This window comes from Phocoena sinus, chromosome 7 (genome assembly GCF_008692025.1).
Source record: "Phocoena sinus isolate mPhoSin1 chromosome 7, mPhoSin1.pri, whole genome shotgun sequence".
Lineage (NCBI taxonomy): Eukaryota > Metazoa > Chordata > Mammalia > Artiodactyla > Phocoenidae > Phocoena > Phocoena sinus.
Window position 1 is genome coordinate 20,932,022 of NC_045769.1, and position 143,335 is coordinate 21,075,356.

Genomic DNA, 143,335 nt, shown 5'->3' on the forward strand with positions numbered 1-143,335 from the left:
AAGATGATGAAATAGCTTTAGAGGTATTGTCCAAGGCCACACAGCTAGTAACTGGCAAAGGCGTGATTCCAACCCAGTTCTGCCTGACTCCAAAGTCCAAGGTCTCAACCATCCTAGAAAGCTGACTGCATCGTCAGCCCAGTAGAAGGAAGGTTGGCAACAGAGCAGCCCATCTTTAGATTCTACCATCTACTCCACCAACCCAAGTCTACCTCTAAGACCGCAGAGGACAGTTAAGCTCTGAGAAAGGAGACAGACGAGTCTGGGAAAACACTAGGTTGGGTTGAAGATGAGGAGGGAGGGAGATGGCCCCACTCTCCCCTGAGTTTGCCTCCTCTTCCTCTTCTTGAGAAACAGAGCCACTGGGATCAGGATCCTGGAACGTAGGACAAAGAGAGAAGTGAAAAGGGGGAGGGTGGCCCCTGCTGTGTGCTCAGCTACTACTGCTGAAACCCCAGTGTGGGGTTGCAGCCAAGCCCAGGGATGGGGTGACCTCTTTGCAAACAGAACTTCCCCAGGCAGAGCTTCTGCAAATATAAACACGGACTCACCACGTGATGGGTTCAACCAGTTCATGTAAACACCAAAAGGAGAAAAAAAATTCAAGGGGAAACGTATGCTCCAACCAGACGAAACAGGATATGTAGTTCTGTGACTCACCGAGGGGAAGGTCAAGAGCTGAAGGGCTCAGGACCCGCTGGGCCTGCAGTAGGGCCACAGGTACTCTTGCAACCTGGGCACAGGGAGACTTGGTTCCCCACAGTGTGGGAAATTCTTTGTCAGGGGCAGCGAAAGTGGGTGGCTTTTCCTGACTATCTGAAGCACATTGGGTTAGACTTCCATGGAAAACAGAGAAGGTAGTCCTGAAGCAGAAGGACCTATAGGTAGATATCAGAAGGACTTCCCCATTGCCAGGTGCCTTTGTAGAAAGAAGGTGCCTCAAGAGGTCTACCTAAGCTTGGGAACAGCTGTCTGCTTGGAAGCAGGGGATGGATGGATGGAATAAACTCTGAACAGCACACCCTTCCTCCCTACCCCCACTCCCACAACACTGTTGTTTATGCTGGCAAAGAGGATGCTCTCCCGCACGGCCCCATGTTATCTATAAGAATGCCAGCAGAGTATCTGGTTTTTCTGCAGATAATCCACACTGCCCCCGTAAAACAGCCAGCTCTCCACAGCATTTGCAAATACCATACTCTCCCGGGCCAGAAGAGTTTTGACAACACTCCATCTCAGTCTTTCCAAGGCACCCATTATCCTAAAATAAACCAGCCAAGGAGGAGGTTGGCAGATGGACGCCATGGACAATGGGGGGCAGGATGCTCTATGCTAGTGTTGTGGTCTCCCCAGCATTTCCAGAAGAAAGCACAGAGCTCCAGAATGCCACCGTAGTCAGGGCAGTCGGAAGTCTCTAACTCTGGACCCATCCAAGAGGACAGTGGGTTCCACGCCAGGCCCTACCACTGTGTTGGGATTCATTCAAGCAGGCATAGCCTCCTATCGCTCAGCAGGGGACCCAAGGGCCCACTGACCCTCCTGGGAACTGAAATCACACTGAAACCCATCTCGGCAAGGAATGAGGCAAGGACAAGGGGAAGGAGACCTGAGCAGGCATGGCCTGGAGGAGACTGGAAGGGGCTGGGAGGCAGTATAAAGAGAAAATAAGGACAGGTGGATTTCAGTGTTTTAACAGCAACACACCCTATGTATGCACCTTATCGTAACCATTTACTTTCATATTATCACATGTAGGCATGTAGGACTGTATATAGAGGCCAAATCAATAACAGATTAGTCTTACAACAACAGAAGATATTTGGGGCAACCCAGTCCCTAGCCCCACCGCTTCTTATCTGTACAACCTTGGGTAAGAAACAGGACTTTTCTGTATCTAAGTTTTAAAATGGGATTAATAATAGTACATATCTCATAGAGTAGTTATGAGAATTAAATGAGTTAATATTTGTGAAGCACTTAGAACAGAGCCTGGCACATAGCAAGCATTATTAGCATTTGTTAAACACACATAGACTCAAATGAATTTGCTTAGTATTTTATGCCTAACCATTCCTCACCCTATTTTTTTTCTTTCATTTATTTACTCAGTAAATATTTATTGGGTGCCTACTACATGTCAACTTCTATGCTGATACTACAGCTGTAAAAATGAGCAAAAGTAACCGTGGCCTACCCACCCTTGGGGCTCAGAGTCTAAATGTTACTCTTTGGATGAGCCTTTCCCCACAGGCACCTCCAAATCCATGTCACATTAAACCATCCCAGCCCAGATCACATCTTGCCTAGGGCCATACAGCTCTGAATGCAGGACCTGAAAAGGAAAATTGCTTGTGGTTTTATAGCTGTCCCAGCCTTGTGTACGGAAGAGAAAAGTGCTGGAGTAACCGGAATGAGCCCCAAAATTTGGAATGCAGTTGGCAAAACCCAAGCTGAGCTGAGGTGCCAGGCTCAGTAGATTATCTTCCTCAGTTCCCATTCCAGCTTCTAGCTGACCTTCCTGCCCAAGCAGTTAAGGTTTGGGATGTGACTTGGGACTTATTAATCATATACACCATTCAAGACTTGGATTTGGAATCAAATTATGAAGGAAGAGAGGACAAGTATGGGATGTATATTTAACTGGAGCAGACTGGAGCAAAGGCAGGGGAGCAGCCATCTGTGGCTATGCTGGCTTTCTGACCGCAGAAGAGGCAGCAGGTTCCATGGGGGTGCAATTCTGCAGTGTGGTCTGGGGAGTCATTCCTGGAAGCTCAGCCTAGAATCTTTTTCTTCAGCCCCCGACTTGGTCCATGATATATCTATACTTCTTAATAAATCCTTTCCAGCCTGTACTAGCTGGAGTGGATTCCACTTTCGGCAACTAGAAGTGGGAGAACCTATTTAGAACTGACCATCCCTAACAATGTAATTATGGTTGAACGAAGGCCTAAACCTAGTGAGAAAACTATATTACCTAAGCTGCTAGGAAGGAAGACACCAGTTTCCCTAGCCTTTGGCTAGCACCAGCAGTAGGACCTGGCATGAAATTCAACAAATCCCTCCCAGGCATTTGTCTTTATAGTAAGCTTTCCCACTTACCAGGTAGAGAACAGTTTGGAAGGTTTTAGCTGCATAGGCCATGATGAAGTAGTAAAGGAAGAGACGGTATAACACGGCTTTCTCCCCCAGCCCTCAGTCATGCAGGACTCCTTTCTCTCAAACACACCAAGTGTAACCCTGCCCCAGGGCCTTTGCACTTGCTGTCCTATCTGCTGGGAGGTGACTTTCTATCACATTTCCCTCTTCTGTCTTCTTTGTAACACTTATCAATTATTTTATTGCTTTACTTGTTTGTGTGTTTATATCTGTTTCCCCCCATTAGAGCATAAGCTTTTGGAGGTCAGGAGTTCTGACTTGTTCACACTGAATTGCCAGACTATAGAACATGCTTGGCACCCAGTAGGGGCTACAAACAAATTTGTTGACTGACTAACTTGTTCCCTGACTCTCATTCCTCAAACCTACTTCCTAAAGGTCAGAGGCATTTGAGTCAACTAAAAAGGCCCAGCCTTTGGGGTATGAATTAAATCCCAAGTACATCTTGAGAACAAAAGTGGTTCATGGGTTAAAACCTGGAGGTCAACAGCAGGGAATCCTTCTCCCCTGAGAAATTAATAAGTTAAATCAGATGGAAATAAATTTAATCTTCTCCTTCTCCCCTTGTTATCTTAATTGGTTTAATTCTGTGGCAACTTTTCAGGATTCTCACAACAGAAAGCAACTCATGTTGCTTTGGTAGCCCAGAAAGCAATTATCCTGTGGTTTTACTCTGATTCACTAACAGACACTCTCTTTGGCTTTAAGGACCCCTGAGAGTAAAAAAGAGAAAACTGAAGATTAGGAAACGCTTTTTTTTAAAGTTAAGAGCTATGATAAAATGATTAGGCATGACGATTATCTTTTTTTTTAGTTAAAAAAGGAAGGTGAGTGATTTAGAGTACAACGTAAGACATGAATAAATAGACGCAAACATTTAAACACAACTGGGCATCTCATTCGCTGACCTTTATCCGGTTTCAAATATTGCCGAATGTAACCTTGGTTTTATTCCAGAATTGAGTAAATTAAACTCTTTTTGATTATCCTAACTTGGACATAAAGTCTCCCCAGGGCTTATCCCAAGTCTAGTGTGCTTTGTGTCTTCGTAGCAGTTTTTTATAACAAAAAAAGTGCAAGGAGCTTCTATCCAGCTTTGATCTCTTTCTAACTAGAAAGACCTTGAGAATCCTACTTGCAGTTTATTAGAGAAAAGTCCAATTTGTCCTTTTAAGCCAGCAAGCTCTTTTCCTGCTTTCTTTCCCACTTTGCTGCCCACCGAAAAGAAAATAAAAATCAGACAAATGTTTTCCAGCTTTTGTACGAACTCACTTTGAAGTACCTGTAAATTTGCATATAGTCATTCCCACACTCCCAGGAAATGTCTGCTGTGGCTAGAGAGAGTCCTGTTAAGAAAGGCATCAATGATTGCCCCTTGACACCGAGCTAATTTTAAACAGGCAAGAATGCTCTTTTCAAAGGTATGGGAACTAATTTCTCTACCATGTTTTCATCCCACCCATTTCACCCAACCTTATCTGCAAGATCCTTTGAAAGTCCTGAATAAAGTGACAAAATAGAGGCTAGTACAACTGCCAACAGAAGGAGAAAGTACTGGGGACAGTCACCCAGGTGCCACAGATGCTTCAGGTGCCTCTTGCCCCATCCATCCTTCTTTGTTCTCAGTTTGGTGGTATGGATATCCAGGGTAGAAAACGCTCTTCTGTCCCAGGGCTGTGAAGTTTAATCTACCCCTCAACAGGCAGTGGAGCAAACTTTCCCAGCTGTCACCATGAGTCAGTTCACCCAAGCAGATGTTGACAGTTCGGTTTACAAAGAAGAGAGCTAGAGGGAGGAGTGGGGGCTAGGGAATATGGAAGGGAAAGGGATGTAGCTTCAAGGAGTCTGGCCCTCAAAGGACACAGCAGGTCTATGATTTCCATGGCAACCCTATTTCTAATGTCTCTCACTCTGAGCTAGAACATCTATATGTGGTGAACCTTCAATGTTGCACAGCTTCAGTTCTCTGCTACCCCATCTTTCTCAGCCCCATTCTTCCTTCTAGGTGGTTCCTCAGGCTCAGAGAAAGATCTGAGGATCATCTAATATGGTGGTTTATAGATTATACAGAACAGTAAAGTGTCCTCCAAAGTTTAGGGCCAACAGGGGGGATGCCAACTCCTCATTTTCGAACTGTGACATTGTGATTTATAATAAGAAATATATATTTGGTCTTTGTCCATGTTTCTGGCACAGAGCTCCTAAAACCCTTGAAATGTCCTAAGGGATAAGAGCCATAAAGATGTCTTTTGTTATGTTAATGATGTGACTTTTGGAAAGCACCTACGATGGGGACCGGTTGCCTGGAGAACCAACCACATGATTAGAGGGTTGGAACTTTTAGCCCCACCCCCTCGGCCTCAGGGGAATTGAGAAAGGCTGGAAGCTGAATCAATCACCAAAGGACAATGATGTAATCAATCACGCCTACATAAAGAAGCCTCCATATAAACCCAAAAGGACAGAGTTCAAAGAGCTTTGAGGTTGGTGAAAATGTATTGCTGCAGGGAGAGGATCGCATAGAAAGGGCATGGAAGCTCCAAGACATTTCCCCATACCTTGCCTTATGCACCTTTTCCATCTGTCTGCTCCTGATATCTTTTTATAATCAACCAGTGATTTAGTAAGTAAGATGTTTGTCTGAGTTCTGTGAGCTGCTCTAGCAAATTAGTTGAACCTAAGGAGGAGCCACTGGAACCTCCAATCCATAGCCCATCAGTCAGAAGCACAGGCTCACTGACATCTGAAGTGGGAGCAGGGAGTGGGCGAAGGCGGACGGTTTTGTGGGATTGAGCCCTTAACCTGTGGGATGTGATGCTATCTCCAGGTAGTATCAGAATTTGGTTAATTGGTGGCATTGGAAAACACACACACACACACCAGAACTGGGTGTAGAATTATATTGGTATTATTGGTAAGTGCTATATCAGTTACGGGGCTTTCAGAGGCGAATAATGAAGAATCCAACTCAAACTGGAGCCAGCAGTATAGAGATTTATCTTCTTATGTCACTGGAAGAGCAGAGAGTGGCTTCATACAAGGTCACATCAGCAGCATTGTGACATCCTACCAGTGGCAATGGAGACAAAAAGCTTTCACGTCCAACAAGAGAGAGCAATCTCTGCCCCAGACATGAAATATAAATCTCTCCATGATCTAATCTGATTGGGCTAATCTGGGTCACTTACATAAGCAATAGCTATCACCAGATTAGACCACTGGTTTTCAAATTTTTCTACTTGAGACCCCTTTAATATTCTAAAAATGGACACCAGAGAGCTTTCATTTAGGTGGATTATAGCTATTGATGTGTATTGTGTTATAAATTAATACAGGGAATTTTTTTAAGTATCTATTTGTCAATGTATTTTAAAGTAACAATAATAAACACATTACATGTTAACAAAACTTGTTATAAAAAATAACCATTCTTGTTAAAGTTTAGTGAGAAGTGTGGCAGTGTTCCACATTTTTGCACATCTTTTTAATTTCTAGTTTAATAGAAGACAGCTGGGTTCTCATATCTGCTTCTGCCTTCAATCTGTTGCAATATCACATGACAGCCTCTGGAAAAATCCAGTGTATACTCATAAAGGAATGAGAGTGAAAAAGGCAAATAATGGCTTAGAATAAAAATAGTTCTGACCTCCCAGACCCCCTGGAAGGGTCTCATGGACACGCTGAGAATTGCTGCCTTAGGCTCATCTGAATTGCCCTCTGAAGCAGGGGATAGAGTGGAAATCTGAACAAAACTGGGTGCTGTCGGGAAAAAGGAAGGAGTCTGGGTTTCAGTAGCAATCAACAGTATCTCCATCACTGATACTGAAAACATACAAACAGCCAAAAACCACTGCCACCTACCATCTCCTACATCTCATTTTTTTCTAAGTATTTTGATATCAAAGACATGGGATGAACACAATTTCGAAATAAAGGATAGTAGTTTCGATTGAATACATAAAATTTTATGAAATACTGACTAAAATGATTGGACGTGGAAGGAAAGGGGAAAGACAACATAGAGATGGGCTCCAGCTTGAGGAGTAGGTGAAGAGGATGCCATTGACTGAAACAGAGGACCAGATGGGGAGCAAGCCTGGGACAGAAATTATGAATTCCACTTTGAACATGTTGACTGGGGGCCTGGGAGAAAGCCAAGCACAGAGGTCAGGACTCAACGCAGAGATCTGGGGCTGAGGGAAAAGATATTAGGTAAGTGAATGATGACTGAAGGCTCTGTAATGAGGGAGGTGCCTGTGGGACCATACAGACAGGAGATGAGAGATGACCCAGGGAAAACCCTGTGGAGCCCCCATCTTTAAGGGTAGGTAGAAGAGGTAAGACAGACAGAGGAGAAGGAAGAGGAGTTGCTAGAAAGCTACAAAAACATGTTCCAATCCATAGTCTTGAGAGCATTCAGGAAGGGAATGATGATGGCAAAGCAGGTGTGTATAAGCCAGGTTCTAGAGGGCTGTGAGCGTGGGCACGGAAGCTGCCTTGCTGGCAGCCTTCACGGTTAGCCTCTTATTACCTCCAGTGCCTGCAGCCTCCAGCCTCCTCCGTATTAAAAAACAAAAACAGAAAAACAAGAAACCTGCATAAAAGAACCTCTAAAAATATTTTTAATGATCATATAATATTTTGCCCCATGGATGTGCCATCACGTAATAGGAAGTGCTCACAATATATTAGCAAGTGAAAAAAAAAAGCAAGACACCAAACAGTGTAAGAAGAAAGATTCCTGGGCTTCCCTGGTGGCACAGTGGTTGAGATTCCGCCTGCCGATGCAGGGGACGCGGGTTCGTGCCCCGGTCCGGGAAGATCCCACATGCCGCAGAGTGGCTGGGCCTGTGAGCCATGGCCGCTGAGCCTGCGCGTCCGGAACCTGTGCTCCGCAAAGGGAGAGGCCACAACAGTGAGAGGCCCACGTATCGAAAAAAAAAAAAAAAGAAGAAGAAAGATTCCTGTTTAGGGGGTCTACCTAGGCACATTGCTCTGAGTGTGTCCATGTGTGTAAAGTGAACCCACCCATGGCTAGATAAAGTGAAGCCCCGGGGGTGTGCTTGGTCAGGATTTGGCTCTTTGGTTCTACTGAGTGCAGCTGCTAGTTTTGTAAGCTGATGAGATTTTGAGGCGGTGGTGGGAGGATTTAAGTGCCAGGTGGCTGGAGAAGCTGAGGATGAGTTTCTTGGGAAAGACAGAGAAGAGAGGATGGGACAATTTCCACCAGGATTAAAACTTTGGAGAAAGCTCACAGATGTTTAAAGTGCATGGGGAGAGGGAGAATTTGCTGCATGGTACAATATAAACCTCTCCAACATCTCCCAAGAAATTCTAGAAGAATCTACATCACTCAGTAATGATTTAGGAGTTGGAATTGGATGAGTCCAGGGACTACAGGGATTGGCCTCCAGATAGCACAGAACAAGAACCACGGAGGCAGCCCAGGGAGGCTTAGTTATGTGTGTGTTACAAAACAATAACAAGAATCATGATATTAATACTAACAATGATCATTTCTTGAGCACCTACTATATACCAGGCAGTGCTCTATGCACTTACAAGTATCAACTTACTAAATCTTCACAACAGCCTTATAGAGTAGCCACCACAATTATCCCCATTTTACAGATGAGGCAACTGAGACGGAAAAAGCTTAGTCATTTGCTAAGCATTTGTGCTAAGAACACAAAGCTAATAACTGGCTTAGCCCCTTGCTCAGAGATTTTGCTTTTAGCCTCTCAGTAAACTAAGCAATATGCCTGCTAGAAACTAGAACAAAATCTCAACCACAGTTGTCTCTGGGTTATAAGAACATGGGTGATTTTTGTTTCCTTATTTAAGCATTTTCTATATATTTCCATTTCTCTTCAGTGATCGGGAATGACTTTTATAATTATATGAAAATAAGAAAAAGATCTTATTTCATCACCAACTACATCATCATCAGTTGCAACTGATCAAGTGAGACCTCTCTTTAGAAGGATTTACATTTTAATGAGTAGCAAATTCCTAAAAGGAAGAAGAGAGATCTCTCATCAGCAAGCCGGCTGGGAATTGCGAGGAGGGAGGGGAAAATCTCTCAGACTCTGAAGTCACCTCACTGCCCACCAACACCTGGATGTAACTATGCTTCAAAGAACAATCCCCAGAGAAAAGGGAATTGGGGGGATGGTAATCCCCAGATGTAAGCAAACCCTGTCGGGGGCCATGGCTGTAACTGAATCCTGTATTTGGGTGTGAGAGGAGGGGGATGCCAAGGGCCCTGAATCAGAAACTTGGCATCCGGGCCTGGCAGCCTGTGGACAGTTGCAGCTGAAAGAACATGTGAGCTCTGACTTGTCCATCTCCATAACCCCTTAGTTTAGCACGGTGTTACACGGTAAGGCTCAGTAAATGTTTAACAAATTAATTAATATGATTTTCATTTTCACCAATGACCTACAAAGAAGGGAAGAATGAAAGCCGCCCCCAGGGAGAACATTTGGGAGAACTTCCTAACTCTTGAGCATGTGAAACCAAAACATGGGGTCCAGAGAAAACGAATTTACCTCCCTGGAAATATTTCTCATCATGATAGACTTCCGTCAGCTTCGCAGGGCCATCGAAGGATGGCCACTGTGACCTTTGATGGCCCTAATGGCCTAGGCAGAGACAGCATGCCCTAACTGAAAAACAAATAAGCAAATAACAAAACACCTCCAGGCCTGGGTTTGAGTCCCAGCTTACAGAGTTTGTAGAATCTGAAAAACAAATAACAAAACACCTCCAGGCCTGGGTTTGAGTCCCAGCTTACAGAGTTTGTAGAATCTGAAAAACAAATAACAAAACACCTCCAGGCCTGGGTTTGAGTCCCAGCTTACAGAGTTCGTAGAATCTGGGTGTTCCTTGGGACTTCAGGGATTTTCTCATCCCCCTGCCCTGTCCAAGGGCAAATCCTTCCCACCCTCTCGGCATCTGGCAACTGTCCAACCTCCATCTGACCACATCTCCCTGGTTCCCCAAAGAGCCTCTTCTATTAACGGACCCTTGGAAAGATACTAAGCAAACGCCTCTGGAAATGTCCATCCCATGAGGGACAGATGTCCTGAATTATCCTAGGACACAAAGCCTGGTTGATAACCAAGCCGTAACATTCACGAGACTCCACTCTGCCGTTGCTCACGTCCATTGGGGCTGCAGCCTCTCAATGGAATAACCCAAACCCACCGGCCGATGCTCTCCAGGATACTCGGTTCATGTCTTCAGTTTTCAAAAAAGACAAATCACTGCTAACTCTGAACTTGACTAACTGTCTAATCTTTCTTAGGCCTCCAATTCCTCATCTGGAAAATGAGAAAATCAGATCAGACGATCTCTCACTGAAATCTGATCTAAGGCTAACACTACGATCCTGTGATTACTCTTGCGGGTAAAGTGGCAGGTGGGAGGAGAGAGGGGACTCAGGATTTATGTGAGAGTCACACCTGAGCTCCGGGTAGAAATGGCCTTGGCAATGAGCAAAGGCTGAAAACATGAAAAGTGAGTGTATTCACACTGGAGAGCTGGATGGCTGCCCAAGGCTCCAAGTACACAGAATGAGGTCAGGAGCTCAAGCCTCCTGGATGGAATGACCCCGGCTGCCCAACAGCTGACGGGCTAAGGGAAAGGGTACCCAGAGCTCCCACTCAAGCTGCACCTTCAGAAGGCACACCTACCTAGCACAGCTCTGGGCCCACAAGGGGCTTGGGGAGGCAGGGTCTATTCCAGGTGAGGCTTCCAAGATTTCTTAGCAGGGCTTGGGAAAGCACTGGGCAGGTCATTACTGAGGGAGGAAGAATCGGGTATATAAAGAGCGAGATAGCAGAGAAAGCAGGCAAAAATAAGAATTTATATATATCCAGAGTCACAGTCCAGAGAACGCTAACCCACTGTATGGGTAAGATGGGGGTGGCACAAAGATACCCCACCGTATTCCTTACGATGATGGGAACAGGGAGAAACAGGAAAATCAGTGGCCAAAACCCAGTTCGGAAAGTCTGGCTGTCAGATAAAGTACAGGACGCCCAGTGAAAGCTGAATTTCAGAAAAACAAGGAATAATTTTATAGTACAAGTATGTCCAAATACTACGTGGGGCATACTTATACTTAAAAAAAAAAAAAGAACTGTTGCTTATCTAAAATTCAAACTTAACTAGACAGCCTGTGTTTGTTTTTTGTTGTTTTGTTTGTTTTTGTGGTACGCGGGCCTCTCACTGTTGTGGCCTCTCCCGTTGCGGAGCACAGGCTCCAGATGCGCAGGCTCAGCGGCCATGGCTCACAGGCCCAGCCACTCCGCGGCATGTGGGATCTTCCCGGACCGGGGCACGAACCCGTGTCCCCTGCATCGGCAGGCAGACTGCGCCACCAGGGAAGCCCCTGTGTTTGTATTTGTTAAATCTAGCAGCCTTGGCAGGAAGCACCGCGACAGCAGGCTGGAGAGGGTCCTGTGGGGTCCGGGGAGGGGAGGTGGAAGAGTGGGGTCAGGACAAGGGTACAGGGGGAGGTGATAGAGAACCCCATGCTTGGCTGTGAAAGGACAGAGACCGGTCAGGAAGAGGAAGGACAGCACTGCAGGCCTCATGTGCAAAGGCCCAGAGCCTGGAACAGCACAGCATGTTCTAACAGCTGATGGCATCCAGTGTCCCCAAGTGTCCCCCGGTGTCACCCAGCGCAGCACGAGGTGAGGAAAGCAGGGCCCCGGCACCCACCTCAGGGGATGCCTCATATTCAGAACATGTTTATGTAGAACTATTTTAGCATCTACAATGTGCCAGGCTCTCTTCTTGGGATACAGGAAGTGAACCAACAGACGAGCTCACCACTCTCATGGTGCTACTTACATTCCAGCAGGAAGTGAGGGCATTTCGGAGGATAAACAAGTAAACAAGGCCATGAGAACCAGTGGCAGATCTAACTCCCATTCCCATAGTTACCTGGCTAACTCCAATTCACCTTTAGATTCTACCCGGATATTATCCCCTTGAGCAATCCTTTCCTGAAACCTTTAGCCGGCGTTAGGACCCTCCTTTGTTTTCTCTGCACAGCATTGAGCACACCATATGGAATGAAGTGTTTACTTCTCTAAGCCACACACTAAACCATGGGTCCTTAAGGAAAGGGCCCGCTATTAAGTCCATAGTATTTAGCGTGGTGATTGGTATCTGGTACATGCAAAAAAAAAAAAAAGAAAGAAAGAAAGGCTCTGTTGAAGAAACTTGTAGGTTTTGTATATGAGGCATGGCTATGTACACCCTGGTAGAGAAGCCTAGTCAAAGTGAATTTATCGATGTGGAAATGGGGAAAGGATCAGGGACTTAAACTCAGATTTTTAAATTCTAGTATATTGATTGTATATTGGAGCCATGAGTGTGAATATTCTTGTCCAGGGAAAGTATATGCATTATGAAGTTAGATAAGTTTCCTTGGTTAGGAGAAAACAGAATTCACACTGGCAGACTCAAAGAAAAAAACAAACAAAAAACAAGCTGAACCACACAAACAAAAACAACTCACCTGGGGATCGGGGATTACTTTGGGGGCCAACATAGGTGGCTCACAAGATCAGAGGAAAAGCTGGTGGCCAGGTTTAGAAAGGCTGGGTCCAGAGTAAGTCAGGGCACATGTGGGGAAGGAAAGAAGCCCAGCCTGCCAGGAGCTCCTCTGGAATGGGCTCCACCAGTGTGGCTCATCCTACTTGCTCATCTCAACTAAGTCCCGGGAGAGAAAATCCCCTGCATAGCTTGCGGCATGGACCCACCTCTTGGTTAGACCAGGACAGGACTTTACTGAGATGAAGACTGCACCCATGGGTAATTCCACCATTTGAAATTAGGGTGGCGTTTTCAGAAAAAAAATAAATAAAAAGAAAGAGAAAACGGATGCCGAGCAGCCAATACATACGTCCTCATCATCACTAAGCTTTACCAAACTGTCAGAATGCAAAGCACTGGAATGAGACGACACATGACGTCTCCTTCTATGGTAATTTCAAAAGAAAATCATATACAAACCTGTTCCTGAGATTATTTGAATGGAACATTGACTAGAAATAGGAGAATGAGCAAAGTAACATCTTTAGTTGTTCCCACATCTACAAGAATCAAAGTTTCAGGACAACCAAGGGAACGTGGAAGGGTTGATATTGTCCATTAGTGTATTTTTTTAATGTGAGAAAGTATGAAATCATGCTTTCATACTTTCAATGGGGTGAGCTGTTGGAATAACCAACTTTAGGTTGGATGGGTAACGTCTAATTTATGTGCAGATGTGCCTTCAGTGTTGCAGGTGTTTACGTCAAGATAGACATCTAGATGTGTTGATAGGCTGCAGGCAAGTTGCCCTCCCTGTTGGAGCACCTGGGATTTACAGATTTGGAAGAGGCCTCCCCGTGCAAGCAACTGTCAAGAATGATGGATGCTGAAATCTCAGGTTGGAGGAAGGCATGAACCAGAGGCCTGGGCCCTGGGAACCTGTTGGAACTTAATTCCATTCTCTTTACCCTCAACTATCAAGGACTGATGACCCATGATTGGTGATCCCTTCCAAGTTGCCTAGAAGATATCGGAGCCAAGGCACCAGAAGAGTGATTGGAGAGGTAGTAGGAACAGCTTAAGAATTATTTGTGGGGAGCGGGGGCTAGAGGGTAAGGAAAGCAGAATGGTAATGGGAGGGGGAGATGATGGGGTAGAGACCCAGGGGAGGAGACCAAGAGGTGATTTTCCATATCAGTAAGAAATTAGTATGATTTGCCTCTGAAATTATTGTTTTGGACAAGAAATTCTATTCTCTAGCTGTAATACGAATCACCTTTCTCCTAATTTTTAAAGCTCAAGAGTCTTTTCATGACCTTCCCAAATTGCCCTGCCCAATCTATCTTTCTTTTCTACTAGCCATTCTTCTGTTTCCTATTTAAAATCTGGAAGAGACTTGCATGTTAAGCCTTCAAGATGTTAAAGCCCGCAGACTTTAGAATAAATAGCAGCAATCCTTTTCATACATATCATCCTGACCAGATTGAAAAGCATTTTCACTTATGCACTCTCATTCAATTGTCACAACAGCCCTCTGAAGCAGGTAAGGCTGGCATTATTTTTCTTCAAAGCCAAGAAAATAGTGATAGTGGGACTTCCCTGGCAGTCCAGCGGTTAAGACTCCACGCTTCCACTGAAGGGCTGTGGGTTCGATCCCTGGTCGGGGAACTAAGATCCCATATGCTGTCCGGTGTGGGAAAAAAAAAAAAAAAAAACAGTGATAGTGAAATAAGGTTATGGGTTCAAGATGCCGTACCTAGTAAGGAATCAAGTGGAGAGGTTAATCCCAATCTTTTTTTTCTTAGTATTAGAAACAGCTTTCATACATGTATGTTTAAATACTATTTACAATTTTCACAGTGTGGTGGTCACATTCATTCACTGAAATAACACTGATCTTAAATCTGCGTGCAAGTAGCTCACATAGAATCATCATTTTTTTCCCCAATTTTACTGAGGTATGATTAACAAAAAAGTTTAAGGTATACAATGTGGTGTTTTGATATAAGTAGACCTGTGTAATGATTACCACAATCAAGCTATTTAACATATCCATCCCTTCACATGTTAGCATTTGTGCGTGTGTGTGTGTGTGTGTGTGTGTGTGTGTGTGTGTGGTGAGAACACTTAAGATCTATTCTGTTAGCAAATTTCGAATATACAATGCAATATTATTAACTATAGTCACCATGCTATACATTAGATCCCCAGAACTTATTCATAACTGAAAGTTCATGCCCCTTGACCAATATCTCCCCATTTCCCCTACCCCCAGCCCCTGGAAACCATCATTCTACTCTCTATTTCTCTAGGTCTACATTTTTAGATTCCACATATAAGTGATACTATGCACTCTTTGTCTTTCTGTGTCTGGCTTATTTCATTTAGCATGATGTTCTCTAAGTTCATCCACATTATTGCAAATGGCAGAAGTCCCTTCTTTTTTAAAGCTGAATAATATTCCATTGTAACTATACTCACTTTCTTTATCCATTCATCTCTTGACAGACACTTGTTGTTGTTTCCGTACCTTGGCTATTGTGAACAACACCGCAGTGAACGTGGGAGTGCACATATCCCTTCAAGATACTGATTTCATTCCTTTAGATAGAAACCTAGAAGTGCGAATTCAGAGTTCTTTCCCTAATTCCACACTGCCTGAAATCTATGTTCTTCTCCACTCACCAGAGAGATGGATAATTTGCTCTGGACAAGAGGGAGGGAGGAGAAAACAGCAAGGCTACTTCTTGAGATGGGAGCTCATTTCAGATGCTTGTCTGGTGGGAAGATACTATGTGATCCACCCATTCTGAAACCATGCACAGAACCACTGATACATAACTGTGTTGATTTGTGACTGCCTCTCCTTTGTTTTGGCAGCACTTGTAGTTTGGGTGGAGCGTGACCCAACCTGAACTCCAAAAATGAGCCCTGATTGGTCTGAGCCAATCAGATAATTCCATCCAACTTATCATAAGAATTGGTCCACATTGCACAGCAAAGGAAATGATAAACAAAAGGAAAAGACAACCTACAGAATGGGAGAAAACACCTGTAAACAAAGGGACCAACAAGGGATTAATTTCCAAAATATACAAGCAGTTCATGCAGCTGAATATCAAAAAACAAACAACCCGATCAAAAAATGGGCAAAGGGCTTCACTGGTGGTGCAGTGGTTGAGAGTCCGCCTGCCGATGCAGGGGACACGGGTTCGTGCCCCGGTCCGGGAAGATCCCACATGCCACGGAGCGGCTGGGCCCGTGGGCCATGGCCACTGGGCCTGCGCGTCCGGAGCCTGTGCTCCGCAACGGGAGAGGCCACAACGGTGAGAGGCCCGCGTACAGCAAAAAAAAAAAAAAAAAAACCCAAAAAAAAAACAAAACAAAACAAAACAAAAAAAATGGGCAAAAGATCTAAATAGACATTTCTCCAAATAAGACAAACAGATGGCCATAAAGCACATGAAAATATACACAACATTGCTAATCATTAGAGAAATGCAAATCAAAACTACAATGAGGTTAAAAACTAACCATGCCATATTTTGGGCCTGCCTTCTGAGATGACCCACACTCTGTCTGTGGAGTGTGTTTCTCTCTAAAAAATCTACTTCTTACCTAAAAAATTAAATTAAATTTAGTTTAATTTAAAAAACAACACTGCAATGGGGTATGACCTCACACCAGTCAGAATGGCCATCATCAAAAAGTCTACAAACAATAATTGCTGGAGAGGGTGTGGAGAAAAGGGAACCCTCTTGCACTGTTGGTGGGAGTGTAAATTGGTACAACCAGTGTGGAGAACAGTATGGAGTTCCCTTAAAAGGCTAAAAATAGAGTTACCATATGATCCAGCAATCCCACTCCTGGGCATATATCTGGAGAAAAACCCATAATTTGAAAAGATACATGCACCCCAATGTTCATTGCAGCACTGTTTACAATAGTCAAGACACGGAAGCAACCTAAATGTTCATCGACAGATGAATGGATAAAGAAGATGTGGTACATATATACAAAGGACTATTACTCAGTCATGAAAAAGAGTGAAATAATGCCATTTGCAGCAACATGGATGGATAATCTAGAGATTATCATACTAAGTGAAGTAAGTCAGATAGAGAAAGAAAATACCATATGATATCACTTTCATGTGGAATCTAAAATATGACATAAATGAACTTATTTACAAAAGAGAAATAGACCCACAGACATAGCAAACAAAGTTATGGTTACCAAAGGGGAAAGAGGGGAGGGATAAATTCAGAGTTCGGGATTAACAGATACACACTACAACATGTAAAATAGATAATCAACAAGGACCTACTGTATAGCACAGGAAACTCCACTCGATATTCTGTAATAACCTATATGGAAAAAGAATCTGAAAAAGAATGGATATATGTAGATGTATAGCTGAACCACTTTGCTGTACACCTGAAACTAACACAACATTGTAAATCAACTATACTCCAATATAAAACAAAAATTAAATTAAAAGAGAAAGAATTGGTCCATGAATGAGCAATAACCCAAATAAGCCAATCGGCTCATGGGATCCTTCTGGGAATCATAGTGATTAGTTCAAGTCGGCCCAATAAGACTAAGCACAGGACCAAGACCAACCTCGTGTGCGCGTGACCTATACAGTCACACAGTGCTCTGCACTTACTAGGGTTCCATAATTGGTTTAATATTCTGGTTTTGCCTTCTTGAAATTCTCAATAATTGTTGAGCAAGATGCCCACGTTTTCCTTCACACTGGGCCCCACAAATGATGTCACCAGTCCTGCACAGGACTCTACTTTATTGGTTGAGGGTGGACAAGAACAAGGAGTATGTAGCCATGGCTACTGTACACTGCCATCTTGCAACCATGAGAAAAGAAACCTGAAGGCAAAGCCAACACTTAGAGGGCAGAACTGAGAGAACCACAGAGAGCTGGCACCCTGATTGAGTCATGCCTGAAGTCCACCACTCAGTTAGGCTTCTTGATTATGCAAGCTAAAACATCCCCTTCATGGTGAAGCAGATTTCAGGGAAATTCTGTTATTTGCAACTGAGCACATCGTATCTGATGCAATGATTAAAGACATTTGTCATTGCAATAACTTAGACACATAGAGCCACATCTCTAGGGCAGGAAAGGGTGACCTCAGCTACCTCCCCCACGTATTCTGCACCCCAGTTCCATCTTCTCTGTGACATCTGTCTTGCCCATTTGCTCCAGCCCCAAGGGGTGCCCCCCCCAACACTCCCAAAGAAACTCAATCAAATTGACACCCGTTTCTTGAACACTTGGCATAAGATGTACCCAGCGCTGGGTTGGGCTGAACCATTTATGTTCCGTATAGTATCTGCTTCTATAAGCATAACAACTAGCATTTAGAGCTGGACAGGGCCTAAGAGACTGAGTCCAACACCCTTTCATTTTCCAGATGGGAACAAAGCCCACAGGGAAAGTGACTTGTCCAAGGACACATAACAAGTCAGGCTGATCCAGGCCTCTGCCTCTGTCCCCTGACTCCCAGCTCTCTCCACCTACTCTGCCTCGGGAACCATCCAGGTATCACTACGATACATTGACAATTGAATCTTTGGTCCTACTAGAGTTGGAGAAAGCACAGTAGCTCTGCCAGTCACAGAGAGTCTGATGTGCAAAACCCCTTCCGCCTTCTCCATAGACTCCCTCAGACATGTAACAGAATCTGCCCAGTGTCTCGTCGTGATACAAATTGTATTTTCTCCCTGTTGGAACTTAATCACTCGTACTCGGCTATTAAATAATCTGGGTTCACAATGTGGATTCTTCCATTTACTAATTCTGTGATCTTAGGCAAGTCTTTCAATATTTCTATGATTCAGTTTTGTCCTTTCTAAAACAAGGTAATTGTTCTTACCTCAGAAGGGAGTAGTAAGGATGAAATCAGTTAATGAATACAAGACGCTCAGGACAGGCCTTGCACATAACAAGCGGTCAATAAATATTAGCTATTATTATTTGAATTAATATAATAATACTCTCCCTCACGATACTGTCCATGGTTATCTTGTATTGACATTATCTTGTATTGTATTAACTCTTAAGTTGATGTTTAGTTTTTTGTGGATACATGCTTTATCCTCTCCCAGAAGCTCCTTCATGACAGAGAGCTGTCATAATTGATTGCTATCTTCTGTGATACCCAGGACAGGCTCTGCATTCAGCGAGTACTCACCAAAGAATTGTTGACTCAGTGGATCCACCTCCACCAGCAGATGGGATGCAAGAATTTCTCTTCTGTCAGCTTTAAAAAAGTCTAGCTTTCTCTTTTGCAAGATGGAGGAGCTAACAAATTAACTTTAAAAATTGGCCAGTTAAGGGAAGGTTCCGGGGTTCTTTGACGTGATGGAGACAAAATAGCTGTTCTTTGTGCCGGCTGGAAACAAGACCCAAAAGAATGGGGCTCACTACAGCGGAAGAGATTTGAGTTGGGTATCAAGCACTTCCTCACTCTACTGGGGCTTAGATACACTTTCAAAGAAGGTCGTGATATTTTCTTTTCTGAAGATTTTTAGAGAAGGTGGATACTGTTTGATTTCTAGGATGGCTGGCTGAGGTCCCACTGGGGTTAAGTAGACAGATATCTAAGTGTTCTTTTGAAGGCTTTGGGTGGACAGAGCAAAGACAGCAGAGCCTTGGGACCCATGTCCTAGAAGTCAAGGCCTGCACATCCTGGCAGATCCCACTGGAGTATTATGCCAGTCACAGAAGCTGTGCCAGGGCTACCTCTTTCTCTCCAGGTTGTGCCGGGGGAATAGTTCGGGGGCAAAAGAGGTGGGAATGAGCTGAGGAATTAATGATGTAATTTCCCTCCGGCAACCTGAGCTCCTTGGGAGAAAGGTGTGGTATTATTATTATGAATCAAAATTTCTTCTTTTTAAATCCCTTCTTCACTTAATACTCTAAACAAAATGAACCATTTCTAGGAGAAGGGAGTAGGAGACTTGAGAAATGGTTTTCCAGTAGAGTGGAGTGTTTCAGACCCTTTCAACCAGTTTTCCCAGACTTCTTTTTTTTTCCTCTCAGGATCAAATGTCGCCAACTGACCAGACACTATTCTGTCTAAACAGGAAATTCCCTATCCCTGAGCTCAATCTTCTCCTCCCTTCTCCCCTCATTATATTTACCCTTTGACCTGAACATAATATAAATATTTAATCTCATTTATTACCTGAAAATTATCTGTATTTATTCTGTTTATATAGTGACAGTTACTTGAAAACAAAACAAAAACTATCAGATTTATTCAAACAAACAGTGTGTCTGATTTTTCCACTAAGGTAATCTCTTTTGGTGTTTAATTTAGATAATTGACTAGTCACTCCCCAAACACACCAGGGATTTTCCCAGCCTCCTTGCTTTTGGCCTTTCCTCACATTCTCCCACATACATCTTTTCTCTGTCTGGCAAAATCCGATTCATCTTTCAAACCCTATTTCAAACACCCGCTTCTCTGTGAAGACTTCCCTAATTGCCCCGCCCCCATCTGCTGCTGGACCAGCGCTCCCTTCCCTGTCTTCCAAGAGTGCCTTGGGTGTACCTGCATCCTTGGTCTTACCACAACATGGGATTCCCTGGGACCTACTAGGAGGTTTTAGAGGATTCCAGAATCATACTCCCTGACTTCAAGTACAGACTCTACAACTTTCTAGTTTTGAGACCTAAGGCAAGTGTCTTAGCTTTTTGATGGGCCAGGGAGCCTATCTTATTAGGTTTTACTTGATAAGCCCTCGGCTTCTAGGAGATGCTATTCAGTCCTTGGGGGGTGGTTACAGATAAAGAAGAAAAGGGAACTGACTGGAAGAATAAACATGGAGATGGGGGAAACTAGAGGGAAGAAGGGGGAAAAGAGGAAGGATTCTTCTAGAGGGAAGAACGTCATTTGGGAGTGGTTGAGACCCCAAACATCTAATCCTTAAGTTGGTATCCCACACCCCAACCCAGCAGCCGCCATGGCCTATGGTTTGGGGTGCAGGTTCCTCTGTGTTCCTGTACACCAGCGAGGCCTGGGCTGCAGCTGGAGAGCAAGAAAAGGATGAGGCATGGGCAGGCAGGTTCCCTCGGTCTGTCCTGGCACAGCTCATGAAGTCTGCCTCTCAGGCAGTACCTCACTTTGGGTCTATCCTTCCTCCTCCCATACCAAGCCACATCCACTTAGCCTGGGACTGGGAGTAGCCCGAGGTCGGATAACTTGGGATCAACTTATTATTTTAACACCCACGTCAGAGCATGCCAGTCCCTTGCTCCCACGGCCCCATGGCTGCCCCAATCACTCAGGAGACAATCCAAGGTCCTTAACATGTGGCTTGGCCCCTGCCTACTTCTTTGTACTCTGCCCCCATCTGTCCTTGCTGCTTCTTAAATACACCAAACAGATTCCCTCCAAAGGTCTCTGCACTTGCTGTTCCTTTTCTGAGGATCCACTCCTTGAGAGACATGCCTGGCCTTTCCCCTCCTTTCTTCATGTCTCTGCTCAAATGTCACCTCTTAGGAAACGCCTCCCATGACCACCTTACCTAAGGCAGGCCCCCATCAGTCACCTCCCACTCGCCCCGCTGCACTTACCTTCCCCACCCCCATCTATCTGACATTACATCTGCTCCCCAGTCACTCACTGCTTCCTTTGGCTTTTGTCTGACTCCCCCTGTGTATATGCTCCATGACTGCAGAAACTGTACTGTGTTTACCACCATGTCATCAAAGTCTGGCATGTAATAGGTGCTCAGGAAACAGCTGTTGAGTGGATGACAGAATGAAGTATTCCAACCACCTTATTCGCAGTGAGGAACCCAGGGCCCAGAGCTGGAAGAACTTGTTCAAGGTCATATGTGCTGGCTCGTGTGTGGCAGATCCTGAGTCAGCCGTGTCTCCTGGCCCCCAGATGGAGGCCACTGTGATCTGGGGAATGGCCCCCTCACTCACACACACCCCCAGAGTGGACTCTGAAAGGGAGACTTAGCCCCAGATAGCCCGGTGCTCAAGGTTGCTTTCTGGCTGCACTTGAGTCTCTTCACATCTCTTACACCAAGTAGGTTCTGACTCCAAACAAAAAGGTGCTTAAAAAACACAGGTCGGGCTTCCCTGGTGGCGCAGTGGTTGAGAGTCCGCCTGCCGATGCAGGGGACACGGGTTCATGCCCCGGTCCGGGAGGATCCCACATGCTATGGAGCGGCTGGGCCCGTGAGCCATGGCCGCTGAGCCTGCGCGTCCGGAGCCTGTGCTCCTCAACGGGAGAGGCCACAGCAGTGAGAGGCCCGCGTACCACAAAAAAAAAAAAAAAAAAAAGACATGTCAAGGGACTTCCCTGGTGGTCCACCAGGTAAGACTAAGTGCTCCCAATGCCCAGGTTCGATCCCTGGTCAGGGAACTAGATCCCACATGCATGCCACAACTAAGAAGTCCACATGCTGCAACTAAAAGATCCCACATGCCGCAACGAAGATCCCATGTGCCACAACTAAGACCCGGTGCAGCCAAACTAAATAAATAAATATTATAAGAAAAGAAAAGAAAAGAAAGAAAAATGACCCTACTATTAAAAAAATACAAAACCAAACCAGGTCCTGGTGATTACAGGCTGGGGGTGACCTGTCCTGGATTATGTCCACAGAAGCCAAGACAAGAACCCACTGGGTTTGATTAGAGTGTGGTTAGAGGGCAGAATGAAGCCAGAAGAAGAACAGTTGGAACCGAAATGGGTGCCCAGGACAGGGTGAAACATTGTGAGAACCCTGGAGAGACAGGAGAAAGCCACAGCTATCCATTTATCCATTTATGTGACATTCAGGCAATCATTCAGCAGACACTCGCTGAGTGCCCACTGGAGTATCTCAGGATATCTAAGGACTCTGCATGGGTGGGACAACCTGTGAGTCCTCACAAGCCCACGGAACCTAACCCTGTATGAGTTGTCCTCAAAGAACCTCTTTGTAGAACAGCTCAGGGGATGAGAAGTCCCCAACAAAGAACTTGACACCATCTTCCACCTCTTTGCTCTGGTTCAGTGACTCAGATGACGATGACATCCACACCAGATTCATGGATGCTGGACTATCTGGACCCTCCGTGGCTCATTTTGTCCACCCCCCTGCCCCTAAAAATAAACAGTACTTTCTTAGACCCAGGCAAGGATGGGTCACTCTTAGAGATTCCCCAGCAGAATTAATCCCACACCTCCTTTGTTCAACATCTTGTAAGTACTCTCAGCCTTTCCATCATAAAGCTTCTTCTGGAATCTGCCCTCATACCTTTCTGCCAGAGCTTTTTAAGTTCTTGTTTTAAAGTCAGTCTCAGTCATCACAGATGATTCTCCAGACACCAGACCCCTTTTTGCACCACTTACTAAAGAATACATTACAAAATTAATCAATCAGCCAACAAATATGTGTTGAGTATCAATGATACGCAAAAATCTCTGGTAGGTTTAGGGAAAGGCAGAGGAAAGAGCAGTGGGTCTGGAGACAGAGATTAAATTGGAATCACAGCTCTGATACTTGTCCCCGTGAGGACAAATCCTCTTCCCCCTGTGAAGTTTATCATCTGTGAAATGGGGTGAGCAGTTTCTGCTCTCTCTATCACCCTGGGTTGTTGTGGGACTCAATAAAGATTATCATAGGCAGGGGCTTTATAAACTGTAAAATTCCATAGACACATGAGTCAGATGCATTACTGTGTAGTGGAAAAACACTGAACTTACAGCCACAGGGCTGAGTGGGCCCGACTCTGTCAGTACCAATTCCATCACTTACTTCCCCTGGGACTTTGGGCAGTTCATTTCACCTCAGTTTCCTTCTCTGTAAAAATGGCTTGTGCAAATAGAGACACTGCACGTAAAGAGCATCCCTCATTGGCTCCAAGTATCTCGCAGATCCTCAGTCTGGATTTGTTCATTCCTTTGCAACTGATGCGGGGAAAACAGTACAAGCCACTAACCAAGAAGAGATTGTAGCAGTGAACACCTTGGTCCAAGCAGGCCTGAAGGGGCAGCCTGAGGATCAATGAAAAATGAGACCAGAAGGGCTGTGATATAAGGGAGATGGGGAGGCGAAATGCCAGACTAAGGAGTTTAGGCTTGAGAGAACCATTTACGGGCACGAGGGAGCCATGGGTGGTTTTAGAGCAGTAGGATAATAGATGAACACTCTTTCTGCTCTTTTGGGGAAGTGGCTCAGGAACGGGGAATACCCTGGAATTTTTGGGTTCTTCACTCCAGGGCTAGGCGCTAACCAGCTGGAAAGGAACACAGGCTTCAGAGGATCAAGGTCTGACCAGCACCTCCTTTGCATATCTAGAGCTCAGAGCAAAACCTGCCCACCTTTCTAGAACTTGGGCCTTGTATTAGTCATAAATAGCTGTGTAACAAATTTCTTCAAGAAGTAGTGGCTAAAAAAAAAAGTTTATTTTCTCATAGTTTCTGAGAATGTCCTAGCTGGGAGGTTTGAACTCTGGGTCTCTCATGAAGTTGCAGTCAAGATGTCAGCTGGGGCTGTGGTCATCTGAGGGCCTGATAGGGGCTGGGGTTTCCACTTCCAAGGCGGCTCAGGAACGTGGCAGCCAACTTGGGGCAGGCTGGTGTCGGGGGGCCTCAGTTACTCACCACGTGGACCTCTTCACGGGGCTGCTTGAGAGCACTCGTGGCATGATGTCTAGTTCCCCAGCACGAGTGTCCAAGAGAGAGCACGGCTACAATGACTTCGATGCCCTAACCTCAGAAGACACACACTCTCACTTTCATGGGGGTCTCTTTCATCCTGGTACAATGTGGGAGGGGCCTACATAAGGGAACGAGCAAGGATCAGTGGGGGCTTTCTTAGGGAGCTGGCTCCCATACCCAGGAGAGTGGGATGCGGAAGGGAATGATCTTGGAACCAAACGGACCTGAGTTCAAATCTCAGATCCTTGACTTACTCCCTGTGTGACCTCGAGCAAGTCACAGAAATCTCAGGCTTTAGTTTCAACACTGTAAAATGAGAATAAAAATAATAGCACCAGCATCAGAAAGGGTTATGAGGAGTTAGCAAGGTGCTCCTCACAGAGCTTCTGGTCCAGCTCCGTGTTGTGTAAGTGGGAGTTTTGTTTACTGGTATAATGCACAGGCAGGTAGGAGGACTGTTCTAGAAGCACAAACCATCCGTGCGGTAGACTGAATAATGCCCCACCCCCCCAGGGATGTCCATGTCCTTATCCCTGCATCTTGTGAATACATTCCCTTATATGGCAAAGGGGATTTTATAGATGGAAGCCAATAATCTTGAGATGCGGAGATTGTCCTGACTTATCTGAGAGGACTCAAAATACAATCACAAGGGTCCTGAAAAGAGGCAGACTTCACTTGCCCCTCTTGGACCCTGGCCATCCTCCCTCCTCCTCCACTGCTCCCCCTCAAGACCTTTGCAAAGTCAGCCCCCAAATCACTGTGGAGAGAAACCTGCTTCAACCAAGTTCTTGCCAGCATCTCCAGGCCAGCCCTGAGGAAAAGGCTTCTTGGCCAGGACACTAGAAAGTTTCCAACCCTTCACAAATCCCCTCCAGGCAGGGAATTAAAAGAAGAAGAGAAGAAGGAGGACAGAGAAGAAGGAGGAACCGTCTGAGAATTAAGCTTTCCCCAAACACTTGAGCAAGTCTTAAACAAAGAGAGTGGCGTGGACATATATACACTCCCAAACGTAAAATAGATAGCTAGTGGGAAGCAGCCGCATAGCACAAGGAGATCAGCTCAGTGCTTTGTGACCACCTAGAGGGGTGGGATAGGGAGGGTGGGAGGGAGATGCAAGAGGGAAGATATATGGGGATATATGTATATGTATAAATGATTCACTTTGTTATAAATCAGAAACTAACACACCATTGTAAGGCAATTATACTCCAATAAAGGTGTAAAAAAATAAAATAAAAAACGTCCTGAGGACTGGGGCCCAACAAGTTCTAACTCACCGAGAGCTCTTCCCCTCCAGCTGTACCAACTAATTACAAGGGAAAGGGTTAAAGGGACGTTTTGAGCTTTTCGTGACAGCACAGTTTTCTCTTTCTACTCTCCTGTCTTTCTCCTCCACACCTCCCTTCTCCATTCTCTCTCCCTTGCTTCCTCCACATCTCCCTTCTCCATTCTCTCTCCCTTGCTTCCTCTGTCTCATTCCTGGCAACAGTCTCCTGCAGGTGGGTAGGAGCTGGCTGGGCCCACTGAGCACAGACTCAGGTGTTGGAAGGAACTACCAGAGGTCACAGAATCAGATCCCAGCGTCTACACAAAATCACTGCTCCCCCGTCAGCATCTTCCAGAAAAAGGTTAGCAAACAGCCTGGACTTCTCCTTCTCAAGACAGCATTTAAAGGTAATAATTTCTCCTTGTACAAGTAATGCATACTCACACAAAAGGTACAAAGGAGACACTTGAGACCATCCATTATCCCAACAACCAGAGATAACACACTATCAATATTCTGATGTACAGTAAATCCTTGACATTCCCAAGGATTGTATCTCGAGATGTTCATGAATCTCCAGAGTTAAGAAAGTGAAAATGTTAGGGGCAACCAACCTCTAGGGGCTTTACAAAGAGATTATAACTCCATGGAAGCAACCTAAGTGTCCATCAACAGATAACTGAATAAAGAAGATGTGGTATATATACAGGAATACTACTCAGCCATAAAAAAGAATGAAATTTTGCCATTCGCAACAATATGGATGGACGTGGAGGGTATTATGCTTATTGAAATACGTCAGAAAAAGACAAATACCATATAATATCATTTATATGTGGAATCTAAAAAACACAACAAACTAGTGAATATAACAAAAGAGAAGCAAACTCACAGATAGAGAGAATAAACTAGTGGTTACCAGTGGGGAGAGGGAAGAGGGGAGGGGCAGAACAGGGGTAGTGAATTAAGAGGTACAAATTATTATGTATAAAATTAGCTACAAGGATATATTGTACAACACAGGGAATATAGCCAATATTTTCTAAAACTATAAATGGAGTATAAGCTTTAAAAATTGTGAATCACTAGGTTGTACACCTGTAACTTACATAGTATTCTACATTAACTATACTTCAATTTTTAAAAAAAAAAGAAAAGAGAAAAAATGTATTTAAAATAAAGATCTAACAATATTTCTAAAAAAGAGAGGGACTTCCCTGGTGGTGCAGTGGTTAAGAATCCACCTGCCAAGGCAGGGAACACGAGTCCGAGCCCTGGTCCAGGAAGATCCCACATGCTGCGGAGCAACTAAGCCCGTGCACCACAACTACTGAAGCCCGCATGCCTAGAGCCTGTGCTCCACAACAAGAGAAGCCACTGCAATAAGAAGCCCACACACCGCAACAAAGAGTAGCCCCCACTCGCCGCAACTAGAGAGAGCCCGCACGCAACAACGAAGACCCAACACAGCCAAAAAATAAATAAACAAATAAATAACATCCAAAAAAGAGAGAGAGATTCTAACTCCATATCTAAGCTATTGCATCGTGAGCTTAAGGAAGGGACGTCCTAGTTTGAAGCTGAGGGATGGATGAAGTGCCACCTACTTTACAGATGAGGAAATTGAGGCCAAAGGGATAGATCAGTTTTTCTGTGACCCTCAGCTAAATGGGAGTCAAAGATGCAGCACAGAAGGGAAACGCTTTGGCAGTGTCTTCAGAGAACGGGCTGGTGCACACGTTGGCCAGGAACGTGAAGGCGCAGGGAAGCCAGTAGGAATCCTGATTTCCCACTTGCACAAACAGGTTGAGTCTCCAGCTTGATCAAACCCAAGTTTTCCAGGATTTGCAGCCAGGCATATTGTCTGGATCTGGAGAATGAGATACCAGCGAAGCTGAACATCCTCCTAATTGGCCGATGGCCGCTCACTGAGACAAGGTGGGTGTGTGCTCCCAGGTATCAGACCTGGGACTAGTGTATCCCCACAGAAGGTCGCCAAGAAGGAGAGGAGCTCACCTGGATGTCACAGGAACACTTGGTTCGAAAGTGTGTGTCCTACCCAGGCAAGCAGGGAGAGCTTGCCAGAGCTGGAAAGTTAGGACCAGCCTGCGTCCCACCCCTGCCCTGCACTTAACACTGCTTAACCCTGGTCAAGTCCTCTGACAACTAGCATCAAGTAGTGTCAAATCTGCCTTGAACAGAAAGATCCAGACACCCCAGACTGGCAGTTGAGCTTACACCTCCATTCCAGGGCAACCAGAGAACTCTGGGCAAGGCTTTGGAGTTTGTTGCAACCTGTAAATCTGCCTGTCCCTCCCGTCCTCCTCCAGGATTTAGCCTGGGGCTAAAAGCCCTCACTTGCCACTCCCTTTGCACCATCAGGAGCCAGCTGTGTAGAGTCTTCCATTCCTAGACCTGCCGGGACTGATTCATCTGCTGCCAGATTTCCCTGAGCCCCGGCCCAGAACCTGTTCTCCCCGCACCCACAAAGCCCTCCCTGGATGCCCCTCTCTCTTGAGCAGGAACCTCTAAGAGTCGATTTATTTTTCCCCAACCACGCCTAAACTCCTACAGCTTCTGTCTTCATATTTTATCTCCTCAGTGGTCATCAAAGAGAAGAAAGAGGAGTGTAATGAGAAAAATCCTAAATAATAATTTTAAAAACTAATAATAAAAAGAAGGGGGAAAGTTCTACATTATACTCTTAGAATTTTAGCTAGCTCATTCTTCCAAATGACTTAATGGGACTATTTAATTTAGGAAGGTCAATCGCTCAGATTTTAGGAGGGCCTTTGGAATTCTCCAAGGATCTCTAAGGTCTTGGGAAATGTTTGCAAATAAAAAATAATTTTGGAATCAATATCTCTGACCTAGATATTGTTTCCTCCTAAGATACAGACACACTTTTACACATACACCGTTCCTATTTGCTTTGGTACCCATGCCTCCTACATGCAAACATATGCACATATTACCTTCTCACAAACTTGGAGTCACCAGGGACTGTGCTCACCCCAGGCAGAGTTGTCAGATAAATATAAAAATATAGGGCACCCAGTTAAATTTGAATTTTAGATAAACAACAGATAAATTTTAACTATGTCTCAAATATTACATGGAATATACTTATACTGAATGTATTCACTGTTATTTAAATTCCAATTTAACTGGCCATTCTATACTCTGTCTGGCATCCCTAACCCTAAGGCATCTACCACTAGATGCCCCACAGAAGTACTCTCACCTAGCCCCACATAGACACTCTACCATGAACATGAACCTTGATCCATTGTGAATTTTCAGACAGTCATTGAAAATAACCAGGGCTGAGGCTCTAGAGAGAAGCAGGCTATTTTCAAGCCCTTCACCCATTTGCCTTACTCCTGATCTCACTCAGGAATCTGGTCAGTAATTAAAGGTGGGGGGGTAGGGGTGCACAAACTCACCAAACGTCAAAGACCTTTGGTATCCCAAAAGGTTATTAGCTCACTCATTCTAATTTTTCCCTCCACGACAGTGCTGGTTTGGACTAAGAAAAGGCAGAAAGTATTAGCTCATATGAAGAGTTTAATTCCCAGGTACTAGAGAAAATCAAAGAAGCAGCTTAGCTGGTTTCTAAGGTAACATCCCAGAGACATCCATGACAGCGATGGTGCTGTCTTAGCAGATCTGGTGTTAAAGGACTAGAGGTGTGCTTTGTGCCTGTTATGCATGTCCCCCAACCCTGTGCTCCATGAGACTACCACGGCCATGGAGACGGAGTCTCGGGACATCTCTAAGTCCCTTCCCTGCTCATCCCCTGGAGAGCTGTGTATCCTCCAAGTTGGTGAGCTCTCTCCAAGTGGATAAAAGCAAAGATCTCCCAAGTCCCTGGTAGGGTTCCTTGAAACATCTCTGTTGGAGATAAGTCTCCCTTATTGGGCACATGTAGACAGAATCCCTCATGTTTTAGATTCCCCCTAAAATGAGCCCTGCCCAAGGCTCAGGATTGTAGCTGAAAGTTTGGCAGTGAGCCTGAGATAGTGGGAAAGGAGGCATTCTACCCAGGTTTCCAAAGCTGATGTGCTTCAAAGACCCCTACTGTCAACCAGACTTCCTCTGAGCTTCTATGTCCAGGTTGGTAGAGTGGGTTCACTTAACCAGCCAGGTATTGTCAGGAGGATCAAAGAAATGCTGTCTGTGAATATATGATGAATTTTCAGAGGCACAGCATCAAGATCTGAAACAGCAAGCATCTTTCAAGGGTAATATATGGTCTAAGACTTTCAAAACAGATTTGGTATCTCCAGGATCTCTCTGCTGAGAAACTCCAACACTTTTGGATGCAGAAAAGAAGATCTCCAGTGTCCCGGAACCCAAACAATTTGGAGAAAAATAGCGCTACAAGGATCCCAGAGGGAATAAAAAGAATTATGAAAGAAGAGTCCAAACTTCAGCAAAAGGACCAATGTTTAGCACAACAAGAGTTTCCTAAGAGTGAAATTTTTCTATGTATGAAAATTGACAGGATGATGAACTCTTATCACACAAACTCTTGTAGAGTCAACATTCCATAAAGACACACAATCCCAACAGTCTTCAAGGTTGGAGAAGAAGAGGACTTCTGTGACAGCCCAGCACCACCCCAAATCAGAAAATCCACGAAGATGTTTTAATAAAAGCTCTTTGGGGATATATATACACTCTCAGATGTAAAACCGATAGCTAGTGGGAAGCAGCCGCATAGCACAGGGAGATCAGCTTGGTGCTTTGTGACCACCTAGAGGGGTGGGATAGGGAGGCTGGGAGGGAGACGCAAGAGGGAGGGGGTATGGGGATATATGTATAAGTATGGCTGATTCACTTTGTTATAAAGCAGAAACTAACACACCGTTGTAAAGCAATTATACTCCAATAAAGATGTTTAAAAAAATAAAATTAAAAATAAATTAAAATTTTTTAAAAAAGCTCTTTTGGTTGCAAAAAGCCAAAACCCTCTCCAACTAGTCAAGGGAAGAAAGTGGTTGTTGAAAGGGTAGAAGGAATGTCATGGGATTGTGAGGACAATCGTAAGACCGTGGAACAAGAAAACCGAAAGCCTTTGTGAATCAAGGCCATTTGCTGCTGAGTATGTGTTCATTCATCTTGTTCCTATTACCTCAGTCTCCTAAGACTTCTCAGCTCCCATGACCACGACCAACTGGTCCTTCCTTCTGTGCTTTTCATTCACATTTATGAAAGGGAGAATCTAATTGGCCCAGCCTCACCCATGGGTGAGCCATGACAGGATCAGGTGTCTTCCCTGGAGCCAATCACTCTGATCGGCAGACAGGGTTCAAGGCACTGAGCTTGGCTATGAGCAGGGGCAGGGCAATCGTCATTCAGCCTAATAAAAAGGGAAAGAGGAATACATTGAGAAGGGAAGCATCTTTAAAAGATGTGTGCACTACTGTGTGTCCACCACCCACAATGAGTATGAAGGTCAAAGCCCATCCATTTAGTGGACAGAGTGCTAAGAATTTTACATATGTTTTCCTGTTTAGTATTCCCATCCTGCACAGTGGGCTTATTTCCATTTTATAGGTTAGGAAAACTAAAGCAGAGCTACAGAAAGGTAACTCACCAGGGTCACTCAGCTAAATGCTTCAACTCAGGTCTGTATGACTCCTAACCAGTATGTTTTCAGACGCAGAGGCCACCAAATAAGGTTCTCCCTCTCTAAATGGAGTCAAATTAAATGCACACAGTAAAAGGCAATCTACTCCCCAAAGCACCCTAAATGAAGAAGAATGAGAAGGGAGGAAGGCCAGAGGAAGGAGAAATGGATTTGCTTTTCCTGAGTAAATGGGAAGGATGAAATGGTAGAAATGTGGAAGAAGTCTGGCCCATCTGAGGACTCTGGGCAGGGTTTGGGGGCAGAGAAAATGAAATCCAAGGTCATAGAAAAGTGTTCACTTTAAAGGAGTGATTTTTTTTGTTTTTGTTTTTCTTTGTCCCTCTACCAGAAGTGCCTATTAAAAAAAAAAAAAATCCCTGCCGTTGCTCCAGCAACAGACAGAACCAGGGCTCTGCAAGGCCTTTGCCAGGTCAAGAGCTTTTTCTACTACCCCGATCCTCAACATTTCCATTGTCAAGATGAGGGGTAGAGGCTTGCCGAGACATGCCACTCAGAAGATGCAGCAGAAACGCAGACCTCACTTGAGCCAGAAAGTAAGCTAAAGAGAGGCGTAGGGGGGTGAGGGGCACTGTGGCTCAGCCCAGTCATACTTGAAGACAGTGACAGAAGTGGAGCCCAAAATCCCATCCTGAAGCTGGTCCACAGAGAAAGTAAGAGGACAGGGAACAGAGAGAAATGATCACAGCTAAAACACACACACACACACACACACACACACACACACCTAAAGACCCAGAAATAGACACAATCACACACTCACACAGCAACAGAGACCAGAGAGGGAGAAACACTGCCTTGTTTATTCTTGTGAAAGGCCTCTGGATTTCTCAGTGAAATCCCAACTTGGGTCTTTTCCTCAGTTTCCAGCTGGACTGAATGGTGAAATGCCTGGCATGAGACGTGGTGTGAGCCAGCCGCAGATCCAAGCTCCATCCTTCTGCCCCTTGCTCTGCTCTTTGCCAGACCACACAGCCTCCCTCCCCCTCCTGCCAAGCATGGCTTAGCTCACTGTCCAGGTAACACACTTCAAAGACTTGGGGGTGAGATGGGCCAGACTCAGGAAGGGAGCAGATTCCACTCCCAGCCCAAACACTCCTCGTCAGTTTTCTTGAATGTCTTCCCTTCCTCTCATATCCCTGACACTTTGAATAACCCCTGGAAGTTAGAACTGGAAAACCCAATTTTTCACCAGGGCTGTCATCCTCTTTTGCCCTGAGGGGCTGTGCAGCTTTATTATTGTGGGGTTGACCAGATGTCAGCCAATGCTGAAGCACAGCCTGGCAATAACAGTCTGTATGTTCTTTCCTGGAGTTGGTCATGCTCCCTATGGCAATCATAAATAAAAGGAGGTACTTAAGTGACCAGAAGCCATAGGACATCTATCAAGGTGTGTGTACTATAGGGATACCCCTGAGTAAGGGTCGTATGGCTCCCAGGCTGGCTGCCTACATCTCATAAGATATTTCCTTTAGGCTACTTTGTATTCAGTATATGTGTCTGATCTCACAGAAAACTGTAAAGATTTCTGCAATCAAGAAACACACTCATCTTTGTGTCCCTGGTAACACAAAATGAAAGACAGTGCCTGGTGCTAAAGTGCTCTCATTAAACGTCTGTTGACTTGAGTTCATATGCTGGTATCCTCCTCGGACTTTTTTGAAACACTACAGAACTTGAGAAGCTTGAAGACAACTGAATATTTCTTCCTCTCTTAAGTCCATTCTCTCTTGACAATTAGATCTATACATGAGATTTAGCACTGCTCCAAGGACTCAGAGTCCTATTATTGTACTGGTGGGGAACCTGAGGACAAAAATGGCATTGACCTGTCAAGCACTGGGGTAGGCAGTATTCTAAAATGACCCCCAGTGACCCACACTCTTCTATAATCCCTTTCCCTTGGATGTTGGTGGGACATGTAACTTGCTTTTAACCACTAGAACATCATGATAGAATATCAAATCCTGTGATTATGTTACCTTATATGGCAAAGGTGAAGAGACTTTGCAGATTCAATTAATTTGCAGTTGACTTCGAGTCAATCAAAAGGTAGATTTTCCTGGGTAGGCCAGACCTAATGATGTGGCTTTTAAAAGAGGCTCTAGATGTTCCCTGAAATTTGAAACTCAAACCAGCAGAGGTTCTCTCTCTCTCTCTCTCTCTCTCTCTCTTTCTCTCTCTCTCGCTCTCTCGCTCTCTCTCTCCTGGAACAGATAACTTTTGGTGTGAGTAGAGAGGTTTCCCTTCTGGGTAAGCAGGCAGTCACTTCCCCCTATGAGTTTCCCAGGAGTCCTCTCTCCCACCCAGTCCATCCCAGCTGTTTCAAACACTCATGTCTCTCCACATGTCCCAATCTCCTCCCACCTTCACATGATGGCCAGTTCTTGATTTCCTTCACCAAGTTCAAGTCAAACAGGTGCCCTCCATCACTTCCTCCCAGCACCACCTCTCTGCCTTCCTGGGAAACAGTAATAACTAGGTTCCTGGCAATAACTTGAGTGCTCCTCCTAAGCTCAGAACGAGGTGCTCTTCTCTGCCCAGTGCTTTCCCTTCTGGGCATTCATGTTCATACTGCCACATTTTTGTGGATGACCCCCAGGTCTCTCTCACCAGCTCTGCTCTTTCCAGACCTGCTGTGTGCTCAGGGCAGCTTCACTGGAGGTACCCTCTCCACCTCATTCTCCACCTTTATTCAGTGCTTCCTCTGCCCAGATCATCTGTTTCCCCCACCATCCTCTCAGATGTCCAAACTCTGGAACCTCAAAGTCATTTATCCTCCACTGATCCACTTTCCTCAAACATTATTTTATTGGGCATCAATTTCCTCCTCTATAATTTAGAAGGAAATCATCTATCTCCCTACTTATTATTTGGAAATGTTTGGGTGAATTTTCAGGGTTCAAGAAGAAAGAAGCTCCAGGACTTTCCTGGTGGTGTAGTGGTTAAGAATCCTCCTGCCAGTGCAGGGAACACGGGTCCAGGAAGATCCCACGTGCCGTGAAGCAACTAAGCCTGAGCGCCACAACTACTGAGTCTGAGCTCTAGAGCTCACGAGCCACAACTACTGAGCCCACGCGCCACAACTACTGAATCCTGCACGCCTAGAGCCCGTGCTCCACAACAAAGAGAAGCCACCACAGTGGGAAGCCCACGCACCACAACAAAGAGTAGCCCCTGCTCACCACAACTAGAGAAAGCCTGCACAGAGCAACGAAGACCCAATGCAGCCAAAAATAAATAAATAAATAAATTTATTTTAAAAAAGAAAAGAAAGAGGATCCATAAACATAATTGTGAACCTGAAGCTGAAGAGTTATGTTTTCATATGTTTTAAAATTCAGTCAATGGAAATGGACGAAGTGAAGAGAGCTGTGTATAGGGGGCACGATGGCCACAGAATAATGGTTGTTTCCGGCTGAAGGATGGACTCGTGAGGATTTGTTATACTATTCTGTCTAGTTTTATGTATGCTTGTCTCCACAATAAAAATAAAAAGGGTTTTGTAATAAAGTTAAATATCCAATTAAATCTTTGAGGAAAAAAAAAAAAGGTCAGAGTAGGGTGGGGCAATGCTGTTTTCATAGTCCCAAATGGTAACAATAGTCTGAAAGTGAATTGTAACATCCCCACTTGAACCCATGTTTCTCCCCAGTCCCCACCCAGCCTGCATCCTGTGACTTACCAGGGCTATGTACATTTGTGACATCTGTTTTACAGCTATGAGAAAATAGCTAAGTAGATGGATAGATACGTATATGCATAGATGGTGCCAGTCGATCAGTAAATTATTAGTGTGTTTTTAGTTTTCAGACACTTCTTTTTAGCCCATGACAACTCATCTCTGGGTCTCTAGAATACAGAGCATTGTCTCCCCATACTTGACACACCAGCTCCTGCCTGAGTTCAAGATTTATAGAACTCCTTGTTTTCAGACCAGGGAACCATCTGACACAGGTGGTCACATCTTTGGGGCCTGCGCTGGTGGTTTGTAGACCAGGGAGTCATTGCACCAGACAAAGGAAGCATGCATCTTTCTGAAGACCAAGTAAAGCCCCTGTACCTTTCTGGCCTGTGGCTCCTGGTGTAGACATTGACTTTCAACCTCTAGAGCCAATATTGACCTCACTGGTTCCTTCCCAGACTCTCAGGGTAGAGTTGGGTCTCCTTCATTCCCAAGTCTTAGACCTGGCCAACATCAAGTCCCAGAAAGTGCTCCGAGTGGACTCTAGCTGGCTCCAACACAGGCACCTGCACCCCCCCTCCCCCACCAGCACCCCAACTGCCCTTTGCCATCTGGCTGGGTTTCTAACTGGCTGCAGAGAGCAAGTGATTAGGGAGGATTTAATAACTATCAACAAAAAGGAAATTAAATTTTGTTTGGTTTCATTTCTTTTGCTTTTAATACTTTGGCAATCGAGAAAAGATAACTAGAGAGAGAGTCTGGGCTAACTGAGAAATCAAAAAAAGAAAAAAAATGGGAAAGAAACAGACATTATTTATTTATCCACAAACCTTCACTGAGTGTCTGCTATGCACCCATCACTGTTCTAGGCACCCGGCAACACGATGGTGAACACAACAGCCCAGTCGCCTGTTCTTGGGGTACTTCCTAGACATAAACAGGCCAGGAAAGACAATGAGAATAAAAACGAAGATCTGAAAATTCTGACTATAAAACTACACCATGAAAAGGTGATTGAAGAAGGCATTGTGAATAGTAATAACTACCACTGGAGTGTTTACTCTGTGTTGTAGATGGAATTGTGTCCCCACAAAATTCACATGTTGAAGTCCTCACCCCCAGAATGTGCCCTTATTTGGAAGTAGGGTCTCTGCAGACATAATTAGTTAAGATGAGGTCATACTGCAGTAGAATGGGCCCCTGCTCGACTATGACTGGTGTCCTTATAAAAAGGGAAGTTTTGAACACAGACACACACTCAGGGAAACAGCACGTGAAGATCAGTTATGCCGCCATAAACTGAGGAACTCCCAGAAGCTAAGAGAGAGGCTTGGAACAGATCCTTCCCTAGAGTTTTCCAGATAGCATGGTCCTGCCAACACCTTGATCTCAGACTTCTCTCCAAACGTGAGACATGAAATTTCTGTTGTTTAAGCCTCTCGGTTTGTGGTACTTTGTTACAGCAGCCCTAGCAAATTAACACACAGTGTAATAGGTGCTGCGCCAAGCGATTTACATAGATTGTCTCATGTAACCCTCACAACAACCACTGATAGGTACTATAGCCCATTTTACAGAATAAATGGAACCAGAGGAAGGTTAAGTAACTTGCCCAAGGTTGAGCTGCTTTAATGTAAAAGGACAAAAGTATTCAAGCTTGGGGCTCAGGGAAACCTGCCCTCCACACCCGTAATCTACCCTAATTCGGTAAATCCTACCTCTCCACTCGGCCTTTCAATCCTTGCTCCAAACAGGTGTTGTCTCTTCGGTTGGCTTATGGTTAAGATGCCCCCACTTCATGTTTGGTGGTCGAATTGGTGCCCTTACCTGTTCTAAGGCTATACAAGCAGAATGACCTAGTGAGTCGTGATGTTTATGCTGTATGTAGTGACTCATTTACCAACAAAATGGTAGTCAACCCCCCTCACTTCAGGCCCTCTCTGTGTGTGACCTCCAATATATACCACACACACACACACACTCAGACCAGCCATAATAGTACAGGTTGTTCATGTTGTTTTTTTAAATTTGTTTTTCTCCAAAGCTCATCACCCAGTTGTGTAAGTTCCTTACCTCAGCCTTGCATCCAGCACTAGAAGACATTTTCCATTTTCAAAGGTATAGGATTCATGTAATTTCATTGTGATTGTCATTTGCTAATGAGCTAAAAAGCAGATGTGGATTTGATCCTGAGACAATGCATAGGAGCTGAGTGAAGGCTGGGTGTCCTGATGCTATGTTATAAAAGTGAAGGTTTTGCAGTACTGTTTGGTTTTTCAAGTGACTTAAGGGGTTTTCATGGGTAATTTTGATTATCCTTAGTTTTTGTACGTCAAGCTGACTTTAACCACTATATAGTCCACTGTAGCTTAAAAACAAAAATAGTGAGAGAGTTAAATCATCAAATAGGACATTGAGCCTGTGTATGCCAAGCTCAAAAACCCTGCACCGTAACAGTTAAACCATAATCACAACGTGAGTAGTGATTTATTTCCAGCAAAACATCAACCAAACATCAAACAACATACTAAATTAATGTTGTCATTTTGGATTTTGTTGGGTTTGTAGTTTTGACTGAGTTTACTTACATATTTGTTGGATTTTACAGTGAGATAAGCGTATGGAGCTTATACCTTTATGTGTTTGTACATGTTTAGGTTACACTACAATTAACATATTTTAAGTCTAACAATAGAAGTATATTGGAATTTACTGGAATTTTTAAAGAGTTCATAAATTACTCAATTTGAGACACAAAGCGTTAACCAGACTAGAATATAAAGGTACAAAGTAGAAACACATCAACATGGATAGTAAAACAATCAGAATGATGAAGAGATAAAACTCATTGTTTAAGAAGATGTTGGAATAATTAGGGGGTGGTAAATGTTTTTCATTCAAAAATAATTTATTTAGTGTCCTCTGTGCTAGGAACTGTACTAGGAGCTTATGGCTAAGAGGTAGGGAAGGAAGAAGGAAAAGCAGAAATAAGATATCAAGATGAGGGACTTCCCTGGTGGTGCAGTGGTTAAGAATCCACCTGCCATTGCAGAGAACATGGTTTCGATCCCTGGTCCAAGAAGATCCCACATGCCGCAGAGCCACTAAGCCCATGCGCCACAACTGCTGAGACCGTGTACCACAACTATTGAAGCCCGCGTGCGTAGAGCCCGTGCACTGCAACAAAGAGTATCCCCCGCTCGCCACAACTAGAGAAAGCCCACATGCAGCAATGAAGACCCTGCGCAGCCAAAAATAAACTAAATACGTTTATTTATAAATTATTCAAAAGATGTCAAGATGAGTAAGACCTCAGGTCCTTCAAGACATTCAGTCTAATGGGACGATAGGGCTACAACAGGTAATATTAATTAAGCACTAGTGAGGTTCACATAGACTGTCTCATTGAAGGCTCACAACAACCCTAGGGGATGAGCAATATTATTCCTCCATTTTACTGATGAGGACACAGAGGACCTCATGGGATAAATGGTGCTACTCAGCTAGATGCCCTTAGGAAATTACACATGGGAGTCAGGGAAACCTTCCAAATGAGGTGTGATTTCATCCGGGTCTTTAATGATGACTGGGATTTCACCAGTCAGCACAGAGGGGGAAAGGCATTCTTGTCAGAATAGACAGTTTGGGGACTTCCCTAGTGGCGCAGTGGTTAAGAATCTGCCTGCCAATGCAGGGTACATGGGTTCAATCCCTGGTCTGGGAAGATCCCACATGCCGTGGAGCAGCTAAGCCCATGCACCACAACTACTGAGCCCACATACCACAGCTACTGAGCCCATGTGCCACAACTACTGAAGCCCACGCACATAGAGCCCGTGCTCTGCAACAAGAGAAGCCACTGCAATGAGAAGTCTGCGCACCATGACGAAGAGTAGCCCCTGCTCACCATAACTAGAGAAAACCTGCGTGCAGCAACGAAGACCCAACGCAGCCAAAATTTAATTAATCATTACTATTTTTTTAAAAAAAAGAACAGACAATTTGTGCAAAGCCATGGGGATATGGGAAAGCATGGTTTCTCTAAGTAACGGAACAAAGGTGTAGATTGGCCCAGCTGAGAACACGGCCAGAGTTAGCTGCCCTGAAGGGGTTCACGCCCATCCTTCAACCCTGGTAATGGATCAAGCCATGTCACTGGACCGATCCTTCCCACGCTAGTAGAAATGCAGTGCTTCCTGGTGGTTTGGTAACCAGGCTCAACTCTTCCAAACAGGGCCACCGCATACAGCTGTGCACATCGTGCACTGCATGATAAGAGCCCCATCTCAGTGGCACAAGCCACACAGCAGACATCACAGATATATACACTCATTATGACGGTTTCCTGGAAGGGGTAGTAAAGTTTCTTTTTTCTAATAAAATCTGTATGTTATAACAATTTTCTGACAAATAGAAGTAAGGTATCTTAGGGAGGGGCATCTCTTCCTAATTCATATAAATGTGTCCTATGAGCTAATGGTGGTAAGCTAGCTCTTACTGCTTTTCCCTCTTGCACTGTGTTGAAACCTATTCCAACTGCACACCATGATCTTATTTGGCCTTTTCATGACTCAAATGCATTACAACAAACCTGCTTCAAGCAGGTAACGCCTTCTGTTTCCTCCTATCCCATGTGATTCCAGCCTCCCTACCTGGTCCATCGCTATCCCTCCTAGATTTGGATCTATCCACACTGTCTTCTGACTCACAATAGATCACTTTTCCTGGTTAATCTCATTTTTTCCAGAACTCAAACACAGCCCTGGGCCTGCCTGTTGTCGGAACATAAGAGGTCCCATGACCCAAAAAGACAGGAGGCCTCCAACCAGAAACTGTATTCATGGAGCCCTCCCTCTTCTGCCATATATTTCTGGAATGGCTCCAGAAGCCTCCTAAACATAAATTCTTAAAACTATCAATTTATATATTGCTCACATAGAAATATAAATCATTCTGAGCTGTAGTTGGCTCCAGCTCCTTCAAAAGTCAGCCTTGGGTCTATTTAGACGCTCGTTAAATGGCCACCATAGCAAACGCTGCTACAAAATGAGCTCTAAAGGGGCACATGGGTTCACCCTCAAAATCGTTCTCTGTTCTTAAGAAACTTCCTAAAAAGCCTAGAAAAGCATTATGCAGAAAGGATACAAAGCTATTTCAGGAGGATGGCTACCTCTGCAGAGTGAAGACAGGCATGGGCTGCAGCAGGAGGTGAGCTGTTCTCTGTAACATTGTTATTTCTTTTTAACAAAACCTCAAACAAGATGGTGAAATCTTAGTGTGGTAAATGTGTGTGGTGGGTAGAGGATATCTGTTGCATTATCTCCTGCTTTTAATGTTTGAAATATACCATAATTAACATTTTAAAATGTAAAAAAAAAAAAAAAAAAAAGGACATTTTTATGCACTCTGGCTGAAGACCGTATTATAATTATTCACCAGAGAAGCTTTAGGGCATCCTTTGATGAACCCCAAGTAATCAAGTTCTGACCTGGCCCTTCCTAGGCTCCGAGGGAAAGGATCATGCATATAGCCGCAGGGGGGGACTTGGAGGGTCTCCCACCTCCAACTGGACTGGTGCTGCCACAGCAAAGGGCAGTGCCAAGGCCGGGACGGTGCACAGTGCACCCAGTGGGCGTCGAAGTGGCCGTCCGTCCGTGCTTTTGCTTCCCACGTCCCCCCACCCCCATTGTCAGACTTTCACCAGTGTCAGCTTCTTTTCCCTTCTCTAAGGGAGGCGTGTTTTAAATGATGTATCTATTCTGCCACCTAGCCTTCAGCCGCGTCACTACAACAAAGCTGCCTTAAAAGGCTCTTCACAGACCTCAATCTTGCTGGATTTCCCTAATCTTGGCTGGGGGACCTGAGCGATTGGGTACTTTATTTCTTAAGGGTCACCGTTCCTTAGATTTGGGCCAGGGTGAGATGGTAGCATTAGAATGCTCAATGTGAAAGGGTATTTTCCTTTGGGAAAGGGATTGGTCAATCTCAAAAGGGCTTTATAATGGAATAATAACTCACTGTGGGGAACAGTTTAGGCAAATCTGTCTAGAACAGTGGGGATAGCCATTCATAGGAGTGAATGAAGGCAAGACCCTTAGCTGACATTCTGCCTCTCTAACCAGAGGAATCCATGATATCTTATGTCTCAATAAAAGCCTCGCTTTCTCACATCAGGCATCATCCTGGCCTCAAAAACCACTTAGAAACTCATGGAAAATGACCAGAGGAAAGGACTCACGCTTTATAAAACACAAATGCTATGTACCCTTGGAAAAGCTGTCCATATAAAAGCACAAATCTTTTACTGGGTTGCATTTCTTGAAATATGCAGTTAATCTGTTAAAGGAATGGAAAAGGGTGATCTCTGGGGAATTGGACACAAGTGGGTGATATTTAACTTCTTACTCCTCCAAGAAAGATGTGGTTGAAAGGCATCAAAGCCGGAATATGCCAGAGTTAGGAAGCAGAGTTGGGAAACTTGTGGCAGAGAAAGAGGGAAGGGACCCTGGCCTCTGACGTTTGAATGTGGCAGGCATAATTGAGCCACCCCCCAGCCCCCAAACTAAATTCACTGATGCAAACTACTCTTTTTCCGGAAGCAATCTTCTAAAGGTGACTGTGAACAGATCTGGGGCTTCAGAACAGAGGGGAGGGGGAAATGGAATAAAGAAAGGCTCCTAGGCATCCTCCATAATCCAACACCCTGGAACAGACCTTCCCACTCTGCTGTCAGACGTTAATTATGGGCTCTTAGGGGCAAACCCATCCAGCCAGGAGCCCATCTTTGGACCGAATTACCATAGACAATCCCAGGCTACTGAGCGTTCTTTCTCTCTTAAAGCCCTCGCAGGGAGCCTACCTGAGCTCCCATCAGCCAACTCTCAACCCTCATGACATAAGCCCGTCTCTAAGTGGAAATACAGACGGTCACTTAATGTCTACAGACTTACAGAGTACCCCCTCTCCCCGGCTCCCTGCCGCCAGACCCCACGGACCAGCTCTGGCTTCCTTTCTCTCTACCCTTTTCGCCTTCTCTATGAATCATCCCCCTCTCCCTTTTACCCGTCTTCACACATTTTATTTTCCAGCCACTGGAAGTCGGCTAGACAAAAAGACGTGTCACTGAGGCCGTCTCCCTCAGAATAGAGGGTGGCTGGAACTAGGCAACTCATGTTTCTCTGGAAGGAGCGCCACAATCTCCCCATTCATCTGAAATGCTACTACTGTGTCTTAGCCGGCTCTGCTGTGGAGCGGCTGCAGAAATAGGATCGGGGCCGGAACACACACGCCACGCTGTCCGCACTTGACACAAAGGGGAAAGTAATACGTGATCTCCCTCACTCTTCAAATATTCCAAGCACAGTTTTGAATATTAATTTTGTGCCTACCTTACCGAGCCCCAGACACAGAGGAGAAGCAATGTTAACGAGCCTTGCTTTTTTTTTTTATCATTACACACAGCTCCTCATCTCTCAGCCAACACCTAAAGCCCCTCTGGCAATACGAACAAAAGCACAACTTTAAACTTTTGCCTTGACTTTTAAACGTGCCTTTCGGCAAGTAGATAAGTGGGAAGAGAGATCAGGATCTGGGGGTGTTAACAGCATAGAGCGAGATGCTTCTGAACCGAACTGGCAAGAGAAATATTTTCTTCAAAGCAGCCCTACAGAAGGAATTCTTATCATAGATGAGGGTGCAGTCTAGTGGCAAACTTCATGAAATGCAGCCCCTTCTCCAAAGGGAAGTTAGAGCACTTCCAGAGGGACAAAGAGAAATGTAAAGGGGTGACAGTCCCACCGCAAGTTCCCCCAAGTGGGGCAGCAGGAGCTGCCCAGCTCTCTCTGATCTGGCTCTGAAGTCTACGACCCACCCATGCCAAGTGCAGGAGGAAACGACAAGCCCCACCTTCATTCTTTGAAGACTTCAGCTCTCTTTCGTTTTACTTAGGAAAGAAGGGTCCTTAGGGTCCCCATAGATCACATGAGGTTCCAAAAGGGATAACAGTGTTCCTGGTCGGGATCGGCAAGTCCTGTGGTGACGTCAGCTCCGATTCCTGGGCTGTGCCTGCTGGCACCAGTGTCCCTCATAACAGGGGGTCCCTCTGGTTTGTCACCCAGTCCCTCCAGGGATGCGGCCCTGACCAATGGAAATACCCCTTTCAAAGAACCTGGAGGGGAAGGATGACTCCACTCTGCCTACCTTCCCTCTGACAACCCCACACCAGGACACTTCAGGCCTCCAGGCAAGATTTTCAGACCTAGCTTTCCTCCACAGTGCCAGTCTCTGTAACTCACTGCTGCCTACAATGCTGCCGCTATGAACGTCCCTTCGAGCAAGTACACACACACACACACACACACACACACACACACACACACACACAGCTTCCCTGGGCTAACAGTGTAACTGAAGGAAAGTGGCCACTTCTTCACCCTATGACCAAAGACAGCCACTCCACCAGCAACAGAAACACTACATTAAATCCCCTTCCCCAGATTTTTAGGGGGGAAATTCAGTTTTTCTTTTCTTTTTCTTTTCAGTCACCACCCATCACTGGCCACCCTACACTAACACCCACCCCAACACATACATGCGAGAGAGAGACAGAGACAGACAGACAGAGAGAGACAGAGAGACAGAGCGCGCGCGCGCACACACACACACACCTCTTACTTGGTCACTCAAAATCCAGCAGACAGCCATTTCCCAAAGCTAAGGAAGGATTTCTTGGGCACTGTATATATCCAGTTGGCTAATAAGAAAATACTTCTCCCTCCAGCCTGGGTCTTGGCTAGTTAAGGGGTGGGAGGGACCGGGAGACGGGTTACTCCGTATTGTATCCACCGTGCTGCGAAGAACTCTCCTTCACTCGCCCCCCCCCCGCCCCCCCCCGCGCCCCCCCCCCCCCCCCCCCCCCCCGCCTCCTGCCCGCTCTGGGTAGCCCTAGCCCCGTCCCCCGCGGCCCTTTCTCCACTCCGGGAGAGGAGGGCGCTGTTCGGGCGGAGAAGGGGAGCCCCCGTGTGTCTAGAAGGCCTCTCCCCACCCCCACCCCGTGTGAGTTTGTACTCCTTGGCATCCTTGCCTGGGTTGGGTGTTGGGGAGCTCAAATTGCAGCTACAAACTGGCTGGCAGCCAGGGGCCGTCTATTTAAAAGCGCCTGCTCGACCGGAGTCCGTAGTCTCTTTGGAAACTTCTGCCGGGGAAAAAGAGCTAGGAAAGAGCTGCAAAGCGGTGTGGGTTTTTTCCTTTTTTTTTTTTTTTTTTCTTTTCTTTTTTTCCCTCCTTTTCATCACCCCCTCCTCCGTTTGCACCCTGCTTCGGGCTTCACGCAGAACCTGCGAATTTCGAAGAGGTGCTGGCAGAGTGGGAGAAAAGAGGTGTTAGGGGCTTGGATTTGGTCTTTTTTTTTTTTTTTTTTTTTTTTCTCTATTTCCACATTTTCCCCCCACCCTCGCGGCTGCAGCCTCCGCCTTTTACCTGTTCCGAGGCAGCCGCGCGCCGCTGGCAGCTGAGGGTTAGAAAGGAGCCGGGTGCACTTTGAGATTTTAAACAAAAATTTTGAAGACGAATCTATTTTTCTCCCCCCGCACGCCCTCCTCCACAGCCTCCGATCTCATTATTCCGGTGGTGGTTTTGGGGTGAATAATTTTTGGCCCCCGCCCCGCAATTCTGACCAGGTCAGGCTTGGGGAGGGGTTGTTTCTCCCGCCTCCGATCCCTCTGCGTGCACCTGGCGCTGCTCTTTTCTCCCCTACCTGTTGCAAGTCCGTAATCTTTGCAACTGAGACTTGCTTGCAGGCACCCCAGCCCTCCATCGCTCCCTACATTTTGCAGTTGTCTGGCGGAGGCCACCTGCTCTACCTGCCAGAAATTTTCAAAAGAAAAAACAATTCTCCGCGCGCCCTCTTGGCCCCCTTCTCCCTTCATTCTCGCGCTCCTGCCCCGCCCCAGGTAAAGGGGGAGACTCGGAGAAGATGGTGCTCACCGCGGTCCTCCTGCTTCTGGCCGCCTGTGCGGGACCGGCCCAGGGCCTGGGCTCCTTCGTGCACTGTGAGCCCTGCGACGAGAAAGCCCTCTCCATGTGCCCCCCCAGCCCCCTGGGCTGTGAGCTGGTCAAGGAGCCGGGCTGCGGCTGCTGCATGACCTGCGCCCTGGCCGAGGGGCAGTCGTGCGGCGTCTATACTGAGCGCTGCGCCCAGGGGCTGCGCTGCCTCCCCCGGCAGGACGAGGAGAAGCCGCTGCATGCCCTGCTGCACGGCCGCGGGGTTTGCCTCAACGAAAAGAGCTACCGCGAGCAAGCCAAGATCGGTGAGCACGCTCAGTGTGCCAGGCAGCTATGCGGCGCACGGGCGGGGGACACGGCACAGGCTGGCCCGGCGCGCTCTGCCCAGCAAGTGGCTTAGAGCCTGGGTGCAGCCCGGGAGGAGGGCGGGGAGGGTCCTTGCCCCTCGGGATTGGAACCCTGGCCGATCCTGCTACCCGGGTTACTGTCTAGCCGAGGCTCTCCCTGTTTTCGCTTCTTTTCCTCGCTCCTGCCCACACCTCCTCCACCCCACCCCTCCCCCCTCGACTAAACACTGACTCTAAGATCCTATTCAGTCTCCAGGTCCAAATCCCCAGGTACTCAATCTCCACCTTACATTATTAACTCCCTCTCCACCACCCCCATCTACCCAATATGTTGTGGGGTGGGTTTGTTGGGGTTTTTTTTTTTCCTGAACTTGAAAAAAAATAATGTCTTTTGTTAAAGTATTGCTTTAACTGGGGACCTGGAGAGAGAGAGGCGTCACCGGTCTTCTGTGGTAATTCCACCTTTGTCCTTCCCAGCCCCCTACCCACCCCCCCTCCCAGTCCCTCCTTGACGTTTCTATTCTCCTACCCCACCAGACACACACGCACACTCACATGCCCACATAACACACGCACGCACGCACCCTTGGTAGCTAATGCCTTTTGGGTGGGGACTTCGATGCCCCTCCCACGTGCACACCCATTGCTCTTGAATCGATCGGATTGACCGTGGTCAATTATACAACATACTGAAATGCAAAATACCGTTTTTCCTCCCTGGAAGGGAAAGATTACTTTAGCCGAGCTCAGAGGCGGCGGGAAGGTGGTGAGGCGGTAAGTGGGGGAGGGCGGGAGTGATGGAAAGGGATAAAAAGGAAGGGTTTGGTGTTCCAGGGCTGGTGTTTGTCCCCGAACCTAACTCCTTTTCCCGTGCCCCAATTCAGATTTTACCTAGGAAGAAAGGTGGATACAGGGTTGGGAAGCCAGAAGAGGCATGAAATTCAGATATCACAGCTTCCCCGCCAGTGCTAATCGCCCACTCTCCCGCGTTGCCCCTCAAGCTCTCAAACCAGATCACAAGTGGGCGTGGTGTAAATGGAAGAGGGGCCCTGGAAACGCAGAATGCAAAATCAAGGGGGCGGAGACGGAAAAGCCAAGCTCCCGGAGCCTCCCCTCCGCCTCCAAGTAGCCCCGCCTCCGGGTTGCCCCGCCCCCAAAGTCTCAGTGCCAGGAGTCTCGGCTTTAAAAGGTTGACAGAGCTCTACTTTTCAATCAGAACAGTTCTGCGCCCCTTAGACTGGGTTTCCTTTTGGAAAGTTACTTGATCTTAAATTTTTAGCAAAAGTTTAATGAACTCTACACAAGAGTCTGGGTACTGAGACGTCGTTATCGGTCCTCTCCCAAAGGGGTTCAGATTTAGCTAAATAATGTTTATTCTGTGTAGTATTTTATTACTGGGACAACGTTCTTCTTACCTCCTATCCCCTTCCATTACGAGCACCCCAACGTGAGTTTTCTTAGCTGCACATACAGACACTGTCATGTAAGAAAGGAGTGCGTTGGCGCTTGAGAAGAGGCAGGAGACCTTTCCTGGGTTCGACCTGGATGCCCACAAACCCTGCAGGTTTTGCCTGTCGCAGGAGGCCGTCCCTCCAGCTTTGCAAGAGGTAGTCTTTCTCCAGGCTGCAGCCTGCAAAAAGGGAGAGAGAGAGCAACGTGCAGGCCCCGGAGGCCCCAGAGGCCGGTTTGTGAAGTTATTTTTATTAAGAGCCACTTTTCAAAGGCGGCCCCCCTCGCCTTCATCTTGTGGGATGTGGATTTGGAAAAGCTTAGCACGGGGTGGGGGGTGGGGTATGAATCGATTTCCTGGCTTGGAAGCGAGCGCTCTGGGTAACAATCCGGTCACATCGAAAGCATGAAAGCTATCGCTCAGCCGCATTCTGGCCCCATTTTTATTTGCCCAACCGTATGGTTGGTATGATGTGGTTGGTGTGGAGGGTGCCCGCGCGCGCAGCTGCTGGGAGAGCAAATGGGCGCATCCAACTTTCCAGTTCAACCCAACACACGCTCACACACACACACACACACACGCTTTTGTCCCAAGCAAGATGCCTTTTAGACTTCTCTGCAGCCCCTTCCTCAGCCCCCACCTTCAAGGTGCCTCTGGACCAACACGGAGCAGCCTTCCTCCCCGTCCCGCATCCTCATCCCCATCCCTCTGGAAGACTCCACCCGCCTAAAGCAGGTGCCTAACCCACTGTAGTCGCTGGATGGCTGCCCTTGACCGGTGGCCGGAGTTGACGCCTTCCTCCCGGATGGATGGGATGGGAGTGGGCTCTCCTGGCTAGAGCTTTTCAGTCCGAAAACCACTGGGTGGGTCCCCCAGAAGTTGGAGATGGTGCAGCGACGGTACTTAAAGAGAGCTCAACGAACAGAGAGAGGGAGGAGAGTGTCAGCTCCTTTAGGCAAAATTACTGCCCCCCGACACTCCACCACCACTCCTCCCTACCGATACCAGCAGTGCGAACTTGGATTTGCCCCAGATTTAGATACAGACATAGATGATAATATACATATGCACATATATCAAATATATATGGAGAGAGAGAGATTTAGGGGGTTTTTCCAACCAAAAAAAAAAAAAGTGCATTTCTAGAATCAGAAATGGGGAGCTGAGGAGAGCGAGATGGCAGGCAGCCAAAGCTTCTGGGAGGAAGGGCGGAGGGCGGGAGGGGACTGGTGTTTTGCTAGGCGCGTTGCTGAGCAACGGGAGAGGGCGTCCGCCCGCGAGCCTGGTGCCGGGAGCGCTCCGGGCCCTGCATTTTATTCTGGCCAGTTCAGGGGCAAAGATAGATATAGAAACAGAGGGCAATGTGAGGGAGGGCTAGAGGGAGGCGGGAGACAGGAGTTATTTACTGGGCCGAGCTCAATAAATATGGGTGAGCTGGGTCGAGTCAAGGAAGGACCGAGCTTTGCTCTGAGCATTGTTTGGAGAAGGAGGCTTGCGGCTTTACTGGCGCACATACTTGCCCGGGTCTGGAAGATCTCTCTTGTGCCTGTGAGATATTACGTTTGGGATACAGGGAGAAGTGGGTTCTGGGTTTCAGTTCTGTCATTTAGAAATAAGAGAGGAAGAACAGAAAATATGCTTCTGGGAAAGAAAGAAAAATTACCTAAATAAAAATGAATTCTGCCTTTGCTTCTTTGAGGAGTTTGGCCCTCCATCACCCTGGCTTCCATTCCCAGCCTGGTCCAAATGCCATGTTGAAATCAAGTTCCAGAGTTAGGTTTATTGGCCAAATTTTTGTCTGGGTTGAACAAGATCACGGAAAACTGAAGGAGACAGATTCCTTTCCCACCCATATCCCCTCCCTTTGAAACAAGTCTTTAAGAGGCTGGCTGTGCCCTGAGCCAACCAAAATGGGAGCTGGGAAGACGAGAGAGGGTGCTTTTAACTTGATTTTTCTTGCCTTCCCCCTCCCCTCCCTTCCCCCTCTTTCTGCTTTGTCAGTTCAGACTGGAAGAGCAAGCACAGTTGGCCACAGTGAGAGCTCATTTTCTTTCTACTTCTCCCCCTACCCTCCCCACCTCCACCCTGACCCCTTTCTTATCCCTCCCTCCCATCCCACCCCCTTCTCCATCCCCCAACTCCAAGGCCTTCCCCTGAGGGCTTCAGTTTTAACTTGGAGCAGCTGTGCGTTAGTCCTGGGGCTTGGATTGGATTTGAGCAGGCAGGTGGGCTTGCAGCTGCAGAGGGGGGACCAGCCTGACCTAGGAGCCAGAGGTCACCATGAGGGTTACAGCAAAGGGCATGGGAGCAGGAATCCCAGCAGAAACCCTGGTCCCCTTAATGGGGAAGGGGGGGGTGGTGGGGGAAGGGGGAAGGTGCTAACAGGAAAAGAAGGTGATTTTTGTTATCTAAAGTTTTTACTTTGTACCTGAGCAGTGTCTTTGAAACTCAGTTATTTAATGTATGGAAAATAAAATTTTGGAGAAGGGCCACCACACTCCAGGTCTTTTGCCTCCAGAAATTGGAAGAACACCATAAACAGACCAGGTACCAATGAGGTCCCACTGGAAGCAGAAGTGAAGAGGGAGGAGGCTGTTTGGTGAGGTTTTGTTTGAGATTTTGTTTTGCATTTTTACTATGGTAGGTCCAAAAGTTGCAACCCCCAGAGACCATCCTTCAAGTATAATCTGGACATACGTTTTCCAAAACAATGAGATTTATTACATGTCTGCAGGAAGAAATAAGCAAATTAAAAAAGCCAGTTCTAAGCTTCTGGTCCCCTCTCCCCATATCCACAGAGTCCCCCATTCTTGTTTCAAGCTCCAATTCTTGCCATGATATCTGTTATGATGTCTTTTTTTTTTTTTTCCTTCTTAAATATAAATCCAGAGAAGTGACTGGAAATCTCTATGAGAGGCAAAGTAGCCTTTCCTCCCTGGCCACTCAGCTTAGCTAGGTCCGAGAGTCTCTCCAGGAATTGTCTGGGTGTTGGCCAAAGAATGCTACAGCTGGAAGGAACCCGCAGTCATCATGGCATCATGGCAGTCAAGGCCCTCATTTTACAGATGAGGACTCTGAGGCCCTAAGTGCAAGTCACTAGCCCGGAATTAGGCACAGGGTTAGAGGCAGAGCCAGGGCTAGAACTCAGCCCTAGAATCGTGGTGAGCCTAGGCCTCCGTTCCGCTCTCCCTGGCTTTCTTCCTTAAGTCACTAGGTCTCTGGCCTCAGTCTGGTCTAACCTGCAATGAGGTCTTTGGCAAATATCACCCGAGGCTGTCATCCCATAGCTTTGGGGGGGGTGGGGAGCTGGGGGGGGGGGGCGGGTTGTGAGGATGAAATAAGAACTCAGAACTGGGAGTGCTCCATTTGAGGGGAAGAAGTGAAGTGGCCCCAAAGTGGAGAAGGCAGTACCCCTTTATTTTCAATCCCTCCCCGTTCTGTCCCTTTTTCTGCACGGTCTTGCAAGCAAGGCTGGCTTAAGCCAGTGGTTTGGGATGGGGGCAAGGAGGGTAGTGTGTTCAGTCAAGACTTCAGGTCCACGTGCCAAACCTCATTTCCTGAATGACAGGGAGCTGTCCTGATGCGGGCAGGCAGGCAGGCAGGCCCTCGCTGCTCCTTGGCTAGGCAGCGGTCCACAGTCTCTAAGGAGCCCACGGCACAGAAGTGGCCGGCTTCCCATGGCAACCAGCCTCCACCAGCACGGGCTTCCATGGAGCCGGGCAGCAAGATGATGAGATCTGAGCTCAGGTGGGGTGGGATGAGGGTGAGGGAGTGATTGGGGGATTTGCGCATCAGAAGAAAAAGAGAGAAAACCATATGCCACAAAAGTTGATAAGGAAGAGAGAGAGAAGGTCACCAGGTTTTTGAACGTAGTCAGGTATGTGGGAGCTCTTTCAGAAAGAGAGGAGAGGAAATCCTCCAGATTACAGCTGGGGGCCTCACGTTGATCTGAGGAATTGCTGAGAGCCATCCTCATATATCCTGGATGCTGGTGCAGCTCCTCCTTTGGGGGTTTCTTAAGAAGGAGGCAGATAAAGCTGTCTTCCCAATAGGTTAGACCAGCTGTCCCCAACCTTTTTGGCACCAGGGACCGGTTTCATGGAAGACAATTTTTCTACGGACCGGAAGCAGGGGTGAGGGGGAATGGTCCAGGCGGTAATGCCAGTGACGGGGAGCGGCAGGTGAAGCTTTGCTTGCTCCCTGCTCACCTCCTGCTGTGTGACCCGGTTCCCAACAGGCCACGGACCAATATCGGTCTGTGGCCTGGGGGCTGGGGACCCCTGGCTTAGACAACCAGGTGAGCCCTGGGGGGTGTTTTAAAGTAAATAGGTTAAAAATAATAATAATAAAGTAAATAGGTTATCTTATTTTTGATCCCTCACCTAAACCATCAGAGATCAGCCCTTCTCTTACCAAATCCTGAAGCAAAACCCAGATTGAATTTTCACTCAGAACCTAGCCTCATATGACCTCTGCTGGTTTGCAGAGATGTTTTACATGGGCCCCTATTATTCTGAACTGGGTAGATTGTACCATTACAGCTGTACTGGGGAGCTGCTCCCCAGTCTCCCTGTCACCTCAGTGAAGATGGCTCTCCTTCCAGACCCTTTAGAACAGCACTGTCCGATTGAAATATAATACAAGCCACATACATAGGTAATTTCAAACTTTCTAAGAGTCACATTTTTTTTAAAAAAAAGGTAAAAAGAAACAGGTGGAATTAATTTAAACTGTATGTTTTAACTCAACATACCCAAAATATTATAATTTCCATATATACTCAAAATAAGCAATTGTAATGAGATATTTTACATTCTTTCATGTTAAGTCTTTGAAATCTGAAGTGTATTTTACATTTACAGCACATCTCAATTCAAACACCAAATTTTCATTGGAAATACTTGATCTGTATTTTTAGTTTTCATAAGATTTACAGTTGAAAAAGTAGATTCGTATACCTGAGTTGCCCTAAATATACTCAAAAGTTTTCCAATAACCAAGGATTTTTTTTAATTTAAATGGAATAAATCTTAAAATTCAGTCCCACTAGCCACATTTCAAGTGCCAAAAGCCACATATAGCTAGTGGCCACCGAACTGGACAGGGCAGAGGCCACCAGCAAGCCCCTCCCATACCTGAGAAGGGAACTACTGTCTCTACTCTCCTCCTGCCCCAAAGAAGTCAAAAAGGAAAAGAGTCTGAGCTTTAATTGCCAAACAGGACAGACTCCCTTGTTTGACCCCTAGCAAGTCTCTCTTCTTAGGGGAACCAGGGTTGGGAGGGAAAAAAAAAAAAAAAAAGTGTTCAAACCATCCGCTCCCTGCCGCCCCCTTCTGGTCATACAGGACTTTTCAGGGAATTTGGCTACTTAATTGTGCTGTTCTGAATGGGCCGTGATGAGTCACCAGTGGGAGTGTGGCCAGGTCAGAGAAATGGTCCCTCACTTCCTGCCTCTCCTCATCTCCTCTTCCCCCATTCAAAGGCTGCCCCCCACCCCACCCCCCATTACCTTCTGGTTTGGGGTGTATATAGGAAAGAGATAGAGACGTTTCTACTGAGCATGTACCTTCCCCAAGTCCAGAGAGATGCTGGATGGCTGGATATACTCATCTTAGGAGTTGCGCATAACTGTGTATCTCTTATGGGTAAATTTATCACCAGCTGCCGCCCAGGGATCAAGAAATGTGTGCCAGAGTCATGGCCCTGAATCCTAGTTTGTCCCCAGGGAGAAAAAATAAGGAGGATCCTTCCTTTACAGTGGAGGATGTGTGAGTGGGACCCCAGCCTTTCATTCTGGGGAAGTGCCGCCAACTTGACACCTGCCATATCTACACTGTGGAAAGGTGATGGGTCACCTTTTCTCTCTCCATCTTTAGGTAAAAAGACCTAGTGCCTTAATGCAGCATGAAGGAATGGGATTAGACAAAGGACAGACTCCCAGGCTGAGTTCTCTAAGTGGGAACCAGTTCTCAGAAGCTCTTGGGCAAAGCCCCTCTCACCTGAGGTTGGCAATCAGACTCCCCAGAGATGAAGGTAGAGCCATCACTTCCCAGCAGACCTTTCTTCAGTCCAAGGCGCCTGAGATCTTGTGATCTACAAGTAGACACCTGTCAGCCACATATCACAGCAACCAGATTTTTAGTTGATGATGGGAACAAGGGAGGTGGGAGGCAACAGAGACCTACCAAGGCAAAGACCTACGCTGAGAGTTCATTAGCACGTAGCAGCTCATAGAATCCTCACAACCCTATGGAGAAGGGGCTGTTGTCCTCCTCCCCATAACTCAGATGAGAAAACTAAGGCAAGGAGAGGAGAGGAAGCAACTAAGAGAGGTCAAAGTACACCTGCACCAGGATTTATTGAACCACGGTTAGCAGCCCCATCTTCCTCCCAAGAAGGATGACTGAAGGTCAAGGGCTGGTAGTCTGGCTCCTGACTCTGTTTCTTTGCTTTGCTCTATGGTGTCTTTATTTCTGTGCTCAGGATAGAGATGTCACATACCCACGTTTGTTTTCCTGGCCTGAAATGGCTGGGGGCTGTAAAGGAGCTCAGGGGGCTAAGCCTGTTGCTCTCTCTGTCCAGTCACTAACTCTCTGAATCTGCTCCCTGCCTCTGCCATGTACCCCAGGTCAGCAAGACTCCCCTCCAGTGTCTTTTTGCAACTCCTCCCTTCTTGCAAACTGGTTCCTTAGGGTAACAGTCGTTTGGGTTTCTTTTCCTCTTGGGAAGTCAGTGTTCCTTCCCTTCTCAGCCCATAATTCAGGTGAAGAAGAGCCCAGAATACATGTCTGTTACTAACCACAGAGGAAAAGAAAACAGAGTCTTCCAAGAGAGACTGGGGCAAGGTAGGCACTGGTCAGTGATGTTACGGGTAGGAGCGGGGACGGTGCAGCTCCCCTGGAAGGCTCTGCGGCCCTCCCTACTGCCCCATCCCCTTTTTCTTTATGCAAAGGCACACACAGTGTAATTGAGTCTCTTGGCATCTGCAGCTGGGAAATGGTCAAACTTCAGGAGACTGAGACATGTCTCACATCTTCTTAAACAGTGAGCAGCTGATCCAGCATTTTCGCAGAAGCCTTACGTGTAGCAAAGAGCAGGAGACTGCAGGTTGGCTAGGAAACAAGGCCAAGTGGAGAGGAGGCACGGAGAATCCAGCCATACCCAGGCATGGATCAGTGCCCTCGGACGAGCTGCCCAGGGGGATTTTCGGCAGTGATGGAAGTGTCGTCGATCTGCGCTGTCCAACACAGTAGCCACTGGCCACATGTGGCTATTGAGCCTCAGAAATGTGGTTGGAGCATCTGAGAAGCTGAGTTTGTAATCTGACTTAATATTTATTCATTCCAACTGTATTGGACAGCACAGTCTTAGATCAAAGAAGCCCAGTAAATCCAGGGGACCCTACTTCTTCCCACTTCTGTGAGGCTCACCCCCCTGCCGCCTTGTTCCCTCTGCAGCAGCTCCTGTGTTTAAAGGCAGGTGCATGGGTGACATGACCCCTCAGGGTATCCACTGAGCTCTAACATGCCGCAGCTGGCATTACAGAACTGCTTGCTCCTAGACCTCCTGCGCTCTGTCTCGTGAGCAGATTCACGCATCTCTCCATTTAAAGATTATTTATTGAAGACCATAGGCTGGAGAGACCAAGATAAATGACAAAGCTCTCCCCTTAAGAAGCTTACTGTTTGAATTCCACAGAGGGAGCTAGAATGAGAGGCAGTGGAAACCCAGCTCCCCTTTTCATTCCTTGTAGAGAGATTCTGGGTGAACCCCTCTTGTCTTCTGGCTAGGAAAAGAGACTACTCCCAGGTCCAAGTGGCCTGGCAAAGCCCCACATCCTTCCTGAGCTGCGAGTTCCAAGTACACCTCAGCTTCTTCAATTTCCGTAGGCGAAGTCACAATATTTGGTCCACCCATTTTCTCTAAGTTTGATTATGAGGTCAAGATAGTGTGGGAAACAAACACCAGGCTGGGCCCAGGCTGTTAATGGTGCCAAGGTAGGACTAACAGCCCTAGGGTGGAAGGTTCGATTGCAGGAAGCAGAAGGTCCCCAACTGGACCCGCCCCATCGCTGGGCTCGGGGAGCAGGTGGGATGAGAAGGCTTCGTAAAAGCAAGTGCCTGGTCCTGCTGCTAAAGCACCCCGCGCTGCCCGCAGGAGAACTACAGTGAGAGGGCGGGTTGGAGACCGTGGTGGGGCTTGGGGAGGGAGCATGCATTGGCACTTGTGCTGTGAGGAGCAGTGCCCACCCTGGGATGCCTCTGGGTCCACACTGGCTGGGCCTGCACCCAGACACACTCAAGGTTCACTGGGGGAATTCCCTGGCGGTCCAGTGGTTAAGACTCGGCACGTTCACTGCCGGGGCCCTGGTTCAATCCCTGGTTGGGGAACTAAGATCCCACAAGCTTCATGGCATGGCCAAAAAAAAAAAAGGTTCACTGGGACATGAGGATGGCACAGTCCTCAGGCAGGTTTCCGTGTTGCCCTGGGGAGTGCCTCAGTGGATGTTGGTGCATCAGGGTGAACGCACAGCGCCTTGTGAAGGAAGGAGAAACTGAGTTGCCCACCCTAACACGGCAGGGGCTGGGAGCATCAGAGAGCCCGGGTGGCAGGACTGGGGGCAGAACAGAGCAGAGAATCAGATAGTTATCCAAAGGTAAATATCGGGACAATGTGAGAACCCTTGCTTCCTCAGTTGTTGGATAGATCATGAAGCTAAAGGGCCCTGCCTCAACAGCTTCCCAGAGGAGGGAACAATAGTGAACATTCCCTCGCCCACTCTCTGCAGAATCCTTTCAAAATAACATCTAGAGATAGGAAGGGAGGTCCTAGATCTGTTTCCCTTCTTTCCCTGACCGTGTTTCAGGTGCAGATTCAAGAAACAGCAGGGGGTTACACACTGATAGCATTGCCCCTGCCCCACACCTGCCTTCTCCACCCTGACCCCCCGTGGGTCCTTCCCAGTCCGTGCATGTCCATCTCCCTGACTCTTTCCACGCATGCCGCAGACACACAAAGAGGGGAGGATTGGGGTGGTTGTCAGAGAAGTAGGAGAGGGAGGCACACAAATTCCAGATTTTAAAATTGTTTACAGTCCCTACAAGGAAGCGCCACGGACGTGTTCTGCGGCCATCGGTCTCCTCCGCCACCTACTGGCCGTATGGAGGTATTGACATGCTGGTCGACTGGGTTCCAGAACCTACTGCATTGCTAAGCTCCCTGGATTGCTATTCACGTGCAGGGCAACTTCACCAGGAAGTCCTCCCTTATACCCCACCTAAATCCCTTCTGCAACACTGCTCCATTTTCTTTGGATGAAACAGCTCAGGAGCTGCCAGTCTACTTGTGCCTTCTTGTTTTATCTAAAACTTAAACCCTTCCAAAATTGCAAGCCTATTTATGACTCAGCTACAAAGCAGCTGAGTAGGGCTAGTTGGCTCTGACATCCCAGCTCCAGTCTTACTTTCCAGCCCTTTAATCTTCATGGCTCTGCCCTGGCTCCGCTCCAAGTTTCCGCTGTCTCTCTGGAGCCTACAGGTGACCACAAGACCCTGATTAGTATCTTTGATACTCGACTCTCCGGCTGCCTAAGTAATAGGTCCCATGGGGTTAAGTGGCACCGAAACCCGGGAGGCACATCAAAACTTTAAGTCTGCCCTTCAGAAACAGCCAAAGAGACTGCAAACTGGGGAGGGTATGCCCTCAGGAACCCGGCCTTGGTGAGGCCAGGGGAAGGACAGAGGGTTTGCAAAAGTACTTTGAGTTCCTTAAAGAAGGCACTTCGTTCTCCAGTATCATCCTTGCTTAGTCTCAAAGCTAACACTGTTGGACAAAAGACCAAGAGAGGTCAAAGTAAATTGCCCCAAAGTTTCTTGAACCATTGTTAACAGCCCTGTCCTCCTCCCAGGAAGGGTGAGTCAAGGTTAAGGGCAGCCACAGCACTTCACAAAGATCCTAAAATATGAAGAGTCTTGAGAAGGGCTGCTGACATTGGGGGAAGGTGGGCATTAGCCAATGTACTTCCACGACCACCAAAGCCAGAGAGAGAAGCTCCGTGAGAGAAGGTGAAACGGCATCTGGTGGATCACACCCTCTGACCAAAGGGACAGAGGGCCCCCAAAACAGGCGACCAGAAGAAGGTGGGTGGCACTCCCACCCCAGATATCCTTAAGAGCCAGAAATAGTACCGCTGGGATGGGTGCATGTACTTGTGGACACAGGGATGGACTATTGGAGGGATTCGGGGAGCTGGAACAGCCAGCCACTGGGAGTAAGCAGCGCCGGGGACCTCTCCCGGTGAAGATCCCAGATCCACAGGTGCCCCTGAGGACAGTCTGCTTTCCCTCTGGGCCAGGCCAGAGCAGCCCCCAAAGGAGATGCTCATCCTTCCTCCATGCGTCCCACACCCAGCCCTCTCGCCCTCCTCCCCTCCCTTCACCTGGTTACAATCTTGATTGGGGAAGGGGTGTGGCCATGCACACCCAGAATGCTCCCAGCCTTTCAATGGCAACCATCTCTTGCCCTCTCCCCCGCCCCCCCACTGCTCAAGCGAGGGTCAGAGTGCTTGGGGATGCCCAGAGAGTCTGAGTGAAGTGTCAAGTCACTCAGTAAGATGTGACTAGGCAATGGTTCGCTTTTCCTCTCCTCACCCCCTCCCTCAAGACCTGGGCCTCAGGTTTGGGCCTGAATTACTAGATAACAGAGCCCTAATCTTTCACTTTGCACAGAGTCCCCCAAATCAGCTTGCTCCACCCTGCATCCCACCCCCATCCTAGCTAATCCCACAACCAGGAAAAGTTGGTTTACGCCAAAAACATCACTCTGTTAGCTAATCTCCAGAAGGCTCCATTCCACCTGCCAGGTGCATCACCTTGTTGATTTATCATCCCGGTGGGTTTTTTTTTTTTTTTTTTTTTTTTTTCCGGTGGGTTTTGATAGAGTCAGAGCACAGGGCAGGACATGGTGGGAAGACGGAGTGAAAGGCCAGAAGGGGACAGGGATCCTGGTACTGAATTTTGTTCAGGGAGAGCCTGCCCACTGCTTTGTCATTTGCTTTCTCACACCTTCTTCTCCAGAAACTACTTCCCTTCCTCTCCCGTGGATAAATACCCAAATCAGCCGCCACCCAGGACACTGCAAACCTCTGGAGGCTTCTTTAGGGTGGGGAACTTCCCTGCCAGGGCCTTAAGGACTGGATTACCTATTTGATTAAATCTGACAAATCCCGAGCCAAGGGACAAACAGGTGCTTGGGTGCTTCCTGCCACCTGCCATCCTGACCAGGTTAGGCCAGGCCTCCAAATACCTCTCTTAACACACACCTGGAACTTCCCCTGGGCTGAAATCTCCTGCCCCGGGGACACCAAACAGTGTCCTCTCACAGAACTGCTCCCTCCCTGTACCTCTCCTCGACACCACCTCCTCAGATTCCTCTCCTTCTATTTCCCAACCCATGCCTTGCCATCTCAGCTCCTGGGCAGCCCGGTGAGAGCAGCGAGGGTGGACAACAGGCTTCTTCTTCAGTCTATTTGAGTTATTCAGGGTCACCCCACAAAGCCCTATTTTCTTTTTCTAGAATTTGAAAAGAAAAGAGGGCAGTGAAGACAGGGTTCCCTGCCCGCACCCCCCCCCCGCCCTACACCTGCTCTCACTCTGGGCATCCTGCCCACGCTCTACCCACCTGGGAAGAGCAATCGAAGACCTCCTGCCCTGGGTCTGCCTAGGCTGGTGGGATCAGGGCGCTGAGAGGAGGGACCCAGAGAAGGGCGCCTGTGAGATGAGAATTTCATGGAAATCTGTGAACCAAGAAAAGGCCGGAGGCTGGAATGAACAGATCGACAAATAAATGAACAAAGTCCTAGTTCTTTAAAGGTCATAAGTCAGCTAAATATAGACTGTCACCAAGTCACTGCTATATATAACCGCTCCACCCGCAGCCAGCAGTCTGCCTCTCTTGGCCTGGAGCTGAGTTATGTCCCAGCCTCCCAGGGCACAGAGCACAGAGCCAGCTCTGAGAAGGAAGCAAGGCCCCGGGCTTCCACGTCCCCCCGCCCAGCCGCCGGCACTGATCCCCTCCAGACCCCACATTTCTGGCTTTCCTGGCTCCCCTCTTCCTGTTCTGCCTGATGGTCCCCACACCCCTGCCCGTCCAGACACCCCAGGACCCTGCTGCCCTTGGTTTCCCGGCTCCAGATATACCGCAACTCCAGCAGTTCCGAAAACACCAAAAGGATGGACTTGGCCTCTTGTCCACGTTCTGGCCATTGCCTATTTCCCCCCGACAGCCTAGGTCTCCAGATTGTGTTCTTACATCGCAGCCCCGCCTCCGGCCACCACCCCATCGACTTAGCCAGCCGCCCAACAAGCAAGCCCCTTCCCACAGCCCTCGCCCTCCCCGTCCCCAGAATAAACTCTCCCTCCTGTCCGACGTCCCCTCCTGTATCAGCCTGACTTTTCCAACACTCTCCTACCCCATGAAGTCGCCCTGGATTTCCCACCACTTACACGAGTGTCGACTCGTGCCCTGGTTCTCAGTTCCCTGCTTTCCCCAGTTTGGACGAGTCCAGGAATGCAGAGAGCCCGTGCCCTCACCCCAATCCTTCGAGCCTCGGGCTCTGCAAGGCTGGGCCTCAGCCCCCTTCTCCCTGCAGAAAGAGACTCCCGCGAGCACGAGGAACCGACCACCTCCGAGATGGCGGAGGAGACCTACTCGCCCAAGATTTTCCGACCCAAGCACACCCGCATCTCCGAGCTGAAGGCCGAGGCCGTGAAGAAGGACCGCAGAAAGAAGCTGACCCAGTCCAAGTTCGTGGGGGGAGCTGAGAACACCGCCCACCCCCGGGTCATCTCTGCACCTGAGATGAGACAGGAGTCTGAGCAGGTGAGTCTCAAGGATTCTCTCCCCATCCCCCTCTGCATCCACACCCCGCAGCCTCTGCCACCGCCCCAGCTTTCCACCTTAGCCCGCGTCTAAATGAGCGTGCGTGGTAGCACTTTATACGCCCAGGGGGCGCGGCAGGCGAGGCGGAGGGAGACCTTGGGTGGCAGGTATTGGAGACAGAAGGCGGTGACTCTCCGTACAGACCCTTTACCACGCCCCCCATACCCCAGCCACGCTTTCTGCACGTCCTGGTGGTTCCCGCGGGTCCTGGCACACCTCTCACCCCTCCTGTCCGCACACAGGGTCCCTGCCGCAGGCACATGGAGGCTTCCCTTCAGGAGCTCAAAGCCAGCCCGCGCATGGTGCCCCGCGCCGTGTACCTGCCCAACTGTGACCGCAAAGGATTCTACAAGAGAAAGCAGGTACGCCCCGTGCCGAGCCCCAAGTTCAGGGCACTTGCCAGAAACCTCCACCTCTAAATGCCTGGATTTCTGTCATTAACAACACTTTGTCCCAAACCTCCAAAATCCTTGCACCCGTCACAATCGTGATTGTCCCCATTCCCTCCTACACTATAATCTACTGACGTTTTAATGATTCACCTTGCATACATGAATTCATCTAAAAAGGAAACTTTCTATCACTGCGTCAGGTCACACGTTGGGTGTGTTATTTTCTGATAGGCACACATAAATATATACATATACATGCCTCTAAAACATGTTTTAACCACATACCGCTTGAAATCATTTAGTGTCCCATTCACAGCCAGGCTACCCTTTGGGCAACTGCTGGTCAAGCAGTTATCTGAGCCCGTTAAGGAGTACGCGTTACCTTAGGGTAGTGATCTCAGACTACCTAGGGCATCAGTGTCACCCCGAGGTCTTGTTAAAACACTGATTGCTGGTCCCACCCCAGAGTCTCTGAGGGTAGGTCTCGGGCAGACTCTGAGAATTCGCATTTCTAACAAATGCCCTCCCAGATGACTCTGATGAGGGCACCCCTCCTCTAGGTTAGGAGTCAAGAACCAGACAGCGTTGCGTGAGTGCTTGGCTCTCCTGTTTACTAGCTGTGTCCTCTTACCCCAGTTAGTCAATGTCTCTGCCTCCAGTTTCTCATGTAAGATGGAGAATAATTGTACCTATTATTCTCACACGATTATGAGGAATAATGGACTAATCTTTATAAAGTACTTAGAACAGTACCTACAATATAGTAAGTGTTAGACGGTGCCTTGTATGTGATACAGCTATACAAGTGATGCCTCCTATTATTACTATTATTTAACAATTTAATTTATCATCATTTTCATCATCATGATCAGGTTATATCATTCTCTGGAAAATACCAAGTTGGAGGACCCTGAATGGGTGACATAAAACAAAGTCGTAGGAGCTAGCCTAGGGAAGACTGCCTAAATCAGCACTTCCCCCCCACTCCGTCCGCCCATGCAGTGTGGACACCAGAACCCCCAGGGTTGGGTACAGCTCCCTCAACTCTCCAGGGGTGAGGATCTGTCTTGAGGCAGGGAGGATGAAGGGCCAGGCAGGAGCAGAGCCTCGGGGTACAGCCATCCTCACTGCCTGTCACTCTCCCACCCCAGTGCAAGCCTTCCCGTGGCCGCAAACGTGGCATCTGCTGGTGCGTGGACAAGTACGGGATGAAGCTGCCAGGCATGGAATATGTGGACGGGGACTTTCAGTGCCACACCTTCGACAGCAGCAATGTTGAGTGACGCGTCCCCTCCCCATCTTTCCCTCACCCCATCCCACCCCCCCAGCCCCGACTCCAGCCAGTGCCTCCCTCCACCCCAGGACGCCACTCATTTCATCTCATTTAAGGGAAGAAAATACATATATCTATCTATTTGAAGAAACTGAGGACCTCGGAATCTCTGGCAAGGTCTCAACTTTGAAAACGGCAACAACGGAGATGCACAAAGCTAAGGAGACACCCCCCCCCCTTTAAAAAAGTTTTTCTTTTTGAGGCAAGTTGAATGAACAGGGAGGGCAAGAGAGGAAGAACAAGAGAAAGAAAAGGGAGGGAAGCAGATGTGTGTGAGAGAGGGGAGGACGAGTAGTCACAAGAAGGAAAAGCGGAGCGTGGGCTGGAAGCAGCCGCCTTTACGTCCAGCCCCGGCCCGAGGTGGGAGCCGCTTGGGCAGGAGCGGGTGCAGCCCCAGGTGTGGCCTTCGATGACACCCTTGGAATTTGCCCAGTTTGGATGGGTCACAGGGGGAGAAAGGAAAAGACAGCAGGCGTCAGTGCCTCTCCTGGATCACTCTCCCCCTGCATCCAGCAGCTTGCACGGCTCGACAGGTCCTTCCTCTCCTCCCACCCCGACACTGTGTTCTCTCTCCCTCAAATTTACAAAACCTAAAATGCATTCCATTTCTCTCAACACAAAGCAAATTCATAACTGAGTGATATTAGATAGGTAGGTGTCCCTAAGTGGATCCATGAATATGAAGTATGTGTGCATATTTCACTCCCCCTGCAGACTCTGAGAAATCAATCCACACCCCCAATAGTGGGAAGATGGGTTCTTCCAGGGCGGCTAAAACTCTGCGCTGAATGAAGCCTGTAGTTTCAGCCCTTCGTTGCATCCAATTCGCAGCTAGCACAGCCTTTGTGGGGGAGGATAGGCTGGAAAAACAAAAAGTGGGCTTGTATTTATCTACAAGGCTCCATATAGTATTATATAGGCATATAAATCTATTTTCTTGATTTTTTTCTTTCTTCCTTCCTTTCTGTCAAAGGTTTGCATTAACTTTTCCAAGTAGTTCCTCTGGGGGCATTGAAGAGCGTCCTTATTCTGGGAAAACCAAGAAAACCCATCTTCTTGTAGTACAACCCATAATGCCTGCTTCCCATGAGCAGCGGCAAACTCAACCCTTCGTGGGACACAGTGTTGGATTTTTTTCGTGATTTCCCGTGTGTGTGTGTTCATGTACCACCAAGCCAGGTGGATAAGCACACCCAGTGGTGCACCCACCAAGCTCCCCAGGACATCCCATTCACCTTTAGACCCTTGGGAAGTCACTGTCTCTGGACTCCCACACCCAGTGAACCCAATAGGTCCAAGTTTGACCCCCTGGTCCTGCCCAGCCTTTTTGTTTCATCTGGACAGAGCCTGCCTTTGGAAAGCCTCTTTCAGCCTTCATGCTGGCAGAGCAGGAGAGAGACTGAAATGAGAGACGGCAAAGAGGGAGATGGAGGTGAAAGGTTTAAATATGGGGAAACAGTAAAAGTGATTGTTCAGGCCAGAGTAGATGAAGCGAGGGGCAGAGAGCTGGAGAGACAGGGGGCTGACTGTCCCACTCTAGCTTTGGAGCGAAGAGACAGAAAAGAGAACAAAGCCAAGAGACACTTCCCTGGGTCCCCACCTGATAATGCCTCTGGAATTTAAGGGGAAGGAGAGAGGAAGAAGGGGGAACAGGTTGTAAGAGAGAAATGTGCTTAATCCAGACCTTGGATCCAGGGAAGGTGGGTTAACTTTCGATGGGTTCTAGACTGTAGCGGCTGGACAGAAACAGGATCAGTAGAGAGCAGCCGTAGTTTGGAAGGGACAAGCCTATGTGCTCACCTGCCCACCTTCACCCTGCAATAAGGGACTGAGGCCAGAGCGGGTTTCAAGCTCTTCATCCACTCTGGCCAGTTCTGGCTTCCGTCCTGGGGTGGAGGATGGCGGAAAGGCCCAGGACAAGCGGGGAATGTGTGTTTTGGGGGTGCTGTCATTTGGCAGCCAGACTTTGAACCAAGAAACATCCCATCCTCCATGGACTCCCCCCAACAAATGGGCGGCCCTGGGGCTGCCCTCTGAGGATGGAGATCGCCGGCCAGGAGAAGGGTCTTGGACATGGCAAAGGAGACCCTTTCTCGCTGTGAACGCAGCTTTCTCCACTCTTTCCTGATGACGTGACGCCGTGGAGACCACACCAGCATCTAACTTGGGGACGGTGAAGAGGGATAGCTAAGGAGCAAACACACTTCAGCTAGTGGAAAGTCTGCAGCTCTGGAACTTGGGGGGATTTCTCCTGCTTCCCCGGCCAGGACGGTTGGCTGGGATGGAAGAGGCAGTCGATCTTCGCAGGACAAAGGGCCTGATGGGGTTGGCAGCCGTAAGGACTTCCCTGACCTGCTGTGTCACCGTGCCCCATCTCTCTGCGCAACTGTCCCCAAGCCCCCGATTCACATTTCAACGTCTTAGGCCAGTATCGTCAGCCTTCCCCACTTCACTGTTCTTTCCGCCCATTCTTTCTTTGCATCTTGATCAGTCGTCTACCTGGGATCTACCGAGTGGATACTGGGGGGTCATTCCCCCTAAGAAAAGACTGAACCAGGGATTTGCAGAGCTCTCCCCACCCCCCCCAAGGCCTGGACCTGGTTCCTGGTTACTGAGAGGGGCTGTCTTTTCCTCCCGCTGTTTACTGGACTTTGAAGGGGCCTGTGCTCCTTCCATGGGCTCTTTGCCGTCAGCCGTAAGGTGGGGGATTGGGACCTGCTTTAACGCCACCCGTCTCTTCAGGCCTCCAAAGCTCACACTGACTAACCCAAACCTGTGAGTCTCTCTCTAGTGCTTGCAGGGAGGACGGAGCGGGGGGAGGATTCTGGTCAGCTGGCCACTCCCTAGAGGATGCTGGACCTTCAGACAGAGGGAGGTCTGGCCTGAGCCCAGGGTGGGAGCCCATGGGGAGGGAGACATTGAGGAAGGTGAGCCCTCCCCTGGGCGAGGTGGTGGGAAGGCAGGTGTGGTGAGCTGCCAGCCGTGAAGTCCCGGAGCAGGGACCTTCTTGACCCCAGGCTGCCTGTTGGCCACTGTCTGCTCACCCAGAGGCCTTAGGCTCTGGGTTTTCTATGGCCTCAAGTCTAAACGTTGGCCCACTGCGCCAACAGGAGGTCTCTCCCCATCCCCCTTTGACTCATGCCTCGCTCTGGCAGTGAAGACCTGTGTCCGCCTCTACTGCCAGGTCACTTAGGGAGGCCTAGCCAGGACTGATTCCCCCTGCCCCTAGAGCTGCCCCACGCACAGGGGCAAAGCAGGGCATCTGGGATGGAAGAGACTCGAAAGTTTCTCAGACAGCCAGGCCTGCACATACAGGCCTGGAGACATTTAGCCCCCACACGGGGGGCGAGGATGGGAGGCCCTGTGTGGTCCCATCCCTTGTCCCCTCGCCCATTTCCCTATCACCACCTCTGTGGTCTCCATGGTAACCCAGCAGGGCCAACCCCCTCCGGGGAGGCGGGCCTGGACCACCACTCTCCCACTGCCCAGCTCGTCAGCAGCCACAGGGCTACCAAGCAACTGGCAAGCCCCCCTCCAACTGGGGCAGTGCCCCCCCCATCCACTTAGCCCCCAAGAGGGATCCAGCTCAGATGACATTGCAGAGAGGAGTGGGCCAAGGAGAAGCAACCCTCTGGTCTAGGAGAGGACAGATTTGGCTTCCAAGAGAAAGGAGGCTCTATTTTGAGAGGTAGTGGGCCAAGGGAACAGAGGTTACCGGCCAGCAACCTGGGCGTTGTACTGTCTTTATTTTTAAAACCACTAAAGTGCAAGACTTATTTTGCACTATTCTCCACTTTTTTTTTTTTCTCATAGGCTTTTGGTGTCTTTTTATAAACATACTTTCTTGGTTTTCTAATGGAGTATATAGTTTAGCCATTTCCACAGACTCTGGCCTCCTCTCTTTAACTTTTTTTGGATGGGGGAAAGGGGAGGTGAGGGGGGTCAGCCGCCCTGCACCCGTTCACCCCGCCTCTCTGGTCCTCGGCCACCAGCCTGAGTCCCGGACCGTCCACCACCAGCATCACACGGTAGCCCACACGGATAGACAGTTGTCAGACAAGATTCCTTCAGATTCCGAGTTGCCTACCGGTTTGTTTGTTTTTTAGACAGCAATAACCACAGCACATATTACTGTAGTTCTTTATAATTTGACATACATACATACCATAGCGCTATTCTCTCCTCTTTATTTGCTTTCAACTTTTTTTTTGTTAATAAATGCTCATAATCTTTACTGGTGAAAAGGATGACAAAAAACAAAAAACCAACAAACAAAACCTGTTTGTGGGAAAAAAAAAAAGAAAAAGAAAAAGCGGGGGGAAAAAAATCACCTGAATGTGGAAGAGCTCGCCTCCTGTTTAGTGTTTTGTACGTAAGGAAATAAAAAACGAGAAAAACAAAAAAAAACAAAACAAAAAACCTGAGGATCTCACGTTTTATTAAAAAAGTGAAGATTGCTGTATACTATTTATTCAACTTATAATTTATGTTACTCCTTGGTCTTTGTCCTTTGTCGCGACAAAGCATTTATTTAATAAAGTCATGCATTCAGTTAGCCTGCGTCACCTTCCTCCGAGGGTCCAGGGAAGGTAGGCGAAGGGAGAGAGAGGACAGAGGGAAGGAGAGAGGACCAGGTGGAGGCAAAACCAGGGCCTGCTCCCTCCAGAGGGGCCCCCAGACCCAAACCCAGGCGCCCCCTTCTCCATCTCTCCGAAACCCTTTCAGTGAGTTCACTACACAAGGCGCTTAGGCGGGAGGGTGGTCCTGCAGCTTCAGCAGCGTTATCACTAGGACTGTTATCATTTTTACCATCTAATCTCAGCTCCCGCTGCTAAAGAAAGCGATCTTAATCAACTCCTAAGCAAATGATGGGTCTCTTCTCCGCAGAGAGGACTTTAAGGAAGGCAATGCTAGAATGTTCCTCTCAAGCTCTCAACTCCTGGGAACCTCTGGCAGAGGTGAATCCTACCTCCTGCTCTTGCCCAGCACCCCGTTGCCATTTCCACCCGCTGAAGAGGAAAGTTATGAAATGGCTAGTAACCCTGATTTCAACCCTCCAGCGGCGTAAGGACCACAATTCCTACACTGTTCTACCATCCGCCCTTCCTTCCTCCGGCCGCTTCTCCTCATCTCCATGTCCCCTCTTTATCTGCGAGCCCACAGCAGGGCACTGCCCTTCATGCATCCCCCTGACCACCCCCAACAAGGGCCTCCATCCATGGGCACAGCAGGGGGACAGAGTTGGGGGCATCTCCCCTCTGCCCGACCCGGACACCCCGCCCCGCCAGTGCCCTGCCCCGTCCGAGTCACATGGCAAAGCAGAGACATTGGGAGTGTCCCTGCCTGGCAGGGGGCTGGCCTGTCACTGGGCATGTGTCCTTCGGACGCATCACTGAAGCTCTCTTCCCTGAGACCACTGGGCCCGTACACAGCTTTGCAGTGCAGCTGTTCAGCCAGCGCCCGGCAGTGACGGCAGAGATTGGAGGGTGTGACAGCTGCGCCGGGAGGCCAGAGACGGACCGGCCTTCCTCACTTTCCTGGGCAGGAGAGCTGATGAGTTGTGCTGGGCGGGGACAGGAAGAGTGGCACGCAGGAAGGCCGTGTGGTCCAGGTCAGGCCACATGGCATCACCTGCCCCGGGACTGTCTCCTGGCCTCTCCGTTGGCAGCTGTTCATCCACGTACTGCCTGGGGTGGGTGGGGGGCAGGAGCGGGCCAGGATTCTTCTCAGACTTGCTCCCCCTTCAGGGCCCATGCCACCCCCAGGCCCACCCCACCATGCCCCCTACTCCTACAACCCTCACCTCCGGACATCCCGCTCAGGTACCCACGTCATTTGGGACCTGGCTCCGGGCTGCTGTGCACCTGGTCCCATCCCCTCCCTATACAGTTCATCATCGGGACCCATAGCACGTTGCTGACCACATGTTCACCCGGGGGGGCCTTGTGAGCCAGTAGGACTGGGCTGGGGCCTGGGGTCTGCTGGGTCCCAACCTCACCCCCAGGTTTGGCAGCTGGTCCAAGGCCACACTCTTAGAAACACTCTCAACTCCACGGTCTCACCTCCATCCACTGAAGCCCCTCTCCGAGCCTGGGTGCCCTCAAGGGTTCCGCATGGAAAATCTGAAGATCCCCCTCTCCCATTCCAAGCACGGTCAGCTATTCCAGTGAGAGAAATGGAGTGAGCGCGCTGCAATGTCAGCGTTTTACTCAGTGGAGAACGAGAGCCTTTGGTCTCCCCTATTCTGCTGTTCGATTCATCAACCCTCCCCGGCTCTTCCCCGGGGATCCTGGAGCCCATGGCTCCACTGTCAGCACCTACTTGTCTGGGTACCACCTACCCTACAGCCCCTCCGCCCTGGATAAACCTCCCCTTGTCACTCCTGCACAGCCCTGCTGTGCCCTGCTGGAGAAAGTCCCAGCATCGTGTGGGCTGACACCACCACAGAATCCCCAACCTCCAGATCCTGCCTGGGGAACCTCCCAGGTTCCCCAACACACTCTCACGTTCCTCCTCATACTGCCTTCTCGCTATCAGAGAAAACCAAGACCCGCCTCTGAGAACGTCCTATCTTCTCATCCCAACCCCTATGGAGTCAACCTCTGTCATGTTCTCTCCCACCTCCCCCATCAGTCCTCCTCTGTTTCCAAGGGACAGTCCCCTTCCTTCTCTCTCCCGGCCCGCTGCTTCCCCATCTCTTCCATCAACCATCCCCTCTCCTGCAGTTTAGGCAACAGAGGAGAGGGAGAGAAGGGGATGGGTAGGAAAAGTATCTTTTTTTGTTTCTTTTTCACACACACACACTGTTGTTTTTTTTGGTTTTTTTTTTTTTTTTTTTTTTTTTTGCGGTACACGGGCCTCTCACTGTTGTGGCCTCTCCCGTTGCGGAGCACAGGCTCCGGACGCGCAGGCTCAGCGGCCATGGCTCACGGGCCCAGCCACTCCGCGGCATGAACCCGTGTCCCCTGCATCGGCAGGCGGACTCTCAACCACTGCGCCACCAGGGAAGCCCTGTATTTTATTTTCATAAGAGATAAGTGAACTGACACCAAGCATTGTAAATGGATGACCACAACAGAAGCAACAATGATAGCAATTACCAAACAGGAAACACACTCATACTAGGTCATGATATTGACATTCAGTCCAGCAGTCCTCCACTGTAACAGCTCCTTTACTTTGCAGTGAAAATTGATTTGTATATTTTTTGCCTCTGAGTCCTTGTGGGCTTTCTTTATTTATTCAAACAGAAAGTCACAAAAATTACAATCATCCCCATCAGGTCACTCAGTCCCATGTAATTAATTTTTTTTCATGGTGATCTTTTGTTAGCACTTTTATGAAGTCATCAGTTTTCCATTCGAGTTCTGAGAATACTTATTCATTCAGTTCAGCAGTGTAGTCAGTTACCAGAAACCTGTACTTGTCAGAGTCTGGAAGAGTATTTTGCGTTTAGAGCCGATGGGACTTGTTCATGAACTGGATGTCGGGATGAGGGGAAAGCCGAGGATATCTTCTCCACTCAAAGTCCCCCAGACAACTCAAGTTCAACGTGTCCCAAACTGAACTCGTACTGAAGCTCAGATACTTCACCTGTCTTATCTCACTTTATACCTTAAAAGCACCAGTTCAAAACCACGAACAAAATTTGAACTCATCTTCCCTCTTAAACTCTCCCCTCTTCATCTCCCCTCTCCATCTCTCTCCTCCCTTTGCTCTCTCAGAGAATGGCATCTACCCAATTGCCAAACCCAGCCCTCCTTTACCCTCAACGTCTAATAAGTCCCCAAATCTCATGAATAAGTTATCTCGTTGACAGCTCTCCGATCTGACTGTTCTCAGCACCTGCCCGGTTCAGACCACGCTCACTTCTCACCTGGATCACTAGTTTCTTCCTGCCGGGACCTTCCATCCCCACCCGTGTCCTCCATGCCAGACATCGCAGTCAGAGTTCACTTTCTAAAACACAGATCAGTCGTGTCATCCTCTGCCTAAATTCCTTCTTTGACTCTTGAGAGCATTCGGTCTTAATATCCTTCATCGAGACACCCAAGGTCCTTCCTGGTGGGCCCTCCTCGCCCCGCACCTCCCATACCATAGGCAACCTCAGCCATCGGCAGGTCTCCACATTTATTGTGTAGCTCATGCTGGCCCCTCTGTCTGAACCCCACCACACATGCGCGCGCGCACACACACACACACACACACACACACACACAAAACACGCCTTTCCCCAAATTCCTATTTCCTCTTACAGTTCTGTCCTTACTTGCCTCCTGAGACAATTGTTCTCCTAATTGCACCAGGCATACCTCCGTTATATGGCTGCTTCCCTTTACTAGAACGTCAGCCCCTTCAGGACAGGGACCATAATCTTTTTCACCTTCATATCCTAAAACCCTAACACTGCGCCCAGGATACAGTGCCAACCGCCCGTAGGCAGCACTCATCATACGACAGAAATGAGTTTATATTCTCAAAGCAATTCTTTGAGAGAGAAATTATCTCAACATTTAAGAATGAAAACAAATGAGGTTCAGAGGTGAGAAATGTGTCCAGAGTCACATGTCATAAGCAGCAGCCTCCAGATTCTGTTCCAAGGCTGCCTTACCTCCAAGCCCATGCTCTCAACTATCCCATCACATGTAGCCAGTATTCCAGACACATCTGACAAACGCGGTCGCTACAGCGGTGATTCTCCACATTCGGAGGGCATAAGAACAGGCAACCTAGGCTAGGTCCCGTGGTTCGCAAGTTCAGCAAGCATCCCCAGTTGACGCATTCTGGACTCCTGGGACCACCTCTTAAGCAAATGATGCTTTGAGACAGTGTAAACTCAGTTTCCCATGCTGCCACACAGTGGCAGTAGAGCCGCAGTGTTTGTCAATGGCCCGTCCTAAACTAAAATTTAAACAGTTCCAGAAGGCGAGCAATCAGCTTGACATCTTCAAGATCCCTGCCCAGCCAACCATTATCCCACATGGATGCAACTAAGCTTTGCCTCCGAAAAGGTTTCTAGGTCACAGTATACATCAGTCAGTGCGGTTCCTGTAGCTAGAGCCACAGCAGAAGTACTGATCACATACCCGTAAGATCCACTTCTTCGGAGGGCTTAGAGTACAAGAAGGCTGCAGGCAAGTGACATGGAAATGGGCACGGAGACTGTGGCATCCTCAGGAGTACGCTGCAAAAATATTACAGAAAGGACTCAAGTGAGTTAGCAACCTTGAGGCATGGGGGTTGACATGAGGGCTGACCCCAGCAGTGGCCCCATGATAATAACCCCTTTCATTTGGTACACTCCTGTAGTTCTCAAAGCACATTCACATCTATTGTCTCACATTAATAACCACCCTGTTATCAATTGGGTGATATTAGATATCAACCCTGTTGAGGCTGAAATCATCCCCATTAAACAGATGAGGAAAACTGAGGCTCAGCGGCGAGTAACGTACCTCCAGGGCAATGGAATAGTAAGGGACAGAATTCAAACCCAGGTGTTCCGACTCCAGTATTCATTGCCTTACTCCTTGGCTTTGCACTGGAACCTTAATCAGTCAATTAATGTTAGAAAAAGAAAAAAAGAAAAAAAAACGCCTGCAGTCCACTCCAGACCAATCAGATCAGAATTCCTGATGGTGGGGCATCAGCGTCAGCATGAACATTTTTTTTAGTGCCCCAGTCAATTCAAATGTTAGCCAAGTTGAAAATCACTGCCCTTGCTGGGAAAGCCAGCACAGCTGCCCCACCCAGGACAGCAGCCACCGGCTGCCGACTACAGCTGAGGGCATGGGAGAGGGATGGTGGGAATACCCATCAGTAGACAAAAGGAAATTCGTGTAGGGACTGGTGACCCACAGGCTGCAGATCCAACCAGCGCCCAAAGCCCTCCAGGCTCTCCCGGAGCATCCGCCCTGCTTCCGCCCACAGGGGGCAGTGTAACTCAGGGCTGAGCGGCATCCCCTCCCTGGAGTTAGGGGCCCCAGCCCTGGGCAGTGGAGGTGAGGCACTTCCAGGGACCATTTCCTCATCTGTGAAGTGGAGCTAATAATAGCACCTCATTTGTGGATTCATAATTATTAACTGAATTAATGCACTTCCGGAGCGGCCCGCCACTAGCTACTGGCCCAGCCTAGATACTCTGAACGGGGATGTCTGCTTTGGGGGACCTGCTTTTCTTCTTCAAGGAGTGAAACTCATCTCACCCCTGGTCCGGGCCCCAGGTATCCCTCTGCCTCTCCTGAGATGCTAAATGGACGGTCAGGAGGGAGGTGGACCAGGCAAAGCTGCCTCCGGTCCCCTCCTCCACGGCAGGAAGGGGTCAGATGCCACAGAAGAGGGGTGGCACCGTGAAACATGGGGCCAACGGGGCCGTGTGTGGACAGTGGGTCTGAAAGCACTGCGCACTCCTTCCCCCATGCCCCCCCCCCCGCAAAGTGAGGAGCCCCCTGGAATTGGCCGGGGCTGAAGAGGCCAACAGAACCAAGCGGGCAGAGCTCTCACACAGAACTGTGCTTCAGACCCACATCTGTGCCTCATTCCCTAGTCCCTCCGCATTGGTCAACACGTGCTATTCTGGGGCCAGACAGCTCCCCGGGCCCATCAGCGAGCAGGCCTGGATTCTCAGAGGTCACAACAGCCCCACTCCTTTTCCTTGGGGGCTGAGTAGATGTCTCCCCCTGGGCAAGGGAGCTCTCCTTGACTTCAGGGGCCAGAGGACCCCAATTCCACTGTTTCCCTGCTCCCTTTCTTCCTCTGCAGTGTCATCTGAATGTGAGAGAAAGAGACACGGGCTCCACCCTTCCTCCCCCAGGGCCCACCCAAGGGCGGGAAAGTTGCTAGAGCCTCAGCTGGGAGTCCAGACTCCTAGGGCTGCAGTGGAGGCTTCCACCTGGATTCAGGACTTTTGAGTTTCCACAGCCCCTCTTCCTGCCCCATCCATCTCGTTGCTGTGTTATGAATGGAAAACCGAGACCGTGCCTGTCCCACTTTCCCGCGAGTCCAGCCAAGGCTGAAGGGCAGGAGGCTGGTGAGCCTCGAGATCTCTTTCCCACGGGGGCCCCAAAGACTCAGGCAAAAGACACGTGCTTTATTTTTCCTTCCTTTAATCTTAAGCAAAAGAGACACAGGGGTTCAAAAATAAAAATTTCTTTTTTCCCTCTCCCAAACCTTTACTCCAGCTCCGCACTGCAACCACCCGCTTCCTGCCCAGCAGGGACTCGAGGAGGGAGGGTGCAGGCATCTCCAGCTGGGGCGGGGGAAGGCGGGGAGTGGGGGGGTTGGGGGGGGCAGGGGGGGGTGTGCTGAGCTCGGTGCTGGTCTCTTTCCAAATATAAATACACGTGTCAGAACTCCTGGAAAATCCTCCCTCCACCCACCACGCAAGCGCTCTCCTTGCTCTGCCAGCTTTGGAGAGGGGTGGGGGGCGGTGCCAGGCACCGGCGGCTGGCTGTAGGTTTACTGCATCCGCTGGGTGTGTAGCCCACGAGCCCCCTGCTGCTCGTTGTAGAAGAGATGACACTCGGGGTCCCCCCGGATGGTTGGGGCCCCCTGGATCAGCTTCCCGGTGTTGGGGTTCACACACCAGCACTCCCCACGCTGCCCGTTCAGAGACATCTTGCACTGAGGAGAGAGAAGAGGAGGACATAGAGGACACCCCGATAAAACGGAGGTTCCACCAAAATGCAGGCTCCATTCATGAGGTCTGGGTGTGCCTGCAATTCTGCACGGCTAATAAGTTCCAACGTGACTCACGCTGGTGCTGCTGGCCCAGGGACGTGCTCTGGCTATCAGCAAGGCTGCTGGGGATGCCTCTCGATGGAAAGACTCAGCCCCCATCCACGGGGAGGTCCCATCCAGCCAGGGACCCAGTGTACTGGAGTTCACTCGTAGGGTGAGGCGGAAAACGCACATAAAAGTCAGCGTTAGCTCGGGTCCTATTATGTGCTGGGCGTGGCGTAAGCAGTCATACACACTGCTCATTTACAGTTCATATCTAACATACGCTCTTTTTTTTTTTTTTGAGGTACGCGGGCCTCTCACTGTCGTGGCCTCTCCCGTTGCGGAGCACAGGCTCCGGACGCGCAGGCTCAGCGGCCATGGCTCACGGGCCCAGCCGCTCCACGGCATGCGGGATCTTCCCGGCCCGGGGCACAAACTCGTGTCCCCTGCATCGGCAGGCGAACTCTCAACCACTGCGCCACCAGGGAAGCCCCTAACATACACTCATTTAATCCTCTCAACCACCTTGTGGAGTAGGTACCATTACTTTACCATTTTAAGGACGATCGGAAGGAAGCCTACATGGGTTCAGTAACTTGCCCAATGTCACAGAGCTAGTAAGAGCCACAGCTGAGATGCCAACCCAGGCATTCCCCTCCCAAGATCCCTGATCTTACCCATGAGCCAATTCCTCTTGCAAATCCCCGTTTACCCATAAGCTTCAGTAGAAAAGAAGATCACTATTTCTTCTTTTGAACTCCAAACGAAGTAGCTGGCTTACATTTAGAGGGCAGCTGTACGAACCAATAGCTTTTAACGCTAGACTGCTATTTCAAAGGGCAAGATGCCTGGGCTGTGAAGGAGATGGGGAAGTGAGACCCCCACCCCGACCCCGGGGGATCAGCAGAGCCCCGTACCCCATCTCCTGGCTCTGCACACCCACCCTTTAAAAGTCAGTTCTGACTTCCCACTAGGACCACCAGGGGAGCCTTTGAAAAATCTGGTGCCCAGAAAGCACCCCAGGCTCACAAAATCTGGATCTCTGGGGGTGAGGCCCAGGCATCCGTATTCTTTAAAGCTCCCTAGAGAAGCCCAGTGTGCAGCTGGGCTCAGACCGTCTGCTGGAGAACAGAATGGCCGGTGGAGTCCACACCACCTCAATCCTTCTCTCTGCCTTACATGAAATGCACACAGACTCTTTCTCCCTATACCAGGGAGGAGCTGGAGGAAGTGAGCAGTGCACTAGGTGAAAGGACAACTGACCACGTTAAACAGCCACTAACAATCATCACTACAAACTCTATGTGGTTAGGTAAACAATATTCATAATGATAAGGGGAAACATGCATACATACATAGTTCATTAGAAGGCATATGAACAGAATGGAAAGGGGAGGATAAAGGGCTCCTGGGTGTTTTACTTCCACTTTCTACATTTTCTCTAATGTACTGATAACACTGTTCTGTTAACCGTTTCTAGAAATATTTCAAGTGGCGTTTCTCCACCCCTGATTCTCCACTCCCTGAGATACTTGAAAACCAGGGTCTACTTGGTCAACAATGGTTTTAATCAGTGATTCTGGAAATGCCGTCCACGGATCATCTGCGTCCTCTGAGAGCTGGTTAGAAACGCAAACTCTCAGATCCCGCTCGACCGTCTGAATGACAGTCTCTGGGGACGAGGCCCCAGAATCACCTGCAGGCGATTCTAACACTCAATAAAATCAAGAAGCGCTGGTGTGAGGCGCTATTTGTCCTCCAAGAGGCTCCCTCCTATCCTGGACACCAAGCGATGCTGGCAGGTAAGCTGGGTACGTGGAGTCAGGCTCTGACAAGCCTGAAGCCAAGAAGAGAAGCCCCGCCCCCACCTTCCCTGGCCTGGCAGCTGGCATCCCCTCCCCTCTTGGCTGGCATCCCCACCCGCCTCCTCACAGAAGACTAGGTCTCCCGCTCAGAGGCTTACAGGTGATGGGGCAAGAACAAGACACACCCAGGGTCCGGGGCCAAGGAGATCCTCGCTCACCTGTTTGAGGTTGTACAGGCCATGCTTGTCACAGTTGGGGATGTGCAAGGAGTAGAGGTGCTCCAGGGGCCCCCGCTCGTCGGGTAGGCGCATGGTGGAGATCCGCTCCAGCACCTGGTCCAGTTCCTGCTGGCAGGGGGTCTGTGGGCACAGGCACGCAGAGAGGATGCTTAGAGTGGGAACAGGCCCGTGATTCTTCTGAAGGGACTTTCCCAAGGCCACACAGCTAGCTGGCGGCACCAGTAGCTTCTGACACCCAGCCCAGCAATCTACCTACCATAAGATTATGCTCCACCGCACCCCTAAAGAAAGTCACCCGCATATAAGTATTCCCTCCTCTCCTCCATCTGTGTCAACGGCCTTCAGGGGTCAAAATGGGAGCTACTTGCAAATACTGAATTCAAGTGGCTACCTCTAGAGTATCTCTACACCCACCCAGTGGCCCAACCTCCATTCCCTTCCATCAACCCAACCAGGGCCTAGACAGCAAAGCTGAGCTGGAACGAAGAAGTGGGGTAGCTGAGTGAGGGCAGCTGCAACAAGAGTGGGCAAGCTCGAGTGGATCCATCTATATCTCTAGCATCCATTGCTTTGCCTGTGTCCCAAAGCCAAGCAGAAACGTGGAGATTTTAGAAAGGACTTCAAGAACCCGTACGCAGAGCCCATTTCACCGCCAAAGATACTGAGCTCCACCCCCCCCCCCAAACAAAGAGAAACTGATCAACCTGAAGGTCACTGAATAAGTCAGTGGCAGAATCAGAAAGGAAAGTGCTTTGCCCGCAGGCACACAGGACATGGATCTCATCGGGGGGCCCACATCCCCGCTTGCTGGGACACTCCCTTTACATGTCCTCCCACCCCTCCAACCAGACCCGACCCGTTCTGACCCTGGCAGGTGGCGGCCGCAGCTTCTTGGGCTCCTCCAGGCCGAGGTGATGTTTGCCACCCTTGCCCATCTGCCGGTGCTGTTCCGTGACCTTCTCCCGGAACACGGCCAGCTCCTTCATGCCCGACTTGAGGGGCTTCCGGCCAGCACCACCTCCACCTCCCAACAAGTTCATGTTCCCGTCCACGTGGTTCTCGACCAGGCCTCCCTCAGAGTGGTCCTCGCCATTGTCTGCAGAGAGAGGGAGGGAGGAAGAGCTGCAGGTCCAGTTTCCAGAGAGGTGGGCCCTCCAGGGACTATCTGGACCCCTGATAATGACAAGGAAGGCGATGACTAACATCTAAGCAGTGGTGCTAAGTGACTTATGTGGATGATCAATTTCGGTTTCACAGCAATGACGAGCACAACTAGTAACGTCCCCCAACTTCTAGACAGAGAAGCCGAGGCTCACGGAGGTCAATTTCTTGAGCAAGATCGCAATCCAGGATCTGAACGCAGGCTCTCTGACTCCAGAAAAATGCCTGGGTCGCCTACTCTGCTCTGCCTCCACCCCAGGAGGTCAAGGGGGAGGATGTGCGTGGGGGAGCAGAGGGGCACAAGCCAAGGATGACCATGTAGGCAAGGCTCTCACCGGGGAACGGGTAATGTCCACCACTCTTCCTTGAAAGACCTCTGAGATTCACCCACCACTAACTCCCCCTGTTTAAAGTCTTCATGATGTCTGGTCGGAAAACGCATGGATCGGATGAGCTTTTAAAACTCATGCCGCAGAGATCACTGGGCCGTGCTGTGTCTGGCGGGGAAGTGAGGTGGAGAGCCACGTTGCCGCCAGGAGAACACAGCGTCCAGCCCCCTCCGCCATCACTCTTCATCTGCCCGTCTGCTTCCTCCTCTTGTTGCCCTGACGCTCCACTCCTATGGCTGCTACAGCACTATCCCGGGACCCTGATTCGTCTCCTGTCTGTGCATGCTGCCCCACCCCCCATTACATCGAGAGCCCCCAGAACAGGAACGATGACCACGCGGTAGTTTCATCTTATCGCAGGGCGCGTGGCCTCATCCAGACGTCTGTCCAAGGGCCATCCACTGAGTCTTTGGACTTTCTTAACCCTCCAGCCAGCCGGCAATAGGGAACGGCCCCTACGGTGTACACAGCTCAGGTGGAGGGCCCTGCGAGCACTCCTCCCCTCCCACGGTCTCATGCAGGCTTAGGCACGTCCAGCCAGGGGACAGAGTCAATGGTATGGAAGGCTCCTAACCAGGGAGACAATTTCTGGCAAGCTCTAGGTGGGCCGGGCTGCAAACAGCCCCCCGCAGACACGGCAGGGCCAACAGGGTCTCAGACCACACTGCCTGGAGCGGCCCCCTGCAGGGCTCAGGGAGCTGGCAGTGGGAGTTTCCAAACAAACCTTGCACATTTTCTCTTCCCCTCTAATGCACCTCCGAAAACTTACAGCCTAGATAACATACCCGAATGGCTTTTACAGTATTTCTACACAAGGGTTTCAGGCGAGGCGCCTAGTACTTGGCAGTCCTTTCAGAATTCAGGCACACTGTGGTGGGCTCAGGGGGTCGCCGTCCTGGGCATGCTATACGGTGGAAAGAGCTGGCCCTTACCTGTAAAAGGGGGGCCATGACACCCCCTCTGGATTGTGAGTTTCGGCGTTCGCTCCCTCACCAGCTAAGGTGTGGGACCCTCTTCCGTGCCTTGGGGAGCCAGCGCCTGCATCCTCGGAGCATGCTCCAGCAGACTCTGGGGGACCGGGCACCAACAGGGTCCCTGGAAACGGAGGAGTTCAATAGAGGTTTACTCCCATCCCTTCCCTTTGCACTAGGCCTGATGCCTGGTCGGTTCTCACTAGCTGGAACATCCTTTAGAACCAGGCACATAATCTCCAGGCTGGCAAGTGCTGGATAGGAGGGCGGGCTCGAATTGAATTCCAGCTCTGCCACTTTTTATACCAGCTGTATTTCTCCTGCATATATATCCGCACTGTGCCTCTGTTTTTCTTAACCGTAAACTACTGGATAATAATAGTTCCTACTTTACAGAACCGCTGAGAGTATGTTATAGGTAAAGCCGTTAAGATACAGCGTGGAACGCAGAAACTCTATGTCCTGCCGGTGGTGATTACTTTAACGATGATGATGATGACGACAGCTGCCTCAGTGATCTGCTACCCCTGCCGTGTGGAACCCAATCAAGAAGCAGGAAGCAGAGGAAGATAAGCTTCTGAGCATCAGAACAGCAGTCACCACATCCATGCATTGTAAAGCCATGATGCTTTCCTCACAAGTCAAGGGAAGTCAGTGCATGAAGAACCTTGACGGTTTGCAGTAGCACTGGTCAGATAAGCCTGGTTTCTGCATGTCTGGTTTCCAAGGCCACCACAGAATAAAATCAACAAAATTAAAAGGAGAAAAAGGAAGGCACGTGGTCAGTGGCGAGAAGTATCAAATGGCAGAGAGGAAAGAGAGCAGTAAAAAAACCAAACATAAGAACTCCGGGGACATTTGGTGCACAGCAAACAACTCCACGGCCATTGATGACCCCTGAAAACTTCCACGTTGTATGGCCTGAAACAAGACTAGTGTTGATAATACGACTTTGGGGCATCCAAAAAGGAAAGGGGTAAACATGACAAGTATTCAGTATTAAGAAAGATATCTATCCAAAATTGCTAAACTTTAGAAAAATAATGGAAATATTTAAATGAGTAAGCCCTTTGAAACCCGGAAAATTTTTCTCTAGAATGGCTATTTCTCCAGGGGCTCCGGGTAGCCCAGATTTTATCATAAATAAACCAAGCGCAGATTAGATCCTGTTCCAGAAGCCCCAGCACCACCTGCAGGGGAAGGCTGATTTGAAGCATCTACCACCAAGTTGGGTGGGAGTCCTGATCTACGACGTTCTACATTCACCAGCCCCAAACTTCCCTCACCCGCCCTGCCCTCCCCTTTCTGTCCCTGAAGCTGAAACAGCAGAAACCCAGAGGCCCCAAGAGAAGCAGTCCTGGTTCCCTGGCTCAGCTACCGGCCCGGTTCCCCTGAATGGGGACCAGCTGCAGCTTTCCCCTGGGACTGGTCAGGCAGCTGAGGCCAACCACGAAGATGATCCCACCGTCCCTGTTCAGATACCAGAGGTAGAGGGCAGAAGGCTGAAGGAGAGGCTTGCGAGAGTCCGAGACAGACCTGGCACATAAACAGGATGGGCTGATTCAGGTAACCCTCCATTCTGCTTAACATTAACCTGAAGCATAAGGCAGATGTTGGCACAAATGGGGGGCGTGGGGGGGACTCATCTCCATCCTCACCATCAGTTCTGCCATTTCCATTTCTACAGGCTTCTCTGCTTCTCTGCACCTGGACCTGGTGACACAATTTCAGGCTCCCTCCCTGTCTTCATCCTTGCAGGTGCTGGCCCGGGGAACACAGGAGGAAGAGAGCAAGACGCCTAGAAAAGTCCTGCTTCCCCAGCTGCACTGGGAACCATGCAGGATCAAAGGGGGTAAACAATGGGGACCTCTGGGCTGCCCTCGCCCAGCCCCTCGTACCCGAGTTCACCCTGGGCACAACAAACCCATCCTCATCGTGCCCTGCCCAGCCTGCTTCCTGCCCACAGTGACAGACAGCATCTATGGAGACCTCAACACCACTTCTGCACCCGACGCCCTGAGTTCTGCTCACAAAGTAATTAGACAAGGGCTCTGGGAATTTCCCACCATTTCTGGAACCATCCGCTCTGCTGTCACGAAGCCTGTGACTCTCAGAAGTTCACCGGGTTCCTCTCTTTTGGGGGCAGGTTTGCCCGCCTGCCCCGGGGCTTAAATTAAGACAGCCCGTCTCCACTGTGGCTGCAATTCCGCGTTCTCAGGTTGAAACACAGCAGGATGGCCCACATTTAGTCCTCTTCAGGAACGTCTGGGAAGGCTCCACTCACCAGAACCCAATGCCTGGAACATTCTCGGGATCAGGGTCTCCCAACCCCAGCACTACTGTCTTTGGGACCAGAAGATTCTTTGTTAGGAGCTGTCCTGTGTAAGACGTCCAGCACCATCCTGGGCCTCTACCCACCAGATGCCAGCGGCACCCTCCCCGAGTTGCAACGAGCGAACACGTCTCTGAACGTTGCCAAATGGTCTCCAGTTGAGAACCACTGTTCGCAGTTAGGATTGATCCAGAGGCCTGAAGTTCCCGGCCCAGTGCTGAAGACTCCCAGCCTCACATAAAGCAGATCTGAGCTTTACTGTATCCCCTCCCTCGGCCAAGACCCCTCCACCACTGTTCCATCACGAGGAACACTTCCGGCCTATGAGCCTTCCTTCTTGGTGGTGGTGGTGGGGACCCCAGAGGACTCTTAGCCTGCTGACCCCTCTTCCCTAACCCTCCCGGGCACTCGTACCACTGACAGGGGCCAAAGAAGCATCCTTTGGCTGAGCCCTAGAGGTCAGCCCACAGTTAACGCTCAGAACCAGGCCCTCTGCAAGCTCTGGAAACACTGGATGGAAGAGAGGGGCACACAGATTAATGCGCGTTCAGGACGGCAGGCTCCAGGCAGGCACAGAGGGCACAGTGCCCAGGGCCCTAGGAAATGTTTTCATTTCTTTTAAAATCAGAAGAAAAAAATCAACTTTTAGGTCAAAGCAAACGTCTTCATATAACACTGATACGTTTGCAGTTATAAAATACGATTTTCTGATTCTTCCGTGTTTGCCCACAAAGGCAAACATGTCTGGTGCCCCCAAAAGTCATAACTGCAGCCCCACTCCAGGTCCCAGAAGACAGGGCTCAAGTGGGCAGTCCTATCCCAGAAGGACAGAGGTGGCTTCCCATCCTGAGATGTCCCTGACGGCTCTGAGCGGAAGGTCAGTTCGTCCACCCTCACGGAAGCCACCTGGGTTCAAGGGTATGTTTCATTCCATTCCTTTATCGATCTCATCATTGCCAACGAAAGTGCCAATAAGATGAGGAAATCCATGGGCCTGGTCTGCTGACGCAGGTGCTGACACCCCACATCTTGAAGTGGAAGCCCAGGACAGGGAAATGCAATTGTTGACTGGGTGGAGATCAGAAAGGACTGTAGGCTGAGAAGAGCCTTGACTCCTTGACTGATCCTATCCCCAGCCAACGAGGTTCAGGCATTCAGCCTCCAAAGTCTGATTGCCTGGCTGAATCCTAGCTTCACCATTGAGCTGTGCAGCCCTGGACAAGTTACTTAAGCTCTCTGTGCCTTCACTGCTCATCCGTAAAACACGCACAAACAGGATCCACCTCCAGTGGGTGGCAGAGAGGATTCCGAGGGCTGCTGCATGCATACGCGGTGGCGGCACAAGGGGCTCGCCCTCAGCTGCTTCCTCTGCGTCCCACACTCAGGGAAGCACCCACACGGCACCGCACCCTCACACTCTGCTGGACAAGGACATTATCACACGTTACCAAGCTCTGCCCATATGTTCCCTTATAGGTGTGACAGCGCAGTCCGCAGGAAAACATTCCACATGGAGAACTCCAGCTAGAGATGGAATTTGCCCTCAGAACAAAAATACCAAGTTGCATTTTTTTTTCTGCCTAGGAGAGTTCGGTTCAGAATAATATTTATTAAGCAACCACTTATGTATGCAGCTCCATGGGCTACAGTGCAAAGGTCACTCTAAGAGATGGTTCTTAGCAACCCAAATCACATAACTAGAAAAGCCTGCGGGCTTAGAGATGACTGACAGGGACCTCCAAGATTCCTGAAGAGATGTCCCTGTAAGGATTAGTAAGCAGTAGCTGTTCTCTGCCTAGTGACCCAGGAAATGGGTCAACGCTGAAGAAGGGAGTTTCCCAATTATGTACAGAAGGTCAAGCTTTTCCAAAGACAAGTGGGGGAGATGATAGAGGGAGAGTAGAGTCTCCCTTGTGGGAGGCTTGAAGGGCGGGGAGAAGGCCCGTCCTGCCGTAGGGGCACTGCCACACCTTCCCACCTTAACACCCCTGGAGGAGAGCTGAATGCGAGACAGATGGACCCAGAGGACACGGACGAGGTGTCCTATTTTACAGACAGCAAACCCAAGGCCCAGAAGGACCAGCACCGGGGTCCAAGAGGAGCACGTACGACCTCTCTGCTGTCATCAGAGGTGCTCCACGACTGGCCTGGGGTCCCCGCACCGCCCTGTGGCCCGGCCTTACTAAGCTAGCCAAGCAGGGCAGCTGGAGGGGGACAGTCCAGGAGCAAAGAGATGCCTACTTCTGTGCACTGACACTCTGGCTTTAAAACTTAATTCTGGCACAGTCCTTTCCCCCGCAGTGCCATGTGGCTTGACTGTAGCACTGACAACCTTACTCAACGGGTGAAGACCCTTTCTCTCATGAAACTTCACTTTCTCCTATTGCGATGCTCCGACCTCTGCTCCATTTGACAGTTGGCAACTCCTGATCTACCGGAGACCTTAGAGCACTCTGAGGAAAACAAGCCTTAAGAATCTAACAGCAACCCCCTACCCCTTCCTGCTTACGGTGTGAGGCATCTGTCCTCATGCAGGCCTGGTGAGAAAAGGAGACCTCTTCCCAAAAGCATCACACATCTTCATAAGAGGTTAATACATCTCCTTTCTTTCTTCTTTTCTTTTCTTTATTCTGAAGAAAGCCTAGCCATTTTCCAACCTTCTCCTCAGTCTATCTCATGATTATTTGGAAACCTAAGAGCTGAGGGCAACACAGAGATGATCTAAATCCATCACTCCCTCCACAGTGAACTCACCTCCTTCAACAGGTAATAGCATTCCAGGCCCTTTGAGAATGGATTCCAAGTAACAGGCCAGGGGAATGCTGGCTGCTTTCCTGGTTCCACCCTGGCTGGGCACAGAACTCACATGGCTCCTTCTTTGTTGATTTCTCCCAAAATGCACTTAACCTTGACATGTGTTGGGCAAAAGAATAAATACTAACTACCATCTTCCTCCTCCCTCCAGGACGACTTCTCCACTAATATCCATGGCAGTGGACAGTTCATTCACAAACTCGAATGGGCAAAGAAGCCCAGGAGTCAAGAGCCTTGAATTCCAATCCTGGCTTTGCCACTGACAATCCACCCGTGATTTTGGCCAGACCCTTTAACCTTTCTGAGCTCTAATGTCTTATGTCTGAAAAATGAGAATCATCACCCAGCTGAAGTGAAGGCTGCTACTTAAATAGGCTACAGCATCAGCACCGCTCAAACCCCCAATGTGGGCAGAATCAGGCTTTGGAAGAAATGTGCAGATGATCTAGCTCTTGAAAGAGTAAATGAAAGGTGCATCTGTTTGGTAGAGGGGAAGGGTGGGTGACACCTGGTCTGCAGAACGGCCAACGCATGGGGGGAGAAACGAGTTATAAAAGAGTTCTGCATCTACATCTTTCTACATCTTTCTTCTAAAGCTTGATTCTGTTGATTGTATAAATTCCATATGTTGCTAAACAACAAAGCTCTCTGCCATCTGATGAAGTCCTCGGGCAAGGGTGGATTTGCCAAAATTACTTTAACTTTGCCTACAGAATTTAGGCAAAGGAAAGATGGGAGGAAGGAAGGCAAGAAAGAAGGGGGAGAGGGAAGGAGGAGAGAGGGAGGAAAGATAGGTAGAGTCTCCTAACCGCCGTGCATGCATAGGTGAGGCAGGGTTCGCAGGTAAACGCACCAACACACAGGGGAAGCAGATTTTGTTGGAGAGGCTCTGAAGCCAGTCCCTTTGTATGGCTGACTGCTCACTTAACTTCACCTAGCACATGGCCACTTTGGTCAACAGCACAACCCACCCAGAAGCCAGGGTGGGTGACTCAGGCCTTGCTGGGAGGTGGGGGAGTGGGAGGACGTCGTCAGGGGCAGAAGTTAGAAACGGGTGGGGTAGGAAGGGGGCCTATTGGTTAATTTTCAGCTAAGGTTAAACCTGAAGTCCTTAGTCTCTCTGGGTGAGAGACACCATGTGCCTTCCTCCACCTGTTTTTAGCCTGTCACAGGCGGGCCGGCAGCGGCGGCCTCTTACACTGGAATCCTGAGCAGTGCGTGCGTGGATGTCTCACGTGGTGGCATTCCAGCCCAGCTAACGGCGTTCCTGCGCGGGCCATCTACGCCCTGCTGACACCCAGCTTCACTCCAAACTCCCTTCCCATTCTCTGAGCCCCTGCTCCCTGCTACGGAGCCAGCTAAGCAAACCTGACATCTCTCAGATGCCACCTCGTTCTGGGAAAACTCCCTTCGGCAACGGGCCAGTGCCTCCTCAGTATGGTTTCTGAACAAAAGGTCTCCTCTCTGATGACACCCGCCGCCCACCCGTACGTAAGGAAATGGCTGCAAACAAGCAGCCTCCTCTGATGTTCTAGACCCATAGGTCCCACAGGTGATCACATCACACAAGGGCGGGAACTGGCCTTTCTCACCTTGAGACCATCTCCCTGCACCGACAGCTACCACGAGCCCATCACCTAGCTAAGGGCTGCAGAGCTGGGTGAAGTCTGTGGAGTGGGATGGCCAGTAGGCACCCAGCCCCATCCTCATACAGGGAAGGAACCGCTACTGGAGATAACGGCGACGGTGGACAACAGGAGGGCAGACAGGGCCAACTACCTGCCACGCCACTCTGAGCCCTTTTTGGATTGCCTTTGGAACACAGGCTCTGGAGCTCGAAGCTTTGGCCATCCAGTTCTAGTGTGGCAAGAAGGGCATCACTGGCCGGAAAGCCAGAGGCCCAACGTTCTGATCCTGACGTTACCGCCAGGCCTGGGATTCTGAATGATGCCAGGCTGGGTGTTTCAGATGTGCAGGCCCCGGTGTGCTCAGCTGTAAATTCAGAGAGTTAGACCAGGCAAACGGTTCCCAATTGTAGCTGTTCATCAGAAATCATCTGAAGAGCCTACGAAAAATAAAGTCCTACACTCCAGCCCCAGAGCTTCGGAGACAGCAAGCCTTGGGGCGGGGCGGGCAGGAGGGGTCAAGGACTCTGTACTTTTAACAACCACCTTCCAGCTCAGGGCCCCATTCCTCTGTGATTCCTGCCTCGGTTTCCTGAAGAATTTCTTGGTGATGAGAGAAAAGGCTTCTATTCAAGAGATACGGCTTCACGTGTACACTTTGCAAAGACGAAGCCTCGTAAGCTCCTTGCACCCACTGACGTGCGGGTTCAGAAACAGACACAACATGTATATGCTTAGATGCACATACAGGGGCCCTCCTCGGCCAAGCATCATGGTGGTTTTCTAGAGCATCTCTCATCGCGGGCTCCCCCTCGAGTGACCAGAAAGCGCAGGGCCTCCCTACCTCTGCGCTCTCCAAAGGAGTGCTTCATAAAACACCAGGGTCATTCCTGGAATCGCCAAGACCTGGGGAGGGTCAGGGCTGAGGCAGACAGTTTGAGAAAACAAAAACATGCTCAAATTCAGCCACGGTCCTCTGGGGTTCTGCGAGCCAGTCTGTCCTTGAAGAGCCAGAGATATTGATATCAAGATGGTCAACAGTACTACCAGCTTTTCCCTCCTTCCCGTGAGTCCCCAGCGTTTCTCGTCTGGTTCAGCTAAAGCCATCTGAGAACCTGGCAAGGGGACCTACCTGCTGAAGGCCCAAGTGAGCGGAGAGTGTGCTTTGGTGCAAACGTGGACCAAAGGCTTATGGGAAGAGTGTGCCTGACCCAGTAATTCTACTTCTCTCTGACATGTGCACAAAAACATTCAATACAGGGCTTCCCTGGTGGCGCAGTGGTTGAGAGTCCGCCTGCCGATGCAGGGGACACGGGTTCGTGCCCCGGTCCGGGAAGATCCCACGTGCCGCGGAGCGGCTGGGCCCGTGAGCCATGGCCGCTGAGCCTGCGCGTCCGGAGCCTGTGCTCCGCAACAGGAGGGGCCGCAACAGTGACAGGCCAACGTACCGCAAAAAAAAAAAAAAAAAAAAAGGTATAGCTCTGACCTGTGTCTATCAACATGGGTAGATCTCAAAACCTAAAGTGGACGGGGGAAAAAGTTGCAGAATGAAACCTTTTATGTACATTTTCCATTATCTCAGAGAATGACTCTGAAATATTGGTCATTCATTAGCAAACCTGTTTAGCTAAGAAAGAGAAACACTAAATAATGCTAGTGGTTGTTTCTGGGGAGGAGGGACAGGGAACAGGTGGCTGGTGGGGAGGGTCATCAGCGGAAGCTTAAAAGAAAGACTTGAAGTAAATATGACGCTGAAATATCAGCGTTCCCAGATGTGGGCGGTAGATTGGCATTATTATGTCATTCTTAGTATTTCTCTGCATTTTTAAAGTTTTCTTTTAAAAGAAACTCACTCCATCCACCTCTCACCCTCCTTGTCAAGCAGGGGTATCAGTAAATACGGGTGCCCCTTGAACCCCACTGGCTGGAGGAGGACCAAATCACAGTGACATGGCCAACTTCAGTGCCACTCTCAGAGGCCAGTGTCACAAGAGCCACCTGCCTGCCAGTCGGAGACTGACCACGGGCTGCCGGCCAGGTCTGTGAAGCATGAAGAACTGGGAAATGAGTCAGAGGAAAGACTCGAAGAGAGTGGAAGCGGGTCACAGGGTCAAGGAGGAGAAGATGCAGGAATCAATACTCAAGGGCCACTCATGCCCAAAGGAAGGGAAACAGCTGTTCTGGCTTCCTAAGGAGCAGGGAGGTGGCAGCCTTAAACCGAAATGGGAGAGATCCACGTTATAAGCCACCCGAGTTTCAGAGGAAGAACTAAAATGAGTAACAAATTGCAGGTGGAAAAAAATTACACATCTTCCTCTGGTATCGTTCGGGAGGAAGGAGGATGGACAATATGGCCTCCAAGTGTCCAAAGGCCACTTGATTGAGTGGATGACGGGCATCCCTGGGCCAAGCACTCTTGTCATTGGACTCAGCTTCCTTCACAGCCCTGTAGCCTGAGTGCACTGGCACAAAGCCATGGGTCCATGCTTTTCCTTCCTCCTCCAAAGGAGGGAGCTTCTTGAAGACACAAACTTGTACTTAGCTTCCATAGAGTGTAAAACAAAGTACACATCATGAAAGGAGGGCAGGAAGGGAGACATTTTGTGTGCTCAATTTGCCTTTTTGGAAGAAAGAGATTGCGCTTTCGTCTTCCAAGACTGGAGATTCTTTTCCTTCTGTAACTTTATCCACCAGAGAGGGGTCCCATGATTTCACGTCAAGATCTTCCCAAGAGCCTTGGTCAAAAGGCTAAAACAGCACCCGTTTACTTACATGAAATGTATATACATCTCTACTGACTTAGTTTCTTCTTAGATAACATCCAACTTTTTCAAATGCTTTTCTTGCTCCCCTCCAGGATCAAACAGCACGTGCTGTGGGAGAGGGATAGCTTGGGAGTTTGGGACTGACATGTACACACTGATCTATTTAAAATAGATAACCAGGACTTCCCCGGTGACTCAGTGGTTAAGAATCCACCTGCCTATGCAGGGGACACAGGTTCAATCCCTGGTCGGGGAAGATCCCACATGCCACGGAGCAACTAAGCCCGTGCGCCACAACTACTGAGCCTGTGCTCTAGAGCCCGCGAGCCACAACTACTGAACCCACATGCCACAACTACTGAAGCTCGCGTGCCTAGAGCCCGTGCTCCGCAACAAGTCACCGTAATGAGAAGTCCGCGCACCGCAACGAAGAGTAGCCCCCACTCGCCGCAACTAGAGAAAGTCCGCTCGCAGCAACGAAGACCCAACACAGCCAAAAATTAATTAATTAATTAATTTTTGAAAAGGCTATCTGTATAAAAAAAAAAAATAGATAACCAGATTTCCCTAGCGGTCCAGTGGTTAAGACTCCATGTTTTCAATGCAGGGGGCGCGGGTTAGATCCCTGGTCGGGGAACTAAGCTCCCACATGCTGCATGGCACAGCCAAAAAATAAAATACATAACCAGCAAGGACCTACTGTATATGTATAGCACAGGGAACTCTGCTCAATACTGTAATAACCTACATGGGAAAAGAATTCGGAAAAGAATAGATACATGTATATGTGTAACTGAATCACTTTGCTGTACACCTGAAACTAACACAACATTGTTAATCGACTATACTCCAATATAAAATAAAAATTAAAAAAAAAAGCATGCGCTACAGGTGGTATGATAACTGCATCTGTATATAGAGTCAGTCTCATAGCTTGTACCTGTGCTCAATCAGTGTTTAAACATTAGGAAAGTTGACTATCCAAAGAGCATTCCACCGCGCTCTGGCCTAGAGTATCCTGTGATATTACTTCTTTTTTTTCATGTTTCTGGTCTCTCCCTCACCATCTAAGCCCCAGAGCAGCAAGAGTGGTTAGGAGAGAAGAAAGGCACTGAGCGAACAGAAGCATGAATTGGAGAGGAAGGCTACTTCCCTCTACCAGGACCCACATTCAAACAACTGTCCCTGCACTCAGCTCTGATGTCACCACACAGACCAGCTCCCATGGACCATAAACACTGGGTCCCACTCACCTCTCTCCTTCCACCCTCTCCTTCTGCCAATTCTTCTCCATCCCCAGATGTCTCCCAGCTATCCCAGGCCTGACAAATTGAACCCAAAGGATGCAGAAAGAAACTGAAAACCTGCAAAGATGTCCAGGATTGCCGGCCACACTCTCAAACCAGCACAAGAAGTGTCTTGAATATAAATAAGTGTCTTTAAATAGGTCACCATGCTTTCTTTTCCTTCCACTAAAAGTTCACTAATTTTGTATGATATAAACCTGCAGCACATCAGTTGTCTTCCTTGGCTATGCTCTCTTGGTTTAGAGGCAGCAAAGGAACCAGAGCTAACTAGCAGGGCCTCAAGTAAGAATCCTCCCCTCAAGGGGCATGCATGGACCTTGGTCCAAGGTCAGCCATGGCAGAACCACAATGAGGTCATGACTGCCCTCTGGAAATCCCTCCACCACTGACTCCATTCTGGACTTTCCAAAGCAAAGGGCAGCTGTCCAGGTAAGCCACACCCTGTGGAAGCAGCCACACTTCCTTGCAGGATTCTTAAGTGCCCCTTCTTAATAAACCTGGCCAATCAGCAAACAGCTAAAAAACAAGCGTTTGCCTTCTTCTGTTCTGTGTGTTGACATCAGAGGGACAAGAGAGGGGAGAAGTATCACCATCAGTACAACTCACCTGATTCTCTGAGTTTCTAATCCTGTGCTAAGTGGCTTGTGTACAGAACTTTGTTTTATCATCAAGCAATCACACGAGGTTGATAATTTCTTATGTCCTCTCATGCTTGGCTAAGAAGCCATAGGGTATGAGGCCAGTGGCACAAAATCAAGCAGCAACAGCAGAGCCAAAACCAAATCCCAGGTGGTTTAACTCCATAGCTCTTAACCAACCAGAATGGCATTTGGGCATTGGTATCCTGGTAAACTCCTGACCAAGACCTTGTAACCCCAGGGCTTCCTTTCTACTGTTCCCCATCACCTTGTCTCTCTTCCCATCTCCACAGGACCCTCCCTCATCTTCCCAGGGAAGGAAGCCATCAGTCATAAGCCAGCGGCCCCCACCCAACCCCAAAAGCCCTTAGGATCCAGTAAACCCATTCCTCCCCCACCCCCCTTTATCTTGCCTGACACACCTCCTGCCAGTGTCTCTATAGAAACCACCCAGCCTTATCAGGCAATTGCCAAGGGCAGGGCCCAGGGGAACTGTCATTTTCATTTTATCTTGGCCTCAGGCACTTTAGAAAGTAAGTTCCCAAAAAAAAAAAAAGAAAGTAAGTTCCCCATCCACAGGCAACTTGGCACCTCCATCCAGAAGTCGAGACAATAGACCTAAAAGAGACTTCCCGGGGAGTTGCATAAAGGAACATTTTTGAGAAGTTATGCCTTAATTACTACCTCCCAGGGAAAAGGAGCTTTTCCAAGCAGCAGTATATAATTCACTGCTTTTCTGCATGTTTGAGTCTGATGGAATGGAGCTCTGGAACGAGAATCTGGAGACCCAGACTCCGTTCTGGTCCGTCCATTCTGGTCTGCACTTGCCTTGGCATTTGAACCTGAATACGGCCTTGATTTCTTCACCTGTCAAGTGGGGAGAATCTTGAGGCTAAAACAGCTAGAAAAAGCAAAAAACCTACAGTCAGACTTCCCTGGCGGTCCAATGGTGAAGACTCCATGCTTCCAATGCAGGGGGCGCGGGTCAGATCCATGCTCAGGGAACTAAGATCCCACATGCCGCTCGGTGTGGCCAAAATAGTTTAAAACAAAACAAAAAACTACAGGCGTTTGGGTAGAAGTAGACAATATCTAGAAAAAAAGCAATTTTAATTATGCTTATGTATTTTGTCCTTTACCCTTCGAGGCAGACCCTTTGCTCACTGCACCCCTACAATCCAACTCAGATCACTCTAGCTAGAAGGTCCCCATCTCCTCAACCCCTATCAGGAAGGAACCCCTGAGCCTCCCCCCTCCTCCCCAACTTACCAAGGCCTCCCCAGGCCAGTGCCCCTCCCCTCAGGGCTTCCTCACCCGCAGAGCTCAGTTCCTTGAATGAACACAGGCTGACACACCTACACCCGTCCACTAATTAGAAACCTCCCCAGGCTCTGCTCGGGGCCAACTTAACCAGGGCCTGTGGGCCAATTCCCCAGGCCGGCAGCTGGAGGTTTGCCAGGCCCTGCTCCCTTCTCCCCAAACTTCACTCCTGCCCTGCCTCCCAAGAGCCAGGAAGAGATGTGGGGCTGGCGGCCAGAAGGGGCCCCAAGGGCTGCCAAATGCCCCCCTCCCCCCTACAAAAAAAAAGGGGAAAGGAAACAATTCCTCACTACAGTCGACTCTGTATTTCTTTCCGGGGGAGCCGGCTTTCTGAGCAAGGTCTCCCTCTGCGCCCTGACTGACACCCAGGAGCTGAGCCAGCCCAGATCTTCCTTGGCTTTGTTAAGGAACAGGAGTGGCCTCAGAGGGGGAGGGGAGGGTCGAGGATCAGAAGCCAAGCAGGGGGAGAGACAGAGGGAGATGGTCCATTTTCCAGTAGGAAAAAAAATCTCCTAGAGTCCATCCACTCTATTCGGAGTCATGGAGAGGGTAAGGGAGGGGGCAGTTACTCTGGAACCTGAAAGCCAACACATTTCTCTGGACCCACCAACCCCTCTGTAAGGAGAGCTTTGCCTCTCCTCCCCCCTCCTCCCCCCACCACCAAGGTCCTCGGAGTTTACCGTCCACCCCAGATGCCCAGTGGCAAACGCTGTGCTTTGTCCCTATTGTCCCTGGTTTCACCACAAGCATCTGCTGACCCCCGAAGACTCAAGCATCCAGCTTCTCTGCTTCCTGGGGCCTCAACTCCGTCAGACGCTTGACAACAGACAGTGTCATGTCATCGTGGCCAGACGGGCCATTCAGAGGGCTTTCCGGGACCACAGGTGGAATCAGACATCAGGAAGAACCCAGGGCCCAGAAGACACTTCCCCATGCCTGTCGAGAACCCCTCAGGCCCCACCCCACTGGGGAGTGAGGTCAACGCTGGAGACGGCGTAGTGAGAAAACATCGCTTTTTTGGATAGAACATCCAGTTTCTTTGCCAGGATCATGTTCAACTTTCTGGCACCCTAGGCCCAGACAGGATGGACCCGAAAGCCCACTTTCCTGGGGCAGGAAACGGGCACCATGGGGTCTTCACTGGCTGCACTGACAATACGACACAGCTCACCCGGCACACGCCGTGTACCAAACGTGTTAGTACACACTGGTTCTGACCCTCTTCTGCTAAAGCCTGGGTCCTAGCAGGTGTCCTGTGGAGGCCATCGGTGGAGGAAGGCGCTGCCCACCCCTGAAATGTGGCCTCAGGGATTCCCCAGTCCTCTGAACTCCAGCAACTGGAGAGCTGGGTCCTAGAGGTCGGCTGGCAGGTGAAGGCAGGACTCAGCTTCTGGGTGCCAGTGTTCCTCCCTAATGTCCAATTCAACCTGTCCCATTTCTCAGTAGCAAGGCCAGCAAGAGTACCCAGGGTCAAACTCTGGGGCCCCCTCTGCCCCCTACAGTCCCTCCACCCCCATTCAGGCACCACAGTGAAGCTGCCAGAAGAATCTTGGTCAGCTCCAGATCCTAGCGCACGAGCCCTAAAGAGCATCACCTAACTTATCCATAAAACGTGCAAGCCCTGGACCTCAGGCCATCTGTTTATTGTCAACTGGGTTTATTCTGCATTGAAAATAGTTTCATTACCTTTTCCACAAACAGCTCCACTACAGTCTGTCTGTGAAAATGGGTCAGAGGTATGGATGCTTCCATTTTATAAGTGGAGAGATGGAAATCAAGTGGCTTGTTACAGAAAAAACAAAAAACACCCAACACCCAAGTAGACTTTTTATGTATTATCTACCTGTACACACACCACACGCACGCACACACACACACACAGATGTGACCCCATTGGTGCTATCAATTCCTCATTTACAGATAAGGAAACTGAGGCTCAGAGAGAATGTATCTCTTGCCTCGAGTGGCAAGTACGTGGTAGGAAACTGGCTTTTGAACCAAAGCCACTTCACACCAAGATGAGGCCCCTTAGCGCCTGGTACAACCTTCAGAGACAGGTGGCCCGCCTGACACAGCCAGTTCGACCTTTGTTTTAAAGGCCACCTAAGTGTCAGAGAGGAGACGTCACTTGTCAAGATTAAGGCAGCTAAGAGAACCTACTACATGCCAGGCATTTTGCATTATCACAGCTGATCTTACATGTACCCCATTTGAGAAATACCATCATCCCCATTTCACCAAAAGATAAGACCCTGGCCCGTCATCACTCAGGTTCTCAAGAGACGGGCCTGCATTGGAACCCAGGTCAATCTTCCAGCAAAGGCCAGGCTGCTTCCACATTCATCCACTGCCCACCAGCTCTTCTCTCTAGAGGCCTGTCCCGGAACCCTTCTGCCCCTCCTGACTACTGCACTGGCCACTTCCATTTCTGAATTCCCCAAGTTCTAGGACTTGGGCCTCTCCAAAGAGTCAAGGGAATGCAAATAACTGAACGGTGGCCCAAGCATCACCTGCACGTGGCAGGTGTCCAGGAACAAACCTTCTGGCTGACGGGGGTCAAAGGTTTTTTCTGCCAACAGCCCGCACTCACTTGTTTGGTCACAGAGGCAGAGGGGTACAGAGGAAAGGCGGCCAGGTTAGCCTCTCACCTCACTACATAGCTGCTCAGGTGGCCCCTCCATTGAGCCCCAGGGTCCACACCTGAGGAATGGAGGTAAATAGCCTCCCTTGCAGGGATGCTGTAAGACAGGAGACAAAGCAGGCAAAGAAGCAGTTCATACCAGGATGAGGACAGGCGGGAGGCTGCCTGCCATCTCAGCGAAATGCTGGCCAGAGACAGCAAGGAGAAGCAGAGGGGCTCCAAACATCTGCCAACCAGATCGCCAGCACCCTGGCGCATTAGAAGTATAACCTCTCTCCCCTGTGCCTTGGTTTTGGCAGAAGCAGCCCTAGCAGGCACCTCCGCCCACGAAGCCCAGCCCCTGCACTGCCAGTCAACTGCCCTCCTCATTTAAGGGTCAGATTTGGTTCAAACACGCCAATCCCCAATCATCTACGTGGTCTCCATCTACTTGGATCCCTGAGGAAGGCCAGGCCAATCTATTTCCCATGTCACTTTCTCGAGCCCTGTCCACCTGCTTAGCAACCAGCCAGGTGTGTTAGAATTATAGTGGGAGAAGCATGGGAAAGAAAGAACGGTCCAGAGTGGGTTGTGAAGACAGGATGGAGAAAGCAGAGAAGGAAAAGGGGAGCTGGAAACACAGAGAAGAGAGAGACTAAAACTAAATGCAGTGCCTGGATATGTAGTCTCTTTAAAAAATAATGATAATGATAACCAAGCCTTGTTTTTTTTGGTACGGTTTTGTAGTATGTGAGGAGGACCAATAACAAAACCAAACATGGGCACAGCCTGTTCATTGTCTACTTCTCCCTCATTCCCTTTAGCAGCCCCTGCCCTGCCCACCCCTCCCCGCCTTGGGTACTCCTGTCCTGCATTTCATTAGAACCACGAATTTTTGGAACCTGCTCATATCAGAACTTAGCAATTGTGTGTCCCATTTTCTACAGCAGAGAACAGTTAATCTAAGAACCGAGAAGCTAACCTGATAAATGGGCTAGAGAACAGTGATGCTCTCAAAGTCACCCTCAGTGTCTGACAGCTGGTGACTGAACACATCCCGACTCTCAGGCACCTTGCAGGCATTTCTGTAGAAATTCTTTCCCCCAAAGGAATGATGTGCCTGAAAAGTTTTATTTTAAAGCTCACTGCTAAGGTAAGCTAATAATGAGAACCATCTAACCCTCCCTTTTCCCTTTGCCTGCCAGGAAACTCAAGGGTCCAATTAGGCCAAGAACCACTGCATAGATAGACCCTCATGTCCACAATAGATGGGTTTTTCTTTCCCCCTCTCCTCCACCACCTATTCTAATTCAGAGACTCCTTACCTCTGGTTTTGTTTTTGTAAGATCTTTTGACACTGTTAATAGGATTTTTTTTTTTCTCAAAGCTTCCTCAAATATCTCATCAAAGGAACAGATGGGGTCATTATCACTACACATTGGGAACGATCTCCGTGAACACTCTGGATGGGAGTGGAAGGTGAGCAGGGAGACTGCGGGCAAAGTCTCCAACACTGCCCGCCTCTGCCTAGTTGGTTCGGGACCTGTGGAGTCACACCCTGCCAGACCAGCCCTGCTTCCAAGGCCACAGCGCACAGAGCCACACCCTGCCTAATCCCTGTAGTCAAGGAACTACAGATCTCCGGTCTCCCCAAAGGCAGCCGCCCTCCAGTCCCCCACCTCCCCTTCCAACACACTGAGGCAGAGCAGCTTAGCAGAGCTAGTTCTGGGTATTCTGTCTAGGGTGGGGGGTGGGGGAAGGTAGTGACGCTAGCAATCAGTGACAGTAGGTCCCACTCATTCCCCAAGACTATTTTACGACTTTGAACTCAGTATGCAAATTTATGCAAGACAAGATGCAAAGCAGCGCTCTGAGCCAGAAGTCCCGTTGCTTTTTCTCCCCCTTCTTTGAAGCTGCACTGAACCACTGTAAATCAGCCCTCGCCTCTGCCCCCCTTTATGCTCCCCCAGCAACTGCAGATGCAAAGCCTCCCCAGGCCCGCCCGCCCGCCCGCCGGCCGGCCCTGGGACTTTGAATGACTGCACATTTCTATAGCACCTTTATAAGTGCAGCGGGCCAGACGGCCACTTGGGCAGCTCCGCCCCTCGGCATAATCCCCGGCATTGTACACGGAAGGGAAGGAGGCAGGGGAGATGCTTGAGGGAGCCAGTCCGGCCCGGCCGAGGCCCTGAATTCTGAAAGGGCCCGGACTGGCCCAGGCCTGCTTCCTTTCCTTTCCCTAACATTTCTAGGCACTTCTGCTCACGCCACCACCAAACACACCCACGCATTTCTCAGGTCCAGACTTCACGCAGATCTCAGGATCCCCCTCCTGTTTTTCTTCCAGGCCCACCCACTCTGAGCCCCCACCCCACAATCCGTGCCTCCGTCTGACTTCTGGGTTTCTTTGAACCACCAAGTCCCAGCCCATCAGCCCCATGGGATGCAGGCTCCGCACCCGCTGATGTGCCCACCCCCACCCCCTGCATCCCAGCCATCCCCAGGAAGCCAGCAACACAGCCCCTGAGTCCAGGGAACAAAGACAAAAGAGCTAACAGCAAAGCCGGAACTGCTGGGGTTTGCTGCCTCGAAATAAGAGGGTATGTTTAAAATTCTCAAAAGCAACCTGCTCAAAGAGGAATGCAGGCTGGGATGGGGCTGGGGGGGTCATTCTTCAGAGGGGGGAGGAGAAATGGGAGACGGAGAGGAGGCGGCAGCATTCAGCGCTAAGGTTTCATCGGGGCCACGCTCTTGTCGGCACACCCCACTCAACTCGGACCCCCGCAGTCCCCACGCAGCACCCCGATCCCTGCCCTGGCTCAAGACCCTCTCCTGCACAGGAGCCTCAAAACCCGCCCCTCTCTCTCTTCCCTGCACCCCAGCAAGCACAGGCTTCTCTCCTCTTCACAGTGCCCCCTTCCCCTCAGCCCTCTTCACGCCTCCAACACCCCGCTCTTAGCACTTCTTTCCAGGGCACCCGCTCAGCTTCCGCCCACCCCCAACCTTGGTGTCCCCTCTTCCCAGTCTGGAGCACAGGAGAAAAATGCGGAAGGCGGCTGTCTGGCCGCTGGGAGCAGGCTGTGGAGGCAGCTGGGGCTGGCTGGCGGAAAGGAGTCCCATAACCAGGCAGAAAATCCACAGTGACATTCTTCCCATGAACTCACCCCATTGTCCCCGAGCTCCCCTGGCGACTCCAGGGAGGAGTGAATGGGAGAATTCCCAGCATCTGTTCCCTTCTGAAGACCCTAACCTGCCTCTGGGGGCTGGGAGGCAGGACAGCTGGTTTTCAGGCAGAGAGCGAGAGGAATGAAGAATGACAAAATGCCCCCAAACAAGTTTTTTGAGGGACACAGCCAGGCTAGGAAGGTTAGGAAGGACATGTGCTACGCACTTGGTTAAAACAGTCAGAATCCAAACGCTTCTATGAACGTGGAGGCCTTTTGAACAAAAGTTCACCCTGCTGAGGGAGATGTTTAGTTTGTCAGAGTTCAGCTCAGAAACCACAGTACCTCCCCGGTGGACCACGGGGTGCTGGGGGGCGAAGGAGGAGGAATGCGGGACTGGGGGGATGGGCACCCACAGTGAAAGGACCTTTGCTGAGTCTTTTCCCTTTTACTATTACTTTCTAAGAGAAGCTGGAGGAAAGGGTTAACTTCGAGGCAGGCTAGGGAGGGAAGCAAGCCGGAGTGAGAAGAAAGGGACTTGAGGGGTTCCGCTCAGAGGAAGCCCTAACTTGCTGTGCACTCAAGGTCAAAATGCGACAAAGAAAAGATTTCAACTCTGACCCCTAATTGTATTCCCAAGGAGAACAGGGGAAAAAAACAATAGCAGGCTGAAGGAAGGGGGGGCGAGGGGTGTCCGGGGCGGGAGGGGGCCAATGACCGCAGAAGCTGACAAGCAAGCACGAATTTCTCACTTTTTCTTTTCTTTCTTTCCTTTTTTTTTTTTCCCTCTAAGTTTGAGAAACTTGCTTTTTAATCAACAGCAGCAGGCAGTGGACACATTTCACCGCTGTCTCCAAGAGGAAAGAAAATAATTACAGCTTCCTCCAGACCACTGGGGCAGGAGGCTTTTGTAATTTAAAAAACAAAAGCGACAACAAAACAACAACAAAAAAAAAAACCAACACGTGAGAGATCTTTACAGCCTGGTTGTGTCCCCCAAAAAACTTATTTGGGGGTATGCGAGCTCCGTACAAAGAACCTCAGGGCCCCAGTTCTATGGGACAGGAAGAGCTCCCTCAATTAGGATGGGGGGCGGGGGGAGGGCAACACCTCGCTCCGGTAAGAGTAGTTGCGCCCCGGCCCAGGCATCCTCCTGCCAGACGCCCGGGGGCCCAGATGCTAAACTGAGCGGCCTGGCTGCCCCCGCCCCGGACCGCAGCCGGCGACCCGGCTTAAGTTACCGTGACTCAACGAATGGGGTCTCTTCCTCGCCTCCCAAACGTCCCTCTCTTATCGTTCCACCCGACATAAAAGCAAGAGCCTTCTTCGTCCTCTCTGAAATAGCAGCGTTCCTTTTTAATTTTCCCCCTAGGCAGCCCACCCTACAAAGTACCAACAAGTCCTTTCTTCTCACCTCACAATCCCAGAAGGAAGGGACCTCAAGGCGCCGCTGCCTTCTCCTAGCGCCCCCTTCTCACTAGAGGTCCCTGGTGTCACCGGTACCCGCCAGCCTCAGCCCCCGGCGGCGTCCTCCACCAGGACCTCTCCAGGAACCTTCGGTCGGCGGTCACCAGCTCAAGCTCCTACTCACACCGATCTGACCGACACCCTCCTCCCCAGGAAATCCCCCCTCCAAAAAAAGAAGTCAGTAGAAGTACATTCCACCGGGCAAGCCTATGGTAACAGGGATGCCTTCTCTCTCCCCATTTTTCCCCACCAAATTAGTAGCCAGGGATCTTCCGCACGCTCGAACTCCAGTTCCCCCCACCCCGGGCCTGACTTTCGGGTCCCCCCTCCCAACAATCGCCCAGAGCCGGTCCAGGACTCCGCTCTTCCTCCGCTAAAACGGTCTCTGAGGTTCCGCCACACATTCCTTCCCTCCAGAAGGGCCGCCAGCCAGGCTCCCCCGCTGCCCTCCAAGTTTCTCCGAACTAGTTGTCCCAACCAGCGTTACCTGCAACCTGCTCGGGGCTGGCGCTGTACTCGGCATCCCCGTGCTTTTCGCAAGTGCCCTCGCCGTGGACCAGCGCCCGCAGGGGCAGCTCGGAGCCTGGGTGGGGATAGCAGCGCAGCCCCTGGCCGCAGCGCGGGGTGTACACGCCGCACCGCTCGCCCTCCAGCCGGGCGCACACGGAGCAGCAGCCGCAGCCCGGCTCCCGGACCAGCTCGCAGGGCACGCGGGCGTCGCCGGCCGGCCCGGCCTCGGCGGCGGGCTGCGCGGCGGGCGGGGGCTTGCAGGCGGCCAGGCTCTCAGACGTGCAGGGCGGGCAGCGGAACAGCACCTCGGCGCGCGCCCCGCGGCCCCCGCCGCCCGCGCCCAGCAGCAGCAGCAGCAGCGGCGGCAGCAACGGCAGCGCGGGGCCGCCCAGTCTCGGCAGCATGTTGGCGGCGGTGAGCGCGACGGCGGCGAGCGAGCGGGCAGGTGGCACGGCCCAGCGAGCGCGGGAGCCGCCTCCTCCGCTTCTTTCTCCTCCCCCGCCGCCGCAGCCGGGTCCTAAAGGGCCCTGCTTCTCCCCGCCCCCTGCCTTCTCCCCTCCCCCTTTTGGAGACCACCCCCTTCCCCCGACACTCCCGCGCGCGGGCCTCTGCGTGCGCGCACGCCCACTCGCCCATCTCCGCTTCCTTGCATGCTGCGTGGGTCCCCTACACCCCCTGGCCTCTCTCCCTCCACACCCATCTACCCCGGGCTCCCTGACTCCTGGAGGATGAGAATAACTTGGGGGTTTGGGTAAGATTGGCGCGGGAGTGGACAAGAGTGGGTGCTTTTGTCTCCTGTTTTCGGTTCAATTCGGAAAGGCTTCGTTTGCGCGCTTCACATGTGGCCGGCGCTGGGCTCACTGCTGGAGGGAATGCAAAGGACGGCAGACGTGACCTTCAAGTAGATTTCAGTCCCCTCCCAGCAATTCCCTCCATCCTCGGGTCCCACTGCTGTCGTGTTGCTTGGGACAGTGACTTAGGAATCAGGAGGCTGTTCACATCCTCTAGATCAGCCTACCCCGAACAGCCCCTCTTAGGGACCATTTCAGTTTCCCAACCCTGCAAGCTTTTGGTAACATATAAGTACCTGAAACGCAATTTCTGGACACTAAGAAGCCTCCCTTCCTCTCCGCCTACTCTGCTCCACGTCCCCGCACAAATAGTCCCTTGGGGACCTGGGCCTCCACCCACAGATCTCGAGGCATTTGCTGCAGGACAGAACACCCTGCTTCAGGGGGTCTTACGTCAGATCAGCTTTCCAGGTGTAGGAGAATGTCCTGGGGTAAGGTCATTTAGAGCTCTCTCCAATAAATGCAGATGGCCAAGAATGGCCTCCCTTCATTGTTCAGATCGATTCTTTGATCCAAGCTGTCCCCAGCTCCAGGAAATTCCAGGCTGGACCCCACTTTAATCATCACCCACCTCCTGTGACCCTAACAAAGCTCCTTGTCAAAGAGACTCTCTTGGTGGGGGTTGGACCATTAATCTACCTCCAGCCCAAGTATAATTTCTCAACACCTCCGTGCCACCCTTCCCCCACCAGGGCCCTCCACTCCAGCTCTTTCTAACTTTAAAACTGAGAGCCATTTGATTCTACTGAACAGCAACTTACCAAGTGGCCACCTGGCCCTGAAGGTGAGCTAGATGCCCCAGGAAGGCAAGTTCCTGATCTTAAGGAACTAGCTATGTTATGGGTGAGAGTTTGGTGAAATGAACAAATAACTGGTTGTCAGAGGCTTTGAGGAGGAGAAATATTTAGACGGTAAGGTGATGGGCATTGCACGGGTAGGTCAGAATTGAAATTGAAGCTTGGAATTCTACCAGGGGAAATGCAGGCATAGCAAGGGCATCCTGAGCAGGGGGACCAGCTAAGGACCTGGAAATGGGAAAGCGAGGTTGGAGAGAGGAAGTCCACTTTGGCCAGCGGAGGCTTGGGGGCAGGGGGAGGACCGGCAGGAAATCCAGTTGACTTGTGTGGAGATTTGGCTTCATTTAATTGAGCAGGGGGGTGCAGCATCCATATTTGGGCAGAGGAGTGAAAGAGACAGAGCTGGACTTCTGGAAATCACTAGAGCTGTGTCTAGTGCAGATCTGACAGAACTAAGAGACAGGCATGAGGAGGCAGCCGGTCACTCCTCCTCTGTGTGCCCTGGCATACTGGGCCAGCTCAGTAACATTTGTTTCTGTTGGTCTCACCCACTAGAGTCTGAGCATCTGCAGACTAGAGATACTCTAGCGTGATGCTGTCCGATAAAAATCTATTGCAAACCACAAACGTGAGCACATGGGAAATTTTCAATTTTCTAGTAGTCACTTTAAAATATAGTAAAAAGAAATAGATGAAACCCATTTTAATATATACTTTATTTAACTTAATTTGTTCATGTATACTTTATTTAACTTAATTTGTTCAAAGTATCATTTCAAGGTGTAGTCAACATTAAAAATTATTAGTGAGAGATTTAACACTCCTTTTTTTCGTACTAAATCCTCGAGCTCTGAGGTGTGTTTTATGCTTACAGCACGTTTCAGTTTGAACTAGCCAAAATTCAAATACTCAATAGCCGTATGTGGCAAGTAGCTGCCAGATTGGACGGGAAACAGGTCTAAAATATAGTGCCTGGCACCTAGTAGGCACTCAGTAAATGTGTTTAGTGAATGAATGAATTAGTACTATCTCTAGAAATACCCCTCACAGGGCACCGATCTCAGTCACCATTGCAATGCCCAGCAGCTGGGGATGAAAGGTAGGGATGAATCATGAATCTACTGAGAGGATAGGAGAGGCATTCATTCATTCACTCATTCATTCATTCACTCATTCATTCATTCTTCAGCTCCTCACTTACTTTTTTTTTTTTTTTTTCTCACTTACCTTTTGAGATGCATTCTCCTTCCATCTCCTTTAAGGTTCTTGATCCTAAGGTTCTTCTCCTAAGCCAAGAGCCAAGGAGATGAGCAGGCAAAGTAAGGCTAACTTGACAGATGCCAAGTGCTCAATGAGATTTTTCTTTCTAATGAGTCTGAAGATCCTACACCAATTCTTTTCTCTTCATTCCCTGGTTAAGAGTAACCCTCCTCCCTGCGTACACACATCCACTCACCACCAACAACCCCATCTTTTTCAAGTCCTTTCCTAACCACTCTGAGGTTCATAGTTCTACTCCAGAAAGGCCAGCAGCTGCTGAGGCTTCAATCACAGAACATCCTCAATGGATTGAAGTCTCGGGAAGAGGAGGGGCTTGACCAAGACCACAGGCGGGTTACTGGCTGGCCTGAGACTCCACCGTTTTGTTCATCACTGCAGGCCCAGGGCCTAGAACAGTACCTGGTACAGAGAGGCTGGATAAATCTTGAATGAACCCAGGTTCTCAGCTTTTAGCCCCCTGCTTTGCCCACCATTCCTGGAGCATACCTTCCTTTACGTTTCTCATGAATTCTTCTGTGATGTCTTTTGGCCTGAGAGCCCTGTCTGTGCCGGGCGCTAAGCAGTAAGGACTCGTTGAGAGATGGGGACAGGCTGAAACTGGTTTTCTCCCCTCCCCCTAATCCCTGCTTTTTCCATTTGAAAAGTGTTTCACAGACTCCACCCTCACAAGGTTTACCATAACTAAGTACCACCTGTACTATCATTTACATAATATTTTTTTAATGTAAGTCAATTTGCTTTTTTTCCTTTTTTACTTAAAGCTATTTTTTTTTATTTTATATCACTACCATGAATGGAAAGGCAGTATTGATGGCCATGTACAGATAGCAACAATAAAAATAAACAAAATGAAAACAAAACAACGTTATTGGGCTTCCCTGGTGGTGCAGTGGTTGAGAGTCCGCCTGCCGATGCAGGGGACACGGGTTCGTGCCCCGGTCTGGGAAGATCCCCCATGCCGCGGAGCGGCTGGGCCCTTGAGCCATGGCCGCTGAGCCTGTGCGTCTGGAGCCTGTGCTCTGCAACGGGAGAGGCCACAAGGGTGAGAGACCCGCGTACCGCAAAAAAAAAAAAAAAAAAAAAAAATCCACCTGCCAATGCAGGGGACGCGGGTTCGAGCCCTGGTCTGGGAAGATCCCACATGCCACAGAGCAACTAAGCCCATGTGCCACAACTAGTGAGCCCACGTGCCACAACCACTGAAGCCCACGCTCCTAGAGCCCATGCTTCACAAGAGAAGCCACAGCAGTGAGAAGCCTGCACACCGCAATTAAGACCCAACACAGCCAAAAATAAATAAATTAATTTTTTTTAAAAAAAGAAAGAAACGTTATTCAGTTCAAGTTGGATACTGTTGCTTACTGCAGCCTCTGAAGCTGATATACTCTTCTGGTTAACAAAAGATGAGCCAGAGAAGTTTTGTTGCTGTTTTTTTTTTAATTTTTGTCTGCATTGGGTCTTCACTGCTGCGCGTGGGCTTTCACAAGTCGCAGCGAGCACGGGCTTCTCATTGCAGTGGCCTCTCTTTGCTGCGGAGCATGGGCTCTAGGCACGCGGGCCTCAGTAGTTGTGGCACGTAGGCTCAGTAGTTGTGGCACACGGGCTTAGTTCCTCTGCGGCACGTGGGATCTTCCCAGACCAGGGCTCAAACCTGTGTCCCCTGCATTGGCAGGTGGATTCTTAACCACTGTGCCACCAGGGAAGGCCCGAGCCAGAGAAGTATTAAATGCAAGCCAGACCCAAGCTGAAATTTTTCTCCATTAAGTCATCAGGAGATGGAGAAGAATATTTTTTAAACATTTTATGGAAATGTAACATACATGCAAAAAAGTATACATATCATAAATTTGAGGAACGTTCACAGATTGGCCAACCCCTGTAACCAGATGAAGAAAGAGAGCATTAACAGAACTCAGAAGACTCCCTTCTGGTTACCTCCCCACCAAGGGTCACCATTATCCTTACTTCTACTAGCATGGATGAATTTTGCCCGTTTTTGCATTTCCCATGAATGAAAACATACAATACGTAGTCTTTTTGTCTCTGGCTTCTTTCACTCAACATCAGGCTCGTGAAATTTGTCCATGATCTCGCGTGTAGTTGTTCATTCCTTCTCCTGTTGAGGAGTGTGCCACGGTATGACTACACCACAGTTTATTTCTCCATTCTACTGGTGATGGGATTTGGCTAGTTTCCACTTTTTGACTCCTATGAACACAGCTGCTTCTAGTCTCCCAGAACATGTCATTTACTGAGTGTGGGCACACAGTTCTGTGGCATCCCTACCTAGACGTGGAATTTCTGGATCATGGAGTATCCCAGTGCTCAGCTTTAGTAGATCTAGCCAGAAAGTTGTGCCAAATAAATGTATGAACCTATACTCCTATCAACAGTTTATGAGGGGACTTCCTTGTGCGCTCCAGAGCCCGCAAGCCACAACTACTGAAGCCCACATGCCGCAACTACTGAAGCCCACAAGTCACAGCTACTGAAGCCCGCGAGCCACGACTACTGAAGCCCGCATGCCACAACTACTGAAGCCAACGAGCCACAACTACTGAAGCCCACACGCCTAGAGCCTGTGCTCCACAACAAGAGAAGCCACCGCAATGAGAAGCCCACGCGCCACAGTGAAGAGTAGCCCCCACTTGCCGCAACTAGAGAAAGCCCGTGCACAGCAACGAAGACCCAATGCACCCAAAAAATAAATAAATAAATTTTTTTATTAAAAAAAAAAACGGTTTATGAGGGCTCCACTTGCTCCCCATCCTCACCAACACTTGGCATTTTCCGTCATATCTCAATGTACCCGTTCTGGTGGTACGTAGTTTTATCTGATTGTGGTTTTATTTTGGAGTCCCCTGATGACTAAAGAAGCTGAGCATGTTTTTAATGATAGAATAGGAGGAATTTTCAAAAGGAATTGTGTCATATAATGTGATGTAATGTCATGCCCATGTATCATAATTAAACAACTTGAGTAGCACCTAAAATCATCTTGCGTGCATGGATTGCCACTTTTTTTTATTAGGGAGGTTTTAGTTTTAGCTGCTGTTTCAGCAGGAAGGGGAGAGAGAAAAGGTACTCCTTGAGCAGAGGAAGTGTCCTCTACCCTCTATCCATACCCCTGGGAGTTGCCTCGGAGCAGCGTCAGCCACCTCCTCTCTGGTACGGCCTGAAACAAACTAAACAGGCAAGAGGACCTCTGGCTTTTTTGATCCAATGGCTGGAAACTCGACCAAGCAATATGAAAACTGAAGAACGTGCTCTAAGAGGCCAAGGCTGCATGCTTTATGATGATTTCCCAGATGAGCCTCAGGCACCAGGGCAACAACTTGATCGGATCACCATCATCATCTTTGTCTTCAGAATGTCTTTACCAAATCCCTCTCCCCAGATGCTGGCTTAGGCTTTTGTGTAGCCCTGTCCTTTAGAAGTTACTGTATCAGGTCGCATGACTCTAAAGTGACCGAATGGGAAGGACACAAAGGAAAAGAATCAGATGAGAACATGAGCATTGGAGGCTGGTGGAGGAATTCAGAGAAAGGACTCTGCAGCCAGGCTGTCTGCATTCGTGTCCAGTTCCTCCCCTCCCTGGCTCCGTCATTTGGGGCAAGTTACTTCCCCTCTCTGAGCCTCAGTTTCCTCGTCTCTAATGAGGAGGTGATAATAATTGTACCTGTTTCAGAGAGCTGTTGCAAGCAGTGAATGAAATAATCAAGGTGAAGCCCTCAGCGCTCTGCCTCTCATGCAGCCCTCGACAACAGACGGTTGTGCTACTATTATTACCTGCCGCTCGTGAGGCTGAACGTTCCCCAGTATGAGGTCAGAAAAGTGCCAAGTCCCTTCCACTAACACAGCTGGGAGGATGCCTGCAGGGGGAGGAATTCACCGGGCTTAACGGGAAGGGGTGGGGGGTGGTTCCCCGGCGTATAGTGAGGTGGGAGGGGTTAACCGGAGGCACAGAGCTTCCAGGAAGTGCACTGGAGAAAAACAAAGAAGAAAGAGAAGAAGACATCAGAGCATAGATGCCTTCGAGACCTGGAAGAAGGCATAGATCCAGAACCTTCTCCCTCTTGTAAGAAGGAGGCCCAGCGGATCTGCATGGCCAAAGCAACAGGTGATGACGTGCAATGACAAGAAGAAGAAAAGAACAAAACGAAGAGCAGTAAATCTGTGCAAATACTTTCCCAGGTGTTACTTCATTTCATTCTCATAAATGTCATAGGAAGCCCAGAGAGGTTGTGACCTATGTATGTTCACCCGAAGAGTATATAATAGAGCCAGATGTCAAACCCTTACCGCCCCACAACCCCAGGGGAGTCAAGAAACCAGAACTCAATTGAAAATCAGCTTCTGACTTCAAGGTGTGTGGCCCCAGTTGCCCCCTCTGCCCCTCGTGGCCCATGATGCCTTTGTCCTGGACTGGTTACCTCTCACGGTGGAACGAACCATCCCAAAGCTTAAGTCTTAAAACAACTATGTGTATGATCAGCCATGGTTCTGTGGATTGGCCGGGCTCAGCTGGGTCATTGTCACGTGGGCTCTTCCATGTGGATGTAGTAGACAGGGTCTGGGACTTGGGTCTGCCTGACTGAGCTGGGCATCCAACAGCGTTACTCACCATCCTGGACAGTAGTTGAGCCGGATGGTCAACACCCTTCCTATGTCTTCTCCACATGGTCTGGGCTTCTCAGAGCAAACTCAGAGTGGCTCAGTTTCAAGGAGGAGGGTCCCAAGGGCACGTGTTTCAAGAGGTCAGATGGAAGTTGCAAGGCATCGTAGCATCCAGCAGTCCCACAGTATTACTTCCCCCGTCTTCTACTGGTCAAACAGTCACGGGGCCAGTCCTTCTTCAAGGAGGGTGAGAAGCGGCATGTGGGACAGAAGATGTTGTTCCGGCCCCCTCTGGAAAGCATGATGGACAGCCTCCGCCCCTTCTCACTGATGAGAACATCTGTACGTAAGCCAGGCTGTTACTCCAGTATCCTCAGCTTCTCAGACTTTCGGTCATTCCCTGGGGAGTGAGGGGCACTTCTGCGCTCCAGAGACAGGCTGATAGGGATAAAATGAATCAATGTCTTTCCTTCCACTGGGTTACCCACTCTATCCCAGTCTCCCAGGCTCACAGTTTTACAAAGAGGACAGCAGAGCTCCAAGCCTAAGGTAGAGGTGCTACGCTACCCATTAAACCATTCACAATCTTTTCCTCCTTTTTCGGGAGGTCGTTGAGGTCAAGGAGTTGTGGCAATCCCTGATGGGTTCGGGACCTTGAGCCCCATTGCGTATGAGCATCCCTCAGCCTTCAAATCAGTGTTCAGGAAACGCTTTTAGTAAGAAAAAACCCAACAACAACGACAAAACCCCTCGGTAAATATTTTAGGCGTTGCGGGCTTCATATGGTCTCTGTCACTACTACTCAACTCTGCTATCCCATCCCCAAAGCTGCCAAGGATGACATTCAAACAAACAGGTACGGCTGTGCTGTGCTCCAATTACGTTTTATTTACAAGAACAGATGGAGGCCAGAATGGGCCTGAGGTCTGCAAGATGCTGACCCCTGCACTAGGGCCTCCTTGATTCTAGAGAACAGGCTTTCAAAGGCTGTCAGGACCAGGAGATAATACAGACCCTAGAGTATTACTTCCCAATCTGCATCCAACTGACCGCCCATCGGAACGTGCCTACATGGGAGCAAAAGGATGCCTGTTGGAAAGTCCCCTCTCCAGTGGTCCCCACTCCTTCCCAGAATCCCACAGTGAGGTGTCTGAGTCCCCAGCATCACCAGAAGACAATCTCAGTCCGGCACCTGGTCAGGCCCCGGCAGACCCACCCTCCCCCCCACCCCCCCCACCCCCCCACCCCCACATACACACACGGTCATCTAGGACAAGCCTCAGAGCCAGACAGGGCACTCTCCGAGACTTCTTGGAGGAGGCAGGCGGGACAGGCGGCACCAGGAGGCAAGGCAGATGCCACGGACCCGATCCAGAGAGAACTGGCTTCCCTGAAAAGGTTTCAAGCAGGGTGCAGCATCTGTGAAAAATTTGAGCGGGGCTGCTGCCTCTATTAGATGGGCCTGCCCCCCTCCTATGGGCTGCAGCTTTTCTTTCGAGGAACAAGAATACATCTGTTTGGCGATACTCTATCTGGAATCGTTAAATAAACCTTTCAGGCCCTGGCAAACAACAGCCCATCTTATTCCGATGGGGGAGCTCCTGAAACACAGCAGACTTCTTAATCCTAAATCTGTCTGCAGGCCTCCCCTCTCCTCCCAGCAAGTCCCTGCCGCCCCTACTCTCTGGCCCTCCGCTGGGAGAAAGATGGCTCACCCTTGCCTCCTTTGGCCCCTCTCAACGCGAACAGATTCTTGGCTTTGAGTCTTCACGTTTACTTTTAGTATTGTTGGACTTGCTTTTCCTCTCCCTCCCCGACTCTTCCCAGGGGGTCTCTCTCCCTCGCTCGCTCAGTGGATCGCAGTCACACAATCCTGTCTGAGCAAACTTGCTCAGGGCCTCACAATTATCTCATCTTCCCATTACCCCCACCCTCACCCCCTTGGGGCCACTGAGAACCAGGCAGAGCTGAACAAATAAAGGACGGGAGGGACCCAGCCAGCTTTTCCAAGGCCCTGGCCACGGGGAATTGCAGGCTCACAGGCTCAGGCTCAGCTTGCCTTCTGCTCCCCAAGGGCACCAGCCGTCCCCATCATCACACACACACAAACTGAGCCCCTCCTACAGCTGAAACCCAAGTCCACCGCAAAGGCGTGTTGCAATGCGGGCTAAGGGATCTGTGTGTCCAGCTGAGCACACAGAGCTCACCCCGCCCCCCAGTCCTCTCAAGCTTCTCACACTGTCGCACACACTTCGTTGCCCTAACTCCCCTTTCCAGGAAATCTGTTGCCTCCGCGGGGAGTGAGGGAAAGCATGAAGTTGCTGTGGGCGCGTCTGGGCTCTTACAAAATTGCGGCCGGGTGGTGGTGACACATGGGTTCGAACGTGCCCTTCTGCCCGCCCTCCACCTTCCCGCCTGGGAGAGGACTGTACGGACCTGGTTTCTCCTTTGCTCTGTAATTAAAGCACAGCCTCTCCCCTCCAATCAGAAGCCGGCTGGTGAGAGGGCCACTGCTCAGCTGAGGTTGAGGGGGAAGGGAGGGAGATTTGAGTAGGGGAGGAAATGATGAAATCAGGCAGTCGGGAAACTAAGCCATTGAGGGGGTTGGAGGTAGCAAAGAATCATTCTCTAGGGGAAGAGGAGGACCCTCAATTCAGAGACTTTATACAGGCCAGCGTGAGGATGCAGAAAGTTTCCTGGGGGACAAAGCCTCTCTTCTAATATGATTCTTGCTAATATGATTCTCGCTTCACTCCTGGTAGAGCACCTTCCTGAAGGCAAGGCCAATCCCATCTGGCCCCATCCATTGCGCCGAACACCACCATTCAGGAGTGGAGCTCTGTCCCAGCTATCCTAAGATCTGTGTTTTTGTGTCTTGCATCTGTCTCCTCCATCTCCCCGTGACACTGAGAGCTCTGTGAGGGCAGAGGCTGGCCCTTCTCTGATTCCTGGGCAGCCCTCTCCTCCCACTACACACCCCTTCTATCTGGCTTTGCCCACAGTAGACGGAGATCATCCCATCCTCTCTACATGCCGACATGTGGGCAGCCTCAGCGAGTCCTCTTTGCATAAATGGAAGAACTGCAGCCTGAAGAAACGGAGCTCCTCCTCATTCAGGGTCATTGGACCGATCCGTGGTTTCACTCCCCAAGCACTGGTCCCTTCACTTGGCACTCCTATCTCCTCGTCCTGGCTGTGGACAGGCAGTAAAACCCCACTGACAGGACCACTGCGGACAAAACTGAGACTAAACAGTGTTTCCCAAACATCAGTCCTTTGGGAGCCTGCTTCTCATTTTTGCCCCATCTTTGAACAACCCCAATTATTATGTCTTTAATATTTATCTTTAAATCAACTCACTTATTTTTACGTAAATAAAATACTGCAAGTAATAATACTTCTGAAAACACAGGTTTCATATGCTACTTTTCCTTTACACATGAAAACAAAACACAGAACTTAAAATATGTTCCTCGACATACACCTAAAACCAGCTTGTGTACCATACATTGGTACAAAATGTAGAAGGTATTTTAACCTTTGGGCCAGGTTAAGTATTTTAGGCAAGTCTCTGAGGTTCAGTTCCCTCCTCTATAAAATGGGAATGAAAATGCCCTACTCTGCCTTCACGAGGGCGTCAATACCTCACGAAGGACAGTGGGCAGTATAAAAAGCTATCGAGTAGGAAGGGAATTTTCAATAGAAGCCACAGGCAGGAGAATGTCCCAAAATTTAATAAACATGGGAATTTTTTAAAGTATAAGTTGCTAAAAGAAGATAGAGGGTGCTGTACAAACTCAGAAGAACAGGAGCCCTGCACCAGATCCTGTGAAGGATATACAACAGAAATAGTAGAGAAATGTACAGGCTATTAAAAGAAATAATACACTCCCACACGAAAAACACAAATAAAAGAGCCTATTGAGAATTATAACCCTGATTAGAATCTGTTGAGCCACGAATGTGAAGCAAGGGGACGATGAGCCTCTGGATGGCTCGTGGTGAGCCCCACAGCCTAAACAGTGGGCTGGGAGGGCTTCCTGGAGGTGGTGTTAGAAATCAGAGCTCTGGCTCCTTGGTTGTGAGGGTGGAAGCCTTTTTCCCTCCCCCAACGTCTCAACTCCACATCCCCCTCGGTTTTCTGCTATGGACAGCAGGTGCGTGTTGGAAACTACTTTTCTGGGAGCTGGTGGTTGTTGGCAGGACATCAGGGCCATCAGAGGCAGCAGTGCTGTCTCCCAGTGCTCAGCACCCTCTGTGGCTGAGTCCCCTCCACAACCCCCCACGCACTCCCTCACCCACAGCCTCCCGAGTGCACCTGGGAGGAAATCTTTCTGGCTGCTGCCTCCAAGGAAACTTGTCTTCCTCACTTTCTGTAGTGTTTCTCTCTCCTCTATGCAACTGTCAGAGCGCAACTATTTCTATCTCCTCTGCTGTTGTTCCTCTCCGCTACCCTGTAGCTTATCTTGGCATTGGTCTCTTTCTGCATTCCCTGCCTCTTTACCCCATCCTCGTTATCTTCATTAATATCATTTTCAGCCCCACGTCCACCCCCAGCAAGAGGTCTCTTTTTATGACCCAGCCCTTTCCTTCTATAGAAAAGAGGCCCCGGGACTTCCCTGGTGGTGCAGTGGTTAAGAATTCACCTGCCAATGCAGGGGACACGGGTTCGAGCCCTGGTCTGTGTAGATCCCACATGCCGCGGAGCAACTAAGCCCGTGCGCCACAACTACCGAGCCTGCACTCTGGAGCCCGCAAGCCACAACAACTGAGCCCACGTGCCACAACTACTGAAGCCCGCGTGCCTAGAGCCTGTGCTCTGCAACAAGAGAAGCCACTGCAATGAGAAGCCCGCGCACCTCAAGGAAGAGTAGCCCCCGCTCGCTGCATGTAGAGAAAGTCCATGCTCAGCAGCGAAGACCCAATGCAGCCAAGAATAAATAAATAAATAAATAAATTTTTAAGAAAAGAAAAGAAAAGAGGCCCCGGGGACGCTGCTGTATTGTAATGATTATCAGTGGCCGTGGGACTCTAAGGTATGGTAGTCTGGGATTTGGGCAGAAGGGAAGGTTTAGAGTCACAGTTAATCCCCTACCACCATTACACACACACACACACACACACACACACACACACACACACATACACACACACAACGGAGCTGCAGTGTGGCATTGGGCATTTTGCCAATACTATCCAAATTGTGGCTCCTGCCCAAGAGCTGGAATGAAAAATACATAGTTATTTCCATCCACATCTTTACAAAATAGTAAACAACCCGGAGGCTCAGCCAAATGACCTCAGTTCCTGCTTTTGGCCCAGAATTCTGGTCTCTGGACCCTCAGTGTATAAAGGGGCGTTTGAGTCGTAACACCAAGGACTTCATAGCTTGAAACAACCAGGACAAGCACGCCTACTTTAGAGGCAGTTCTATGCGGTCCCAGTGCCAGTTCTGCCCTGTAACACACCTGATGACTACAAGTCACCAAACTGCTTGGAGCCTCAGTTTCCTCATCGGCAAAATGGAGTAAGCACACCTAGCTCACGGGGCTTCTGTAAGGATTGAGTGGAATCACTCATGACGGCCTCTGGCAGGATGTCTAGTCCAAAGAACAGGTCCAACCGAATGTCTGCTGAACCTGAGTAGGGTCTTAACTGTGGGTGTCTTGCTTCTTGGAACAATCCCCTGACCGTGAAAACTTTGATCCAGAACACAGGATGCCTGGTAACCTTCAAGGCCACCTGTGGGCACCTGAGCCCCCTCCCTCCTTCCCTGCTGGCTGTAATGATTCTGAAGGCTCCACCCGCCAGAGCAGCCCCCTCTGGAGACCTTCACCTTGCAGGTGTGCCGTCTGCTGCTGCCTGTCTACCCTGCCTGGTCCTAGCCATTTGGAACAGGACCTTCTCTCTGGCGGAAAATATTATTGTTTTTTTGGCCACTTGTTTGATCCTCCAGAGTCAATATTTGCAGAGATAAGCAGAGTGTCCTGTAGCAGTGCAGTTGTTTATGACTCTGTCCCCATCCCATTAGATTCCAGTCCCTTCTGGGCCACAGAGGGAGGCGAGGGTACATTTCAACAGCAGTGGGTCCCAAACTGCCTTGGCCAGGACATGGAAGAGGGGCTGGGGTCAGGCCGACTCCGACTTTCTCCACTAGATTATGAGGTCCCGGACTGGTCTTTTCTATCAAAATGAGATTTTCTGTTTTCACTTCATATAAAAATGCCTGGTGAGGTTTTCCACCCAGACTGGAGAGCTTATTTCAAAGGATTTGACTTAAAATATAGGCTGTGAGGGGTATGCAAAATTTCCTTTGAAGTGGCCTGGAGGGAAGAGCACCCCGGAGGGCTGGGTGGGCAGCCGTTGTCTTGCGCAGCTACACTTGAGATGCCACGGAAGGCCCGGATGACAACAAACACGCTACACATATTAAGCCACTGGGGACACAGAAGGCAAGCATGGTTTCACACAAAGCCCCAGAGCAAAAGGCATGAGGCCGTGCAAAGTTACAATTGAACTGTTTCTCAGGTGGACAACTCTATATAATGATAAGAGAGTAGAAGCAGGGATTGATTAACCATGGTTAATGGCTTTCTGGAGAGACATGAGGGAGGCTGGCTAGCTAATAATAGTAATAACAACAGCAGTAGGAGGGAGGAGAAAGGGGGGGGGAGGGGGGAGGGGGAGGGGGAGGGGAGGCGTAGCTGGGTGGTCTGTTCTATACCAGTCTCTTAGCGAAGTGACTTACAAAAATAATCTCATTTAATTCTCACAACAACCCCACAAAGCTGTTCTTATCGTCCCCACTTTTCACCTAAGTAAAGTGAGACTCTGAGAGGTTAAAGTGATCTGTTCGAGGTCATACAGGTTGCAGAAAGCAGGTACCAAATGAGATTTAGTTGACCTTGATCAAGGAACCTCCCAAAGATCCATTTTTGATAAACTCATCATTTGTACTGAAGACAGCTGGCCCTATTATCCTGCCTTAGCCATTTCCTTGATCATTCTTTCTTCCCTTTGAGACAATGGGATCCTTTGAATCCTTGGCCTGAACCCATGCTAGGCTCCAGGACAAGTTGGTCAAATGAGTCAAGATGTCTTTCTTAGCCACCCAGGGATCTGAGACTGACTTAAACCTGCCCTAAAGCACTTGCAAAGTTTGGAGACATTCAGGAATTTGGGGGCACCCGCTATGTACCAGGCACGGTTTTCGTTGTTTGGGATATATCAGTGAACAAAGCAGACCACTCTTCCTGCCCTGGCAGAGCTCACCTGGGGAGGGAGCACAGGAGTTACTGGCAGACACAGTAGGGGATTTCTCCTTATGGCCTTCCTTTTAAGAAAGCTTGACTCAGCTCCAGTCTGCTCTCCACACTGCAGACAGAGGGGATTCTGTTCCAAACACAATACGAGCAACTCAAATCCCTGCTCAAAAAGTGGTCTCCTGGGGGCTTCCCTGGTGGCGCAGTGGTTGGGAGTCCGCCTGCCGATGCAGGGGACGCGGGCTCGTGCCCCGGTCCGGGAAGATCCCACATGCCGCGGAGCGGCTGGGCCCGTGAGCCATGGCCGCTGAGCCTGCGCGTCCGGAGCCTGTGCTCCGCAACGGGAGAGGCCACAACAGTGAGAGGCCCGCGTACAGCAAAAAAAAAAAAAAAAAAAAAAGTGGTCTCCTTTCACTCTTAGGAGAAAGACCTAAAAAGCCTTAGATGGGCCGTCAAGGCCCTACATGGGGTCTCCACCCATCTCCTGCCTCACTGCCCACTGAGGACCCTCCCTCTCTAACTGGCGCTTCCAGGCCCTTCCCTTTTTACCAGCCAGCAACTCCTTCAACTGTCTCCTCAGTCACCTCAGCCTCGTGGAAGGCCTGCTCCTCCTGGTCAAACCCCTCCTTACAGACTTCCTGAGTACCCTGGACCTTTCTGTGGTGCTTCCCAGCATTACAGCTTCACACTGAGTCCGACAAGTATCTGATGATTGTCTGTCCCCACACTGGACTGTAAGCTCCTTGCACACAGGGCTGACCGTTGCACTCACCACCGTGTGCCCGGAACCTAGCCAGGGCCTGGTCCAACACAGTCTGCTGAATGAATGACCATTCCCTGCACCCCACCCTCCTAATCGTCTTCTCATCTGATCGGTGCAAACCTCCCTTTCCTAAAATGTGAACAGGCAGGGGGTCAAGAGCTGAGGGCAGGGTGCCCATGACACTTCAACCTCTAATTGGGATCTAAGGTCTCAGAGTATAGGTGCATATATTAGGACAAAGACAGAACGTTTGACCTCAGACATTCCAGGTCATATGGTCACGGCACCTGTGATGGAAAACAGACGCCACTGTAACGTGAAATCCTGGAGAAAGAACAGGGTGAAATGAGTCACCAGCCAAGCCTTATCTCTAGAAAAATGCTGAGCAGGAACCCTCCAACCTCACGAAGCTTGGAGTTACACACCCGAGAGCTCTGTTCCGTATCACTGACTCACCTTTCATTGGGAAAGGGCAGGCCTGGGCCGCAACAGTTGCCTTCTAACTGGAGAAATAAGAGGCATCCCTTCACTTATTCATTCAGTTATCACGCATTGATTAGGGATATAAAAATAGACTAGACCCATGCAGTTCTTGTCCTCAAAGTTCTGCCACACAAACAGCAGGCAAGCAGGCTTTGTGGGAGGACGGGTGAGGGCAATGGGGCAGGCACCCACCTTATCATGGGAAGGGCTTCATGGAGGTGTTGAGGCTCAGGAACTGAGTCTAGAGACAGATAAGAATTGGGTTTAAAAAAAAAAAGGGCTTCCCTGGTGGCGCAGTGGTTGGGAGTCCGCCCGCTGATGCAGGGGACGCGGGTTTGTGCCCCGGTCCGGGAAGATCCCACATGCCGCAGAACAGCTGGGCCTGTGCGTCCGGAGCCTGTACTCCACAACGGGAGAGGCCACAACAGTGAGAGGCCTGAGTACCGCAAAAAAAAAAAGAATTGGGTTGGGCTGCAAAGGGCTTTCCAAGCCACTGGAATGGCACAGACAAAGGCATGGAGGTAGAGACAAAGGCTTGGGGTGTGGTGGAAATTGCTAGCAGTTTGGTATTGCTGAGAAGTCAAGGGTAAGACTGGAAATGGTGGGAACGGAACTGGTGCAGGAAGGACAGGCTGGGTCTTGGAGCAACTTTTAAGTCCTCTGAAGAATCTTGAAACCTTTCGTGTCCAAATAAAGAAGCAGCATTGAGGGCTTTAAGCAGGAGAGTAAGATGGACAAAACTGCATTTTAGGTAGATCCCAATGTGGGGAGAAAGGGTTTGAAGGGGACCACAGAGAGGGAGAGAAGCCAGTTAGAAAGCTGTGGCTGTGTCCATAGAGCAGAGACAAGAGCATAGTCTCTTTTAAATTGTACTTATTTATTTATTTATTTAGGCTGTGCCGGATCTTAGTTGCGGCACTTGGGATCTTTTAGTTGTGGCACACGGATGGACTTCGTAGTTGTGGCATGTGGATTCTTAGTTGCAGCATGCATGTGGGATCTAGTTCCCCGACCAGGGATCGAAAGCTGGCCCCCTGCATTGGGAGTGCGGAGTCTTACCCACTGGACCACCAGGGAAGTCCCAAGAGCACAGTCTTGAGTTGTAGGGGAGGCATGGGGGGAGGGGTTCAAGAAAGGTTTAGGAATCTATACTCAGAAGAACTAGGGTATAATAGAAACGATAACCACACTTTCCAGTTCCTGAGTTCTTTCTACATGTTCGCCACTCTTTTTTTTTTTTTTTGTAAGTTTTTTTACTTTTTGTACATTTTGTAAGGTTTTTTTGTACATTTTGTAAGTTTTAATACTTATCCAAGTAGGTAGAGGACTCGGAATGAGTAAAGGCTTGGAGGCTCCTGGACCTGTGCAGACAGTAATGCCAACTGAACTGAGATTAGAGGAGAGGAATGAAGTAGGAGCTGGAGTATAGAGTAGAAATGAAAAAAAGCTGGTCCCAATGATTAGTTAAGAGAAGAATTTTTTTGGGGACTTTGGAAGAGAATAAGTTTGGACAAAAGTTTGCAAAGTCAAATGTTTCTGTGTACCAGAAAGCTAATGTAAGTAAGTTAAATAGGCAAAAAGCCAGACAGTCTGGAGTGGTGAGGACCGCAGCAAAGGGAAAGCCCGCGTACTATCGAAAGAGGTCAACTGCTGCACAGCTCCAAATGATGGTGGCCTTGCAGGAAGGAAGGTTCAAGGTAGCCAAACTGGCTTATTATCAAAGTGAAACCAGTTCTCCAGACTTTTGTGTGAATTCTCCCAATCTGAAAATATTGGTAATTAATTTAAAATTTGGAAAGGAAAAAAAAAACATTGTACAAAGCACCCCAACCTGCCTATAAGCTGGACGTGAGTCTGGGGTTGGCGATGTGAGCACTCTGGTGGTGACCACTTCCTCTGGCAGTTCAGGGTCCCAGAGGCTTGCCAGCTTCCTGACAAAAGACCAAATGCCATTTGGAGAAGGAGACATCAGATGTGGTAATGTCTCCTCCACAACAAGTGCCGGGATCTGCACAGACATCCCTTCCCGGGGTGAGTAAGATCTGTTGCGCTGTGAACAGGGATTGTCGGACATCAAGGACATCTTCAAGCTTCTAGAAGCTCAAGCAGCAAAGGTACATGCTCAGCACTTGTCAGGTAGGTGTGAGTGGGCTGCACTGCCTGTTGGAAATACGCCAACGTCTCCCGTTCATGTTTCCTGGGTCCATCCTCTGCTGTCCTTGCAGAGTTCCCATTTCAGTTCCTATTCTGTGATTCAGGTCTTATGACCCTTCCCACTCCCCTCTTGATCCCTTCTCTTGGGACCCCAGTAGCTGTCCCTGGCTTCCTGCTCCACCCTGCCCTCCCTAACCATCCTCAGCTGTGAACCCACTGCTCTGGTCTGACCCGACAACCCAGGGGTCATTGTGTTGTCCTGTGATTTAAGACAGTGGGTCGGGCTGGAAACGTTTCCACGTCTAGGGAGAGAACTTGAATCAGTAATCACTTAACAGCAAACAAAGAGTGAGAATAGAGCTACGTCCTCAGAGAGCTCCAGAAAGAGGGTTGGTGGAGAGTGATCTTGGTGGTTTAATCAACTCTAGTCAAGAAGCCTCCAAAAATCAGGAACGGCTAGCACATGTGCCCCTCACTCTGTGCCAGGCAGTCTTGGGTGCTCCCATGCTGAACTCGGGGAATTTGATTTCTCCCAACTATCCCATGAGGTAGGAGCCATTTTTATCCCCACTTCACAGAGGAGAAACTGAGATCCTGGGAGAGAGGTTAAGTCACGTGCCTTAGGACGCGTTGCCTCTTTCCCATCCCAGACTCAGAGACAGAGTCTGTGCTCTTAAACAGCGCTTCTCAAATTACCTCTAAGGGAAGACCAGTTTCCCCCCCGCCCAATTCATCACAGACCTACTCCTGTAAAATACAATAATAAACGAATTACTAGAAAGACGATCATGCGCTTGGACGGTGCGGCAAGGCAAATTGCTCTAAAAGTTTCTGGATGCTTCAGTTTCTACACCTACCACGTCGAGATGCAGAGCAGTACTGGGCCACATGGGCTGAGGAATGCTAATCCACTTCCTATACCCTCGCTCATCCGCTGAGGATGCGAAGGAATGAGTGGGGCGCAAAAAAAAAAAAAAAAAAAAATCACTTGTCTGGATTCCAAAGGCTGAGCTGTTAACCTCAGCGCTCAGTCCAGCACTAGGGATGCAAGAGAGCCTCTCACCCCGTGTTCCTGGTTTGGGTGACTTAGGGCGGTGTGCCCCGCATTGTCCAGGGGTGAGGTTAGTTAGCTCCAAAGGGCCCTTCCAAAACCACAACGCTGGGATTCCGTCTCCTTCTGCAACAGGCCAGCTCAGCAGAAATGTTTGCAGGGCCAGCTGTTTTTGCTCCCGCATTCATTAATAAAAGTAGTGAATGCAGCCAGGGCCACCCTTTTCTTTCCTTTGTCATGTCCTGAAAGGGGGCAGGGAGGGAACAGGAGAGGCTGCAGACGCAGGGGACGTGCCAGACGTGCAACAGGAAGGGCTCGGAGATGAGGACTGAGAGGAAGGAAGGCAGGTGGGCGGATGGGGGACGGGCGGCGGGGCGGGGGGAGGGGCCGTGTGACAAAGGCGGAGAGACACGTGGAACCAGTTTCCCCAGGCAATGGGATAGGGGTGCACCTGAGGACTGAAGAACACCTGGCAGTTTCTGGAACAGAGGAGGATTAAGAGCTGCTGAGAAAAATGGGGCTGGTGATAGAGCAGGGCTGGGTGGGAGGGCGGGGGGGCCTCCGAGGAACCGCTCATCTTTCTGGGGACCTTCTTTTGATCCCTTTAGTACTGGGGAGTGGATATTTCTCAGTCCATCAGTAGGCAGGGAGCGGGGGCGGGGCACACTCTGGGTATTTTATTCAGACTTTAAAGCAGGAAATTGGTTACAGAGGTGGTAGAAAACTTCCCTGGGCTAGCGGGAGCATCAGTTGAAGGAGCAAGGATTCTCCAGCCAGAGCTCCCGCACGGAATACAAGAGGCTGCTGAAGCTGAATTCCAGAGAAATAAATAACTTTTGGTATAAGAAGTTTAGTATATAATGTGTTAAATGCCACAGAATTGTACACGTTAAAATGGCAAATTCTATGTTATGTGTATTTTACCATAATAAAAATTGAATATAAAATGTTATTCCATTTATCTGAAACTCAAATTTCACCAGTGCCCTGCAGCTTATTAAATCTGGCCACCCTAGTCCCAGCAGGAGATAAGACAATGCCAGGGGGCTTCCCACATGGAGCTGGGGCCACAGAGGAGAAACAGCTGCTGCTGCTGGTGGAAGAGAGAGACAGGAAGTAGAGGGAAAGGAGGAAAAATGATCCGGCCAGTGACCCCCAGTTCCTCCCTCCCAGCAGCCAAAGCGCCTTAGCAGCCCAAGGGCAAAGGAGTCTCAGAAATGCAAGAGCTGGGAAAGCTCTTAGCAAACTTGCAATTGTTTTAGATGACCCAGGAAGGCCACCCAGTGACCACAGTTTTATTTTATCTGTGTCAATCAAAATAATAACAATGACAATGACGATGATGCAAGAGGCTGCCAATAAGAAAAGAACTTATTTGTGGTTTTAAAAATTGCAATTTGGAAGACACAGACCTGGGTAATTGCAAAAGAGTTCCAGGAAGAGAAAGAGTCAGGGGCTTATAAAGACAAAAAGCCGCAAGGTCCTTACTTACGAGTTGCCTGGCGAGAACCGTGATCGACTCTGACTCGAGTCAGAAAATATTTGTCCTTAAGGACTCATGAGCTGTTTTAGGGTGAGGGTCCAATAACTAGACAGGCTGTAGTGTTTCTGGCGGATGTTTTGGATGACTTAACATCAGATCAAAAGGTCAGATTCCATCCAGGCTGAGACATGAATAAGTCACACTTCCTTAATGGCCTCCCAGATCCATTTTAGAGAGCTCTCTTAGCAATACTAACTCCATTTTGATTTTCCTTTCACATTTCTCCCTTTTGGTTGAGATCTTTCCCTAGAAAGCATCAATGATCAACCACTTGGGTTTTGGGCATCAGTATGAACTCTGTCAGCACTGGGAAGGCTCGTTCCCAGAGAGCTGCTTTCCAAGGAGTGGGGAGAGAGGGGGTTTGTGGGAGAGGTCTGCTTATAGAGAGTTTACAGCCATATTTGAGCAACGAGGAGCTATCCACGAAGAGAGTCTTAGGCGGTGTTCAAAATAGGCATGGATCTCCATCAGGAGGAATGTTATAGGAGGGAGCAGTCACCTCCACATGTCAAGCTATTCTTATTTCTCTGGCGGGTGTCATAGCACAGCGGTGAAACACACAAGGCCTAAACAGTTTAACAACAACAAAGAGAGAACGATTAGAACAATGATTAGTACAACTAATTGCAATTTGGACGGCACTAAGCCCGCAGACCAGAGGGGAACCAGCTGAAGGAGATTTCTAGATGTCAAGGTTGAAGCATCTTTTGGCATTTGAGATGTCTCGGATGACGTCATCGGGTGTTTAGGTGAAGGGCAGTTTTAGTTCTCAGTGACTCCCAGTTAAAATGATGGGAGAAAAACTGGAAAGGTTAGTTTGGAGAGTCATAGACACCGGAAGAAATGAGAATTTAAGATCTAATCCAGTTTACAGGTAAATACCAAACCCCCAAAGAAAATGAAAAGCACTAGACCCTAATGTCCATGAAGGCATGACATTGAAACAATTTTTCTCTCTAAAAATCACCCTTATTTACATCAAATATAGTCAAATTAAGACTGATTTGTTTGCAAAATAAGTATGGTTTCAATAAATGTGGCCTGATTATTTACATAAATGTAACAAGAATAGCAATTGATCTTATAGGCTCTTTTAAATTTACTTTGCTGGAGTTTTTCATAAAAATATCGGATTGAACTTTTAAAGGCCTCTTGGGGCCAGGAAAGCGAAATCAAAGGACTTACCACCAGATTTCATCTACAATACCTATGGATTTATGTGAATTCCTCGCTTCTTGAGGTCCCCAACATATCTTGAGGTTCCTGCACGGGGCAGGAAGTGCCCTTCCTTACTCCCTGGTAAGGCTGCTGGGAACCTTGTAAGTAAGGTACCGGGCTGTTTTTCCATAGGTCTTCATTGGCTCCATAAAATCAATCTTAGCTCTTTAAAGTTTCTGGTGATATCTGAGCCTATGCATGTTTCTCTCAGACATTCCAGTCAAAATCTTGGTAACATAACCAAAGTTTCCAATTGTGTCTTGTTATAAGGAAAACAGATTCTAACTGAATTTACACAAATTACTATATTGCCATCAAAATAAGAATACTCACTAAGAGTTTCCAAATTCTGGAGGACTCAGGTAGGGAAAAAAGATAAGTGTTTCATCTGTATTTACAAAGATACGGGGCTTCCCTGGTGGCGCAGTGGTTGGGAGTCCGCCTGCCGATGCAGGGGACGTGGGTTGGTGCCCCGGTCCAGGAGGATCCCACATGCCGCTGGAGCGGTGAGCCATGGCCGCTGGGCCTGCGCGTCTGGAGCCTGTGCTCCCGGGCAGGGAGAGGCCACGACGGTGAAAGGCCCGCGTACAGCAAAAAAAAAAAACAAAACTCATTTACTTAATTAACTTCATTCCAATCTTAGCCAGTCCTGACCACAAATAAAATTCCTTTCCAAAGATTCCTTTCTTTTTTTTTCCATAAACCTTCTACAACTTTCTATATCCATTTTAGTTTGCCCCTTGTTCTCTTTCCCATTTAGAAATAGACAGATTTAGGACAAAATCACTTTCTATTCCCTAAACAAAATGTATTTTCATTTCTTATACCTTTTCTTAAAAATTTCCATATATACAAAGGTGTTTTCCTTATTAATTTTAATTACATATATTAATTAGAATTTTAACACTTAGAAACCTTAATTTCTATTGAAAAGAAGTAATCAATTATGAGCTATCTTTTATATTAGCGTTCAATTGGCAAACATAAATACATTTTATAATCTCTAAAAACATATGCTTTTTTATAGAAAATTTCTCAGCATGGCAACAAGCGTATCTGCTAATAGTCCCAAATATCTTTAGTTTCCCTGTAAAAGGAAGTCTATGTTTAGTCAATGTTTCTGTATCTTATTTTATTTGGGAACGATCTAAGTATTTAATAAATTTCCATCATTTAACTTAATCTAGCAAAACTCTAAAGTTTCAAGTTACCAAAAAGATTTGAGGAAACTTTTTTTTTTTTTTCACCCATGCCGTGTGGCGTGTGAGATCTTAGTTCCCCAACCAGGGATTGAACTCGTGGCCCCTGCAGTGGATGCACGGAGTCCTAACCACTGGACTGCCAGGGAATTCCTGAAGAAACTATTTTTAGACACATCATAAAACATAATTATTCATAAAGAGTTCACCTAAAAGCTATCTCATTTACATTTACTTACTCTACTTATGAAAATATCATACTAGGTTATTTTTCTTGATGACAAATTCTGTAACAGAAATAATATGAACTTATTTGATCTTTAGTAAACCTAGGTACAATAAAAGTATTATACTTAATGTTGATAACTCTAAAGACATGTCTGTATTAAGACAAAAAGCTTAAACTAGCTTTAATAGTGAATATTAGTTTAATACTAAATATTTCCCAGATTATGTGAACCTGAAATTCATTTGGATTAGTTGCTATTATATTTCTGAGAATTTGTATAAGTGCTCATTTTCTTTAAGCCAATTCAATAGAGCTTCTTTATAAATTAATTTTGGCAATACTATCTAGAGGTAGAAACATGCTAAATATACAACGTACATACATAGACATACGTACCTACAGATAGACACAGACAGAGGCCTTATAGTTTTCATTTTAAAACTTTAGTCGTGAATTAGGTACGATACAAAACTTACTAGTTTATTTATTTGGAATGAATTAAGTCTACTCATTCAAATGGCCTAAGCCTTTCATTTTTTTTGTGGAGAAGACTTTTAAAATCTGTATTTGCCCTTGACAAGCAATTTTAAGGAGATTAGGCAAGAGAGTCCTTTTTGCAGTTTGAGTTTTAAAAAGGCCTCTTTTCCTTGTGTTTTTTTTTTTTTTTTTGCTCAGTCATGAAAATTGGAGATACCAGGTAGAATACTTACATCTCAAAGGCATGGGGAGAGAAATGCAAGCTCTTCTTAGAAGGACTTTTGTTCCTTTAAGGTCAAAACTTTGAAAAACAATCTTTTTTCAAAATGGCCATAATAATCATAGACATTTTTATCAGGCTATTGGTTGCATTGTTGCCTTCTGTAGGGGATGGCTCTCACTGTCATAAAAAGGAAGTTCAGAGAGAGATGGGTAATAAATTCACTCCCAACAGTCAACCTTCAGGTCATTGCTTTTCTTTTTTTCTCTTTTAAATTAATTATTTATTTATTTTGGCTGCGTGGGTCTTCATTGCTGCGCGTGGGCTTTCTCTAGTTGCAAAGATTGGGGGCTACTCTTCGTTGTGGTGCGCCGGGCTTCTTATTGTGGTGGTTTCTCTTGTTGTGGAGCACGGGCTCTAGGTGCACGGGCTTCAGTAGTTGTGGCTCACGGGGTTAGTTGCTCTGTGGCATGTGGGATCTTCCCGGACGAGGGATCGAACCCGTGTCCCCTGCATTGGCAGGTGGAATCCTAACCACTGCGCCACCAGGGAAGTCCCCAGGTCATTGCTTTTCAATCTACGGGTTACGAACCACTAGTGGGCTGTTAAATCACTTTAATAGGTATAATAGTACACATTTAACATAAATATTTATTATAATTACACAACAAAAGACAGGTATGTAGGAGAAAAGGATGAAAATAATAGAAAATATTAGTGTATCACGTGTAATAGTAAGGGTAAGTATTGCTCTGTGAAACTAGGGTTTCAGTTGTGTGTGTGTGTGTACATGTGTACACTGTTTCAATGTAAAATGTATCTCTTATTGTGGGTCATGGTCAAAACACTTTGAAACCACTGTTTTTGGTTAAATCATCATTCCTCATAATTCTACCCTTCCTAATTGTCAACACCCTTGCTCCTTCAGACCTCCAAACAAACACCACTTACTGTCTTCCTCACATACTCACCACTTCCTTTCCCTTCCTTTCCTCCTCGGGATCCCAGAGATACGGCCTTTCTCTGTCCCTGATCCCCAAGAGGCCCCGTTCCTCCCCTCCCAGCCCTGTTCCACTGTAGGACACCAGAAAAGTGCTTTGGGTATCAAACAAGTGGAAGACAGCAGAGTTGTCCCCGAATATCAGCGGTCCCGGGACCAGGAGAAGAGGAGGGTTAGTGAGGGGAGCTTTGGCTTTGGATAATCAGAGCCCCGAGACGAAACGGCAGGAAGCAGGCTTTGGGTTCAGTTATGGAGGGGAGTATAGGTCAGGGTCTGCGTCACTTCGGAGGGAAAGACATTCCTGAGGGGGTTGTCAGGTTAACCTGGAGGGAGGAGGAAGAGGAAAGAATCTGGAAAGAATACCTGGAAGGGGAGTCAGTGAGACAGTGAGGAGTCAAAGAGGTGCTCGAGAAGGGAAGTGATACACGGAGCAGGTAGAGGAAAGACTGTCTCAGGGGGAGCAGGGCTCAGCCCGCAAGGCCGGCCAGGGTCTGCAGGAAGAGGTTTCCCTGGAGGCCTGGAGACCACCTCTGCCCTTGCAGGGCCCTCCTTCTCCTCTTGCTCCCCTCCCTCCTCCATCTCCCTTTCCCCTTCCCCCTCTGCTAAGTGAAATAAATAAGCCAGGTTGTTCAGGATTAAGCATTCTTAGCTTCAGCCATCATTACTTTAGCCACTGGCCCCTTGGCTTTGTTCATTCCAGCTTCCCGTCTGATAGCACTGAGGGATGCCCACTTTGCATGATAAAGACTGATGTGCAGGCTGGGCCCCTGCAGATGTCCAGGACCCTCTTTAGCACAGCCCCCTCCCCCATCCCTCTTTTCCACCTAGTGTATTTGTCAGGTTGAGAGCAGAGAAAATTAACAGACCCTCTCCACCAGCTTGCCCAAACGCCAAGGCAAAGGGAAATGGTCTGTATCATCTAGAGTCTCATCCTTGAAAGCGTCTCAGTGGCTTAACTTTGGAGTCCCTGGCTGGGCTGGCAGGACGAGGGGCTCTAGGAGGTGCTAATTCAACCAGCTGATCCCTTTGCCTCAGTTCCCCCAAGAGAAAAGGTCTGAGAGTCCTATCACCTTGTACTCGGTTTGAACTTGGCCCTACGGCCACCCATGCCACCTCCCCTCCATGAGTTCTGCTTCCTCATCTGTGCAAGTTGGGGCTCCTATTGAATGATATCTAACACCCTTTATCGAGAAACACTTCTGTTACAGGTGTTTCACAGGGTCGAGACAGGTAAAGGGAATGAGCAAAGCTTGCCACCCTGCCACAGGGAGTAGGATTGGATGAGGCAAATGGGAGAACACTTACTCTGTTTCAAGGGGCATCTACTACGCCACTCTACTAGTCTACTGCCAACAGAGAAGCTGAGAATCTGAGATTTTATGTGAAATCTCCAAAATTTTAAACATTGACACCTAGTTTCAAAATTTTTAACCATCATTGCGGGCCAAGCATAAACATCGGCGAGCCTGACTCAGCCTGTCCGTACCAGTTGTCTGCCACGTCCAAATGGCTCTCGAACTTAAGCATGCATCATAATCACCCCCAAGGGCTCGTTAAAACATGGATCGTCGGTCCCCACCCAGAGTTTCCGTAAGTCTGGACTGGGGCCTGAGGAGCTACATTTCTAACAAGCTCCCAGGTGACGTTGCTGCTGCTGGTCCAGGGAACATACTTTGAGAACAACAGCTCTACTCTATAGGAATAGTGACAGTGTCCCATGTAATTCTTTACGCGATGCCAAAGCAGCTCTCATGAGGCGCTGTCAATATTTGAGGTCCCTTATCTGACAAGTAGAGTGAGGATGGTCATGATGATGATGAAGATAGCAGCTAACTTCTTAAAATGCATCCTACAAGTGGTAAGTATTTTACACGCATTATGGCCGTTGGTCTTCACAAAGGCCTCAGAGATCGGCATTATAAAGAGCCCCTAATTACAGGTGAAAATAGCTAATATGTGGTGGATTTGAAGCCAGACAGTGAAACATCAGAGACCACCTTCCCCCAGTGAGGATTCACAGCCTTCTTACACACTCCATTACATACTCAGATCCTCTAGATCATACTTTTTATAGGTAGATCTCCATAAGTCAAAGCAAATCGTGTGTCAGTTAATCATTCATTCACTCAATGAATGTTTGAGCTTAACGTATAACTGCAAGTCACGCTATATAAAGTGAACGTAACAAGCAAGGGAAAAGGATAGGGAGTGATGGGGGGAGGTGGGCAGGGCTATTTTAAGGTAAGCATTCAGGGAAGGCCTCTCCAAGTAGGTGACATTTGAACAGAGACTAAATGAAAGGAGGAAAAGGGAGTAGCAAGTACAAAGGCCCTGGGGTGGAAACAAGTGTGGCACATTCTAGGAGCAGCAAGAAGACCGGTGAGGCTGAGAAGATTGAACAGAGAAGAGGTTGGAGAACTGAGCAGGTACCCTAAAGGCCACATCAGGAGTCTGCCTGTTATTCCAAGTGTGATGGGGGAGCCGTGGGAGGGTTTTGAGTCAGAGACTGACCAGTTCTGATTAGGTTTGGACCAGGATCCCTCTGTTCACAGGGTGAAGACCAGACTGTGGGCAAGCAGGGGTGGAGAAAACAGAGCTGGCGTCTAAACGACAAGATGCTCAGAGATGCCTGAGCCATGAGCTGCTGCAGCTTTTCTCAGCCTCGGCGGGTAGGGGAGAGAAATGGTGAGGGAAGGAAGGAAATGGATACCAGATGCAACATTAAAACTATCTGATAGGGGAGTTCCCTGGTGGTCCAGTGGTTAGGACTTGGTGCTTTCACTGCCATGGCCTGGGTTGAATCCCTGGTCAGGGAACAAAGATCCCACAAGCCGTGTGGCTAGGCCAAAAAGAAAACTATCCGATAAATCATGGCATGGGAAGTTCTGCCCCCCTGATGGGGACCCAGGCAGAAAGGTGATGGGACCACTTCTAAGGACACCAGCAACTCAGGTTTCCTGACTCCTGATCTCAGTACCTACAGCGTGACCTTGTTGGGGAGAAGAGGTGTCTGTGTGGGTTTTGGATCTATAGAAAGATGATTCCGGTCCTCAGACCCATCTCCTCTTAAGCCTGTCTAAAGTGATCAGAATTTCCCATTATGGGAGATGGAAATATTTAAAAACTGGATTGTGATGATGGTTGCACAATTGTATAAGTTTACTAAAAGTCATGGAACTTACTAGGGGGTGAACATAGTGGTATATAAATCCTACTTCAATAAGGTTGTTTTAAAAAGAAAAAACATGGGCCCACAAGGGAATCATCCTTTGAACCTTGAACTTTTGAGAGTTTGTCTATCACTAAGTAGCCCACAGCACTTTAAAAATATACATGGTAACATCCACCTAATGGAATAACAACCATGGTGATTCATACTCTTGAAGAACATTTGAAAATATAGATATAAAACTGTGCATGTAATTTCAATTTTATTATATGCGTTTGTGTGTGTGTGTGTGTGTGAGAGAGAGAGAGAGAGAGAGAGAGAGAGAGAACCCAGACCTTAATTCTAGGCTCTGGGATTGTTTTATTTCTGTTTTTTGTTCCCAGCTTTTGATTTTCCAAATTTTCTACAATGAATATTAATAGTAAAGATGTCCTATTAAACAGGTGAATGAAAATAAAACCCATATAAAATTGAGTTAGAAAAAAAGGCCAGGGAATTCCCTGGTGGCCTAGTGGTTAGGACTCGACCCTTTCACTGCCATGGCCTGGGTTCAATCCCTCCCTGGAAACTAAGATCCCCCAAGCCCCACGGCGCCGCCAAAAAAAAAAGGAAAAGAAGCCAGAAAATAGGTCATATGCAGTTATCATTGCCACACACTGTCTGTATGTGAGATCAGCAGGGGCAGAGACAAAGCAGAAAGGAGAAGGGGAAGAAAATAAGTTAAAATGTTAATCATGGAATCATAGGCGATTTCAACATTTTTCTCTTTGCCTGTCTCTGTTGTCTCATTTTTCCACCACGAACATGTATTATTTGCCTAACGAAAAGGAGACATAAAATCTTCTAAATTATTGGCACTATGATCTTACAGATTACTTTCTGCTTTTTCATGGACTATTTCATTCTTCTTTTTCCACTGTGAAGATTTAATTTAGTTCAAAAATTTCACAACTATTTATGGAATGCTTATTCCGTGCCAAGCACTGTCCTAGGCACGGCAGGAAATGGAAAGATTATTAAGGAATGATCAGGTCTCTTTTCCCAAGTAGGTCATCGGGCCAGTCAGGAAGACAGATACGGATGCAAAGAACTATATCACTGCTCAGCATGGTCATGGGCGCAGAGATGGAAATATAATGTGCAAGGAGAGTTCAGCTAATTAGTCAGCAAAACTGCTTTTTTTTTTCTTAATTCTATTATTATTGCAAACACTTCTGTCAAAAGTGATCTCTCTTGCCTTACTAGCTTGCCAAGTACAGATCTCTGATGGCCTGAGCTATGTGAGTAGGTGGGACTTTTGTTAGGAGCTAATGGTGATTGGCTGTGTGCAGGGCTGTTTTTCATCCTCACAACTGCCTGAGCACAACGTGGGGTCACAGAAAGAACAGTACAGTTGCTAGAAGACCAGGCTCTAGAGTTAAGCTGCTTGGATTCTAATTCTGCTTCTTCTGCTCCATAGTTACAGACTGTACCATAGTTACAGCAAGTACCTCAGTCTTTTCTTCTGTAAAATGGACATAATAACAGTACACACCTCACCGGGTCCATGGCAAGCACTGAAAAACTCATCACGCACTCAGAACAGAGCCTGACACACAGAACACACTCTAGGATTTTATTTTATTTTATTTTATTTTATTTTATTTTATTTTATTTTATGCCATGCCATGCCATGCCATGCTATGCCACGCACGGCATGTGGGATCCTAGTTCCCCATGCAGGGATCAAACCCGTGTCCCCTGCATTGGAAGCATGGAGTCTCAACCACGGGACCACCAGGGAAGTCCCTAGTATTTTATGATGTTATATTTATGTTCCACCAAGAAAATATTCATACTATTTGGTATTACCTTTTTCATGCACTGCTTCAAATGTACCTAAAGACCCAATTTATGACAATGATTCAGCACTTTTTTTTTTTTTTTTTTTTTTTTTTGCGGTACGCGGGCCTCTCACTGTTGTGGCCTCTCCCGTTGAGGAGCACAGGCTCCGGACGCGCAGGCTCAGTGGCCATGGCTCACGGGCCCAGCCGCTCCGCGGCACGTGGGATCTTCCCGGACCGGGGCACAGACCCGTGTCCCCTGCATCGGCAGGCGGACCCTCAACCACTGCACCACCAGTGAAGCCCGATTCAGCACTTTTGATCACCTACTGTGTACCCAATACTGTTCCCCCATGCGGGAAAAGCAAAGAGGAACAGACAGGACCCCACTCTGGGGCTGCTCACAGATCAGTGCAGGAGAGAGACCCAAATACAAATAACAGAACAGGGCTGGTAATTAGGACAGTAGTTGCCTAAAATGTCCTAAAGTCCCAGAAAACGTTTTTGTCTCTCTGTCTCTAATAGTTAAAATGTGGCTCCCATTACCATGTTTATAGCATTTGCTTGTGGAGGGAAGAAGGAAACGAACGTTCCTTGAATGTCTGGTGAGCGCCAGACGCGGTGGGACTGTCTATAACTGTGGGAGGCTCACCGTGTACCAGACACCGTGCTGAGGGCCACATAGGCTTATTCCCCTTTAATCCTATGAAGCAAGTATGATGATTATCCTCCTTTACACATAGGGAAATCCAGGTCTTTATCTCTGAGGTCAAGTAACTGCCCTAGGTTATATTGCCAAGAAATGGCAGAGTCAGGATTCAAAATCAAGCCTGCACCCTCAACGGTATGCTGTATCTCCTCCCAAGGTGTTATTCTACACGGCATCTAATCTAATTCTCGTAGTAACTCTTGGAGGCAGATGCTATTATACCTACTTTTATACATGAGGAAACTGATGTTCCAAAAAATTAAATGCTTTGCCCAAGGTCAAAGAGTTAGTAAGTGACAGACCCAGGTGCCTCCAAAGCTGTGGTCTTTTCAAAGTTACTGGGCAGCCTCTCATTTCGCCCCGTGTGGATTAAAGTTGAATTTTCACCCAAGCCTGCAGGAGCACATCCTGGATTGGGATGTAGGAAACATGACTTCTCATCATGACTCTGCCTATTACCAGCACTGTGGCCTGGGACAAGTTGCCTTCCCTCTTGAGGCCTTCATGCCCTTATCTATCAAAAGATAATATAGGGTTCATACTTCCCAGGAGTTCCCAGAGGAATGTTATAGAAAGTAAGCTAATACCAGGCTCTACTGGTATAAACCTAGGGTAGGAGGCTGGGGTGATGCCCAAGGAGTGAAGAGGGGAGAGTCTCTGAAGATAAACACTTCCACACTGTGTGCAGGAAAGGGGTCTCCATCCTGCCATCGCCAGAGAGGGAAGTGCAGCCTGGCAAGTATACGACTTCATCAGGACGAACAGATGTTCTATTTCATCTTTGTCAACATCAGCAAACACACATGAATGCCATACATCAGAGTCTAGGGTTATACACAGTCCCTGCCTCATTGGAGAGGCAAGGCATAAGAAAGAAAGAAAAAGAAAAGAAAGAAAGAAAGAGAGAGAGAGAAAGAAAGAAAGAAAGAAAGAGAAAGAAAGAAAGAAAAAGAAAGAAAGAAAAAGAAAGGAAGGAAGGAAGACCAATGCCCATGGGAATTTAGAGGAGGCAACAGGAATGGAAGAAAATGAGAAAGACTTTATAATGAGGATGGAATGGACCTGGATGAGGACTCGAGGAATGACTCACATGAAAAAGAAGAGGAAATGAGGGCATCTTGGACTGAGGGAATTCTGGAAGGCAAGAATGGATAAAAATGGACATATTTTGAAGCTAATTAGTAGACCAGTTGCCTGTAGTGGTTAATTTGCAAGATGAGATGGAAAGCTAGAGGCCAGTTGTGGAGGACTTGAAATGCAAGGATTAGAAAACTGTTTTTATCCATTATCCTCAAAGAATGTTTAGCAGGAGAGTAATGTGATCACAATAGGGCTTTACGACATTACGTGGAGCCCAGTACGACAAACAGGTTAAAGTCCAGAAAAGATGAGCAGTTGAGAAAAATATGATAAGGCCAAGCAAAGATCAATGGATTTGGAAAATAAGGCACAATTGATGACCCTGGCATGGTGCTCCCAGAGTGACCTAGGTGGAAGCCAGGTCACAAGGGAGGGAGGACGGGGTAGCTAGCGCCGAAATGAAGATTAAGAGTATTACAATTCTACTGAGAAGCTTCCGAGTGAAGGGAAGGTCAGTAGCTTACGGGACAGGTTTGAGGAAATTTGGGGGGGGGTTCCCCAACAGGTTAAAGACAGAGAGGAAGGAGTTAGCAGAGAAAAGGAAGAAAGGTGCTAGAAGAAGGAGCAGAGTGGGGGAAAGGACCACAAGGTGGAAAGGACTCCCAAGAAAAGGTAGACAGGAGTTGCCAGCTTTTCCCTCACCCTTCTCTCTCAAAGTTAAGATATATGGATATATTTGGAAGTTTTAAGGGTACAGAGGTGAGTGGATGAGGTTATAGAGCGCTTCACATAAGCTCAGCTGTCCTCAATGTTCTACACACAATAGGAGATGTTATCAGCCGTGAGGGAGAGAGATGAAGAGAGAGAGTGTTTTGGTTCGGGTAACCCCAGAAGCAAACTCTGAGACAAGGATATGAGACAAGTAGTTTATTTGGGAGTTGATTCCGTGAAGCAGCAGGAAGGGAGCAGATAAGTGAGACAGGGAAGGGAAAGTAGCCCGTAATGGATGTGTATGCTCAGGCTGGTGACTGCTGTGGGTGCTTCATCCAGTGGAGAAGTCTGGGAATCAGCAGAGAACAGAGTTATCCTTCAGGAGAGGTGAGGGAGCCAGGGAATTTATCTCCCAGCTCCCATCTGTCAGTGGTTTAGGGCTGCCTCCAAGGGCTACACCCTGCAGACACATTAGTGGACTGTAGCATGCACACTGGCAGAGAGGGTGCTGGCAATTGGAAGCATGCCTGAAAAGGATACTAGCTGAGAAGATGTGGACCCAACACCAAGAAAGTCTGCTAGATGTAAACCATTATATATCGGATGGATAAACAACAAGGTCCTACTGGATAGCACAGGAAACTATATTCAATATCCTGTGATTAAACCATAATGGAAAAGAATAGGAACAAAAAGCATGTCTCTGTGTATAAGTGAGTCACTCTGCTGTACAGCAGAGACTGGCACAGCATAGTAAGTCAACTGTACTTCAATTAAAAAATAAAGAACATCTGCTAAAAACGGGGGTAAGGAAAAACGTTCAAAATCGACAAAGCGAGGTGTGTAATAATGATTCTTCGGAGATACATAAAGGGAGTTCTCAGCGACAGTAAGAGTCAGCTCAGATTAAAGGGTGTGAATCTGGTAATGATCTAACAAAGCACAACTTGGGACCCAATCAGATTCCAGAAACACTTCATCGTCTGAGGGATGTTGACAGGGAAGGCAGATGTTCAGGATGAGCTACGGCCAAGCATAGGCAGCAAAGGGCACAAAGTCAGGGGACAAAACCATTCCTAGTGCTGAAGACCCAGAAATGGGCTGGTTGCTGCCGCATCTAGACATGATTTAGGGATGCAAAAGTAAATGCCACCGTGGACTTGAAGAACCGGAAATGGGAAATTATTGGTTGTGCTGCCCTCATTCAGCTGATGGACGAGCTGAGAGGAACAGAGAGGGGAAGTGACTTGGACAATGTGGCACAGCTGGTGACTTTCAGTGCCAGGATCGCAGCCCACATGCCCCACCATTGCCTTGGGCTGCTTTCCCTTGGGACAGATCCCGGTGATTATGAAAAGTTGAATCAGCAGATGGAGGGAAGCAATAAGCTAAAGAGAGTGTAATCAGAGCATGGTGGGAGCTGGAGCAGCTGCCTGGTCGATGACGGTGGAGCAAAGTTATGGCCTTAAGGAGAAGGAGATGGTGTGGCTTTGCCATCAGGGCAGCCCTGGCCCCAGAGCTCTCATGCAGGAGGGTGGGGGCAGTCTGATGGGAAGGAGATTTTGTGGATATGTCTTACAGCTGTGTTTGCAAAGAAAGCAATGTTTTTTCTTAGATTTTGGGGAGGTATTGGTGAAGATTACAGAGAATGAGCTAAAGCCCACTCCCTGCTTTCAACAAACCACCCCTTGGTGCTGTCATAGATCAAAATAATAGATGGATCATCGACACGGATGTCACAGAGATGCTGTGTGGAGGAAATGTTTGCTTTTGGCAATTTAGCTCTAGGGAATGAGCAATTTGTTTGGCTAGACACAGTGAAGATAAAGGTCATACTTTTGAGAATAAGCCTAAGGCCCATACATCTTAAAAGCTGACCTGCTCAGTTTCACAGGACCCCAGAAGCCCACGTGTCTTTTCTACAACTTCCTGCACTGTTAAGACATGATAGGAAGATGCAAGTCTTACTCTCTAATAGGTTTGCCTCTTGCTCAGGATTGGGGGGAGGGTTCAGGGATGGGGCAGAGTGAGAAATTACCCAGGTGGGATCATGTGACAGTCATGCTTAGAAACAGTACATCCACTCAGTCTGTGGGCTGGGGGCTGAGAGCCCTGGTCCCACTCTGTTGGTCTCCTCCCTATGGCCTTTGTGACATTTAGGGGTGAGAGCAAGCTGCTAACCCAAGTTGAAAGGCTGCTGAAACCTTGTCTGGGATCTGCAGGGGCCACATTTCATACTGGAAGACACTGCTGGAGGTGATTCGGAGTTGTCTGCATCAGGAATGGCCTCGGAAGTGAACAGCAGCAAAACGGGAAGAGTCTCCTAACAGAAGTGGGACCCTGAGGTGTTGCACTGAATTGATGCTAGTGATGTGACAAGGGTTCCAAGGTGGAAAAAGTGGATGAGACAAGGCTTCAAGGGAAGAGGTATTTAACATGGACAATTGGTTTTCAACAAGGGTTCTAAGACCGTTCAATGGGGAAAGGACAGTCTTTTCAACAAATGGTGCTGAGGAAACTGGACATCCACACATAAAACAATGAAGTTGGACCCTGACTTTACACCATATACAAAAATTAACTCAAGGGCTTCCCTGGTGGCGCACTGGTTGAGAGTCCACCTGCCGATGCAGGGGACACAGTTTCGTGCCCCAGTCCAGGAAGATCCCAGGAAGATCCCACATGCCGCGGAGCGGCTGGGCCCGTGAGCCATGGCCGCTGAGCCTGCACGTCCAGAGCCTGTGCTCTGCAACGGGAGAGGCCGCAGCAGTGAGAGGCCCAAGTACCGCAAAAAAATAAAAATTAAAAAAAAAAGTGGGCGGTGGCCCAATTCCTGGAAATCCCCTCCCCTCCTTGAAATAGCTGGAATACTCCTCCCACTCATTAGCCTATGAAATTACCCACCCCTATAAAAACTGACAACCCCATACCCTGGGGTCACTCTTGCCTTCTGAGATGGCCCACGCTCTGTCTATGGAGTGTGTTTCTTTCTAAATAAATCCACTTCTTACCTTAAAAAAAAAAAAAACCTCAAGGTGGCACAGAATTGGAGAATGAACTTATGATTACCAGGGGTAAAGGGTGGGGGGAAGGGATAGTTAGGGAGTTTGGGATTGACATGTACACACTGCTATATTTAAAATAGATAACCAACAAGGACCTACTGTACAGCACAGGGAACTCTGCTCAATATTATGTAACAACCTAAATGGGAAAATGTATAAATGAATCACTTTGCTGTACACCTGAAACTATCACAACATTGTTAATCAACTATACTCCAATATATTAAAAAAAAAAAAAAAACACTTCAAGGTGGTGTAATGGAAGGAATTAGAGCAGGGGGAAGGACCACGTCAGGGAGCAGTGGGGGGCTGAGTGGGTTGAGGTTGGCATCGGGCAGGACCTGGCTGGGGGATATTACCAATAGATTCTTCTTTTTAAGCAAATAGTCCCCAGGCTGGAAGGGGGCATCAGGACCACAGTTAAGTGTTGTCTCCACTGTGCTCCTCAGAGCATGGCTGAAAGAAGCCTGTGGCGCCTCCCATGGGACGGTACCCATGTCTCACAGGGACAGATGCTCTCCTTCTACTTCTTTGCGGGACTTCCTGTGGCCCCGGGTAAACCTCCCCATCCTTCCCCATCCTTCCCCATCTGCCTGTGATCAACCTCCAAAGGACACGACCGTGGTTCTAACTTGGCTTTTCATGTTCTCAGCTCTGGCTTTGGAAGTCGCCCAGAAGAAGGAGCGGGATTCAGGAGAAATGTTGATATGCACTGTGTTCCCCCAGAGCCATAATCAACTCCCGTGGCCAGCACTTCGGCATATTTTGAGCTGTGGGATTTAGAGTAGAAGTTAATTTGGGAGATAGGAGCTTTTGTCCTTAAGGACTTTGCAGCTCCAGGGGAAAGTGTCTTATTTTACCGCCGTGACAAATTGGAACAACAACAACAAAGTGGTCTTTCCAAAGATGGGGTTAATTTACACACTAGGCAAAAAACTGAGATGAGTGTCAGGAAAATGAAAAAAACTGAGGAAAGCCAGCCGGGGCCCAGGCAGAAGTCAAGGTAATCTCTAGAACCTGCTTTGGCTTGTCAAAAATTCTACTTCGATGTGCCCCACGTCAATTGAGGTAAAAGGAGGTGGGGAAAATTCTTTCTCCTGCCATTGTGGGGACATAAAAGTCCTGCTACCCAATGAGCTTCCCCCAGGCAGAAAACGTCGTGTTCCACCCTCTGGGGACCCCCAAGATATCTGGCCTTCAGCAGGGTATCACCCACTATGAGTAGAATGAATGATGGAGCCAATAAAAGAATAAGCTGAAAGAATGACTGGAGAAGCCACATTCCAGCCCACGCTTCACTGATAACGGTCATAAAATGAGGGACAAAGTGGCCTGGATTGTTATAGTATTTTGACTTTGTTTAACTTTGTGCAAACACTTTCTGTTTAGCTGGGATAATGGGAGTACTTGGACTGGTAATAAACAAATAAATGAGCAAAGAAATGATGTCTTACATTTGAAGTGATTTACAGTGTACAAGGCTATAAACGCACACGTTTTTTCCATAGAGCCTGTTAACCACCTTGGGCACACGCATGACAAAGAATACTTCCTCCTTTGACGAAACTGCAAATTAAGCAACTTCAATGACTGCAGTCACAGAGCTGAGAGTGGGAGCACAGACGTAAACCCAGAGCTCTGACCCTCAGTGCTCCTTCTGACCTGGGGTCCTCGCCCTCAGGGGACCTACGCTCTGGAAAAATCATTCCACCGTGTGTTCAGCCTGGTCACCTCCTCAGAGAGCCTTCTGTTGCGATCCAGGTGTCCACGGGTAACATTTGGTTTTGTTTTGGGCAGGTTGGTAATTTCTTACAAATTGTGCAATTAAATGATGAACTGTGTAACTCAAGCATTTAGGTCTTCTCCCACACACAAAACCACCCATTTATCACCCCTTCCCGTGGTTGCCCTCTCCCCCACCGCATGCGTCACTTCTCTGCGCGTTTCCCCTGACGCCGGTCTTCCATTCCGAATTGAAGCATTTTGCCACGCCCTTTGCTGCCTCGCTCACTTCAAATGTCTGCCCCCCTCCTCCCTCTTTACTATTCCCCAAGGCCCTGGAGTTGACTACCCATTCTTTCTTTCCACAGCTTTGGCCAGCTGGCCCCAGAAATCAGTCAGTGGCCCTTCAGAGACCAGGCTAGCAGCTGTCACTCCCACCACGGAATTTAGGTAAGTTCCCCAGAGGCCGGTTAGTGCAAACATTTCGTGAGTCAGCTCTGCTGCACGGAATGCTCCCGTTTCCTGCAGTCTCCGGAAGCCTGGTCCATGTCTTTATCTGCTAAGCCATCGATTGCTACTCCATGAGTATGAATGCTTTTTTTTTTTTTTTAATTTTTTTTTTTTTTTTTTTTTTATGTATTTATTTATTTTTTTTGGCTGTGTTGGGTCTTCGTTTCTGTGTGAGGGCTTTCTCTAGTTGCGGCGAGTGGGGGCCACTCTTCATCGCGGCGCGCAGGCCTCTCACTTTCGTGGCCTCTTGTTGCAGAGCACAGACTCCAGACGCGCAGCCTCAGTAGTTGTGGCTCACGGGTCTAGTTGCTCCGCGGCATGTGGGATCTTCCCAGACCAGGGCTCGAACCCGTGTCCCCTGCATTGGCAGGCAGATTCTCAACCACTGCGCCACCAGGGAAGCCCATGAATGCTCTTTTTTCTTTCGTTTTTTTTTTTTTTATAGCCTCCAAACACTCTGCCACCTTCTTCACCCTGCCCTTTCACAGATGTCTTTTGCCCATTTTTTTTGTTTTGTTTTGTTTGTTTGTTTGCGGTACGCGGGCCTCTCACTGTTGTGGCCTCTCCCGTCGCGGAGCACAGGCTCCGGACGCGCAGGCTCAGCGGCCATGGCTCACGGGCCCAGCCGCTCCGCGGCATGTGGGCTCTTCCCGGACCCGGGCACGAACCCGCGTCCCCTGCATCGGCAGGCAGACTCTCAACCACTGCGCCACCAGGGAAGCCCCTTTTTCCCATTTTTAATGTTTTCCTTCTCACTGTCATTTAGAGCTTTAAACGTTTCGGCCAGCTGCCCACGCCCTTAGCCTTCTTAGGTGATGTGCCCCTTACTGCCTAGTTTGGAGGCTGAAGGGAGCTTCAGAGAACTTTCAGTCCAGAAATTCCTAACCCAGTGTCCTCGTGGGCCATCCATGGGGTCCTTGGGAAGCTGTGATGCTCTGAAGTTTCATGCAAAACGTCGAGGGTCTGGGCACTTTTCTGGGGAGAGAGTCCATAGATTCCCATGCTATCCTCAGAGATGGGATCATGGCTCAGGCCCCATACCCGGTCCAGCCTCCTCATTTTACAGATGCATAAACAGATGCCCATTGTGAGTTAATGGCTGTGAGACAGGAGTTAGGTTTGGGGCCTCTCTCATCTGTGCTCTGCCATATCTGTGTGGACTTTCCTGCCCCTGGAGGCTTCCCTAAACACTGTTCCTCCCTCCTAGATTTTTCTCCTTGGGTTTTTGCTTTTCCTCATGGGCACACACATTGAGGACTCCCTTGCCCTTATTCAGTACTCAAGGCTGGCTATTTAATTTGTGGGACCCAGAGCAAAATGAAGAATAGGGCCTGGCAGGCAGTAGGGAAGCCGATACCCCCTTCTTTTGGGCCAGCTGTCCCAGGGATTTTGACCTTGGTGCCAGGGTACCCTGTGTCCTGGAGGCAGGGTGGGCAAGATGCCCATGCCCAGGCGTACACGAACAAGTCCAGGCATCGCAAGCCAGGGAGGGCAGCCACACCTCCCCCCGTGCGAGACACCACGGGGCCCAGGCCTGCCAGACTCCGATTGTCCCTGTACCCGCACCCAGGCCAGGGCGGATCAACAGTGGAGCTTGGCCATCCAACATGCTGGGCAGAGGGCGGCAGTCGTATGGGGTGAGGGTGGGGAGGGGAGGCTAGACAGGGGCCAGGGGCCAGGACTCAGCCTCCTGTGTATGCTCCACTGTCCCACTTCACTTCATCTTCACTTCAAAGACGAAAGTGTTAAGAATCTCAAGATGGCAGCAGCAGAGCATTAAACCAAGTGTAGGTCCCTCTGCACCAGCCACAGCCCATGAAGCACCTGGACAGCGCTTCACAGGTTGCAGAGCACATTCACATCCTTGCCTTTATTCTGAGGTATATTGAGGCTACCTCTCAGTAGCCCTTTGAATTAATCAGATCAGGGGTCTTTCAGCCTCATTTTATAGGCAAAGACAAGACTCTAAGGTAATAGAGCTTACACACGTGAATGCTGGTGTCAGTTCAGCTTCACCCCTCTGAGCCTTAGTTTCCTAATTTGCAAAGGGAGCTTATCACCCCTTCTTCAGGGTTGTTGTAGGATTACAACAAATATTGTATAAAATGCATTCCGTAGTGCCAGATGCAGTCAGTGCTCAATAAGTGGAAATATCCGTGTGCCCAGGGTCCTATCTGGCTTTTCCCAAAATCTTGTTCATGAACAATTCCCTTTTTTTTTTTTTTTGCGATACGCGGGCCTCTCACTGTTGTGGCCCCTCCCGTTGGGGGGCACAGGTTCCGGACATGCAGGCTCAGCGGCCATGGCTCACGCGCCCAGTCGCTCCGCGGCATGTGGGATCTTCCTGGACCAGGGCACGAACCCGCGTCCCCTGCATCGGCAGGCGGACTCTCAACCACTGCACCACCAGGGAAGCCTGAACCCTTTCCTTTTCACTAATTTTCATGAATACTTTTCACTAATGAACACTTTTCACTAATTTTCAATATGCACAAGCCATCTGTACCATTATTGACATAATATTTTTATTTAAATCTACCTATGTTTTTATACTTTATGTTACTAGTTTTATTCTAGTGTCATAAGTGAAAGACCAATAACACTCACCTTAAACAGAAGGTAGTCATAAAAATAAATTTATGGAAAATGATAATGGTATGAGACTCTCACTTGATACCTTTGCTTGCAGAAAACTTAGAGCCCATATTTTCTCTTTGTTCAAAAGGGAAATTAGCAAGTATTAAAGATTTAGCCCCACACTGAGACTTCTCTTTCATCTAATCTGCAGGGAATAATCTTGTCACTATTCCATTCAATGGTATTATGTGCCCTGCACATGGTAGAAAGAAGTGGAACCAAGGGTCACCAGACATGTAGCACGATTGCAAAGATGAAAATCCCACACAAACCAATTCCAAATGTTTTTTATGGACACATGGATTGAAAGAATTCAAATCAGTTCCTTAATAGTGATTGCCTCTGAGGAGGGAGAGGAGAGGAAAGGGTTGTGGTCAAAGGGATTTTAACCATATTTGTGAAGTTTTAATTATTTTATCAAAAGCGCTTGAAACAAATAGGGAAATGTTCTTACAGTTGCCAATTCTGCATAATGAGAGCATGAATATTTAGTATTCTTCAGACTTTTATTTATTTTTTAAAATTTCCCTAAAATTTAAAAGAAAAAAAAAAGAGAAAACGAAGAAAAAAAAGCTTGATCAGGCAAAATGCTCCCAGATAAGGTTGCTAGAAAGGATTGAAAATTCTTTGGTAAGTAAGGGACTGTATTAATTGGCAAGGCTGCCATAATCAAATACCACACACTGGGTGGCTTACACAACAGAAATTCATTTTCTCACAGTTCTGGAGGCTGGAGGTCCAAGATCAAGGTGCCAGCAGGTTCGGTTTCCTCTGAGGGCTCTTTCCTTGGCTTGGAGATGGCTGCCTTCACACTATGTCTTCACATGGACTTCCCTCCATGCATGTCTGAGTCCTAATCTCTTCTTCTTATAATGACACAGGCAGGTTGGATTAGGGCTCACTCTAATGACCTCATTTTAACTTAATTACCTCTTTAAAGACTTTCCAAATACAGTCACATTCTGAGGTACTGTGTGTTAGGACTTCAACATATGAATTCGGAGGATACAGTTCAACCCATATCAGGGACCTTTAACTGATGACCCCTGCCAACCTACCTTATCATCCAGGAGTCGCTTATCACCACCCTTCACTGACTCTGCTGCCTTCCCCTCCTCTTTCCAATGTCCTGGACATCCAGCCAGGGTTTCCTGACTGCCCCACTGCCTGTACCTTATTTTTTTTTTTTTATTGAGGTATAGTTGATGTACAATATTATGTAAGTTTCAAGTGTACAGCAAAGTGATTCACAGTTTTTAAGGTTATATTCCATTTATAGTTGCTATAAAATATTGGTTATACCTGCACCTTCTTGAGCCTTCCTGTCATTGACTCCTCTTCCTCCAGGCAGCCTACTGAGGACCACCTGTCCTCCTCACCCTAGCTCAGCCCCTTTGAGTCCACACCCATCTTTGGATTCTCCACTCAGGAGCCCAGTGGTATGGCATCCCAGACTGAAACTCTGCAGCTTCACCCAGCTCAAACTAACTACTCTCGGACAACACATGCAAGACATTTTCCCTGCCTCAGCTCTAGCCACTGAATGTCCACACCCCTCTTCCTGTCTGCCTTCTTGAGATGTGTCTGCAGTGAGTATGTCTGTGGCATTCCCTTGCCCATTCCTGTCTCTGTAGTTCTTATCATTTTTATTGATTTCTTTTTGGATGTGTTGGGTCTTTGTTGCTACGCACGGGCTTTCTCTAGCTGTGGCAAGCGGGGGCTACTCTTCATTGTGGTGCACGGGCTTCTCGTTGCAGTGGCTTCTCTTGTTGTGAAGCACAGGCTCTAGGTGTGCGGGCTTCAGTAGTTGTGTCACGCGGGCTCAGTAGTTGTGGTGCACGTGCTTAGTTGCTCCATGGCATGTGGGATCTTCCCGGACCAGGGCTCAAACCCGTGTCCCCTGCATTGGCAGGTGGATTCTTAGCCACTGTGAGACCATGGAAGTGCTCTTATCATTTTCAAGTCACAGATTGTATCAATAAGCATCCAATCAAGAGAACAGAAACCTCCCTAGACAGTTAGACAGAGGGAATTTAATATAGGGAATTGTTTACACAGGGGTTGGGAGAGCTGAGGATCTGGATGGGGCATGGGTGAGAGATGTGAACGTGGAGGCCCTTGTGAGTAAGGGTGACACCCTAGTGATAGTGGAGCAGCAAGATATAAAGCACTTGGGTCCAATGCTCCATGGAGCCGCCACACTAGCTCTGAACTATGTGAGCCCAGGCTGTTAAGTGGAAGAAAAACAACCTTCTATTATGTTGAAGCCACTGTTGCTTGGAGTCTCTGTTAGGGTAGCCAAGCTCATATCCAGCAAATGCATCTCTTTTTATGTTGCCTCTCTGGGGGCAGTTTGCAGATCCCTTTTCCTTCCCTGAGGAGACAGAGCTGTAGCCTTGGCCTTGCCATCTGAAATACATTTAGACACACTCTTTACACTCAAATGACTGCTGGAACTTGGGTGACCAGCTGTCTATGGTTGCCCAGGAATAAGGAATTTTGTAGAGATGGAACTTTCAAATAGGGAGAGTCCCAGGCAAACCGAGGTAAGTGGGTCACCCTACCTTCTTGTACTTGTAGCACCTGCCAGAGTCCCAGCGGCATCCTGCCCTCCCAGGTCCAAACCACAGTGCAGGCTGCTGCCCTCACTGAGCCTGGTTGCCTCCCAGTGTCCCTTTGAACAAGACCCAGCAAGTACTTCTGTGTCCACTGCTTCATTCCCAAAGAGAATAAACACCTCTCCAACCTCAGCCTGCCGAGGAGAATCACCAGAGTTCTTCCAGCAGCCTTGGCCCTTTGCACCTGAGGCTTTTTCCAAAATAAATTCAGTTTCTCTGGATCCGAGGCTCATGTTGCATTCCTTGCTTCTAGGAATTTCCCTGACCATAAGTCAAGTCTCTGGTCTCACCTCAAGTAGTTGAGAGTGGGGTTCTCCCACCACACAGCCCTTGCTGAGCTGTTCTGCACAGCCTCTCGGAAGGGGGACCTCCCGGTGAGGGCCTCCTCCTCCAGCAGGGCCCTTCTCTCATCCTGCTTTCATCTGGGGCACAGCTGACTGGACTGGAAAGTTCAGATCCCTGTGTTTGGAAGCCTGCCTCTGCCTCTGTTCTAATACTGGGCAGGTTGCCCCACCTTGCAGGGCCTCACTTTCCCATCCCATCCCATAATAAGGTATGATCATAGGCTGAAAAATTACCCCCCAAAAGATATCCACATCCTAATCCCTGGGACCTGTAAATGTTACTGTATTTGGAACAAGGTTTCTGCAGATGTGAGTAAGGATTTTAAAATGAGGAAATTATCCTGGATTACCCAGGTGGGCCATAAATGCCATCACAAAGGTCCTTAGGAGGAGGGAGGTAGGGAATTTCACAGACAGAAGAAGGGGCAATGTGACCACGGAGGCAAAGATTAGAGTGATGCAGCCACAAGTCCAGAAATGCTGGAAGCCACTGGAGTCTGAAAAAGTCAAGAAACAGATTCTCCCCTAGGGCTCCCGAGGGAGCACACCCTGCTGTTATGGGCTGAACTGTGTCCCCTCAAAATTCATGTGTTCAAGTCTCAACCCCAGTACCTCAGAATATAACCATATTTGGAAATAAGGTTTTTAAAGAGGTGGCTGAGTTAAAATGAGGCTGTTAGGATGGGGCCCTGATCCAATACAACTGGTGTCCTTATTAGAAGAGAAAAGGACGCCAGGGACTCACACACGCACAGAGGGAGGACCATGCGAGGATCCAGCAAGAGGGCTGCCATCTCCAAGTCAAAGAGAGAGGCCTCAGCAGAGGCTAACCTTTCTAGCATCTTGATCTGGACTTCCAGCCTCCAGATTGTAAAAAAGTAAATTTCTGTCATCTTAAGCCACCGGCTTTGTGGTACTTTATCATGGCAGCCCCAGGAAGTTAACCCAGTTAGGTGGTGACACCTAACTCATAGGCTTGTTCTAAGATCAAGGAGATCACGAGGTGTGCCTGCTGGGTTGTGGGTGAGTACTCACTGCATCTTAGTGGCGTCCGAGTTCTCCTCTCATGGAGACTTGTCTGCATGTTCACTCCTCTGCCCAAGCAGAAGTCAAAGGGGAAAAAGAAAAAAAACAGCCATAGTGGCTCTTTTTTTTTTTTCTTCTTTCTTTTTTTGGGTGCCTGTTTCCCACCTCACCATTCCATCTTCCTTCAGTGAACCCCATCACCCACCAGGACTCCACAAACAGCTGATAATTGCCTGCATACATATCTGTCTTGCCACCACTTAACAGCAATGACAATAGCTAACATTTATGGGCTTCTGTATATAGTCAGGCCCTGTGCTAAGTGCTTTTTCTAAATTACATCATTTAAGGCTCTGAGTGTCCCTTTAATATGGGACACTATTATTGTTCCAACTTGACAGATAGGGAAACCAAGACACAGAATGGTTAAAGAGTATGCCCAAGGAAGTGGCA

At 48.7% G+C, this 143,335-nt stretch overlaps 2 protein-coding genes across 4 annotated transcripts; one reads left to right on the forward strand and one right to left on the reverse strand.

Annotated features, from left to right (window-relative positions):
* The first annotated feature begins 44,183 nt into the window (after positions 1–44,183).
* Positions 44,184–66,030, forward strand: IGFBP5 (insulin like growth factor binding protein 5). 2 transcript variants are annotated; one of them, XM_032637025.1, is made up of 5 exons: positions 44,184–45,319; positions 59,461–59,690; positions 59,993–60,112; positions 61,294–61,416; positions 61,532–66,030. In XM_032637025.1, the coding sequence occupies exons 1-5, from the start codon at positions 44,986–44,988 to the stop codon at positions 61,559–61,561; spliced, it is 837 nt and encodes a 278-aa protein (XP_032492916.1). In that variant the 5' UTR covers positions 44,184–44,985; the 3' UTR covers positions 61,562–66,030. The 2 variants fall into 2 exon arrangements, with proteins under 2 accessions (XP_032492916.1, XP_032492917.1); XM_032637026.1 differs by having other exon boundaries at positions 61,294–66,030.
* A 6,533-nt stretch (positions 66,031–72,563) lies between these two features.
* On the reverse strand, positions 72,564–98,841 carry IGFBP2 (insulin like growth factor binding protein 2). 2 transcript variants are annotated; one of them, XM_032637023.1, is made up of 4 exons: positions 98,301–98,841; positions 76,107–76,336; positions 75,220–75,360; positions 72,564–73,097 (listed from the first exon to the last, which is right to left on the reverse strand). In XM_032637023.1, exons 1-4 carry the CDS (start codon positions 98,725–98,727, stop codon positions 72,933–72,935), a joined length of 963 nt encoding a protein of 320 aa, XP_032492914.1. In that variant the 5' UTR covers positions 98,728–98,841; the 3' UTR covers positions 72,564–72,932. The 2 variants fall into 2 exon arrangements, with proteins under 2 accessions (XP_032492914.1, XP_032492915.1); XM_032637024.1 differs by lacking the exon at positions 98,301–98,841 and adding an exon at positions 97,761–97,940 and having other exon boundaries at positions 72,579–73,097.
* Between the last annotated feature and the right edge of the window lie 44,494 nt (positions 98,842–143,335).

What these genes read in the sequence shown, in the direction of transcription:
- IGFBP5 (XM_032637025.1), top strand. Translation starts at nt 44,986, where the DNA reads ATGGTGCTCACCGCGGTCCTCCTGCTTCTGGCCGCCTGTGCGGGACCG. An exon ending in GATTCTACAAGAGAAAGCAG is followed by an intron (nt 60,113 to 61,293) that starts GTACGCCCCGTG and finishes CTCCCACCCCAG; the next exon opens with TGCAAGCCTTCCCGTGGCCG. An exon ending in ACACCTTCGACAGCAGCAAT is followed by an intron (nt 61,417 to 61,531) that starts GTTGAGTGACGC and finishes ATCTCATTTAAG; the next exon opens with GGAAGAAAATACATATATCT.
- IGFBP2 (XM_032637023.1), bottom strand. Translation starts at nt 98,727, where the DNA reads ATGCTGCCGAGACTGGGCGGCCCCGCGCTGCCGTTGCTGCCGCCGCTG. An exon ending in CAGCCCCGAGCAGGTTGCAG is followed by an intron (nt 76,337 to 98,300) that starts GTAACGCTGGTT and finishes CTCTCTCTGCAG; the next exon opens with ACAATGGCGAGGACCACTCT. An exon ending in GCCTGTACAACCTCAAACAG is followed by an intron (nt 73,098 to 75,219) that starts GTGAGCGAGGAT and finishes CTCTCTCCTCAG; the next exon opens with TGCAAGATGTCTCTGAACGG.